Here is a 118918-nt window from a genome sequence, read left to right as displayed (position 1 = left end):
CATAACGTCGAATTATTTAGCATTTATTGGAACAAAAACAAATATCTACATTGTTAAAAGCTTTTTCGATAATTTTTCTAAAAATGTGTAGAAGTTTTAAATTAGTACGGATGATGATTGTGCATTTTTTGCGTTGTAAAATATTGAGCCCTTAACTAATTCTGGGCTTATAATAAGTAGGTAAAGGTCTAAACGACCTTTCTGAAACTGGAAAAGCGTTCTTACGAATTAGGCAAACGGATTCGAAATTGAATGAGAAAGGAAGAATCGGAATTCAGAAAAAACCACAAAAAGTTGCAGTGGAGTGATGATTGTTTAGGCTGGAGTATATATTATGTAGGAGAGGGAATTTAGCATCATTTGTTTATTTTATATCTAAACAGAAATGACCTTTTTGACCAATATTTCTATGATCTTAGATAACGTTTGAAGGATTACAATTGGGTCATGATTCGATGCTTGATCTTTATCTAGGTATAATCATAGCCGTCTTAGGGCAATTGGGAAAAGCGCCATCAATTCCAGATGAGTATTTATTTTTGATGTCATTAATTGTACTGCGGATCTCTGCTAAAACTACGAGCATAAAGAAGAAACTGTGTAAGTTAGCATTACCATCAGGGATATAAGAAAACGGATCATGAGAAGGAGTTGATAAATTTGATAAATTTTTGGCAACATTCACAAAGTAATTATTAAGGTTATCAGATGAAGTATATGCTCGATGAAGAAATCTTATTTCTTAGGTCGTTCACAATGAACCGAGTTTCTTCAGAAATATCAAGAGAATTGGCGATTCTCCTATTATAATAAATATCCTTGGTAGCTTTTAATGTCTTAGGATAAATTTTTCTGTATAGTTTCACGCAATTTTTGATGAAGCCATCATCTTTAGTGGACCAGGGTTTATTTTGCTTACTTTTAAAACGCCTGAGAAAAAAAGAGCTCGAAACCAGACTAGTTAGTGTTTTTACGAATTTTATAAAAAAAAAGTCCACATCACCAGAGAGCATGCTCCAGTCAGTTGTTTGACAACGGTGCATGAAGTTTTCAAAATAAATCAATTCAATTTGAGAAAATCACGAAACATTTCATAAAATTTACTAAGCGGTAAAAGAAAGTTCGATTAGTAATTTTACTTATAATTTCGTAGTTTTATTCAAATGTATATCATAAGGATTCTTAGTAAATTTACTATGCAGTGATGTAACTACCCATATATGATTTTACTATGGGCTCAGAAAAGGTCCAGACTTGGTACAAGTATGTACAACTCTGGCCCTAGCTTGGAAGCCGTTATTGGACCAGACTCTGGGATGATAACAATGTCTCTTGCTTGGTTTGCAATCCTGGACCAGGCCTGGTTACCTATATATACTCAAAACTGATCTGCATTCTTGGGTCAGACTGGTTGTTTGTAAAAATAGATTTTTGATATATTTTTAATAAAATTATACATGACAAATTTATATCAATGCACTTTACTACTTAATTTACATAAAAATATTAGTTGAATAACTACACATATAAATCGATGACACTATTTTTTAATATACTATTTTTATTGACTATTATGCATAAAAGAATTTTATGCATAAAAAGTTATTACTTTTAATGTTGAGATATATATTATGGATAAGATATTAGCACAAAACTTTATATATATTCAGAGTTCTGTCCAGCCTGGCTGATTATAAAATGACCGGGGCTAAGTTAGACTTCAACCAGGCTTGGGCTATTTTTGGTTCGCCAAGACCAGGTGGTCCAGCGTTGGCCCAAGCTAAGCCCCTTCGTCCAAGTCTCAACCACTCAATTAACTCACACTTAGTTCGAGAAACGTTCTTATTAATTTACTTTACAATCATTTTCTGACTATCTATTATATTTTAGATAGGATTATATCATTGTGATTTATTCTAATTTCATCTTCTTTCCACTTTAAATCAAAAACTTACTAAGTATTCTAGACTCAAGTATAAATGCAAACAGCGCCATTTATCCAATGTTTCCAAAATGTTAAATCATAGTAGTTTTTTGTAATTGAAAAATAAAACATAGTTAATCAAAATACTACGAATTTTTGAAAATATTCAAAGATTGTCATTGAAAAATGGACAAAGTTTAATACAATTACAATCCTTGTAAAATTTGTACTCAAAGATTTAAAATTACATCTCATATTAGTAAATTTTCTCAATTGTCCAAGAAACTTACTCAAATTGAGGAATACGAAAGATAAAGTATTAATAAGATAGTTTTGTATTGAATTATGAATTTTTTATAACGGTTAGATCTAATATTCATAGCTTCAGCTGGTTTTCAAAAAGCGTTGTCGTTTGTGTGGTTCCGCACCATTATACCAAATCCTTTCTTAAACTGCAACTGCACTACCTTTGAACGAAAGAACTCCTTGCAGAGCTTTTCGATTTCTAACCACTTCATGTCACTCCATATATTCGTTAACCAATTAATCAATGGGGCATTTAATTATGAATTGATACCTTAGTTAGATAAAATATTGATTATTCTAATGAATCTGTTCTAATATTATCACTCCCTATGATATATAAAAATGTTCACAGACGACTTAAGTTGATTCTAGAGCACTTCGAAACTGATCTTAATTTTCATCTCCGGCGATGAAACCCATTTTCTAGATGAATACGTGGAGGTAATGTTAATCATACGATTTGATGACTGGTTCTTGTAGAAATTCCGCGAATAAACCATTAGTCGGTCTCAACATTATTTAAGCACCAGAATCAAGAAAAATTGGACATTTAGAATGAATGTCGCCAAAGAAACCGCGACGGGAATTTGAATTATGTAATATCATGAAAAAACTTTCAATAGATTAAAAAGCATTGACAATATCTCAAAAATACATGGTAAAAAGTGATCTAATTAATATGACCTTTCTCCAAGACGTTTATGAATGTTTATGGTTTCAACTGGCGAGAGGTCTACTACTACACCAAGACTTGTGTTAACTTAATTGACTCTACAGAAGTTGGAAACTGATCTAAATTTTCATCCCTGGCGATGAAACCCATTTTCTAGATGAATAAATATATGAATAAACAAAATTATCGTATGTAAGACGACGCAAAAGACATGGAATCCAAGACTATCCAATCCATTCGTGTGGATCTGCTTGTTGTGGATCTTGAGCTGAGGACGTTCGACTTTCTTCGAGAAAGACATGTGGTTTCAACAAGGCAGCTCGTGCTACATTGGATATTCTGCACAAACGATTTAAGAGTTTTTGAGCACGTGGAGGTGATATTAATCATACGATTTAATGACTGATTCTTGTAGAAATTTCGAGGATAAACCATCAGTCGGATTCAGCATTATTTGAACACCAGAATCAAGAAAAATTGGACATTTCGAATGGGTGTCGCCAAGAGAAATAGAGGCGGGCAATTGAATGATGTTATATCGCGACGAAATTGACAAAATTATTATATTTAGGACGATGCAAAAGACATAGAATCCAACACTATCCAATCCATTCGTGTGGATCTGCTTGTTGTGGATCTTGAGCTGAGGACGTTCGACTTTCTTCGAGAAAGACATGTGGTTTCAACAAGACAGCTCATGCCACATTGGCTGTTCTGCTCAAACGATTTAAGAGCTTTTGAGCATTCCACGTGGAGGTGATGTTAATCATACGATTTAATGACTGATTCTAGTAGACATTCCGAGGTAAACCATTAGTCGGATTCAGCATTATTTGAGCACCAGAATCGAGAAAAATTGGACATTTCGAATGGGTGTCGCCAAGAGAAATAGATGCGGGCATTTGAATGATGTAATATCGCGACGAAATTGACAAAATTATTATATTTAGGACGATGCAAAAGACATGGAATCCAAGACTATCCAATCCATTCGTAAAAGTTATTGCTTGTTGTGGATTTTGCACTGAGGGTGTTCGTATTTCTTAAAGGATGACGCCCAAATATTACCATCATCGGTGATCGTTATATGTACGATTACCACCAAACGAATCAACAGCAATATCGACTCACGTGGAAGTGATGTTAATCGTGCGATTTAAGCACCAGAATCATGAAAAATTATTGGACATTTCGATTGGATGTTACCAAGGGAAACCTCGCAGAGCTTTCCCTTCAAACTTCTCAAAGAATTACAAAGTTTCGACGATATCTCAAAAATACTGGATGTGGAATAGTTTTTTGAAACGATATGAAATATATTTCTATTCGAATTACTAATAAGAGATTAAGGAAAATTTAATCAGGTGTGTCGTTATTATATTATCGAAAATAATTACAATTTCATATTGTTTGTCGAATTATTTGTGAGTTGGGTATTAATAAATGATAAGGGAGAGCTTTTTGATGTGATGAATATTAATGTTCGCGTGATTGATCTCAATAATTTATTATTATACATTAATAAATGAATAAATTCCAACAACAGAATTTAATAATGCTAGTTATAAATTAGGACAAAATTCAATAATTGATGTTATTGAAAACAATATTAAATAATACATATTATACAAAGAGGTTTTCGATACCAATATATCGGGGAAGTCTATAAAATTATATTATTCGTATCATAAACTATTGTTAGATTGAAAATGTTTGTTCAGAAACGTGTATATGAGTATTATTTAGATCAAAGAATCACCAATGGAGGCTCTTAACGATTAATTTGGTGGAAAAAACTTTTAAATCAATATATTAATGCCTCCTATTTTTTCTATAAAAATTCTATTACAAATTGAAGTAGTAAAGTAAAACATTACATATAGTGACTGACAAAATGATTGACGAAAATGGTTTGAATCATTCAAGCTCCTATCAGTCACCGTCAATTAACGCTAAACTAGTGATGCTGATGCTACTTTTGGAGGACCAAAATCTCAAGCACAGAAAAGGATTTGTTTGAAAAATTATGTATACTGATGCTAGAAAAGGAAAACCAGGAAAGATACAGATAGCCACAGAAGAAAATATGATGAAGCATGAAAACAGAAAGAACCAGAATGGCGAAAAAAGAGAAAGTGTTGTTTCATCAAGACCATGCACCAGCTCATACAACCGTTATTGCAATTACTAAAATTAATAAATTGCACATGCACCCTATTAACCAGATTTAGCCCTTTGTATTATTTTTTGTTCCCAGAATTGAAATAACGACTCGATCGTCTTATTCTTATTATAAAAAGGGTTTTGCTGGGAAAAGTGTATGGAGCTAAAAGGAGATTCCGTTAAAAAATAAGATTTTTATTGGGCCAGGTACTCCATAGTATTATAAGAAAGTATTGCGGTTCAATAGACATAAAGACACCTTTTGCATTTAATTAATTAAAAAAATGTTATCTAAAGATGTCATATGAAAAAATCCATTGACATCTATCTTCTTCCTCGAAACTTAATCATAATTAGCTCTCGAATAAAATAAATAAATAAATAAATTATTGTGATTATATCGATAAGAAAATTACCTAATAATTATTGGTTTTAAACAGGAAAAACATGAACAGAAACACGTATACCACTGACAACTAATTGGCTGTTAATTTTTAATGAAGATAATTGACCATCTCTTAAAAGTATTGAATTAGGAGGGGAACCAAATCTAAAACAATTCTATAACCTACGATTGTCGAAACTTGCCGAATTTATTTATATTTAAACCGGATATATTATTTCCAAAAATAGAATACAGTGCCAGAGCTAATATTCCCCACCAACAACGGTTAACGCATATTAATTAATTAAAGATTAGTCGTTTCCTTGGCTCGAATTGACTAAGAATATAGTTATTTAGTTCAATTAAATATATATTACCGATTATTTGAGGAGGCTACGTCGAAAAAAAGCACGTAGACACTAAATTTAATTACTCCTTCCAGCTAAATTACTTTGATAGGTTAATTTCCAAAGAATTGGCATTTTAATGATTTTTAGCTCGTTCCAAAACAAAAATTATATTGATGGAAATATTTTGATAACAAAAAATTAGATTAACCGATTCTTAATCTTAGTAGTACTTAGGGGCCATCCATAAATCACGTCACGCGTGAAGGGGACGGGAGGGGGTCGACGAAGTGTGACATTGTATGAAAAAGGGGTGGCAGTGATAATTAATTTCTTGAAATTACATTTCAGCAACAATTTCAATTGACCTTTGACTTTTGCGGATGAAACAACATCGCACTTAGTTCTGCTGTGTTACGAAACAAGTTTAAAATGAACGAAAAAAAAAAATTTAGTTAATCTTTACCGTCTTTACTATATTTTGCATCATATTAAACCACTAATCAACAGAAACAATTTTGTTTGTTTTGTCCTCAAAGAATAGCTGCTAGACGTGCATCTTCTTTGTGTGAATGATGACGATGATGATGTATGGATGGATGAAAAAGATGTTGACACAATTAATGACATTAACAACCCTAACGAGAATTTCTATGCCAGTTATAAATAATTTAAAGGAGTGGATACAAAGTCTACGGACTCAATATGTTTTGTTCTGTTAATTTCTTTAATTAATATGATCAAACGTTTTTTGTTTTGTTAATTGTTTGGATTGATGTTAATTTTATTAAAAAATAATTTAAAAGGAAATAAAACTGATTTTGGGAACCGCTGTTTTCATTCAATAATTTCTAAAAGGACAAGGACAAGGTGAGGGACAAAAAATTCGTAATTTATGTATGACTTCGAGATATTTAGACGAATTCATTTTCAATAGATAAATCTATAAATCATTTAGATCCATTAGTTCATCTAAAACAATTTAGGCAAAAAAAAATTCAAGTTTCACTTAAGGAAGCATCGCATGAATTTTTTTACACAGTCAAGTTTACTGATATTTGTCTAAGGGGATCAAACATACCTACATGGTTGTTCCAGAAATTTTAAGAAAAACACGATCTAATGATTTGGTTAGCAATTTCATTATTCAATATACTCCCTTCTTTTTTTTCTTCCATAATGGGTCTATCGCCTGTTCCTTCTTTTCTGATCTTGACTCTAGGTTGTCACTCCACCTCTTGCGTGGTCGACTTCTACTCTATCTTCAAATTTAGAGATTCGTCCCTTGCTATTTTTACCAATCGATCATGTATCTTCTGAACACATCTCGCGACTTTATTTGCTTTGGCCACTTGTCCTCTTATCCTCGTCTTTTACGTTTATCAACTGGTTATGTCGTTTCCAAGATACTTGAACTTCCTGCTCTGTTGTATCATTTGACCTTCTAGTTCTAATTTACATCTAATGGGCTTGAAGATCACCCATTCTTTAACCGTTGCTAAGCAAGTCTCCTTGTTCATAAATGCTGTTGACCGGTATGGGTTTTGTTTGTTTATCATACCAACGAACACAAAACTAAATCGATGATAACAATCCGAAAGGAGAAGACACATAAAATAAAAGTCGAAGAATCAAATATAGAGCAGATCAAAAGCTTTAAATACCTTAGCATGACACACACATGAAGGAAGATTGTAATCAGAGATAAATGAGAGAACTGGAGCAGCTGGAAGAATATTCAGTGCAGTTTTCAGATATAGAGAAAGAAAATATCAAAACAAATTAAAACGAAAATATATTTATATTGATATGAACAGAAACAAAAAACAAAATACAGAGTACAAAAATGAGGTTTCTAAGAAGAATAGAGAATAAATTCAGATACAACAAAATAATGAATAACACTATAAGAGAAAATTTTAATTTAAAACAAAATCGACGAAGAACGATAGAGATGGGTTGGCCATGGATGGAGAATATTAGAAAAATTATTAATTCTGAAGAAATATGAAGCACGAGGTTACAAAAAAAAAGAGAAGAAGACCAGAGAGGAGGTGGACATAAGAAATTAAGATGGTAAGAGAAAATCGAGGAATAAGAAATAAGGCAATAAAAACGAAGACGCAGGATAGGAAAGAAGAGAAACTGCTGTGGAAAAGGCTTTAGGATTAAGTTGTTCACCATGCAAGCATGAACTTTATTGTCTAAATATATGTTTTCGATAGTCTGGATTACATTGAAAGGTATGTTTCTATTCTACAATAGGTGAATAATATCTTCTAGTTTGATATTGTCAATCGCTTTTGTGCGGTCAATTAAGCATAGGAATGCTAGTTTGTTATATGTTCTCGATTACACTTTTTGAACTTCCAAAATCCTTTGGAGCCCGGGACGACCAAGTCTGGAGGGTAAGATGGATATTTCAATTCATTGATTTTCACGTTGAGTGCTGCTAGGAAATGTGTTATATTTATGGAAAATAATATTTTTTTGTGTGCACCAGATCTTTTTCTCCAATTTGCATATCCAGTTTATCCAAAAGATTACAATAATACTTTTTTCATTATTTTGGCAGGATAAAAGTGAACAAAATTCGTTTTGCATCCCAATAAACGGATCCTCACATCTAATTACTTGATTTGTAGATCTTACCTCGCTTTATTAACTTGTTTTCGTGATTCAGGATCGTGGTGGTTGTCTCAAATTTCATCTACAGTTATAAAAAGACATAAAAAGGCATGTTTTTGAACAGGTGTTTGCATAGATCTTTCTGTAACCCTGTCCAAATATTTCTTCAACATCTGCTAACAATTTTATACATGCACCACGTCAAGGTTTTCCAGAGTGCAAAAGTCAACTTTAAATAATCGACTAGACGTAAGAAACCATATTTCTATAGAAATATTGAAAAACTTTTGTCGAATTGCTGCTAAGTGCGTGTTAATTTCACACTAAACCTAAGTTGGAATGGATATTTTGTGTATGGATATACCGCGTCAATATGTTTGGTTTGAATTTTGACATAAGCGTTAAAATTTTTTGTTTATAATTATAAAACTAAAAGAAATAATTGGAATATTTTGATCGAATACTGAAACATCAACAAAAGCCTTGTTGGTATTTAACACAATAGAGAAAAATTAGATTCGGCGTGAATAGTGTGTTAGTATTGAGATCCCTTAGGGCATAGCCTATTCTGCGCTCGCAGTCTGGCGGAGGAGACACTCATGAGACCAGTTATTGGTTTTTACGAGATAAACATGGACGAAATTAAATCCCGAGGCGAACACACTCCGCAGAAAAACATTTCGATATTTAATTCTCAGTTAATTTCGACCAGATTTGGTCCTGACAACAATGAACTCGTTTTCACGCGCACAAAGAAAATTTGTTTAACCGGACCTCAATATATACGAAAAAAACTCAATTATACATCGGCCTCATAGTTCGTTTTGCACATACATTGCCTGGTGGTCGACGCATACATGGATTTTTCACTTCACCATTCCACTATAGTGTGGAGAGTTTATAAGATGATATCTTATATTTTACACACTCAATATAAAATTTACTTTCATCATATAATTTTATCAAAACTCCTTATTATTTCTTTATATATACAGGTGTTCCAAAATTATCTTTATAACTTCAAAAATTCATAACTTCGAACATAAATAAGACATTTATATTCTGTCTTTTGCATGTATTACTGCAACTAATAAAGTTTCTTGTTCAATAAGCTGAACAGTTATAAGTGAAGATGTGGACACCTCAACAGAAAGCTCAATGCGTGTCATGGTTCATAGAGACGAAATCAGATACACAGGTTCAACGGAACTTCAGGACAAAATTCCAAAGAGATTTACCATCCAGACCCTCCATCCACACCATGTTCTTGAGCACAGGATCAGTATTGCATAAAAGTGGAGCCGGACGACCCGGCACAAGTCCAGAAAATGTGGAGCGAATACGGCATTCCAGCACAATCCGAAAACTTCAATTTGTTAGGCTTCAAGGCAACTCCAAAAGCCTACAAACACAATCCAATCCACAATCAACCAATGAATACTGACGAGAATATTAATGAAATTATAGTTCAAACATATCAAAAAATACCCTTGACAGTAGAAGAATTACATGGAAAGCATTTCTGGAATTATGCACTGATAGGAAGTTTCAATTAATTGGAAATCTGACGTCGGAAGAATTTGATTTGATTTTAAAGGATAGGGCTATAAACATGAGAAAAACGACGATACAGAGTTTATTTAAATCGGTAGCCATGTGGAGCCTAACAAGTAAGCTATTACAAGAAAAATATTATAAAGGAATGGAAATTATTATTGACCCATTCGAAAGTGTTGAATTTCAACAAACGACGAAAACTGCAATCAGATCCCTGTAAAAAGAAACAAGCTTCTATAGCATTAAGTTCCGTAGAAATTACGAAAAATCAAAAATTTATGGAATGAAAATACCCCTGAAGAACTGCAACGGAATTTCTATCACATTGCCTTGGAGAGGTGAGGAAGCTGCTGACTTTTTCGTAACGAATCAAACAACGATGGTTCTGTAACAAATCGAGTTGATTATAACCTTTTATTCAGCAAAACTTGCCAAGGTGTTTCAAGAATTGTGTATTGAAAGCAGCAACGTTTCTCCTATCAGATTATTCAAAAAATACCCAAAGGGGGTCCTAAATATTAGAATCAACATTATTCCGAAAATGATCATTGGAAGAAATACGATTCAAAATTGGACAAAATCGTCTTCAGAAGCGATTGGCTTGAATACCGCTTACGACGTCGGTGTGTTTCCAGGAAAAAAGCTTTCGAAATCAGTTATAAAATCGTTTCGAACAATAATCAATGTCTTTGAATTATTACTACTGTAACTAAACACGAATTATAATAATAGTTCAATTTATGAATTTTATGCTTAGTGTTTACCACATATTTTAGAGGCGCCCTGTATCTACAAAATTGTAATAACTGCATTTTACGTTTCCCAAAATGTAGTATTGATAATAGTTCATAGTTATAACTACCCGTTTTCGAGATATTTAAACATACCTTGATTAATTCCCACTTTAAGTCAAATATATTTGAGATCTTTCGAAAGATATACCCTTTGGTATTAACTATTGTATTAAAGATAATTCGACACTCAAATTACTTTTTCTTTTTAAAGGAGATTAGATCGTTAAACAAACACGTTTTTCAAATTCCCAACTGCAACCAGTCTTTGGTATAAGTACATCCTTCTCATTGTAACTTTCACCAAGTGTCATCAGATAAATAAAACGAAAGGATCAACTCTAAACTAAGTCTATTGATTCCTTTAAATCTTTGTATTGTGATAATTTGAGTAAATACCACTGTGCGTTGTACCTTTATGTATATAATAATTATTAGTAATGAGTTAATCCATGAAAAATCATCATAAATATCTACTGATGCGACTTATTCTTCAAGGAGAGGTAAAAGTCAAAGAAGGAGAATTTTAACTACGATTATAACCAACGTCTGTATAATATAAACCAGAAACAGAAACATGTTCCATAGTCCCTTTGTGTTTCTGAATTCTGGTCTTCTTTCTTAACTTTTGATTCAATCTATCAATCTTCTTACATAGGGAAACTAGATTATATAGTTTCAGCCTAAGAACTGAATTATTGGACGTAGAAAATCAACTGCAAAGTATTCAATGTATCAATTGATATTTTATTGCCATTGTCCCATTGGAACTCTACATCTTATTGTTCTGTTTCCAAAATACATAGACTCCTCGTACAGGATGCTATTTTTTGGGGTTTTGATGCTCCACTTGCCCTAGTTCTAATATTTCAAGGTACTTAAGCCTTTTAGCAAAATGTGCAGGACATTAGTAGAGTAGGTGTTCTGCTGTTTTCATGGCTTACCTTCAAAATCTGCAATTGTCGCCATTTGCTACGCCTATCGTCTTAAGGTGGTATTTGACTGGGCAGAACACCGATCACCAGTTTTATGTCGTTTCTGGTCATCACGAGAAGTTCTTCAGAATTTTTAGCAGATATGGTTATGAATCTTTTGGATTATCTTAGGCCTGGAGTGTTTCTCCAGTGAAACTCCATCTGATTCTTAACCAACATTAGGGCTCTGGTCCAAGGTATGAAGTCGTTGCCTGCTTCTTGGTATACCCTAATGGCTTGTAAGCTACATTGGAGTTACTTTGTTTTTGTTAGCTAGTGCACTCAATAGCTTTTAGGACCTTCAAGGCCACTTGGCCACCTGAGATAGTGATTTGCTTCTATCTGAAAGATTAAAAAATGATGAGTGATGTTCCTAGAGGTCCAGAAATGGTCATCTCAGCTCCTTGTGCTAGCTTCAAACCGTCTATATACCAGAGAGATACATATCGAACTTGTGGAGGATTGTGGTTGACCCATGATTCGAGGCCGTTAATCACCACTCTGAATGGGGTATCTTTGTCCAGCATGCTATGTATTTGGTTCATTGGTTTGACAGGGCTTTCTAGCTGTCTTAGCTTAATACTTGCTCCATACTACTACTAATAAATCATCCGCGTAGCCTAGAACTGTAAATACAGCGATGATAAGTATAGTGAGGATTTTATCGACTACCAATAAAGCTTGTTTCATTTGGAGCACTGAATGTTTTGGAAATCATAAGGTACTCCATTTCCTTATTTTGTAACAAAAAAATCACGTCAAAGGGAACACTAATATAAGTTTGGTATTCCATAAATAGCTGAAACTGTTATAACGCACAGAATTGATACTTAACTCAGCAGCGATCTCATTAACTTTCAAAATAGTCCAAGTTTATTCAATTTTCTTCCTATTTTTTCACAAACATATCGTATAATTTCTTAGAAACGATACTCAACAACCGACTAATAACGTGGCTCTATTCTCCTCACCGTATACTCTAGTTGGAAACGATTCCCTATTCCAAAATTACCTCTACGAGAAACAAATTCATTAGTTGAAATATACTAACTCGGTATCTCCGAAATGGAAACAATCGACGATTCGCTTTAATTTACTTTGTAGGAAATTCAGTCAACCAACTAGTAAAGTTTCAATTAAGATTTCGTTTTATTCAATTTCTACTAAAATAATCTACTCCTTGAGTTCATAGTTGCTGAAAATATCTTATTTCTTCTCTCTATAACTTGGCCTTTGTTTATGTAACTGCGTAGTCAACGAAGATTCTGGAAATATTCTAGTGAATATTCGATATACACATCACACCACGAGAAATTAATAAAAATGTCAAAAATTTTAGTACCACATTATAATCCACGGTAATGTACCATCCTTAAGTTTTGAAATGAATAATATAAAAGCCCAAGTGTGCTACAAATTGGTGAAGATTTGTTTTTAAGAAGAAGCTGAAGATCAAGTTAATTGTTGATGACAAAGATAAGGAAAGAACTGCCACATTGATAATAGCTTGGTTTAAAGTATGAAATGATGTCAATATGCGTGTTATTTAACACATTTAGATAGATTTCTTGCTGATTTAGCGTTTAAATTTCTTCAATAATAAGGGCCAAAATAGTAACAAAAGCGACTAGCTTACAAAGACTATCAATTGGTGACGACATTTCCATGAAGAGTTTCAGCTATAAGAAAGACAATAGATCAGGAGGAAGCTTCAATCTAGTTTGACGTTTTCGCGAATTACAGTTCCACAACGTGGTTGAGATGAATAAGCAAATCAGCAAAGGAAACATCATTTCTAATAAATTTTTTTCTCGAAGCTAAAGTTTTTCGATGTATCATCCTTAGGTATATCCCAGGTTTAGTCCTTATTTAAGGAGTGTTTTTCTTTGGTCTCTCTTTAGCTCAATATCAAGCTGTAGAAGTAAGTGAAATCAAAACACCGTACAAGAAATGAACAGAAATGCCATTAAATGGTATAAGGACGGATCTAAAGCAGCCAACAGAACTGGAATAGAATGTACTGACAAGGAACCAGCCTGGGCAACACACCAAGCATTTTCTAAACAGAAATTTATGTGATAGTAAAATGTGTCCAGTTTAATCTACAGAGGAACTATCGCAAACAGGAGATCATCATATGGTCAGATATCCAAGCAGCCATAAAAGCTTCAAGATCCAATATCATGAAATCCAAACTCGTTTGGGTTTGCCTAAAAAAATAAAACGTGTAGGCAAAGAAAATAAAGTTAAGGAGTAGACACCTTAAGACGCTAGTCTTAACATATACTGCGGCGTGCAGATTTTGTTGCTCAGAAGACGAAACCCCTATTGACATTTTCTTGACGTGTGAAACTACATCTAGAAGAGTATGAAATCGAAGACAAAAGATCAACGGCAGCTACAACCATTCCACAATCTGGATTTTCTAAAAGGAGTAGGATAAACAGATAAACACTGGGTTCTCCAGTATCACATTAAGAATGGAGGTCACATTAGATCCTTTGGACTGTAGTGTATATGATACCCCACTATATACATACATCATTTTTAGTAGTAAAGATTCAGATGGAGAGAAATCTTCAGGCCTAGACACTTGTGTTCGGTAGCAAAATGAGGCTACAGGGGCATGGAACTTGGTTGGGAGATGTAGCTGTAGTAGTCCTTAGACTAGATATCTGCAAGGTCAGGCAAAAATTTACTATTTATATTGTTTTGTCTTAATATTGGAATTCTAAAGTGGAACTCATCATTATCTATCTTGTGGCGGGAGCCGTGCGATTCTAACGGATGGGCAGTATAAGTAAACTAGATGAATTATTTTTTTCCTTATAACTTGAGTTAACATCAAGTTAGCTATAAAAGTAATGCAAAACACGAAAAGATGACAGGTAGTAATCGGAATTTAGAAAAAATCAATTTATCTAGTGAAGGTTTCCTTAATATGCAGTGTGTAAGTTCTAGGTTGATTGAATTTGCTCGGGGTCACATAATATGCCGAAAAAATGAACATTTTCAAGGAATTTCAGAAAAAATAATCGTCATATCAAATGAAAACTTGACAACGTCATACTTTTTCTTAAGGGCGTCGCCAAGGGCGGGCAGGGGGTCAGTTGCTCTTCCGTTAGAGATTAAATGTTGCTAGCCCCAAACGACCAAAGTCCTAGGGCAGTTCGAGCAATTGACTTCCTTACTTATTAATAAATTCTGAAGAAAGTATCGAAATAATCAGAATAAAATTAAGATTTTGACATCCGTTTTTAAAATCGCCGTCATTTTCATTGCGACTATATCAGATTTGCAAAAACGCAAGGCCATTAAACAGTGTAAAAATATGTAGGGAGGTATGGTGTGTGTGCATATTGCATTTCTTTCTACGCCAGCCGTTCACCAGCATTCACGTTTTGTATAATTAGCGTCCAATCTGTAGCTTTGGACATGGTCAAAGCCTCGGAACACGTTAAAAGGATTTTACTTTCAATTAAAAACCGCCGTGACAATCCGGAAAAAGTGACAGACGAAATTATAAAGGAAGCTGCTGTTGTTGCAGATAAAGTCAGACTGGAGGAAGATATTATATCAATGCCGCATATTACGAGGAATCAACGTAATAGAAGCAATCGTCCAGCAGAAACCCCTTCAGAATACTGGAAAACAACTTCAGTAATACTAATCTTGGATTCAATTGTCACCTCTCTCGAAGTACGTTTTGCTGAAGAAAACGCGCCATCATTCCCATTATCTAAGTTACACCCGGCGCAGATGCAAAAGATGACAACTGAAAATCTGAAACAAACTTTTGAATCTAAAAGGTGGTCCAACCATAATGCACGATGTTAATTGTCTTTACAAAGAAAATCAACTTCAGCGACGAGGCACACTTTCACCTCAGTGGATTCGTTAACAAGCAAAATTGTCGCATTTAGGCAAATGAGAATCCACGAATGATTGTTGAAACATCGTCGATACATCCACCAAAAGTGACTGTTTGGTGCGGTTTATGGGCTGGCGCAGTACTTCTTCGAAAATGAGGTCGGCCAAGCAGTTACCGTGAATGGTGTTCTCTATCGCGAGATGGCAATGGACTTCTTGTGGCCAGAAATTGAGGATATGGACCTGGACGATATGTGGTTCCAACAGGATAGTGCCACTTGCCACCCAACCAACGAAACAATGGCTCTTTTGCGCGAGAAATTCAATGGTCGTGTTATCTCACATCGTGGCGTTGTTAATTGGCCGCAACTATCATGTGATTTGACACCGTTGGACTTCTTTCTTTGGGGATATTTGAAAAAAATAAAGTGTACGTCATTAAGTCAAAAACAATTCAAGAGCTAAAGGATGAGATAATTCTGCACGTTAACGACATTGAACCTCAATTATGTCTCAGATTCATTGAAAATATGGACCATCAGATAGAGGTATGCCACCGAAGCCGTGGCGAGCATTTGGCCGATATTTTGTTTCACACATAATTTTCTTAGATCCTTCTATCATTATAAAAAATATCAAGATAATTCTCTGAAAACATCGTTGGACCACCCTATATTGCCCAGTTGTAAGATTTACCGAACATAAAGAATGAAAACGAACTTTGACAGCAATTGTGGCACGATAGGATTAATCTAATAAATTTAACAGTTGTTGATGTCCTAAAAGAAACAAATTCCTTCTTTCCCGAAACGGAAAAAGCATTAAAAATTTTGACAGTCTCAGAAGACTGAAAACATGGCTAAGAAGCACCATGGCAGAAGATCGCATTAATGGCCTGGCCATGATAAGTGTGCACAGAGCTATAATAAATAAAAACCTAAATAATTTTAATGATAAAGTGGTTAAAAGTTTTGTAAAAAATCTCCGCATGTTATGTGTGGATCCATGGGGATCATGGGGGGTCATGACCCCTCCTAAACCCCGATTAATCAACTTGTAACTATGTAAAAGTACGAATTATTTTACACAGTTTACACAGAGTATCAAAACAATACCCGATAAAACAAAAATAAAATGCTCAGGAAAATCAACGAAATTAACTTATATTTTGTGGGTAAAAAGTTTAAAATGCCGTGTCTTTGAGGGAGGACTCGTCCTAATACTAATGACCCCACATTGTCAAGACCCTGGATCAGCCCTTGTGAACTGTCGAGGACTTGTGAAGTTTTATGCATTGATATTGATATTAGAAGCGTTCTTATTACAATCGTCATCGAGGCAAAAACTTCCAAAGTGTAACGCTTTTTATCCTCCATAATATTGCCCGTTTGCCCCCCTTTAGTCATAAGCTGACGATGCCCTTGCTTTTTCTATTTCTTTTTGTAAAATGTTTTGTTAACAATTATTGGTCGAAGAAATAACAAGTAATTAGAATGTTTAATGATGTTGGATCGACTTTACCGAGTTTCGAACATAATCAACCTATCAGAGTCAGATAGTTAGTGGCTTATACAGGTTAATTAATCTGAGTTTTTGGTTAGTTAAGGAACACATAAAAGCCGGGTATGCAAACGTCAAATCGCAACATGGTAATCGGTAACGAGAGAGTTATTAAAACGCAGATGGTGATGACAGCCTTGATTTCGGTGCCCGCTGCGTCAGTCCTTCTCAATAAATCGTATCACGTTCATTATCCTTCCACCAATTCCCTTTGAAGTATCATCTCGTTTGTTGATAATTTCTTGTCAGAATTCAGCTTAGTTTGATTACATTTACCGACTAATTATTATAATAAGGATAAAAAAAATACTATACCCCAATGTCTACGAGTACATACAATGAAATGAGTCAACTAAAAATATTGTTTGTACTTTTTTATTGAATTTGTGAACCAACCTCTTAGTTGTATCGAACGCCGTTTTATGTATAATTGAAATTTCCATAAACGACAATGTGAAATCAGAAAAATATCTCCTGATAATAAGTCCCGAAGGACTAAGGCGCGGGCTGGCACTTAAAGGGAGTTAAAAATTGAATAACGCTGATTGTTGAGAGCGACCGGAATCCATTACTCTGCTATTAGGTTGCAAACGTTCAAAGAAGCGCTAATGTTCCGTAATGGCGCGCATTGTCCTTCAATACTTCAATCATTCCATCTGTGAAATAAGCTCTTTACGTTCTTCTCTGTCGTCACTTCTCTTTTCTTTACTTGTACGACACGAGGATTTGTCAAATAAAATGGGAAACAAATTATGCCCGTTTTATACGAACAAAAAAAAAGAGATGAATATGTGGAATACTTTGGATGAGGTTTATGGTTTAAAATATTACTTTGTTGTTACTCGCAATCGAAATAACCTTTATCTTGGACGTATGATATCTCGTCTATATACAAAATCATTTTCATTCAAAGTAGTTGTCAATATATTTAATAATAGTTTCGTAATCTACGCTACTCCTGTCTCTCGTAAAGTGAATTTACCTTCATTCTCTGAAGACGATAACTTGATCATCGAAACGCGCGTCTGACAGTGTAATTGGGAGTGTTGGTGTAGTGCAGCCATGTCAAAAATACGGGCGGGCCGCTTCCGACCCCTGGGTCGTATCAATAAGGCCCGCGATCGTAACAAGAAGAAGAATCATGTTTTTTAGAGCTTTTAGACTTCGTTCGAATCAAGTACGGATGTTTTATATACTCGTACTCTCAAGTCTACGGATGATTATAAGTAATTTCAAGGGCAGCTCGTTCCAAGACAATCATTTTTGTCGAGAACGACAGAATCTTCCACGCACTTCGAGTCTAGACTAAAAAACAAAATTGAGGCTGTGGGAAATTAAGTCAAAAATCAAACTTTAGTCCATTTCCTTGTGCAAAATTTGATTATGGAATTCAACAATCGTTTTGAATACATTCACAAAATGAATTGAAAAATGAATGAAGAGTTTGACACCTCTGACACCTATAAATTCAATTTAGGTGTCAAATTTGGAAAGCTATTTTCTGATGTTTATTTATTTTCATTACGAAAAACCTATACTTTGCTATTTTAGTTTATCATCCTCTTGTTTTTGATGTCAACATTTAAGATAGTATATCTAAAAGAGTCAGGCTTAAATGATTATTTCGTAAAATATTCCGGCACCGTCAAAAACTAGATCTGATTGAAATCTTGAAACTTTTTCTACAGAAGCTTCAATACAATGATTATTGTATGTTGTGAAATGGGAAGATGAATAAATTGGCATCATATACTTTTTTTATCATTAGCGTACGAGACTAGGGAATAAAAATGGGATAGATCCCTACCAACACCAACTACACCCGTATAGGATTTTATGATGGACCCAGTATAGACTCAGACTTGAACCAAGTATGTACAACTCTGGTCCTAGCTTGGAAGCCGTCATTAGCCCAGATTTGGTGGTACTCTGCCATGACAACAATGTCTCTCACTTGGTTTGCAATCCTGGACCAGGCCTGGTCGCCTAGATAAACCCAAGACTGGTCTACAACCCTGGGCCAGGCAGGTTGCTTATAAAAATAGATTTTTAATATATTATTAATCAAATTATGGTTTTATAAAAAATTGGCCGAGGTAAGGCTACCCAGAGTTTAACCAGGCTTGGCTGACTTCAGAATTGCCGGAGATAAGTTACCCAGCTCATTATTAGTTTGCCAACTCCGGGTTTCCCAGCGTTGGCCCAAGCTTAGCCCCGTCGTTCAAGTCTGGGGGCTCCTACATGGGAGAACTGAAATGTTTGGGTGAATTTATTTTTATTTTTAACCCAATCATCTAAACATAAGAGGTATCCAGCGAATTATTATTCAGCAGGTTCCGATGTTTCCTCATAGTTAACGAAACCCGGCAAACGACTTTTCTGTCGATACAGATGTGAATTGCTGAAAAAATCCTCGCCACCGCAATCCATACCGGAAACTGAGATTCATGGTCCTTCCACAAGTGTAGTATCTATGAAACTTCTCCATCATTCCTTGGCTAAGTGATGATGATGATGCCACCTGATATAGAACCTAGGACTTACCGTATGTCGTACTCTAGCCTCTACGCTATAGAGACCTCTACTTGATATAGAGCATTGAGTTTAAGAAGCCTTTGTCATGATCGGGCTTTGAACTTTTCAATGCCTATTGTTTTCAATTTTTCACCCTAAAATTTTGAGAAATAAATTCTATATTTTCTGGTTTTCTTTTTAACAGATGGTTACCTCAAAAGTTTCTAATTTACGACTAGGAGTGAAAATTAAGACTATGGTATGAATCTAATTTGTTTTTTGATAGTGTTCCAGAAGTTTAAAACAAACAAATTTTGAAAAGATTATATAACAGTTATTGTAAATATAGGCTGCTCGTTATCAGATCATTTTGAAATATATCTTTCAACAGCATTCGAGATAAATAAATTAATTAATTAATCTTCGTGACTTTTGCGAGATTTGAGACAAGTATCATCTCGAGTATCGTCTCGAAAGCGAGACGCAAACGAGACTATCGTGGGCAACACGCCATAAGCTTTATACTGAAAGCCCTGCTAATTTTTAGAAGTTCCTCAAGACATTCATACTTTTGGTTTTCACAGAACGCCAAAAATTCGTCGAAAACGCATTTTTACGTTTTCAGAGTGCTCAGAGGCGTTGAAAATCCAATTATTTCGCTTATATCTAAACTTGAACCGATTCGTTGTGATAGAAATGTATACCTGAAAAAGTGCAGAACTTTTCACCACCACTAATTACTAGTTTGATGTATTCCAGCAACTGTGTCGATAAGATATTCTACCCATCCATCAATTTAAATCAATTCCTTTAACTTTTGTATATAGTATTTTTGAACATTTGCCTACCTCGATTTCGAATTTTCATTTCGAATACGCCGACAATTTCTACAACTCTAATTACTTTATTAGATCTTCCATATATTCATGGAAATTTTGTACTTTATATATTATAAACCAGCAGATGTGATCTAATATCTAAATGAATTTCAGTCTCTGCAATTACATTGAAGTGTATTGAACCAAACAAATGTTAGGAATGTAATAATTGCGATAAATGACATAATGAAGAACATCCATACTGTCATTTAATAATTCTGGAGAAATTAATAATAATTGTATTATATTGAATGATGGAGCACTTTGATGTCTCGCGCGTATTTCTATTCGTTCATTGTCGAAAGTTGCCGTTATTAGCAAGCGTTTCAAATCAGGGAATTAATAACGGTGCTCTTTCACCGTCATTCCAGACATTCCAGACGATTTGAATCATGAACTTATTTTTTATCGTTGCTTATTAAATAGTGCTAATGTATTTAATTGACTTGATTGATGAACAGCCAGGTTTAAGGGTCATAAACGGCATTAATGAATGCATTTCATTGATACAGTTACAACAGTATCGCTATCATCATCATCATCATCATTTTGGTGTACAATTCAGCTTAATTTTGGCCATTGTAATAACGGATGTGTGAGCTGGTGCATTGTCTTGATGAAACAATAGCAAAATGCGACCGGTTTTGCTTAATTTCTTCACTCAATCATTGCAATAATACACCAAAATACAAAAAAACGACGCCATGATCTTGCCTGCAGATGGAACGGTATTTGCCTTCTTTGTAGCCGTTTCTCTCTTTTATGTCCACATTTTTTTTTATTTTGGGTGTGAAGTGATGAACCCCCGTTTCATCCAACGCAACAATTTGACTTAATTTTTGTGAAACATTGCTAAACACTCAATTGAAACATCTTCACTACGCTGTTTTTGTTCCATTGAGAGCAAACGCGGCACCCCTCTTCCGCATAGCTTTCTCTTGTTCAAATATGGGATTTTGAAATGACTACTATGTCTGCAAGTTGGCTCTCTTTCAGTCGACGATCATCCAGTACCACTTTGTGGATTTTCTTCAGCATTTCTGGAGTCGTCACCTTATTTGGTTAACCACTGCGATGCTGGTATTCGTTGGTCGTACGGCCTCGTTTAAACTCTGCTACAAAATATTTTACTATTAAAAACGAAGGAACAGTCTCACCCAGAGTAGAATCTAGTTCAGTTTACAAATTCACTGAAAACGTTCACTATTCATGACTGCCAAACAAATACTAAACAACGTCGCATTTTTAAACTTGAAACATATGCTGTACATATTGTGTACTTCCCAATACATATTTTTAAGCAGCTAACGCCATCTCTAAATCAGGACAGGTACTTCTGAGAACATCCTCGTTGTTAATTCCTGCCAAGATATTTCTATTAGTATAATGTACGACTCCCGAGCTGAGATATTACTACTTCAAAGAGTCCGAAAGGTAAAATGCGACAATTGCTATGTGAAAAGGAAATTAGATAGACTGATTTTCCAAATTAATTAATAACTTGAGACAGTTACGTTGGTTAATTTGTCGTTGTTTCACGATAACCACGACAATCATTGGAAGATTCACCATAAACATAGACAAAAACGTGGTGCATTATAATACATTAGAAATTGGAGCGTTTGCTACGTACTGCAGTACGCATTAACATGGAAGAGCAAAATAAATCACTTTCTAACAAGAAAAAAACGCATGTGATAAATAGAATCAAACACATCTTCATTGGTTGTGTTTTATTCTAATATTATAGAATATTATAAAAAATTTAGATCCCTTCGGTAAATGGCGTTAGATTTTTAAGGTTTTTATGTAACTGACTAATTTTATTTTCAGTTTGTTGTACTATAGTACCCATATTTAATCATATCATACATATTTTTCATCTTACAACTAAATGAGAGCCACACTGAGCAAAAACGATGATCTTTCATTCGACGATCATCCAGTACTGCTTTGTGGATGTTAACATTTCTGGAGTTGTATCACCTCATTTCGTCCACCACTGCGATGCTGGTCATCTCAGTTCGTACTGCCTCTTGTAAACTCTACTATGCAACTGTTTATAACGAAAGAGCAGTCTCGCCCAGAGTGGAATTCACTGGAAACGTTCACTATTAATGGCTGCCAAACAAATACTAAACAACGTGGTATTTTTCAATCAACTACCACCACTTTTCCAAGTATTGATCTATTTTTCGAATATTGAGTTATCTGTCTTTATCCTATGTCTTTTTAATGCTGAATTTTTATATTGACAGGGAGGGCGTTTTTTAAATTTTGTGAGTCCTCGAAAATAACAAACTCTTATCTCTGGATTAACTATATTCAGGGCCACATGTATACAATACGATAACCCTAATATGAATATTTCCACCCTGCCAAATGAACGTTTAATATTCTCTTATTAAATGTAATAGTGAAACTCGGAACTGTAAACAGGCTAAATGAAATTTTTATCCAAATCCCCAATATAACATCGGGGAAAATCAATGGTGACAAAACTGTAAGCACACCGATTAGAAGGGCACTTCATACATTCGATGTGTTTAATCCTTTTTAATGAAATGTCGCTAGCAAGGCAAGCAATACTAAGATGAGGCTATATAACGGGTGCAGGTATTAATATTTAGATACAGAGGTAATCTTTATAAATAAAAGTGGGTGTTTTATTTTTTTAGCTTCTTTATTGCAAATTGCACGTATCTTTTACCAGCAATAAGTAAGATATGGATTTATTCGTGTCGCTTATCAACACTGGCATGTAGCTTACAGTCTTCCCAGTCCCATCCCAAAGTCTACAATTTTGAATCCCTCGGTAGGCTTGAAAGATGGTTTCTCACGCGAATTACGCTCAGTGATCGTTTTTTGTGTGCAAAAACGGTAGACATTCATTCCCAACTATGTGAGACATCTATATCCAACAACGTTCTGATTGACCATCATTTTCAGACGATGCTAAAAGATCGAAGGATGACGTTTCGGGACTTTATGGTGTCTTCAGCTTTTCAAAGACCGCTTAGGATATGACAAGGTTCCTACAAGGAGGGTCCTAAAAATTTTGACAGATGACAACGTGTGGAAGCGGTCCTCAATGGTTACCTTTTCTTTCACAACCGAAGAAGATGTTTTAAGCTAGTTCTTCAGTTATTAAATTGTTATAATTGAAAAATTTCCTTAGCTAGTAACTGAAGATCATTTTTTATTACATCGCATTTGTCTGTTATGTTCTACCAAAAATTCTTCTACGGAATCAATTGTAGAGGAATAAACAGACTCCTATAACGACCCCTAAAGAAAATAATCACATTTTTCAATCAATTGATAGATAAAAAATTGTGAAATTTTAATGTTAGGCCACTACTAACTTTATTTTTAAGTTAAAGGGCTGCAAAGAAATTAATTTTTTCCGATATTTTAGGCACTGCATTAAGGTAAATTACCCCCAATCGACAAATTTTGGATTCCCTTATACGCCTCTACTCTGTGTCAACTCTTATGCGAGACCCCATATATAATAAATCAGATCGTCTCTCAACGATTATAGACAACAAATTATTTGCTCAGTTCTATTTAACCTGTGTTTGGAAGGGATCGAAAACCGTTGAAAAGTCATCTGACGTACCATCGATGCTGAATCGTTTGTTGAGAAATCCTGTGTGATATCTTTAAATAAAATTGTGTTTTCTAAAGTACTTTGATTGTGGTTTGATTTAGACAAAAGGCAAATAAACATTTTACGCAAGGATTTCATTTATTTCAACTATTAAGTTTGTTTTGCAAACTAAATAAAATTATTTTGGCAATAGTATTTACATTGGTAGACGTTTTTTCAGTTCGCCATGCCTGGGAGAATATGTGCTGCTGCTGTGTGCAAAAACAATCAATCAACCCTCAAAAAGCAGAGGGTGAACTCAGTATTCCATTGTTTCCCAAAAGACATTATTTTTCTAAATAAATAATTTAACAACTAACTCATCCATGTCTCCATTTCATTTTCAAACTCTCGATTACAAATATTTAATTATACAACTAAAATAATGTATTTTTAAATTTTCAAAACCTAAATATTCTTTTGACTCAATTTACATAAAGAAAATTGCTCTAAAATCTGAAGAAATTCAATGTGATTTGACCTTGTATTTTCCATATATAAGTGGAAGCTGTTCCGACTAAGGAAGACAGAATGGCAACGATTTCTCTATCCTCCGAGGTGCCAGCTCGGTTCTGCGCATTCTCAAGCATGCGCAGTATACATAAAGTGTCTCGAACGAGAGAGAAAATGAATATTATCGGCACCGTAACGTGGGGACGTTTTTTCCTAAACAATAACTTCCAAAATTATTGTATTGTTAGTTGTCTGCGTATTATTTCGATTTTAATTGTATCCACGTTTTATTTTAATATCGTTATTAAATGTTCTCAAAAAAGAGACCCTCGAAAAGGATACATATGTCATCGAATGTATTATATTCGACCGTTTCAAGTTAAATAGATCATTTAAAAAGAGTAAAACAGTAAAGAAATTATAATAAGTCGAACGTCACATTGCCATCGGAGCCGCAAAGGGGAAAATTATCTCATTCGATTCGAAACTCTTATTCACCTCCCCCACATCGTATCGAACTGTTTCCTTCCTCGCACCATTCCGAACCATTTCCCCTTAGTCACTTCTTTACTCGATCTTTCAGACACTTAGAGCGCAATGAGCCGATTACCAGGGCTCCATTATATCTATTGAGAAACAGAGGACAACTTCGAATCACAGCGAATGCGACACAATCATTCGATTTGTTACAAAGAAACTCCGCATTGAGTTGGTAATTTATACTAAAGGTTAGCATTAACTGGAATTTTTCGTGTGACGTATCACATAGTTTTACTCGAAATGTAACAACGAGAACATACTTTGGTTACATTTACAATTTTTAATATACAAAATTAACAATCTTTATCATAATTTACTATAACACGGATCGAAAATATGATTTTGTGATAAAATGGTCGTCTAATTATTCAAATTATATATCAGAAAAGTCTCAAATAAAATAATGATAAATTCAGAAGAGCCAAAGCGGTTGTAAACTTACCCATTACCTATTGCGTTTTTTAATTATCTATAGAACTTTACAAAATTTATGTTTTTGTCTGTTGCCGCCGACTGTTTCTAATGTTATGCTAAGTTTGTGCGTTGCTTAAACAATCCAGATCAATTTTGCTATACATGCGTTTAAATGTCGAAACTAGCAGCACGCCTCGCCACGCTACTTGCCGAATAAGTGCGCATTTAATTCAATTCTCTGGGTACACACTCAGCATACCATACACCACGCCACGCCACCCACGTAGGACGATTCAAAATTCTCAGATGTGACCGACGCGTGTTAAGACGTGTTAACGCCCCTCTCTTGCCTTTACGGAAGTACATATGATATCGATTAGGATCTGCTTCCTTCCAGTTCTCGGATAAATCCATGAAAAGCATCATGTTTTTCACGTTTTATTATAAAAAATTTATATCAGAGATGGTGAAAAATATCCATTTTGTGTAATTTGGGATGCTCTTTTGACTAAAAAAGAAAGTCTTGGGCTCCCAATTGTTTTTATAGATCATGTGTGGAATATTTAAGATTATAGAAAAGTGGTAAAAGAAAATATGGTGACCATTCTTCTTTACTAGACAAGAACCCATCGTATTGAGCCTAAAAATTAGTGGTCTCAAAATATTAATTTCCTAATGCTATTGAAATTATTGCTGCACCCACATCGAGATTCCTAAATTTGGAGAATTCAGGGATGAATATATACCAATAGGTACGATGGTTGTCCATAAAATATTCCAACGAATTTTCACAATGAAAAGCATGTTGATTGGCATTGAATAATACATGTTTGAAAAGCTTAGACTTTCCTCTATTTTTCGACATAATTGCAGTTTAGATCAATGCATTTTGCTATGCGGTGTACCATCTTCTTTTTGCCCGAGTCGTAGAAGTCTACCGCCGCGTCTCGGAAATAGTTTAAAACCTGTTCTTTCACCTCTTCGTCGGTTGTGAAATGCTTTCCCCCCGAATGTTTCTTCAATTCAAGAAAGAGATGGTAAACACTGGGGGCCGCTTGACGTTTGTTGACATTCGTCAGCATTTTAAGGACCCACCTTCCACAAACCTTGGCATATCCTAAGCGGTCTTTCAAAATATTGTGAAAGCAGAAGACACCATAAGGTCCCGAACCGCCACCCTTCGATCTTTCACCATTGCTTCTTCCACTTTCGCAATTATTTCGTCCGAAAACGATGGCAGGCCAAAACCTTGTTCGTCATGGATCTCTGTACGTCCGTCTATGAATTATCTACATCATTAACGCATATGTTGCAAATTCATACATGTCACTACTAGCTGCATTAGTGAAGAGATGATTAGGGGATGTACCAAGGGTGGTATAGTCTTGATGTTTTTTTTCTCAGTTTTTCATGGCCTTGTTAGTAAATCCTTAAAATTTCAGAGTGATCCTCGTCCTTTATTAATTAATTTCAATTATTTGATAACAGCTGTGTGAGTGGGGAGATGATTAGGGGATGTTCCGGAGATGGTATGGTCTTAACATTTTTTTTCTACCTTTTTTATGATCTCGTCGATGATTCCTGAGAATTAAAAACTGACACTTAATCTCTTTCTATTTTCAGCCAAAATAAATTATAGAGGTTGCACTCCAAGCGTGACTTTAGGGTTTTTTTACTCCTAATCTTTTCGTTCTTGCTGTATACATCATCAGTGGTGCTTGTATCTACTTCTCAACCGATTTGGTACAGGAATAATTGAAGTTTTTTTTTTATTTTCGTTTCGAAAAAAACGTTTCAAACCTCAGGTACGCATGTTTATAGGATTAAATGAAAAACTTTTGTAAAAGACATTTATTCATTGCACTAACAATAACAAATCTTAACCTAAAATTCATAGCTGATTGTGCAAAAGAAGCTGAATTAGAGTTGACCTGATGAAATCTGTAGAAAACTTTTGCATGCTATAATCTGTAGTAGTTTTAACTTCATTTCCGCATCGTACATACTTGTGAATAGATGCTTTACTTATATCCACTGCATTCGTATTTAAAAACTCTCTTTCAATATTTTTATATACATAACGTACTGAATTATAATCGAAATCAGAAATTACATCAAAATTTTGCAAAGCTAGTGGTTTATTCATGCTAACATTATTAATGCAAAACTTTTGAATTGGCAGACTTAATCTATGGATATCATGGTTTAAATCTTTTAATAATTCGTTAATGGTAAATGACCTGGATGGAACGATATATTCATTATATTCTAAAGCTGCTATAAATCTAGACTTACCGTAAGTGCGAAATAAACAGTCATACTCAATAATAGAATGGATAAATCCAGTATCACCTTTAGGGTAGTTCCATGGTAAAAAAGCTACTTGTACATCTAATCTTTTTGATAAATTTGTAATCAACTTAACCAATCTATAAGGAATATCTTTATTATAGAATATGAATGATTCCACACCCAACAGCCTATGAAAACTAAAAAATTCTATGAATCTTTTTTTGTTAAAACTTGATGGAGATGCACATATAGTTGTATTAATATTTGTATGATGTAAGTTGACTCTGGTATCTGTTAATAGTATCTTCTTTACATCACTTTCTTTTTTAGATCTAGAGCTAAAAGATACTGCAAAAGGTACTTGATCCAATTTTGGTCCAGAACAGTAATAGAAAAATGGTGAAAAATGAGCAGCTTCATTGTTTAACATTTTTGAAAAAGAAAATTTCCCTGTAACTGGTTTCTTTAGGTCCTCAAACCAAAAATAACATTGTCTAGGCATTTTTTTCGTATCCAGTGGTAAACCAATAGCCTTAACTTCAATATTTCCCGTCAAAAACGCAGAATACACGTAACCATTATCCAATTCTTGCCAAGTGGGTTGTGGTCCCCAGTCATGTTGTTTTAATGTGAATTCGGTTGTTTGCAAATCTGAGAAGTTACATGGTCTTCCGAAGAAATTAAAAACTTCCAACACATAATGTAAGCGATTATATTCGTGACGATAAATTAAAAATAATAATAAACTTGTTATGGAAATGACAATGAGAATAAGTTGATGATACTTCTTCATATTTGCTCGTATATTGCATCTATTCTATTTCTACATAAATAGAGAAAACACTCTACCATTTTGAGTTAAAAACGGAAAAAGTTTTGATATCAACTACTGTCTCATATCAGAATACTTAACCTGACATTATTTGTTGCAACTTTCAAGTGTCATTTTCTTTAGACAAACTTGTTGGATCAAAACCACAGATCACTTTTACCTATTAATAGTAAGTGGTTTCTGTCACTAATCAACTAGATGATTTGTTTTTGAAAACAAAATAAATAATGTGAATTATTCATTATTTGTTGACTTTACATAGATTAATTCATTTTTATAATATAATTATACTTCTGAATATTATTTTTTACATTACAAAAATAGAATGCCTCGACCTGTCTTATATTTCTTGATGGTTCGTTACATAGACAAAGTTTGTTTAATCATTCAGTATATGGAGTGTACAGTCCATAATTCAGTACAAGTGGGAGACATTAATGTGAACTTTTTTTGTTTATTTTTAATTTTTAAGTTATAGGTTATTATTAAACTTATCAAGTACTAAACATTAATCACACATTTTGTATTTATGTGAAAGTGTACGAAATTTATTATTTTGTTTTTTTGTATATGAACCGAATATATTAAAATTATGAACTATGAGTTATGTTAGCGATTTAAGTCAGTCCAACGAATATTTAAGTTTTCGTAGTAATGTACCATTAAAAAGAATAGTTGTTGATTCTGATAACTCGAAGGTAAGTTGAAAGGAATATTTATTTAAAATTCATTAGTGCACTATAATTCAGAAATATTCATAATACATTTGACAGAGTTGTTCAATGTATATCTATTTTGTACGTAATTATTTTAATGAATAAAATTATACTTAAATTTGAGAAGATATTCGTTATCTACCATATAAGTCATTTTGTTAAACTTATACTTGAAAAGGTTAATCAATAATTTATAAATTCAATTAAACTATCAATTATTTCGTGAGTCACTATCTGTGCAATGTTTTAGTATTGATAATAATAATTATTTGTAATCACAAAATGTGCAAAATAATGATGAAAAACGTTATTTTTAATTAAAACTATAACGAAAATAACAAATATACATAGTAATATTTAAGATGTTATTATAGGGATGGAGAATATATGATTGTGGACCTAAAACAGTTAACTGTCCTTTAATATGTCTTCCACCGGTATCTGGTACTGCAGATATATTCTTCAAACAAGCTTTGGTTCTCTCAGCAAAAGGTATAAGAGTAATTTCTGCAGAATCTCCCGTATATTGGAGCGTACTTGAGTGGTGTGAAGGTTTTAGAAAATTGCTAGATCATTTACATCTTGACAGAGTTCATATATTCGGATGTTCTTTAGGTACTTTTTCTTATATTATAGAAAGTTGATTGTAATGTTGTAACCAAGAAAATAGTGAGAATATTCACTGTAGAGCATAAAATTAATGTCCCCCCATATTTTAGTTATTTTTAAAAATTGTCATTTTTTTGGTTGTATCTAACTGATCTCTTGATTAAACAAAATATTTTTGTTGTTTTGATAAGCATTTGACAAAAAGGGGCCCTCATTTCTGTCTATTGCAAATTGTTTGTGTAATAGGGGCATTGCCTGTGTATTGCAGTGAGCATGATTTCTGGTTCAGGGCGAGGCAGGACTACAACAGCTAGATATGACTGCATATTCGTTTATAGTGCTTTGAAAAGGCGAAAGGTCATGACAGTTTCCCTTCAAAAGCATCTGCAAAAAGTGAAGAATGTATACATAAGTGAGTATACAGTTAGAAGGCGATTTCATGCTGTTGGAACTAAACGTACTAGGCCACTACTTTCCCGTGACCATTAGATTGCCAGATTGAATTCGCATATTGTTTTCTGATGAATGTGGCGACGACAAGTGCGAGAGATATACTCAAGCGACTTCCATTTGTGGAGGATCAGTTATGGTAGGAAGAGGCACATATTTTGACTTTTAGAATGAGTCTCGCAATTTGTTTGGCCTGCTCGCAGTCCAGACTTAAATCTCATTGAACACATTTGAGATGAGATGGGGGAGACATACTGATTCAGGAGTGGGACAGTCTTCCACAGAATGTGATCCAATATCTTATCCAAAACATGTTTTGTTGTTTGCAAGCTGTTATCACTACCAGAGTAGGGAACAGGAAGCCTTAAAATTTTTTTTATTTCAACGAAAATCATAGCAAGGTAATATTGTTAATTTTCATTACTTTCCATAAACTTTCAACAACAGAAACCTCTTCTTTATCCACGAAAACATTCAGCAAACTATGTTACAACCGAAAAACATCCGAGAAACCTAAAAATAAATCAAATAACGGAGAGACCCTCTTTTATGCTCGGTAGTGTAGTACATCTAGGAACTGTAATTGATGTAGTTGGGAATTTCATTTTTGATAAATGCTATGGTAATAATAATTTAGTTATGTTATATTCAATATGGCTATTATAAGTATTATCAAGAATTTGACAGTATAGTTATTGTAGTTATTGTACTGAACATGTTGTTTAGAAGAATTAATGTTTCAAGTAACATAATTCTATATATAGTTTTATTCATATTTTTGATAATAGATAGAAAAGGAAGCCCACGAATTTAGAGATTTACTTGATAGAACTTAAGAATCAAATAGTTCCCCATGATGCTATAATAAATCCTCTTGGTACTATGTATTTTATAATTGCGTCATTGTAATTTGTTCTATACCAAAAAATATTGATTCAATTTCTTCATAGGGGGATATCTAGCTCAAAAATTTGCTGAATTTACAGTAAACAATCAACGAGTAGCATCATTGATATTATGTAATACATTCACTGATACTTCCATATTCAACAATCATGATTCGGCTGCAATATTTTGGATACTGCCTGCTTTAGTACTGAAGAAAATGATCATGGGTAATTTTGGATCTTCGAAGGTAGATCCAGATATGGTAGAAGCCATAGATTTTATGGTTGAAAGAGTAAGTGAATGGAAATTTGAATAAAAAACAAATACAACACTTGAAATTATACTTTCTTGTATTGTTTTCAATTATGGTGATTTAGCAGAAATATTTTCAGTTAGAAACGTTACCTCAGACTGAGTTAGCAAGCAGGTTAACACTCAACTGTCTTAGAGGTTACGTAGAAGTTAATCAACTTAAAGATTTATCAGTTACGATAATAGATGTATATGATGAATCTGCTCTATCGACTTCAGTTCGAGAAGAATTATACAAATGCTACCCAAGTGCCAAATTAGCTCACCTCAAATCAGGAGGTAATTTTCCATACCTCAGTCGATGTGCTGAAGTTAACCTCCATCTTCAGGTTAGTAAAGACAATTCCTATTTAGTGTTTTCTATTTGAATCAATGAAAATATGTGGCATTAGAAAATATCTTAAGGAACATGGGATGTAAATATAATCTAACAGTGTATCGTTAAACAGGAATTTTTTTTTCTATTTCCAGATTCATCTTAGACAATTTGATAATACAGCATATGCTGCGTCGGATAGGCCATTGATTAACAAAAATTCTCATTAGATATAATTTATATTTCCTATATTTGATATAAAATTTTTTATATGTATACTATAGCGATGCTATAGAGTGAGATTCTATATGTCGATAATTATTTAGATCTGGTAGTTGTAAGCTGTTCCAAAAAAAAAAAAAGAAAAAGAAGAGACCAAATATCTGTATCCTAAATACTCGATAATTTTTATGTTTGTATTAAATATTTATTTTTAACATGTTTTATTATTTAGGTTTTCCTCTTCATTGGTTTTTTTCAACAACATTCAAGTAAAAATTTTTCAAAACCCTATAATATAATGAAATCAAGTTAAATAATACTTTAAACTTGAAAGAATGTTGTATTTGTACCTCCAATTATGGATTTTCAATGACAAAGAAGAAATACTATGATCCTTATTTAACTTGAAGAAGAAAATGATTATAGTCTTCAGATAGATTCCAGCAAAGCACCTGACCACAATATGGAATTATGTTATGGACTTTGAGGACGAATAAAGTTGATTTGAGGATCTTCATAGGATAAAAACTTCTAAAATCGAGGATTTAACAATGAAATTTCTTACAATGTGCATGTAAATAACTTCAAAACGACATGCTATAGGGTAGAATAAATAAAAGCATAAAAAATTTGAACAGAAACTAGAATTATAAGGTTTAATTGCAGTAGATACTTTTGATGACTCTTTCTACATCTGTTCGACAACTAACAGTTGGTTATGAATTATTAATTTATGTGTAAATAATAAATTATACCTTCAACCAAGGATTTTCAATTACGAAGAAGAAATAATATGATACCTATTAAACAATAACTACTATAAAGTCTAATTATCAATTTTAAGAAAAAAAATTATGATAATCTTCAAATAGATTCCAGTAAACCACATAACCACGATTTGGAATTAGATTATGGACCACAAAGACAAGTTAAGTTCATTTGAGGACCTTTATAGGTTAATAAGTTCCCAGGTCAAGGATACAGCAAAGGGGTTTTCTTTAGTGTGAATGTAAACAACTTGAAAATTACATGATATTAAGTAGAATTTATAAAAACAATTGGAAATCGACATAAAAAATTAGAATTATAAGGTTTAATTGCAGTAATACTTGATCATTCACCCTCGTAGTTAATTCGAATGCATTCCACTTTTGGTTGCCCAATAGTAGGCGACCTAAGATGTTTTTTTTATACATAACCGTATTGTTTTGTTTTATACAAAGCAAGTTCAACTATACAAAGTATTTTTAGTTTTCTGAACAAACAACCACCACATCCCATTTTACAGACAGTTGTTTATGAATTATTAATTTATGTGTAATTATCATCTAAATTATCAAAAAAAATCTTAAAATCAAAAAAAACTTCCCAATATTTCAAATCTTGGTCGATTTTTATTATTTTCTCAGATCAGTTTTTAATAAAAATATTTATTTAAAATACATCGTGGTACAATAGTGGCCACAATAATTACCTACTAGAAAATTTGATTCAATTAACACAAATGAATAGATTAAAAAACTTTGCTGAAACAAAAGTTTTATAAAAACATTATTGTATCAATATTATATTTTGTTTTTATAAATTTATTCACATTTACACATAAATGATATAGTTTACAAACAAATATAAGTTGGAAATTTCAATACAGACTAACAGACTAATTGAAAAAAAAATTTGGAACTTATATATAAGTAAGGATATAATTCTGTTCAAATAACCAACAATTATGAAAAGAAATTTCAAAGAGAATGTGGAACCTGATCTGTATTCCCCAACTAAACTTATATAAACCAAAAAATGTGGGCGTACTAATCAAGAAAATGACTACTAATTTATTATATTCATGTATCGAAAAATTCCTGGATTCATAATAATCATTTCGCTCATATTTATTTTAGTAACACTTGATTGCAACCCGGATATGATTGTGAATCTTCTCTATAACACAAATTCATTTCTTTTAAAGATTTCCATAACTTTGTGTTGAAAGTACAAAAGAAAAGTTGCTGAATGTGAATTTTTAACGGTTTTTTAATATATCACTTTTAATTTATTGATAGATGATTGACAAAAAAACAATTATTGGGTTTTCTTGAGAGGTTTCATGAAGATTACCAATAGAAATACCTCTTGGCAATGGTTTATTATAAAACAATTACTAAAAACAGAAATATATCATGGAAAGTAACGATCTTTTGTGAATCTGATTATCAAAGCTGACTGCAGAAAGCAAAACACTACAAAAAACTGGTTCCTTTTAAACTAATGCATCTAAAAAATCTTTAAAATATTTTGTAGCCAACTTTTAATTATCGGTGACTTATTTCAAGAAAATCCTTTTACTTTTATAGCTTCACATTGTGGTAGTACCAAAAAATAAAAATCATTTGACTAAACTAGAATCATTTCATTTTTTTTAAAGGATCAAAATCTAACACACTTTTTTGCTTGACCAGACTTAGGTCTTCTTCATCACTGTACAATTCTGCAAGATCTTCAAAACGCTGTTCTTTGGTGACAGGTATTTCTTTTGTATTTGCAGGGATTTTTTTAGGAACTTGTTGTGATTTTGTAATTGTGGAATATATACTCATTGCCTGAAAAAAAATACCAAATTGTGCAATAATTAATGATTGAAATGAAATCAAACTTCTGACATTTCAAAAACAACAGTTACTATAATTTGGTTACCTTCTTCATAGGTAACAAACTAGCAGATTTACAGAAAAAAAAATCCTTTAAGTTATACCATCTCATTAAAAGAAAACAAAATAACAGGGCAGTGAATGATTTGTAGGAATCCGCCACTCAAAACTCACCCATTGATATATAATGTCCTGTACCTCCTAATCGGTTTGTAAAAGCATATTTTGACTGAATGACCCAAATATGCAGCGTAAAGACAACAGTTTCAGGTTAAGTTTTATTACAGAGGCATCTTACACGACTCCGAAAAAATTGCATACCCTACTCAAATTCCTCAAAGATGTGCAACTATTTGAGTGATAAACAAGCCCTGTTTTTTATATCTTACTATCTTGTATACTAAATTAAAAGCCACTATTGATATTTGATCTCTTTGTTTTAATCCCCTTTCAACTCTAAATTTATATGATGCAATTCCATCACATGTTACTCTACTATGTGAGTTATCTAATGTCATCTTGACTAAAATCACAATTTCATTTGACTAATTGGAATATTATTACAAAATAATTTTGTTATATCAAAACTAACTTGATAATTGATAATTTGTTATAAGCATAAAAAAAAGTAATGCAACATTGCTATCCATTTTAGAATCATTTGTCGAAGTCATTGGAAAAACCTATAAGAAAATTAGCCTCAATGTTCAAACTGAAAACACTGTAAAGTTTACTTCCAGTCTCTGAATAAGAGAATTGAGTGAGTGTAGTGATATTGTAAACAGTGTGTTCAATATGAATATCACTAACAGTTCCAGCAATTCCAAGTTAGTTGAATGTTCAGGAAAACCAAGGCCTCTAACCCTATAATATTTCCCAATTCCATAATTAATAATGCCATTTTCAGCAGAAATAACACAAAGTACAGTTAAGTTCTATTTTTAAAAAAATGACTACTGTACTGAAATTCATATATTTTTTTCAAAAATTAATACCTTACCTGTGAAACTAAATTGGAAACATCACCGGTATTTGCAGGCAAAATTAAAGTATTATTTGTCCTAGCTAATTTATTAAATGCGGTGATATATTGCTCTGCAATACTAAGAGAAGCAGCGTTAGGACCTAAATCTTTTTGAAGAGCTTCAGCTACTAATTTCAAACCTCCGGATCTAGCTTCTGCTACAGCTAATATTGCAGCAGCCTCACCAGCCGCCTTATTAATTTGTTCTTGTCTTTCGGCTTCTGATGCTAAAATACGAGCTTTTCTTTTTCCTTCAGCAACATTAATGTCTGCTTCTCTCACTCCTTCAGATTCCAAAATAGCTGCCCTTTTCTTTCTTTCAGCTTCTACCTGATAAAAGTGACAATGCTTTCAAAAAATTCATGCCCAATTATACCTATTAGAGATTATTCTCTCATAGTTATTTGTCTTACCTGCATCTGCATTGCTTCTTGAACTCTGGGAGGTAGTTTAATATCTCTAATTTCATATCTGAGACAGGTCATACCCCATGCTTCACTAGCTTTATTTATTGAATCGACAATTGAGACGTTTAAATTTTCCCTTTCACGAAATACTTTATCTAATGAAATCTTCCCCAACTCAGATCTCATAGTAGTTTGAGCTAATTGTGTTATAGCAAACTCTGGATCTTCTACACCATAACTAGCTAAATAAGGATCAATGATTCTTAGATATAATACACCATCAATATTTAGGGTAACATTATCTGATGTTATAGCACTTTGTTTGGGAATATCTACAGCTATTTCCTTCAAGCTTTGTACATATTTTACTTTGTCTATAATAGGAATCAATACGTTTAAACCTGGTTCAAGTATTCTGTGAAATTTTCCCATTCGTTCCACTATCCATGCCTTAAAGATACAGTTTTCATGAGTTTTGGGATGAAGTGAAAACATTAAATAACTATCTAATTAAATATGGAAGACGCGAATATACGCGAGATAGTACGAAAACTTACTTCTTGTTGGGGGACAAACATAACGACTGTATTAACTGGTGTGTAGGATTTCTGTCTTGTAGATATAGTTCGAGCAACGTTACTAACATTAGTGAGAATTTTTTGCTAAAATAGAAAATATAATAAAAAACAACCATTATTTGATATTCAACTTACTTGAACTACAACTCTATATAAACCTCTAGAAGTTGAAATCATTGTTTACACCTAAAAGCTAAGAATAATGTCAAATACAGCCACTTTTATTTTAAATTTTAAGCCGCTTGAAATTTAAAATATAACCTAAAAAAAGAACCCTCAGATTTATAAAATATATGTTCATTTACGAAGCTCCAGTGTAGTACTCCACTATCTGAAATCTCAAAAAAGCTTTGGCCTTCCTAGAGCGTAATTTTTGTTTTTTTCCCTTTTATATAAATTCTACTATTACCAGAAGCTCTGAATAGCTTATTTATACTTCCTTACAATAACTTATACGGAAGATGAACCTAACTATAAAATTTGTATATTTTACTTTGAAACGTTAGATATTCATGTTGGGTATCTAATTATTCGATATATTTTAGGTTTTATACAATTTCATAATTAATAAAGTCAAATATATTATTGTTAAAACTATTGAAATTATAACCATAAACCTGTGTTATACAACACGTGGAGTATGTGGGTCTATGGTGATCGAGTTTGTGGGTCTGAGAAAAATTACTGGATAACATATTTTAATGATAAATAAAGAAGTATGCGTTAGGAAAAGCCACTCTCTCCAATAATTCTCAAAATATTTTAAAAATTAATACAAATAATTAAGTATACGGCTATTCAGCAATACTCGTACTTTTGTTCTTTTTCTTAGTATTAATTAGTCCTGAGCTAGTTGATTCTGACATGAAACGGAAAAAGATATCAAGTATACTTCTATCAAAATTTTTGTCACAAATTTCTTTTTGTTTTAAAGTGTCTCGTGAGTATTTTCCAAAGAATTAGCGTTTTTAGTTGTAATTTTCTTTATTGTGAAATCTTCGGTGTGGTAGTCTTACAAAAAATAATCAATTTAATAATTGTGAAATTGAAATTTCCCGCGCTTCCAAATCATATCGATTCCGGTTCTGCCATTTCATTTTTGATCTCCGCGGCGCAACGGAGCACCATTCTCTTATAAGAGTGTGGTAATTCTGTCCGTTAACTGTGCTTCTTTAAAAATAGTATACACGTAAGTTATAAGGTTTTTATTAATAAAAATAGTATTTTTTACAATACAGTTAAGTAAGCTGCTAAAAAACTTGGAGGTAGAATAAGATTTTGTTTACTTAACTCACACATTTTAATTTCGTAATGAAGACCTTGTAAATGGTGGATTCCACCTTGAAACTTTCTTTGTAAAATATAGTTGATTTGTTTTTAAAGAATTTATTATGAATCAAACTAAATATGAGGTTTGTTAATTATTTTTTAATATCTATTAAAGTTGATACGTAGATGTGTGTCGATGACCTGCTTTCACGTTCTTTTGTGCCGTTATTCGCCACATACCTATCATGCTTTTAACAACTTCTCCCTTACACAAATCTGACTCATTCTTGGAAAATTACACGTAATGTGTGCTTTTATTAAGAGTTTATGAAATGTATTTATGTGCTTAATGATATTTAATTGAATTTAAGTTGTATATGTACCACGAGACTCAAATGCATGGAATGTTTTGTCTATAGGATTCTCATTTTAAGCATTTTTTGTTTTGAGTAAAGTTGAAATCTCAACAATAAAACTTTAATATTTCGGTATAAATAATTATTAATCATCCCTCTTAATGAAATTAAATATTTTTGCTCTATAAATTCTCTAAATGAAGTTACATTCAAAAATGCAGTTTTGCCTTTTTAATGGTACCAAATTGATCTTTTTATTGTACTGAATGAATTTAACAAAAGTTACTATTTAATGAATCCAATCCTAACATGAGATTGATCATTGTTTATCAAATAGCTTAAATACTTAAATCATTATCTAAACATGAAAAGCAATAAACTTGTGTATGTGTATTATCACAGTCAATTTCTCATAATAAAAAGAATTATTCTGACCTTAAACATAACGTTTTATATTGATTCTACCAACATTTGGGACAAACATTTATTCAAGTCCTTGAACAAAATTTTCCTCATAAAATAAGAGCCAAGGTAATTTTCTATTACATTTAATTTCTATATCGTATGATACATGTTTATTGGATTATCATCAAAAAATATATTATTTTTATAAGTGAGGGTCAAATCTTTGGATTTCATATTACTTATTTTCTTTTTCTACTTTTCTCCAAAAGTTTCTGCATGTTTCTTAGAGGAGGCATCCAAAATCATAGATATTCATACCACCACTTAATATAGAAATTACCAACATTACTGTCTTCCCAATGCAGATGAATCTAAATATTTTTAAAAGTATATCTTCTGTTAGTAGGTGTTATATTGATTGAAGTATTTTATGAGGTAGTGCTTGAGGAAAATTCACTTTTACTATAATTAGTTCAATGAGTAATAAGTTCAAAGTGAAATTTCCATTATTTAACTTTTTGATTGGTAATGGAAAAAATATTGGAAAGTGCATTCCACCACTGAATGGAATTTTTAATTTGAAAAACTATTTTAAAAGAATTTTGGAAAACAAAATTGAAATTCAAAAAATTATCCTACAACTTTATATAAAATATGTAGAGATGTGCAAGTTGAGGGAAATTCTCATCTGATATGCATATCTTTAAGTGGGTTTGTAAGTGTTTATAGGTATTTCCAATGACTTGGGGATGACTGAAATAGTGATAAAAATCAAAGCTATTGAAATGAGAAGTAATAAAGCTGAGAGAAGTTTAGTTGTTGGCCTATTGAAGCATTTTATTGTCACATTTATCCTAAAACAGGATTCTAGTAGAATAATTTATTATATGCACATAAAAGAATTAACAATACAAAGAGTACTTTAAAACAACTATAAGAAAATGATATTTTTGAGATTCAGAGATTGAAATACAATATTTTGTTGGTACTAAGGAGGGATATTTGTGTTGCTTCTGAAAAAATTGAAAGTTTATAATGAATGACAATTGTTCCTCACATAAAAAGAAACAATTTTTTGACTTCAAAATACATTAACTAAAGTGGATTACTTAGAAACTGATTTCTTTCAATTGACAATGTTGAACAATTATGTATGGCATATTTGATCTTATGCAAATTAGCTTTAATCACATTTTTATTTGGTGACCATTGAAAGTAGAAACCTATTCAATTTATTTTGGCAATTCTTGTTAACAATGCATTCTATAGTCCAGGAGACATGCTTATTTTTTTGTTTTGCATGCAAATCATTATAGATTGTGTACAAATCAAAATGAAAATGCAATTGCAGCCAACTCTTATATATGCCAAAGAAACCTGGATTATGAAAAGGAGATTGAACTTGGTATATAAAGATTCTACATACCTGGTATGGTGGAGAGATTATAAATTGTTTATGACAGACACACAAATTCTGAATAATATGATTTTTTAAGTGAACCAAATATTTAGATACATTGACAATTAAATCATGTAGACCCATCAGCTGGGTCATCTAGAATGAACGAAAATAAAGTATTGAATGAAAACATCCAAAAAGAAAAAGAAGGATCATGGGAAGAAGTGAAGAAAGAAATATAGATGATGTCACAATGAAATTGAAATGTTTCTCATTTCTCATCCAGGACTAAAATGACAACTGCCAGTGCGAGTGTTTCAGTAGAAACATTTTGAAAACTATTTCCTGCTTCGGTGTCTGGAGAAACTAAGTGTATTAACTAAATTGGTGCCTCCAACACCAAAACAATTGGCGATGAACCAAGAGTAGGTTTATGATAAGATCTTTGGAATTTTTTGGTTCTAGAAAGACAAGCTATAATTAAGGTATAAGGAAAGAATTATAATATTGATATGTATTTGTAGCTTTATTATTTTGTTCGAGTATCTTCATTTTACCAATACTCTCTGTTTACTCTTCTTTGTTCAATATTTAATTATAAATATTCGTGAAACTGATTCTTTGTACTTTCAACGCAAGTTTTTCCCTTTCCATATTTCCAGTATCCTGTCACAGTCGCTAAAAAAAATGTTATATTTCCAAGGTCTATCTGACAATTGATACTATTTAAAATTTATAACACTGGGATTAAAATGTTAGACCTTTTTGTGTCTTTTTATTATTGACTTTTCTATCAATGATTTTTTAACAATTACTCTCATCCAGAATGGGGAAGTCACCACATTTTGCTAACTCATTTCATTGTTTGAGTTTTTAATTAAAATTATTTAACGAAAACCAAACTTTAATTGAATAATAAAAATATGTATCAAAATAATAGGCAATCTCATACAAATTTGGTCAAGTGTATGTGTTATATGATATAAAATTAGAATTTAACGAAAAACCAAACTTGTTTTTATTTTTTTTTTCTGATTTCTTTATGATTAGATTATACTTTTGGTTTATTTTATATTGAAATTTTATCTATAATAGGATTCATTATAATTTTAAATGCAAAATATGTTCTTTGTGCCCATACTATAACCTTACATTCATAAAAATTTACTTAAGCTGTATTTTATGTTTTGCCATTAAGTAGAGGTACACATTTAATACCTGCCACAAGAAGGTTAAATAGCATTTTCAAAAGTCTCATAAGCCAGTCCTATTTTGTCCTTCTGTGGAAAAGGGTTTCAATTTAGTCTGTACTTAAGGTATGTTTCCATTGTTTTATAAGTATTTAGGAATTGTGAAAATTGATCATTACAAATAATCTTTTGATAATTTTGATTTGTAAATACTTAAGCAATTTAAGATTCAGTATTAAACATCTCACTTTTATTTATTTAGAATGAAATATTTTCTAGGTATATTTATTGTTTGGTTTAGTAGTTTAGTAGTAGGAAAGTTTTATTACACCTTTTCATATCCTTGAATATATTATTTACCTGGTGTATGTAAATTCAATAGATCCCAAAACCCAAAAATATTACTAAATAGAGATCAATTTACCTGATTCACTTACCTTTGAAGTTTATAATAGTCCATCATTTGGATAATATTATTTTGTCTCTTATCTGAGCTTCAGGTATATTTGCATTGGTTAACATTTGAAAATTTAGTAATACAGGATGTTTCCAAATTTATGCGACAAAATTCAGTAGGTGATAGCCCATTTCCAAGATATCACTCTTAAAAGATGGTGACTAAAATTGAGTTTTCATTTTTTTCTCTAAAATTTCAGTAAAGCTAGAAACTTGAACTTCTGTAATTTTCGTGCACTCGCACAGGACTAAACCACGGGTAATTTTTCAATATTCCGGAAGTGAAATAAGCAACTCTTACTTTATTTATTTATTTAGTTTTATGAAATTAAATGAAAACTTAAAAACCTTAATTCATAATTATAAATTGAGTGGATAATAATGAAGATGTAAAATACGTTATATGATAAGTTTTGATATGAATTAAGATGAGGGTTGCTGATTTCACGCCCGTATAAATGTAACAGGAATGATGCAAAAAATATTAGAAAGAAAAAATAAATAAACTCAATTGAGGTGTTGGCTGAGGAAATTTTGTTATAAGACCCATATTAATTTTATGCGAGCAATCACCTAAATTTTTTCGCATGAATTTAGAAACACCTTGTATGTACAATTTTTTAAAGTTTGCAATTGATATTTTATTTTAATCTAATAAAGGTTTGGAGGTTTCAAAAAGAAATTCATTGTAAATTTTATTTTTTTTTCTTGATAACAAACCACAAAAATATGTTTTCAAAAGTAGGGTTATGTGTACCAAACATGAAATAATGATTCTAACGATTGAACACATTCATATCAAGATAAAATAAGAAACTATATTATGTAGTATTTCCTCTATAAACGCATGGGATTTTCCTCTAATTTGTAAGAGTATTTGATAATTTTCTTAATTCACAAATTTGATATTAATCCAAAATATCTGAATTCTAATGAGTAAACATCATCTTGTGTTGTAGAAACGTGTCTATTTTTTTATGTTATGAAATAATTTTTTTTATATTACTAATTGGTGAAAGCTGATATTGGCTGTTTTGTCAGGATGTTGCAAAATTGCGGTTTTTAATAATCTATAATAATATACTGATAAATTTAATTCTTTCCAGAATTTTTTGTATGAGTCAGAAGGTAGAAAAACCAGTTCTATCCGGTCAACGCATCAAGACCAGAAAAAGAGGTAAGATAACAATTTCTATATTATTTTATTTGCTTAATTTATTTTATAATAGGTTTTTCACAACCTTATTTGTTTTTTATTTGTGTGCTTCTGATTGGTTTCAAAGTATAAACGAATCCTTAATTCCAACTTTGATTTGCTTCTCTACAAATAATTTTTTGAACCTGAATTTTCGATTATTTTTCAAAAAAAAAAATTCTAACAGAGTTGTATGATAATAGTCAATTCAATTTCGTTATTTTCGATCGCTGTTATAGCAGTTACAGCCAAAATAATAGTGTGTGACGTTGCGACTGACAACGTTGTTCAACAGTTGTTGTACCACAGTCAAGTGAAGACACCAAAGTTCGAGCAGCCGAGCTTACATTAGCCTACCACACGGTAAAACATCACCAAAGTTCCAGATCTAGTGATTGTACTAATAACCTTAATAGCGTCATGTTTGATGATTCATCTATTGCAAAAAAGTTTAGTTCGGTAAGAACTAAAGTAACAGCTTTAGTAAATGGAGTTATCGCTCCCCAGAGTTTAAAGGAAAGTCTTGATAGTATCAAATAGCTTTTTACGGAATTTCCACTGATGCCAGCAACCACAAAGCTGTACATAAAGGCCGTAAGCAGTACGAAATACCCTTTCCTTCAAGATAGAGATAGAGCCACTCCATCTATTGGCAGATTGTTAAGAAAACCCAACATTTTGTGTTTTCTTTATTTTTATTAAATAATCATGAATAAAAGGCGATTCTTGTTATTTTTCCTGGATATATAGGACCGAGGGGGGTTATATTTTCTGAAAATGATTTGGTCGCCCTAATTTAGACAAAAAATTGAAGGTCTACAACTTTGGTTTGAGATTTTTTTGATACAGCTTTCGTGGAAAGACCAAAAAACTTTCACCTTTCAACCCTAATAACTTTTGTAGCACACATAGGATCGAGGGTTTTTTTCAAAACTTCATTTCAATGATAAACCCCAGCTCTCCACCAATATTTGACTCTCTAGGAATTTTTGTTATTTTAAATGTCTATAAATGTCAACTAGCTCTCAAAAAGTTACTTTACAATCTCAAGCAATGTTCTCAAATAGTCTTCCTCTAAATTATACGATTCTGTAGTTAACAAAAAAATCGAATGCCATCAAAATATCTGTAATTTTATATAATGCTTTTTGTCAGTGTAGTTTACGATACTCTCTCAAAGGCAAGCGTTACTCATACTTTCTTAACGCCTGTAACAAAGAGAGTTATATTAAAAATAGATGCTCTTTTGTTTTCAAACATTCTATTTTGCTTGAAATACAGAACATCTGACATTGTTTTTAAACAAAAGCTTTCATTATTAAATTTTATTTATCGCGTTTTTAACATTTTTTCAAATTTTCTAGAAAACTGCAAAAGAATTCAGCTCTGTAATTTAATAAAAAAATTTCTTATAACAAAATTCCGGTTTATATTTGAATCAACCTCGTATAGTATTTGAAAATTAATTTACCTAATAATTTTTTATCGTAAATAAATACGTTAAGTTATATTACACTTCCAAAGAGTGTAATGAACTATATACAGATATTTGATTAAATTCATGATTTATTTTGAATTACTAAATAAATAGGTAAAACTTTTAATCTACTTTAAATACACTATTATTAAAATGCTTCGAATAAAAGTAAACAAAGCCACCATATATATGTTCTCAATTAAAAATTTAACAAAACTATTTTAAATTAAATGAATATAATATATACAAATTTAATAAAAGTTTATCCTCATAGAAATGTCTTTTTTTATCTAATAATTGGCATAAATCCAATTTCTACCTTAGTGTTGAAATTCCAAACACATTCATTGGGAGAAATTATGATGTATATGTCGATTATATTATTTAATAGTTGAGGTAATAATTGTCCCGTTGGTACAAAATTAAATTGTATCTTATGTTTTCGCTAAAATTTCCAGGGTAATCATTAAAGAAACACCCTCAAATATCTTGATATTCTTCGCTCTTACATTGGTCTGTTCCTCAGATTTTTTTCAGATCCACAATATTTGTTTGTACCTATTATTTCAAATTTATTATTTTCCAAAAAAAGTGTAATGGCTAAACTTACAAGTAGTTCTCATGTATATTGTATCTAACAGGAAATAGTTAACCTCGAGTTTCTACATTTTTACATGTAAATATGTTGAAATAAAATCCTATTAATAGTTTGAAATCCCATTAAAATCAACATAACTGCAGTTAAGTCCTCAATGAACATGTGTCCTCCCCAAAACAAAGAATTTGGATGAAATGAATCCTTTGGTTTTATATCTTCAAAGTTTAGGGAGTGCACTATATATTTTTTATTATAATAACATTTAGATCATCATCAATATGACAAATAAAATTTGCGCAGCGATGTAATGCTCTAAAAATTGTGCTTCTTTTTAGATGAAAAAGAGAGGTATGATCCAACTGGGTTTAGGGATGCAATAATCTCTGGACTCGATAAATGTTCTAACGACTTCGAAGCTATATCACGTTATTTGGACAGTGCTGGTAACAAATTAGATTATCGTCGCTATGGCGAATGTCTTTTCGATATACTCATCGCAGGTGGAATTTTGGGTAAGTTTAATTTTTCACTTTCTAAAAAAAAATAATTTCTCAAGCCTCAAATTAGTTTTGTAATGACAAAATCAATCACAATCTTCTCTTATTGACTATTTACAATATTTATTAAAATAAATACTTGTAAATATGGAGCTGAAATTAGCGACCATGAAATCTGTCGAATTTGAAATGAATCCAGTGCAGAAACTATTGAGGGTCATGATCAAAATTTGATACTATTTCTTTTCAATCTTTGTAATGCTTTAAACTTTATTCAATTAAAAATATAAAAAGCATGCTAGAAGCTCCTCGTCAGACACTTATTTATAAAAAAAAATCTTTCAGAATCAAACTGTACAGGGGTTATTTTAGAACTTGTATTCTGAGAAATTAATCTTTTTCCTTGATAATTAAATGTCCGAGGGAAGATTCAATAAGCTTCAAGCATGCCTAATATTTTTTTTATTCTATGAGGTGTTCCTGAATGTCCTAAGCAGGTAATAAGAATTTTGAAACATCCTCTGCACAGGCTGATTCTGAGGGATCTTTTTTTATATAAATAAATGTCTGAGGATTATTTGGGGAAAACGTCAATAAGCTTCAAATATGCTTTCTATTTTTTTTATTTCAAAAAGTGTCTCTAAGTGTTGAAGCTATCAGAGATTGAGTGAAAATCTGTAATTAAGTCTTATCAATAGATATTGTCTAATCAGTATCATTGTAATTCGAAAATCTGACTTAATACAAAGGTAATTGAAATTTTAACCCATTTCAGTAACAAATTTTGATCATTAACTTCTTTCAGCCATCGTTTTTCCGCATTGAAATGAATCATGTAATGTAGTTTTTTCATTGTGTAAATTATAAAAAAGATTATTTAATATATGTTTCAAATTCAGTTCCAGGGGGCACACTCTCACAGGAAGGTGATGGCCCATATAGAACGGAAGCGTGTATTTTCAATACACCAGATGAAATAAACATGGATATAATGAAAAACTGGGAACAGGTGTTTATCAAGCTTATGCGTCGCTATAAATATTTGGAAAAAATTTTCCAGGTTAGTGTTTACATGAGAATAGTCTGTCTAAAGTAGTAATTAAATATAATTATTCAGATTTTTCTTATTTTCTTGACAGCTAATTAATTTTACTATGAAGTTTATAAAAATTTATGTATACGATTTTTCTGAGTCTTGCTATGATTAATTTGAATAATTACATTTTTATATTGTTAAATATTGAAGAATTGATAATAGAAATTAACAGATAAATAGAGAAAACTATTCGTTTCCAGTAACTCTGACATCAGGAATCCTTCAACTTTTTTTTACTTGTATGTAGAATTAAATAGATGCCACAAGTCAATTAAATCAGTGTTAAAAGCTTCAAAAAGACATATAGTGATTTAATCAATTTTATTGTTTTTATTGAACCAAGTAAAAAGAAAAACATTCTAATAAATATATTTTCATTCCCCAGTACAACTAAATCATTGAAGAATTTCTGAAATATGTTAAGTTGCCATGAATTCTAAAAATGTATCATAACCAGTTTCGTTTTTAAATTTTCAGGATGAAATAAAGAAAATACTTATGTTTGTCAAGTATTTCCTACCGTCCGATCGCAAGAAATTATCCGTGATGGTGTATATTTGGATAGCGAATGGCAGCATACCCTTTACAGCAGTACTTGTACTGAATAATTCTCATTTGGTAAAAGACCACCTCGCGTTAGATTTTCTTATAGACGTTTTTAAAGCATGGCGTCAAGAGAAAGGGGTCAATTCACTACATTCTGCTATTAAAAAATCCAATATTGAATCTCATTTGACGAGTTTCATACCAGATACCAAACAATCGCAATTGTATTTTCGTAACGCCTTTCAGGTGAGTTTAATTTTTTTCTGCATTAATTTTTAGGGAAACAAATCAACATAATCACTTTCTGTAACATTTAGAGTGAAATATGAACATTGTTATGGAATTATGAGAATTATTTTTGGTTTGTTTTTAATTTATTGGTTCCTATACTTTTTGATATTAAAATGATTATTTTACTCGGTAATATTAACCAGCAATAGATTGAAGACTCCCCATTACATACCACCCATGTATTTTATGGGTTTTTCTTGGAAACTCTTAATTACTACTAAAACTAGTTTAAAGTTGGAATAAAATATTTACATCACATGGTTCTAGAGACTTCTCTAGTTGTTTTTTAACCATACAATGTTAACTTATGTCCTTAATTAATCAAGAGAAACTGTCACTTTCGTCATAATTTTTTGTAATGTGTGATTACTCCGTACTTCAATAATTAAAAAAATTTCGACAGAATGAACAATATATAGCTTGATAAGTCTTTTACAGAGGTTTGGTCAACTTAAACAATTACTTTTCATTAAATATGTTTTTTATTGTATGAAATGTTATGTTAATTTATTTTTATTTATACAGGATAATGGTCTAGAGGAAATACTCAAACTGTACAACGATCAGCACCAGCAATTAGCCAAGAAAGAGCTACAGGTGCTTTTGGCGGATAGCCTCGGTGAGAACAAACCTCTTCGTGATATAATTAATGAAATCAAAGAGATTGCTTTGAGAGATAATATTCAAGAACACGAAATTGCATGTATTATATGGACTACTGTCATGGACATTCCAGAATGGTCTAAAAAAGAAGTAAGTCGTGGTTCAGAATTAATAAACACCCCACAAAAATTATCGCATCACATATTATTTTTTTAATATTTTAAATGTGTTACCTGTTTTTCAAATTTTATTATTATTACGAATCAAAACACCAATAGATACGCCTTTTGCATTTATTTTTTATCAGTTTAATCTACAGAGAACAAAAAGTTTTATTTACCAAAACATAGGAAATATCAAAAAAATTGTACAAAACATGTATACATAAAAAATGAACGGTGCTTAAACTAAAACCAGCCAATGAATTTCTAATAGCGTGTGTTGCCGCCCCTCGCTAGGTACACGCCTATCTGATGAATACAGACAAAATCTTGATTCATACGTGAATAAAATATTGGACCAATCTTGAATATTCCAATTTGCGTGTTCTCGTGCAAATTTTAATCTTGCTACTCGATGTTCTCTACTACTGAAGTTACCCATCTGCGGCCTTGTCCGGGTCTTCTGGTTAGCTGCCCTGTTTATTGGTAGTGAATAACAACTCTGGATATGGTGCTTTGTTGAACTCCAATTACCCCGGCGACGTATCTTTGACTGCGGCCATCTTGTATGAGCGCGATAAATCTAGCGGCTTCTTCATTCATCATATGACTTGTTAAACGTTGAGGCACATCAATTATTAAAATAAATTTTAATTATCACTATACAATAACATAATTTGGTTAGAAAGTTCTCGATCTCAATGCATTCTCCAAGACAGAAATGATTTACTCGGCATTTTTGCTTCCAAAAAATTTGTAAGAAATTGTGATATTTTTTTACCCATGATAAGAAACCAGAAATATCTATTAAGTTGATATATATACAGTTTGTCCCAAAAATCTAAAACTAAGTATTAAAAATATCCTAAAATACCAGTGATGCGATAATTTTTGTGGTCTGTATATTTGTACAATATATGGTCACAATTTATCATTTCAATAAATCTAAAATGTGAATAACTATTGAAATGCATTGATTTTATGTGCAATCTTTCATCTAGCCATTAAGGAAGTATCATTGTGGTGTTTATCTATCATTAGTTTGACAAAGAAAAAAAGAAAATGTGAATACCAAAAAGAAAGTGGATGTGTAAGTGAATTTGCTATGTCCTGGTTTTTCAAAAAATGTAGAAGGTTTAAAGTACCACAAAGTAGGTTTATATATACATCTATACCTGTTGCAGATTTGACACATTGTTTGCTTTTGATAGTTCTTTCTCTTAAACCATATGAAGTGCATTCATTTTGTCAAAGCAGAGTTTGTCGGTCAACAGTTGATTCCTATTGGAGTTATCTGGTTTTTAGAAGAAAAAGAAGAATATTAGTATATTTCGATTCACAAAAACTGGCTTCAACGAATCAACTTCAAATTCGAATAAATTACTATAATTATCATATCCGGTAAATCAGTATTAAATTATCATTGAATTAGTTGCTGTTCCTTTATCTATACATCTTTGTAATATCTCTTCTATTCTGTAGTATTCAATTTCCAGCAATTATGGGAAATGAAATATTTATTATCAATTAACCCTAATTAAGCTGGAAAATATTAAAGCGCAACCGTACTGGCATTAGATAATTTTGATATTACTGATGTTATCGAGTGTTGTTACAATTCATTGTTTTTGATAATTTGCACATATTACTCTGATAAATTTTGTAGTAAAATTATATATTTTTTTTTACAGGAACTAGTAACGGAACAAGCCGTTAGACATTTAAAGTACTACACAAATTTGTTTGCTGCATTCACGGAATCCGCGCGTTCTGAAATTAATCTGGTATTAAAAGTTCAAGATTATTGTTATTCGAATATGATCTTCATGAAGGCCTTTCAAAAAATTATAATGTTGTTTTACAAAACCGACGTGATCTCAGAACAGACCATCTTAAAATGGTACAAACAAGATTACAATGTTAAAGGCAAGATGATGTTCTTAGAGCAGATGAAAGAATTTATAAATTGGTTACAGAACGCGGAAGAAGAGAGCGATTCTGAAGGTGAAAGCGAATAAGTGAGTATATTTATATTGAAAAAAAAAATATTTCATTATAAGAGACTTAATCTCGTATGTATCGCAAAATAAAGATGTTCAACTGCTGCTTTCTTTAGGTTTCATTCTTCGTCAAATATTAAGTAAAATATCATTTTTTTTTGTCTAAGCGGGTTCAAACAGTTGTTTTTTTTTTTGTTCAATTGTGATAAAATGCAACAATCAAACAAATTCTATGCTGTCTACTATCTCTCAATTTCAGCTTGCGGTTTTCTATTACAATTTTCAGGAATTTTTTCATATTATGGTCATCTCTTTCATTACCATTACTTATTTATTCAGTTCCAAAATACATGGCGAGATGGTTTCATAAAAGATTCATAATAAAATCATGAATTTGTTTTATGAGGGGTGAACCAATATTTAAGTGAAACACTGAAACGCGTTTTTACAATATGTATATTGACAGATATCTGCTGATTTTTAAATTGTGTCAATTTTCTTTATACTAATTGTTGGAATTTGTTTCAGGAAAATGGATTTTGTTGGTTTTGAATAAATATCAGTGCCACCTATCATCGTAAAAATATTTAAAGTAGCATTTTTTCCAATGTATTCAATTTATAATGTATAAAATTTTTTCTGGTGCCTTACTATGTTGGTGTGTGGCAGGCAATAGTTTGACTGGGGACACGTAACTTTGACCTCACTAAAATTTATTCGATAAATGTAAAAGTATTATAAGTGCAGGGGAAAAAATGATATTTATCTGAAAATGTCGCCAATAAAATCGTAACTCAATGTTATATATATATATTATATTAATGATTTACGAAAAACAATTTTTTTAATATACATGAAATTTTAATAAAACAAGTTTTATTTTAACACATTCAATATTTCATTAACCTTTTTTTTTATTCATGGACCAATAGTCTAGAGCACTAGAACTCCACGACAATCAATATCTTGAAAGTACAAAGGTACAAAGGTTGGGGGCCATGGGAACACTAGAGATTCTACGTTTACCATCTCTCCATATATTATTGATAAGCGTGGCGGAGGAATCACTAGGAATACACTGAAATCTCCCTAAAAAATGATCACATTTGGGATAACTTCAAAACTAAGTTTTAGAAGAAAAAGCGATCACAACACCTTACTAGAAAGGAACAGAATGGTATGGGGATGACTCCAAAACAGTATACAGAAATTTGTCAAGTTCTGTGTTCTTTAAAAAAAAGCCTGCAAACAAGAGATTATCATGTTCGATAGTATTATAGCTAGGTAAAAAAAAGAAAGTCATCCTAGTAGTAGAGGGAAATAGCATAATTTCTATGTAGTAAGTGGATAAACCTTTCACACAATAAAATATTGTTTACATAAAACAAACTGATATCTAGAAAATAAGTTTTAAGTCAGTGTAAAGTAAAATTACAATAAGAATTAAAAAACCAATTTTTTTCCAAAAAACGGTTTGTTCTACAAAAACAAACTGATAAAAAAGTTCCTTGTTTTTAGGATAGGAAAGATTGAAATTCAACATGCAAAAGTCAGACTCAAAAATCGTGTTGACCGAATGTAACTAATCTAAACCATCAACTTTCATTACAACTTTGAAAATTCAAAAGTAGGTGAAATAGTTAAAAACTTAATTTTCTTGAAACAATTTTTGTCATCAACTCAATTACTTCATTATTTCTTTATTTTATCGAGTATAACACTGAAATCTGGGAGTTGGGAAAAAATACTAATAATTAATAACAATAATTTATTTCAATTAAGTTAGTGGATGTGTAACACATCAATAAAAAAAATAAGGACATTTAATATCGTACCACCTTCGTTAAATTTGTCATAAAAGCTATCGAACATCTCTTTTCAAGTAAATTAAACAAAATTTATATCTTTGCAACAACTACATTAGTGGTAATTGTAACCTGTTATAATCGACATGCATTTCAAACATATACTTGACCCATTGTAACATTTTAATTTGACCGTTAGAGATATTGTGTATTAACAAAAATTTTTTTATTTGGAATTTAATTACAAAATCATTGGAAATTGAAATTATATATTCTATGCAGATAAAACGAATTTACAATGCAGCCAACACCAGTTTTTGGTGGGCAGTTATCACTAATAGAGTCGTTGTAAATATTTATTTACATAAAAATAAACAGTATCAAATTTTTTTTCTTCTTAAATATACATACAAGTGGAAACTGGATTTATATCACAACGAATATTCTTTCAAAAAGTTTATCACATACACTTTTTGGAAATTCTATGTTTTAGGGTACAACTCTCTGGTCTTGATCTTGGGACATGTGGTAGGGGATAAAATGTTGATAATAAATATACGAAAATGGTGGGGTGCTGGATACTAACGAGCAACCTCAGTAAAGAATGCAGTCAATCGATCGGAGTAACCACTAGACCGAGGGGAACAGTGAGCTGAAGATATAAAAGAATAGTATCGTACATTATGAAAATTTGAACTTAGGAGGCAAGAGCGCTTCATATAAATATTCATAGACATGCTCAGAATGACCCTAAAATGATATACTTCATACGAGAGTTGTACCCTAAAATATAATATTACCCACTTTTTTGCTATTAGCAAGGATAATAATAATTTAAAACTATAAAATCGAGTAAACTCTTGATTATCCGTTTTACGGATTATCTGCGTTTTGTTTTTCTTGTGGTAAATTTAAGAACAAAGTAGTTGTGTATTTGATGTATTTGTTTTGTGAAATATTGATGGAAGAACTAGGTATTAGATACAAGAAAATGTAATGGTTGCTGGGAAGGCACCCGACTGTGAATTATTAAAAACTTCTTCTATATAAACAAATCCTGAAACCGGTATGGACCTAAGGGATTCAACTATGGGGATGTGCCAGCGAAAGCAACACCCAAATAATCCAGAGATTTCAAAATAAAGTGTTAAGGAGCATCGTTGATGCGTCCTTTCGAAATAACGATCTTCATCGGGACCAGGTATCCACTAAATTTGCGCTCTTAAAACATGTGAACATCGAGGCCCACCAGCTTCTCGACAACACCCACCTAAAGAGAAGACTGAAGGGCGAAGCCTTTTGAGTTGGTTATCTAAGTGCTTAGTGTAAAATCAGAGCAAAGTGCAGAATTTTCAGGTTTCTTTAAAAAAAATATTGATATAACTTGAATTTTTCTTTACTTTTTGTTTTGATTTTTTGAGCTTATGAAAATTTAGCGGATTATCCGTGGTTGTCTTACTTCCGAATATCACGAATAATCAGGAGTTTGCTGTAGTTAAAATTGCTTTAAAAAATAAAAACAATATTTTTCAAAAATACAGTGTCCTCAAAATATTTAAATAGTATCAATAAAAATATTTTGTTCAACTTGGAACAAGTTGAAAATTGATTATATTATTTGTAAAGTACTAAAATCACCCTCTTGGATTGAATTTTTGACTCGAATTGTTAAATATATTTAAAAACATTACTGTGATGTACTTAAAATGTTTCAAAATAAAACTTTTATTCGAGAACATCGACTAAAGTTTACTTCAACTCAGAGGACGAGCTTCTCATCTATTTTTTTCCGTCTCTGTCTGTATCTATACTATAGCGTGCCGTTAGAGAAGGATAGCCTAAACCTCTGAATCTCTATCTGGCGGACTTGTAGCCTCTATCTGTAATATCTCTATGGTTTCGATATAGGACTTTAATTAATTACCATTAAATCATTATTTTTTAGAGATTTCTCATTTGATTGAAATTAAGTAATTAGGGGAAATTAAAAAAAAATGTTTAAATATTGATTGTAAGACTCCATCTACAAATAAACAGAATGCGCTGAGCGTTTTAATGAAATTTAATAATGCAGTAAATCAAAAAGAAAAATTTCAACATATAATGAATAATTAACAATATCAGGCATGAATAACGAATAACAGAAAATGATGATTTGTTATAATCGTTCAAAATTTATATACTTCGAAGACATTCTGTATAAAATAACTTAGTTATTTATTAATAATATAATTGCTGATCGATATCTGTTAACATAGCAATTTTATAAACAAAAAAGTGCCACCAAATACACCCCTAAGTATAATACACCTAATCTTCATCTAATTGTATGCACCGAGTTTGCTTAAATAAAAATATTTATATACTTATCAAGGATTTAGGACCATTTGAATTTTTTTTATGAAACTTGGATAATATAAGATTGCATATGATAAAATAACTTAGGATTGTGGCGGCCGGAACACTGTGCCATGGAAAGATAATTTTATAGATTCATGTAGGCAATAAAGCACCGAACCTCTCAATTTTGAACAAATCGGATTGAAATGGAATTTTTAGCATTCGCTTTATAAAATTATTGGTATCGAGACCATATTATATAAGAATGTTAAGAAAACTTATTTAATAATATCTGCAATTGATAAAAATCAGGTTACTGATGATCACCATCCTCGAAGCTCCTACTGAAATTCATTCTCATTTAAAAAGATGCGATCACCCTCGAATACCTGAGCGTCGATGTCATATTTAGAAGCGTTCCTGTAACTGGAAACCATTGAAATGGGTACGTGGGTGATGTCAATGTGCACCCAATCCCACAGATCAGTTTTTGATGCCAAAATTGAGAAAGAAGAAGCCACTTGATGCGATTTTTCGTTTATTCCCATGAATTTGTTAAGAAACTTCCGAGTACGATGTCCATGTTTTAGTATATCAGGCCCTGCCGAGTTTTCTCAGTTGCTAGAATCGGGAAAAGACGACATAAGAACGCTTCTAATACGATTTTCAGTTCGTTTGGACGAATTTGCAGGAAAACTTCCAAGGAGGTCATCCATGTTTCAATGTACCGGGTCTCACGATGTTGTTGCCGTTGCCAGAATCGAAAAGGAGAAAAGTTTCGTGGGTATCGTTCAGCATATTTTCAAAAAAAACCTGGTGGATAGTTTAGTTCAATTTTAGATGACGTCCATCTGTAATTCTAAGTTCCAAGTTGGCGATGGACACATTTTGATCATATTCGGGATCAGAGAAAGCTTCTGAGAATCTGATTCCACTGTAAGTTATATTAACTAATAATTTTGCTTAGGAAATATGATGAGATTCATTTTTTCCCAAACATTATCCATTATGAATAATTTTAAAATACCAAAAATATTGTTTCAATCCCAATTGTTTATACATCTCCTATATTTAGAATCAATTTGTGCTCTATTTCCTCAACTTCTAGTAATTTGCAGCTATTTTTTTTAACTTTAGATTCCTAAATAACTTAGTCAAACAAAATAACAATTAAAAAATATAACTTTAAAAACAATGTTGATATAAATGTACTTCAGCTTCTTACATCATGAAGTTCCATATTTTCCATTTTCGAAAACACCTTTTCTGAAAAAAGGTGAAAAATTGATCAAGGCAGCTTTGGTAATAGGTCCACCGTATGCCAATGGACAAGATGGATGATTTTTACAAGTCTCCACTAATCTTCTCAAATATAATTCCAACTGCCTTTTTCTAGATTGAGCTACGGTTTCAGTATTAGAAAAAATTGTTTTTGATGGAAACGGTATTGCTGAAACCTAAATAAAAATTATATAAATTAAAAATTTTTATAAAAATTCAAATATTTTATCGTTCTTTATCTTACCTTATCTTTATACCTTGCTTTCATCGCTAGATGTAAGTCCCTAAATCGACTGTATCTTCTTAAAATTGTCCACCTTTCATCTACAGTATTTATTCTAACTTCATATTCATAATGTGTTCTACTACCTGCTCCTCTTAAGCAAAAGCTTGTTATAGAGACAATTGCATCGTTGTCAGTATCTAAAAGTGCGTGTCTTTTAACTTTTTTTCTCTCTCTTAGATATACAGGGTAATTCTATATTTAATTTTTGTTTTAAATAACTTAGCAAATTGGTATTGTACTGAAAGTAGCTAATATTTTTTCTCAATTTTTTGATGACTGGTTATACAATGAAATTTTTTTTTAAAATCTAAGTTTCAGAAAAATACAATTTCAAAATACTCTTCAAAAGTTAATTAAGATGTATTGAAATTATTTTATAGAAAATATTAGTCTGAAAATTGTGAATAAAATTTAAAAAAACACTTACCAACATTAATGGAAGGCATGGATCTGTATAAATTTTGATTCAATGGTGATAAACAGTTATGTCCCTGAAAACCATTTTAGAATTACTTTTAATTAGTTTTACGTAATACTAATTGGCACAAATAAGTATAACCAGAAGACGTGCACATTTTGTAAAGGAAAAAAAAATTATTATAAACCAAAAGTAGAGGGGCTTCAGTTTGAAAAACGTTAAAGTCTAAAAATTTTTAAATTAACTCTAGATTCATAAACGTATGTCAGATAACGCGTGTTTCAGAAATAACGTCAGACTCAGTTATGCGTTGGTATAGGATTGTCTTCTTCCACATATTTCTCAAATCATCAGGTATGTTATGCAGACCTGTCCAAGCCTAACGAAATAAGTACATGGTTGACACAAAGGATATCACTTTGTCAGGGTTTCCATTGGCACATTTCTTCATTACTGAACACACCAAAAGTATCTGTGGTAGTAACATAAATGTTACCATGGACAATTAGTTTACTTCGTTACCTCTAGCGGAGATTGTTGTGTTGTGTCCACTTTTTCTATCAGACTATGTATAAAGATCTCATCTTGTATTTTATTCTTGCTAACTAGATATAGATTAATTACCTGTATTGTTGGAGAATAAAGAGCAGAAGTAGACCCTGTATGTGTAGGTCTTATCGGACTAGGACTATCAATATCTTGCAAAGGATGTTCCGAAGTTGGTGATAAAGTCGATGTACAACCATATTTTAGTGACATGTACTGTCGTTGAAGATCTTGCAATACCTAAATAGATACAATAATAAAATATATAACAATTTTATGCTTATTGCGATATCTTGTATTCGTTTCCGATATGTATTGAAAATTTTTAATTTGTTTAAATAAAATATGCTTATGGAAATTGTTTTTATATAACAGCAGAAATTATACCAGATGTAAAGATTTAAGATTAGAAAAATGGGTAAAAAGTGTTACAAATACCTTTTTCTTATTTTATTTTTTTTAACTATTAATGAGCATTTTACCAACAAAAACAAAGAAGATAAATTAACATATACACACAGTCAAAGCAACATCTATTACAATCAATAGAGCTAACTTGCATATTGGGGACTATTTTCAAAGCTTTGATCGATAACAATTGCAGTGTATATATACAGAGTTCAATAAAAAATGACATACTTACTGCAATTTGATTATCTAAGTGTACTTTCAAGCAATTCCCGTCCAAATTTTTCACGATAAGAAGCTTTTGTTGGGCTATTCTTTGAGAAAGTCTTCTTAAGTACATTTCAGTTTCTCTCCTTTTATTTTTCTTATTCGTTGGTGAACGGTTTTCTGTTGAACTAGTAGATTGTGAATCGCTAACCACCACCTTTTCACAAACAGACAGACAACACATGAAGCAAACATATTATTGAACAATACAACTATGAAGTCATTCCATTTAGTAATTAATAATAAAAAAATTACAACAATTATTAATGGTTTCAACTTTTATTACTGTACGAAAGACAATAATGGGAAACTAGAAAAGGTAGTGTGAGATATATCAAACTATGAGCATTGTTATGAGATAAATTGTTTATATTTTTTACTGGTAAATATCAATCCCGAGGAAATTGAGTAAAAATATCAACTATAAGGAAATAATAGAAGTTGAAAGTCTCTAAGAACAGGGATCAAAAGTGTACTTTTAATCACTTCAGTGAATAGTAGTACACACCTAGAGAATAAAGTGGTACTTTAAGCCCAAAAAAAGAGTTTATGACATGGGATGACTATAATTTGCAGAGGTGTTTGAAAAAACACTTTAGTCGTGACGTTTATACACTATTTTGTAGAGACTAAAAATATATACCCCGGAAGTGTTGTAATTTGTCCAGGAAGGATTAAATAACCTTAATCCTGAGATGTATACACTATTTTATGTATTATAGAAAAAAAATCGTTAAAGATACTCGAATAGACTGGTAATTGATTGATTTATAACCAATACTGACTCTATTCCTTAGTAGGTGCTGAATGTGTTTAGGTGTTTCATACCATAAAGTGACTAAAACACTATTTATTCGATATTTTTGTAGGTTAAATTGTTGATTCAAGTTTAATAAACAGTAATTTTTTTTTTGAATGTATACCTTATCTTCAGTGCTGGAAAAATCACTGTCATCTTGGGGACGAGAAGATGATCTTAATTCTACTCCACTATCACTCATCAAAGGATCTAGTTTAGTATCTACAAAACGAGGAGAGCAAGTATTTGGAGCTGTATGGTAAGTATCACTGCTTAATGTATCTGGAACATTATCAGGACTACTGGTGTAATTTACTTCACAGGAATCAGGACTTTCGACAGAATTTACTCTTTTTAAATTGAGAGTGAATCTGAAAATCCCAAACAATTCATATTTATACCTGCAAAGGTATTGATTAATACAAGGTGTCTCAAAAGAAAGTTTTCATGTGTTTAGACTAAATCTGAGAATGCATCGAACCAGATTAATTTAAAGGGTTACAGCAGTCAAATGTTGAAAATATTTCGCCCTACTTTAGGGATGTTCTGCAAACACGGAACAAGGGCGTCGCAATGGTGCTTCAAATAAGCTAACTCCATTTACCAAAAGAAAACTTTCTAGTTTAAAACTTCAATCTTTCTTTGAATTGGGTGATCAAATCTGAAGTAAAATATATTGGGGCTTCTTTGAAATAAATATGTAAATACTGCAGTAATTAATCATGGTAGACATCACATCGACAAACTTTCTTTTGAGAAGTACTAAATACATGTTTACCCTTGTTTCTTTTCCTCGATTCTTTTTAATTCTTCTTCCGTCCGCTTACACAATTTCAATTTTAAATTTTCTAAATCTTCATTTTGATTTTCGCTTTTAACTAAGGATTTTTGTTGATCTACTAAATCTACTATTTTTTTATCCAACAATTCTACATTCCTCTGATGTTCACATAAAGTTTCAACTCTCTTATTAAGTTCAGCTTGTAGCTCGGCTAGCTCTTTACGCTGAAAAAAATGTATTTTCTCGATTTTAGGTCTAATTTATTTTTCATACAAACGACTTTTGGTTACTTAAAATTTAACTTACATGCTTATCAACTATATCTTTTATGACTGAAGAGCCTGATATACCATTAAATATTTCAATAAGCTGATCGTTTTCTTCTGGTAAAAGAGGTGTTTGTTTAGATTTTGCAACTAATTCCTAAAAAAAATTAGATTTAACAAAAAAATTTCCAATGGTAACAAAAACAACACGAGAAGGTTTAGATTTTATTTTTTAGCGCCTTGTAAAATTAATAATAGTAATCACAATGAATTTGCAATCAATTAAAATCTGAAAAAAGAGTCAAAAAAATAAAATACCTGAAAAATATTCTTAGTTTTGGAACTTGGAAACAATATTTCGTTAACGTTAGATGAAACAATTTCACAAACGTTTGTCAGCTTTAGTAAAATGTCATGTTTTACATCCTGCAGGTTTGCACATTCATTTTCTATCTAAATAAAAAATAATAAATGAAAATAATAAAATAAAATAAATAAAATACCAGTAATAATAAACTTAAATTACTGTATATCACTTAAAATCTAAAAATAGACTCTTACTAATAATGATGCACCTAATACAGGCAAAGATGTACCATTAAATGGTTATCATTATTATTATTTAACATTAAAAAAATAATGTATAAGGAAACTGGTCGATCAAGTATTGAAATTAACAACAATTTCAATACCTTTAATTTTGTTTTATTAGCAATCAAAACTTTAAAATAGTTAATTGGCTTGTGAGCTCTTATTAGCATGATGAGGTCATCTCCAGTGAGATAAACCTTCAGGTAAATTGGTCAGTTTCTTTTGAGTAGGAGATTAATGTGCAGTTCTAGTTTATCGCAGTGTTTCATACTTTGATCTGTGATTACTTCTTACCAGACTTTTCTATTCATGAAGAATTTGGTTTTAAACATACCAGAATTATAATCAGAATTTTGGATTGGCTTCTTTGGATAATACTCGGAGTTGATTTGCTATAATATTTCCATAGCTGGATATAATACATCAAAATTGATTTTCCAAGACCAGTTTTTATTTTCTTCCTAGTCAAGTCAATTTGTTTTTGCTTCTTAATGATATGTTTCTGTATGTTATTTTATTGTCTTCGGAAGACAATGATTATTGTGCTAATAAGACGGTATCAGTCAACTGTGAATAATACATAGAGTACTTACCTCAGAGAGTATCGCCTTTCTGTCTCTTTCCAATTTCTGTCTTTCGAATAATAACTCTTTTTCCTTTTGTTCCAACTCCAATTCTTTCTCCTTTTGTTGAGCTGCCAGATTCCGCCAATCATCTTGCAATTGACGGCTCTAAAAGAAATATGAATATTACCTAATATAATAAGTGAACAGGATTTGCATTTACCTGTTCCTCAAATTCTTTTTTAACAGTTAGCTTTTCAGCTTCCAATTTGGCTTGAGCCTGTTCCAAATTCTTCTTCCTTTTTTCAAAAATTTCCTGCTTCTTCTCGAAAGCCACTTGTTCTTTTTCAAACTGTTCTTTTTCTTTTTCGAAATTTAGTCTTTTATTTTCTATTTCAGCTTTAACTTCTTCATCCGCATTCCTAAAAATATAATCGTCCCTTGGAAAGAAATTGGTTTTGATGTATTCTTAGTAAAATATTAGCTGATACTGGTTTTAAAAGCCATGGGTATAAAAAAATAAGGATGTTTTCTACATATGAATAACAAGACAAGACTCTAGTCCATTAATTTGTTTTTATTTTCATGTGTAATGTCAATTATCCTAAATTGCGTAAGTTTATTCAAAATACTTACATTAACTGTAGGTTTTCCATTGATATAGCTAAATCAGGTGTTGACCAACTTAAAAGACTAAGTCTAGATAAATTATAAGTTTTTTCGCCCTTTCTTAATTCTGCAGCCTCTGCAGGATCGTTAAATCTAAAATGAAAATACTGAATTACTTTTTTCTAAAAGTAATAAAAAATCTAAATTGTGGGAATCCATAACATACGATTTTAGAAAAATTAAATAATTTGACAATATTCTTAGTTACTAGAACAATTTGTATTTTCTGATAAAACATATAAGTAAAATAGGGGGAAGTACCTGGACCTGCAATAGATATTAATAATAATTATTTGAATGAAAATTAATAAAAAACTAAATTATTAGGTGAAAAATTAGAAAAAGTGTTCATCCCAAAATGTACAACCAAAGGAGATAGAAATCTAGAAACACTATAAGTAGCCCAAAACGAAATAATTGTAATAAAAAAAGAATGTGAGAGATAACTAAACTTCGGCTATCAAGATGTACAATTATAATAACTTCATCACAGAGTCATCACTGCTTTAAATAATACAATACAAAATTACAAAACCTCAGTTAAGATAATAATTCAATCCTAAGTTACCTAAAAACATGTGCTTTGCCTAGAAATATAATGCAGCCTTGGGAAAGCCTTGCTGGTGATTCCAATAGCGTATTATTCAACATAACTTGCGCTCCTACTTGAGGAGTTAGAGTTGCGATTCCATTTTCAAAAGTTATGGTACAATGTTGAGGTTCCATTCCAGCTCCTTTTAATTCTATATCTTGTTTAACGTCTGATTCTTCAGTTCCTATTGTAGTTTTACCTTCCTGCAAATTAACACACCAAATAATTTAGCTTTTAGGTGTACATGATATTTTAATAAAATATATTTTAGTTTTTTATTATGATTTGTCTTAATTTTAGGTCCCATTTCAGTTTAAAATAACAGGTAAAAATCTGACAATTCGAGCTACTCAAAATATTTTGATAAAGACCAAAGTATATCAAATCATCAAATTTTTACCTGTTATTTTAAACTGAAAAGAGACCTAAAATTAAGACAAATCATCACGAAACATAAAAAAAGTCTATAAAGTAAAAAGTTGAAGAAAATTATATTTTAATATATTCAAACATTTGACTAATAAATATTTTGTAAATTAAACAAGTTCTTTATCGCATTAAGAACATTTTTAATATTTAAATTCATTAAAATATCCTTTTTTTATTATACATTGATCTGTCTTACTTTGAGGTGATACAATGTAACACCAGTCGTTAAAGGATCATCGTCAATTGCAACTAAATGTGGTCTATCAGAATCTAAAACTACTCCCGGACCAGCTTTTCTTAAACCTAATGCCCTTTGTTCTCGAAGAATGGCTTGTGCTTCTCTCCATTTTCCAGTCCATTCTTCGGTTAATTCCTAAAATAATCCACAGTTAATTTGAGAGACAATAGAACAGAAAAACTAAAATGAATAAAACAAAACTGATAAGAAAAAAATTTTAAAATAAAAAGTTGATGAGTAAACAAATAAAAATCCAATTTAAATATTTTATTACAATAAGTACCAAAAGTGGAGCAGAGAAAAGTAGACTACTTATTACTAAAATCATGTATGGGGTATCATATACACTGTGACCCAGATTTATCTAAAGGTCCAACAATCACATAAGACAACTTAGAGGTCTCAGTAGCAACAAGGACAGAATACATCTTATATATATATATATATATATATATATATATATATATATATATAAATAAACTAAAAGAAATTTTATCTAAATCTTGTTTATGCATTAACTCACCTTTTCTCGAGCTTCCTTTTCATGAAGCTGCGCCAACATATCACTTCGTTGTTCACAGAACATCAAAGCCCTCAGTTTACTAATTTCATCTCTCAATTCTCTTATAAGTTTAACATTGGGATCCTCGTTAACAGTAGGTTTGTTAATTATGTTCTTTGCCCTATTAGCATATCTGAGCGTACTTAATGTCTCACCATAATTACAATCTTCAAATTTAGAAGTTAAAAAGATCTTTATATATTATTTGCTGTTATATATAACTTACCTGCTGGACTGATAGCAGCTATCATAATAGTCTTAGAATTTCCTCCAAGACTATCTTTCAATAGCCACGTGAGGACGGAATCTCTGTAAGGTATGAATGTAGCTTTTTTGTGGCCATTTTGTTCAGCTGACAACTCAGCTAAAGCAGAAATAACAGAACCTAAAGTAACAAGTGATTTATTTATATGAGCACCTTCTTTTAGTCGTTGTCCTGTAGCTCCAGTTGCATCTGCTCTCTCACTACCTGCTAAATCAACAAGATGAATCTGAAAGGGAATATATAATAGACAGTAATTATTTCTAATAGTATCGCTAGTAATTGAAAAGTCCCCACTTTATTTAACTCAGATTAAGATAGATTTTTAACTACAGAACTTACTTTTGATACTGTTTCACTTGGAACTCCATCACAGTATCCTGCTTGGACAAAAGTAATGGTGAAAATAGCATGACTTCTACTACTAACGTCATTCATGTTTGTAGCTGCAGTGGTTCTGTGAGAATTTCCCCTATTTCCAAATATAATTGAATAAATAGAGGAACAATGTACATGATAAGGGGTGTTTTATCAAATCAATAAAATAATGCAGGATATTGTCAAAAACATTTTTTGAAAAACGTGCTGAATAAGAAATATTTTCTGATAAGCATTTATAATTTTGAAATACTTGGAAACTCTTATATTAAACTTAAAATGTTTTCCATAATCTGGACATTTTAACATCTTTCTTAGGATACTTAGAATAAAAAAACCTGCAAATTAATTACAGCAATCAATATATTTTACAGTTACCTTTCCATACATTCCTGAATGTGTCCAAAATTAGTAACGAGGCACGTGGTTAGTCCTTGAACATAAGGACCCTTTTTAGGATGTTCTCTAACTTTTAGTGAGTTGTTATCTCTGTCTCGAAGTAAATCAGCAACTCTTTCTTGATAAATTTCAAGATAACTGACTTGCACTCTATGAGTTGTTCCTCGTTTAGAATTTTCTGACATCTTTTCAAAAAGAGCTTTACAAATTCTGGGAATAAGTCCTTGATTATCCTAAATAAAAATAATAAGAGCTTGTTACTGAAATAGAAAATAATAGAAGTAAAAAAGGTATATATTGAAGCAAACTCACTGGTGATCCCATCATGGTAAAAGTTTTTCCACTGCCTGTTTGTCCATAAGCAAAAACACATGCATTATAGCCCTCAAATGCACAATCTATAACTTCTTTTCCCAAATCATTGTAAACCAATTCCTGAGAAGCATAATTACCTGACGAACTGTCATGAGACCAATATGAGTAGTCAAATGTAAATTCTTTATACCTAATGCTTTCATCTCTTGTATTAGCCTGTAAAAAATATATTTTGTATTACATCTATTGCTTACTACACATTAATTTTTTTTAAAATATATCTGCAGCTGAAATAAAATAAGTAAAAGTCGATTATAAATATACCTAGTGTAAGACAAATTAAATTGACTTACTTTGCTATTTAAAATTCCAGTAGTTTTTCCCTGCATTTGTATAATTAGTTGAGCATCCATATCAAGCTCCCTACAATAGATTAGTAGCAATTGAGTGCAAGTATCAAATATAAATATTTAACACTAACTAAAGCTTCTAGGGTTTAACAGATCATTACAGATAATGATAAATTTAATGGTTTGGTCTATAAATATATAACTCACATATTTAAATATTTTGAACAGGATAGAAGATTTAACATGTGCATATGTGATAAATTGATAAGAAATTGATTTTTAAACTGTTTTATTTCATTCTATTTAAAATTGTTTAACTATTGTAGCGTGTAACAGACATACTTTTCAGAAGTTCATTAGTCTTTTTGTGCATTCATCCATAGAAAATTTACCTTTGATTGAAAGGACGTACTCGAACTGCTACTTTTACAGATGCCATATTGTTGAAATTATTTGACCCTAATTAATTAAATTATATAAAGATAAGCACTAGAAGTAAATCATCTTTGTTTTGATAAAATTCGTTTATTTTGATTTTTGCCTTCACATATCTCACTCTGATTGTCAAATCATAAATGAAAATATACACATGATACTGTGTTCGTTTAGAATTCGGTGCAATGTGTACTTAATGACGTAGCTCAATTTAACAGAGTTCGTTAAATAATTTTTATTTAATAAAAAGTAAAAAATTATTATTGTAATTTTAAAATATAAAAGTTATAGTTTTAAAAATAATGATATAATATTAAGATGTATTATTGCAAATAATGATTGTAGAATAATAAACTCTATTAGTTGTAGATATATGATCATTTTTTAGTCTGTATCCGTACTTTATATAAAAAAGAAGACGAATCTTAAAAATAAGGTTAGAGTTTTAAAATTGAATTTCATTTGTTTTAAAATGTGTGGTATTATTTTGATAATAACTAGAAATTATAAGTCAGAAATAAATTTATTGGAACTGGTATGAAAATTAGTTACTTAATTTCATTCAATTAGTACTCTAAAGAAATTTTCAGCTTTTATTGAATATGTTATACATCAGTTTCAGATCTTTCGAGAAGTAATTTCCAGAAGAGGTCCAAATTCTTTGGGAATAGAATTATTTACCACGAAAGATAATATTCAATTATTATTTGCAGCTACTGTCTTGTGGTTACAGGGAGAACAAATTACGAAACAACCTGTCATAAACAAAACTTCAATTCTTATATACAATGGGGACATATTTCAAGGAATTCCTGAGGAATGTAAATACCAGATAGGAGATACTAAATATATTTTTGATTTATTAAATGGAGTTGAACCTAGTGAAGTACATGAAAAACTTTACGAATTACAAGGTCCATATGCTTTAATTTTTTATGATAAATTGAAAAATAACATTTATTTTGGGAGAGATAAATTTGGCAGGAGAAGTATGCTCATTGGAAAAGGTCGGAATTCAATAATTTTAACTAGTGTTGCTAAGAGAAATAGTGATTTTAATTTTATGGAACTTCCATCTGTTGGAACGTTTATTTGGAATCTAATATCAAATGATATAGTTTTATATCCCTTTAGTAACAATAACTATTCTCATAAAAAAATAATAGAATTGGAAGAGTTTCTTGAACAAAAGATACACATTGTTTCCACTCCAACTATATCAAGTTTACAGTTCAGATACCCTAATGCTGAACAGTTTAGTATATTAGAATCAATAATAGGTAAAAGTGGGGAAGAAGTCTTCCAAATTTTACTGAGTAACAATGAATGGCTCAGCAAAGTAACACATCTCCATTCTCTTTTGAAAGATTCAGTTGCAAGAAGAATTTTAGGTCAACCCAAATTTTGTGCAATGTGCATCAATGATAAAATTCATTGTAGCCATTCTTCACTTGGTGTTTTATTTTCTGGAGGAGTAGATTGCTCCATATTAACACTTTTATGTAATGAATTTGTAAATAAAGATAAACCTATTGATTTATTTAATGTCGCTTTTGATGCAATTAATGGATTCAAAACACCTGACAGGTTAACAGGTTTAGAAACGTTGCAGGAATTGAAACAACTATGTCCAAATAGACAATGGAGATTTAAAGAATTAAATATAAGCAAAAAGAAGTTAGATGAAAAAAGGGATGAATGCATAGCGGATTTAATTCATCCCTTGAAAACAGTTTTGGATGATAGTTTAGGTTGTGCTCTTTGGTTTGCAAGTAGAGGAGATGATGATTCCCACTGCAGGGTAAATATAAATGATAACATAATGATGTAAAAAGTAGTTTTTTCCCAAATATTTTATCCTGGTGTTACTACAGTTGCTGCTTGTCTTGTTCTATACATCTTTTTGGTCATTTTCTTGTTGTTCTTAACTTTCCTTATATTATTATATTCTTTTCTGAATTCCTATGTCAATCCTGTTTATTACTGTTTTTACCTATTCTACTTTTATTTCTTCACCTTTTCTGCATATTAACTTTTAATTAAAACATTTAATTTTGTCTTAATATATTTTTTCTTTTTATACTGTATCTGTGATTTAAACATATTAACCACAACTATTGCAACATTTTTACAGACTATATTAATAGTAGGTTTATTTGAAATTCTTCTATTCTCCCCTTTTTTTTCTTACATTCCATTTTTATTTTTCTTCTATTGGTTCAGGTGCTCTTTGTTGGTATGGGTGCTGATGAACTTTTTGGAGGTTATACCAAACATCGCGCTGCTTTTAAAAGAGAATCCTGGCTGGGATTACATAATACATTAGTCGAGGATTGGGATAATTTACCATATAGAAATTTAGCTAGAGATGACAGAGTTGTATCAGATCATGGTAAACAGCTTCGAACGCCTTATTTAGATGAAAATTTAGTTAATTTTGTTCATAATCTACAATGTTGGGAAAGGTGAGTCATTATTATTTTGATATAAATTGTGCCGATTGGTTCATTATTTGTTTGGAATTAATTTACATTCAGTTGAAATATGTGCTGATGGTAAATATTTAAAAAATATGCTGAAAACAAATATTTGTTTTAAAAAAATATTTCTTTTCAAGAAATCAAGTATGTGACAATGATTAAATATTTCATATTAGATCATATCCATCTGAAAAAGTTCCTCAAGGGCTTGGGGATAAAATTCTTCTTAGAAGTTTGGCGTACCATCTAGGATTGCGAAAAGCAGCTTTTCTAAAAAAACGTGCCTTACAATTCGGATCTAGGATAGCTAATAATAAAGAAGTAGCCCATGAAATATCTTCCAGATTAGGATAAAAGGAATCACGTTATATAAAAGAAATTTGTATACCTATTAATGGTATATATACAGTCAGGAAATATTGTATTGCTCTTGAAGGAGATTACATTCATAAATAAATCGATTTTTGGCAAAAATGTGTTTTTCTTACTTATTCACACGACTTATTAAATGATGTGTTACATAGTGGTGAATTGTACATGCTTTTTATTTTCGTGGTAAAAACATATTCCTATATTTCAAAGGTCAAGTTCGTATCCTTGCTATCCTGGTACCGAATTTGAATCGCGTGTGTCCTTGTTATGAAAATCAAGTCTGCAGATATATATTCCCAGTCTCATCCTTCTTCACTAGTGGTATTTCAACATTTATTATTCATTTTAGAGTTTTACTGCGAACGATAAACAAAAACTGAAAAACAATGAATCCTCTGTGTAGTACTAATAACCAGTGCGTGTAAATAACAATTTAACTGATTAAATCGATGTTAATTACACTAGAAATCTTTCAAGTAATTGGTTTTGTAATAGCTCCATAAATCTACGTACCCCATGTAGCTATACCATTCTTATTACGCATTGTTTGTTGTTATAGAAGTCGGCGAAGTTTGTATTGAGTGGTATTAGAGACAAAATGTGATTAATTTTTACAATTGTTTATTTATTGTTGACATATCGAAATGGATTTGACTATAAATGCTAGAATGGCGGAATATTATGAAAAGTTTATAGAATTACAAGAAAAGTTAAGGAAAAGGTAAGTTTTTCTTTTTACAAATACTACGGTAATGTTTGTATTGTTCCCGTTCTGTTCTGAAACTAATTTCAATGAAATATTCTTATTGAATTGGATTTTGATTTATAATTTTTATTATGGTACTTTGCAAAACGTGTTATTCACAAAGTTACGTTACCCTTTTTACAATAATCTCGTTGACTGGGAAGTGTGATAGCCTGAGAATAAAAGGAACCAAAAAATATTTTGATATCGTCAATTATGATGCAATAGTAGTGTTTTATATTCATTTCCTTTGCGTAGTGATTTGTTGTCTTCTACAAAATATTATCGGTAAATATCTGCTCAAATATGTCGACGGGACTTAAATCTTCCAACGTAGTCTTTACTTGCTGATAACGAATATGGAATTTTTTAAATAAATATATTTATTTTCCAACGTAATCTCCTTTTAGCTCCTTACACTTTTTCCAGTGATGTTCAATAAGTTAGACTTTGACCACTGAGTCATTGTTTCAAGTGTGGGAACAAAAAATAATCCGAGGTGGCTAAATCTGATGCTTGTGGTAGCAATTCAAACTTTAATTCGTTAATTTTGGCCATTGCAATAACGGATGTGTGAGCTGGTACATTGTCTTGATTAAACAACACTTTCTTCTTAGCCAAATGTGGCAGTTTTTGCTTAATTTCTTCGCTCCAACGTTGCAATAAGTTCGCATAATACTCGCCGTTGATGTTTTTTCCTTTTTCAATATAGTTAATGAAAATTATCCCACGCGTATCACCAAAAACCGACTCCACGATCTTGCCTGTAGATGGAACGGTCTTTGGCTTCTTTGGAGACGGTTCTTTCTTTTCAGTCCATTGTTTTGATTGTTTTTTTGTTTCGAATGTGAAGATTTTCGACTTTATTTCTTTGAAACATTACCAAACACTGCTGTTTTTGTTCCATTTTGATCAAATGCTGCACCCATATTGCGCACAGCTTTCTTCTGACCAAATTTTTAGTTAATATGCGATGTACCGCACTTTTTGAAATGCCTACTATGTCTGCTAGCTCGCGTATTTTCGGTTGACGATCATCCAGTACCGCTTTGTGGATTGTCTTCAACATTTCTGGAGTTGTCACTACATTTGGTCTACCATTGCGATGCTGGTCTTCTGGAGTAGAATCTAGTTTAGCTTTCATATGTGTTGGACTAAGAATTTTCAAATAAAAGTAACGTTGACCAATTTTTTCGATGTTGACAAATTCACTGAAAACATTATCTATAAATGGCTGCCAAACGAATACCAAACAAAGTGTTGTTTTCAAATTTGAAACATATAGTACAGTGGTATTTTTCGAGCAACCACCTCCATCTCTAGATCAGGCCAGCTAGTTCCGGAACCATCCTTGTATTTGTTAGACAGATAGGTGTAATTTATAATTACAAAAAGAACGGAACTTCGTGATCACATTTCATTTTGGTTAAGTTTTCCCTTTTTCCTCTTCCTATTTTTTTAAATGATAACTGCAAGCAGAAGATAGAAACTAAGTTTATCTCTGACATTGATGTTATCACACTTTTCTTAAAAACAGAAGATCATTATCACAAATTAAATCCAATAATACCTTCACGAAAAGTTTTCTTCCCTACAAGGATGCCAAACTAAAATTTCTTTGTATACAAGGCTCAAAATTAGCTGATTTCTTGACATAGTGTTGGCATGGCCTATTACTAAATTTGGATTTTTTATTGCTTAAATGAATTACGTTTTGAGAAAAACTTTTTTGTTTTCCAGTGAAGAAGAAAGGCTTAAATTAGAATTGAAATTCAATGAAATGGTTCATAAATCTAGAGAGGAGTAAGTTTTTTTTATCACACTAAAGGAAGTAATAACACAGGTCTACAATAATTTTGATGAGTGGAAATGTTTTTCAAATATTTTGAAAAACCAATTTTAAAATTTACTATGTTTTGACTAAAATATAGACAAAAATTTGGGGACCACTTTCTAATACTTTAGAAAACCTCTACAATTAAAAACACTATGACACAAATAATTATCCAAATTGGTTCCAGCAATTTTCAAAAATAAATGATACTCAAAACATTTTGTAGACCTGCGCGTAATTAACACATGCGAGTCATATTGTTGTTTCTTACAGGGAGCAACTTTACTACAGAAGACTTAGGGCACAATATAAAAAATTTTTAGAAGAAGACCGAAAGCGTCAGGAAAGAAATGAAAAAATTGTTAGAACATTAGAGAGGATAGAAACTCGTATCGATATGTTAACTTCCAAAACAGAACGGTTTAAAAATTTGAGAAGACATTATAACAACTATTTACAAAGATTTTCAAGCCAATCAGTTCCGAAGGTGGATTCTCCGCGTTATAATTTGACAACGGAAAAACTTTACGGTGAAGATGTAAGTGATGAAGATAAAGAGAGATTGAATGACGAAAAGATTGATATACTTGATAAATATTTAGAAGGTATATCGTCAGAAAAGCGCAAAGAATTTCTGGAAAAGAAAAAAATGGAAAAATCGGAATTAGATAAATTGGATGTACTAAAGCATAGACTTAATGATACTTTTGATTCAAATAAAGCTCAACATATAGCTGAAGACATAATAAACTCTATATACAGCAGACATTACAATAAAGATCCGAAACAAGAAGAGACATTATCAAATTTATCGAACATTAAATCGAATATAATGATTTACGATGATGTTCCAGTAGACGAAAAAGAAGACAATGTTAATAAAATAAAATATGTTGAAGATAAAGGAAAATTTGTTGAAGATACTGATGAATTACATTATTTTCCATCTGCTACTTCGAATATTGATCAAAAAGAAAAACTAGAAGAAAATCCATTAAAAGAAAACCTTGTCAATATAGTTAATAAAGAAAAAAAATTATCAATAACTAGTGAAACTGATGATTTTGTCGAGATTAAAAAAGTAAATAATAATATTAATGAAATTAATGATGTCGCAACAAATTTTGACTCTAATAAAACTGAAAGTGTCACAAACATAACCAAATCGTCAATTCAAGATATTGTTGGTGAAGAACCTAAAGATTCTAACAACAAGAAAAAGCAGCTCAAAGTTCAATTTGACGATGAAACTCGGTTAGTTGAAAATGCAGGAGAAAAAGACAAGAAAATGATGATTAGGGAAGAAAATCAAGACACCAATCCGAATGTTCAATATCAATATGATGAGAATGTACAATCCATCCAAAGTCGAGCTCCCCATTATGATACCAATCTTCATAATGAGGAAACTGGACAACGGATCCATTACAATCAAAGCAGGCAGCACATTGAAAACGATGAAAGTGTTGAATGCGACGAGAATAAAGAAGAAAATCACGTTGAAAAATCAGGTCAACAGATGCAGTATGACGAAAATGGGCAGTACGATGAAAATGGACAACAGTTTCCATGTGATCAAGTTAGACAAACGAATCGGTACGACGAAAATGGGAAGATGATGCAGTATGATGCAAATGGACAGAAAGTTCAGTACGACGAAAATGAGCAGATTGTTCAGTATGATGTAAATGGGCAGATGGTTTCGTACGACGAAAATGGGCAGATGATTCAGTATGATGCAAATGGACAGAAGGTTCAGTACGACGAGAATGAGCAGATTGTTCAGTATGATGCAAATGGGCAGAAGGTTGAGTACGACGAAAATGGGCAGATGATTCAGTATGATGCAAATGGACAGAAGGTTCAGTACGACGAAAACGGGCAGATTGTTCAGTATGATGCAAATGGACAGAAGGTTCAGTACGACGAAAATGGGCAGATGATTCAGTATGATGCAAATGGACAGAAAGTTCAGTACGACGAAAATGGGCAGATGATTCAGTATGATGCAAATGGACAGAAGGTTCAGTACGACGAAAACGGGCAGATTGTTCAGTATGATGTAAATGGGCAGATTATTCAATATGATGCAAACGGGCAGATTGGTCAGTATGACGAAAATGGGCAGATTGTTCAGTACGACGAGAATGGACAGATGGTTCAGTACGACGAAAACGGTCAACCAATCTATTTTGACCAATCTGGACAACAAATACAGTATGATGAAAATGGTCAACTAGTTCAGTATGACGAAAACGGACAACCGATGTATGATTATACACAGTACGGTCAACCAGTTCAACAATTTAATGAAAATGGTCAACCAATTCAACAATACGACGAAAACGGTCAACCAGTGCAACAATATGACGAAAATGGTCAACCAGTTCAACAATACAACGAAAACGGTCAACCAGTCCAACAATACGACGAAAACGGTCAACCAGTGCAACAATATGACGAAAATGGTCAACCAGTTCAACAATACAACGAAAACGGTCAACCAGTCCAACAATATGACGAAAATTGTCAACTAGTCCAACAACATGACGAAAACGGTCAACCAATTCAACAATATGACGAAAACGGTCAACCAATTCAACAATATGACGAAAACGGTCAACTAGTCAAACAATATGACAAAAATGGTGAACCAATTCAACAATTCGATGAAAATGGACAGCCAGTTCAACAATTCGATGGAAACGATCAACCAAATCAAGAATTCGAGGGAAACTGTCGACCTTGCGACCAAAATGGAGAACCACTCCAACAATTCGATAGTAACAATCAACAATTCAACGGAAACAGTAAAAATTTGGAAGAAAATGGTCAACAATTCAAGGGAAAGAGTGAAAATTTTGAAGAAAACGGTCAACTGCTCCAACAATTTGACAAATATGGTCAACCAATTGAACATTTCGATGAAAATAGTCAGATGATTAGAAATTATAACGAAACTCATGATGCTAATGAAGTGTTTGTTGCTGACAAGAGCTTCGGTGACGTTGTGGTGCCAGAAGGTTCTTCCGGTGCAGTTCTAGAAAAGAAATCTGAGAATAGGAGTAAAGTATTGGAAATGTTGGAGACTGATACGGAAAGTTCACAACAAAATATTAGTAAAATGTCTGATAATGATTTTAGTTTTAGTCAATAGTTGTGCACATAGAGAAATTTCAATCGTTTTCATGCAAAATCTACTACATTTCTTCATAAATAAATATGAATAAACACTTTTTGGAGGTTATGTTATAATTTTAGTGTACTGAGTCTAGGAATGTAAGGTTGCGTGGGCAGCAGTTTTTATTTGAGATTTCGAAAATCACAATTTTCTTAAATGTATTTTATTATATCCAATAATTCAAATTACAACCATAGAGTTATCCTTTACCTTCAAAGCTCATTGACCTGGAGGAAGTTGTATTTAACTGTTTACAAGGTTAAAATGTTGCACATTTTTGGCAATAAGTAAAGATAGTGCCATTTCAACAAGGCTACCACTAAACCAAATTACTACAGATATATAATTGATTTGATCTCTGCCGGCGTGACCTGGGACATTTGTATTTTTCTTATAATTTCGTTTCTCCTATTGAAACATGCGTAGTATTAAAAAATCTGGAGCGAAATTTAGCGTGTATGATATTCGGAAGGTCTCCAGTTAGAATCGTTCCGATGACGAAACACCTCGAAAGTTGCTAAAATTTTAAAACCACATAAACTGTTGCAGTAATTTTAACACCTATGTGTAGCTGTCGTATGTAACAAAAGGTAATTTGCAACGTCACGAAACAATAATCCTCCAAGACACGAAAAACTCTGTTAAAAATAGATGCTTCAATCAATCAGATGATCTAACTGAAATTTGGTTCATTGCAAAACTAAAAGTAACTAGAATTCTAGAGTTGCAATTTTCAGGCCATAAAAATGTCGTCAAACCATTCATTTGACGATAACAATCAACCCAGTTTAAAAAAAAGAGATTATTAGGCACGTTGACGTCATTCGTAAACGATACAAAATTACTTCCACAGTTATAAAACATACATTAGGTTTGCTTCAACCTGCTAATCTAGACCGTCCTTGAAACGGTTATTTCATAAATATTATACTCATATATGAACAGTTTCTATAAGTGGAAGCTGTTCCGACTAAGGAAGACAGAATGACAACGATTTCTCTACCCTCCGAGGTTCCAGCTCGGTTCTGCGCATTCCCAACCATGCGCAGTATAGATAAAATGTCTCGATCGAGAGAGAAAATGAAAATTGTTGGCACCGTAACGTAGGGACGTTTTTATCCCATACCATTTGTCCATATTATATAAATGTTCACAAACGATACCTAAGTCAACACAGAATTGTTGATATAACTAACTATGGATGGTAGAGGTAAGGAGGACCATCTCATATGGGGGCTTAGCTTAAAAACTGTCCCCTATTTTAGATAAAGTGAGGTATACAGTCTTAAAAATTTTTAAATGACTAGAATCTTTAATTAAATAATGGTATACAAACTCTAAACGATTCACGTAGTCAAAAATAATTTTCTAAACTTAACCTAGAAAAGTTACTGTGAGAAAACGCTGAATGTTAATTAATTATTGTGAATTTGTAAGAATTTTTGCAAGTAATTATGAAGTATCAATTATCGTTTTACACTCATGCTTTAGTAGCGCCTCCTTAACGTAAAGGATTTGATGGACACTTGTAGCACAGAGATGGTTACCTCTACCGTCCATAACTGTAACTGCCTGTAATCTCTATTACGCAGAATCGTTACCAGACCAAGGACGGTTTTTTGATGATTTTGAACCAACCTATTAACTCATTCTCTCTAGAACAATTTTCTGGCAATAAAACTAGCATCAAACCGTTCATTTGACGATAACAATCATCCCAGTTTGAAAATATATCCAGATTATTCGATACGCCGACGTAATACGTGAATGATACAGGGTGACTTCCATAGTTATAAATGATATATTAACTCTTACGAAATATTTTAATGTAAAATTTGTGATACATATCTATAAGGCCGTTTGGCGTGTTTGAAGACAACGTGTACGTTAATACGCAATAAACGTTGATCACAAGTGTGTACAGATAAAGTAGAGGTAAGTATCTCATTGGAAAAAAGTTGAAAGAGTATTCAGCTGTATTCAACGATAAATAACAGTTCAAAAACCATCCAGAATGGCGTAGGTAACAATTTTAACGACTTCCATTGTACAAAATAATATAGTAAATATAACCTAAAAGAATTGAGTGGCTCCCATATTTGTAATACTTCTATATGGACAGTTCCTATTAAGTGGAAGGTGCTCCGACTAAGTGAAACAAATAGTGTATCGTTCTTTCTCTCCTCAGAGCGCTTCAGTTAGTTCTACGCATATTTTTGCGCGCATGAAGCATGCGCAGTATAGATAAAGTGTCTCGAACGAGGGAGAAAATGAGTAATGTCCCACTGTAACGTTGTATCCCATAACAACTGTCCATATAAGAGTATTACATATATGGTGGCTCCACAATAATTTAGGTTAGTTTTGGTTTAATAACAAACCAAATGTCAATTAGATCAGCTGATCAATTTGTGTTAATAATCTCTTGATAATTTCTGATTTTTGATTTTGTAGAAAAAATGGTTAGTTTTGATTAATACACAATGTCAAATAACATGCAGTTTTTATCATATACAATTATTACATTACGAAAAAAATTGCATGTACATTGCCTGGCTTCATATCAAGCGGCCTTAATCACTTCTTTTTCGATTTTTTTTCAAACACTTCAAAATAAGTAGTTAAATTTATAATGACCAATTATTTTTTGTTGATTTAATAAATGCAGTGTCACAATAACACCATTTCTCTTAAATCACATGTAAAAAAACAGATTTAATAATATAATTATCTGTAAGTTTCCATTTGGCAGCTAAATTAATGAAAAATGTGATGACTGTGATTCAGTTTTAATAGATTAATGTCACAAATACGATAATATATCTACCAGAAATGTTACTAGATTATCATTTCAATGTTAATACTAAAGTATTCATTCATTATTATTCATTTATTATTACATTATATTAAATGTAAAGATACCCAGACTGATATATATATATATATATATATATATATATATATATATATATATATATATATATATATATATATATATATATATATATATAATTTAAATTTGTATGACCCTCGTATCACCTACAATTAACAAGGGAGAAAACCAGTTGCTTATTCATTGAAAATAAAGTTGAACAAATTTCTTTTGATCGATTAAAGAGTTTATAAAACAGCCATAAAAATTCTTGACTTTCGCCGAGCTATTTATAACTTTGGAAAATAGTGAAGATAGAATAGTGCGCGCGATTTAGAAAATTTATCAACATGGAAAATATCAGGCGTCAGAAATCGATAAAAGACGCGCGACTCTTCATACTAAACACAACACAGTCGAACACGCACTGAGTTAAGAATCAATTTTTTTTAAAGTTAACTACTCCGTTCCAACGCTGTTGAAAGATAATTGTTCCCATATATGAAATAAACATCGAGTTGACTTTATAGTAGTTCACATACCACGTTTTATATTAGTTGAATAGTAGTGATCGTGTGTGAAGTTATTTGAATCTAATTATTATACATACGTGTTTTTGTTTTCATTCTTCAAAAGATTGTTTGATTAAAACACAAAATGGCAGACATATGTGTAAATGGAATTAAAAAACCCGAAAGTGTCATAAATTTTTATCAGGATTTTCCAGACGGTGAAGACGAAACTACTGAAAATGATATTTTGGAACAAAGGGAAGGTAAGTCAGTAAACAAGAGTTTTATAGGTTATGTTGCAGTCTTGCGAGTTTCAGCCACATGTTACGAATTATTGCAATATGTTATATATTTATAGAAAAATCTATTTTATATTTCTTGATAAACGCAAATTATTAATACGTAGTAGCATATTTATATAAAGGTGTTTTCATAAGCATTAGTTTGTTGAATAATATTAATCTACATTGTTATAATATTTTCTATCGTAATATGTAAACTCAGAAGTTTTTTGATACACTTTACTTACTAAAGTCTAAAGATTAGATATAAGAATAAAATCAAAGCCGTTTTCCCAATTCCTTATTTCAGATAATAGTCGTTTTATTATATTTTCCTAAATATGCTTTGTAATCTCAATGGAATGACCTATTTTGTAATTTTCAACGGCGTGATAGTAAAATCATCGAAAGTAATAAGTTAAATAGTTTCCTGTTATTCGACAAAACCCGTTTTTCATTTTTAAATGTAAACATATAACTGGGACCTTGTACGATACTGTGACTTTTACGGGGGATGGTAAAATAATTTGACAGTTTGTAGTTTCAGCATTTATATTAAGATAAATAAATAAAACACCCTTTGCTTATATTGTGGAATAAATTTATTTTGTACAGAAAAACCAATTTCAGAAGTTTCATATAAAATAATAACGGGATATATAGATTGGTTAAAGCCTTGAACAAATGCCCAGAGTTTACATATTTTTAAAAACTGCATCTCAATCTCATGGTACATTACATTTCAATGTTCCTTATAGAGATTCCTTACAGTTGGATTATTTTGATAAATAACTCTAGTGTCAGTCATCTGCAGCTTTGAATTTGCGGGTTTGAATTTTGGCATTAGAATTCTTTGAACTTGAATTTTAGTTTTTGATTAAAAAAATATTATAGTGGCGCCATCTGTGTGAGTATATACAAAACTACCTTGTTTGCCTAGTTCATATGTTTACTATCATCAATCATTTGATACAAAAATGAATATACCCAGGTAGTAATAAAAGATTTTCACGAAATAGATTTTTGGAAGTTTTTCTTTGTATTTTTGGTATATATATTTTATGTAGTTGTCTAACGTGATTAATTTCATTTCCTGGAACATGAGTTTACATTTCCTCGTATTGCTTTGAAACATTCGCCTACGCTTTTCTTTTAAAAATTTCAATTGTTTCAGTTCAACAGCTCATTAATATCGCTTTATTTGTTTATCTAAATAACCTTGTATTCATGAACGAAATCTAATAATATCTTCTACTTCCATAGTTGTTTTTAAGACGCATTAGAAAACTTGAGAAGTACTCTTTTTCAATTAGTATCAATACTCAACATTAAATTTCATAATTGAAATACACTATTTCGTATCCATGAAAGAAAACAGGAATTATTCTTTTTAAATTAAACTAATTATAGTACCCTAAATTCTTGTACAGGATTCAAAAATGTTCGTAGGCTTATCTTTTGCTAGTTGAACTAACTATTCAGGACATTCAATGTCTGAATAATATTTTTAGAAAAATATATCTCATTAGAATTGTTGGCACCGAGACTCTTGGTTATCAAGGCGATAAATCGGAATAAACCGATTTATTTTTAAAACCATATCAGAGTCAATAGACGTTTTTTTATAACTGTTTACTCAAGATTGGAAATAATTAGACATCATAAATAATTTCAAGAGTTTTATTTTATTTTCACCAAATGTAAACAAACGATTGAAATTTGAATAAAAAATTTATCTAGTTATTTTGATACACAAGTGTAATTCATTTGAATAGTTTTAGATACTAGTCAATTCAAATATTATCAAACAGAAAATACCAACCGAATAAAATGAAAATTGTTAATAATTACCATAATTACAATGAAAAGTATTTTTGTAGTTAACTATATGTGGTGCTTCGAAGTAGATGACAAGATGGCAGTCTATTTTTGATTGAAGGATTGTAAAAAGTATGAATGTATATTGAAATTTTATTTGTATCTTTAATGCTTGTTTTATAGTTTTCACAAGCTTTTGTCTACAAATTGTAACAATTTTTTGACAATGAAGCATTTCTCTCTCTCTTTCTCTCAAAGAATTTCGTTTGGATATACCGGGGCGAGTTGCAATGAAGCTTTTATAATACTCTTCCTACGTCGCCCATTGTATGTTATTTGTAGCATTTACAACTCATGAATATACCTTATTGAGACTACCCTTGAATTATTGTGTGCTTATTACTAAAGAAATCATTTGGAGTAAACTACGCAAGTATAACCTTATTTCTCCGGCTGGAGACTCTCTCTCAGGAATGGTATTCGGCCTCAGTTGAAGTATATAAATAACTGGTACTCAGCTGAGGTGAATAATTAATTGGACGCCACCAGATTTTCAACGACGTTAACAATTAATAAAAAAGGCGGAAACACCTTATGAATTAAATTAAAAATAAAAATTGAACATTCTAAAAGTGTCCCCGGTCACGATTGTCCAAATTAATATTTATTCCTAAGAACAGTAAAAGAAGTTTCAGCAACTAATAAATTTATTAAAAACAAAATAAATTCGTATTAACTATTCAAAAGAGCACAACTAACAAAAGCAGTTTTTAATTAAAAAACTGGGACTTATCTATGGAAATCCGGGATGGTTGCAGCAGTTGAAATTGTAGTCTGGTGATTGGACATCTTTTTGCAAAGTTTTAAATTAGGGAAAACCAAGAAACTATTGGTTGAAACTCAACCTCAAAGTACCGTGGACTATGAAAAAATATGATTGGCGATAGGAAACGTTCAGGGGACCTCGAAAAACCACAAACACTGAAAATAAACGTGATCGACGACTCACGGAGCCAGAGATAGTAGCGCAGATAATGAATCTAGGGATATGCCTTTGAGTACTTCTACAGTAGAAAGGAGATTGAAAGAAGCTGATCTTTTTGTAAACGTGGCAGTCAATCAAACCCTTTAAGACGTTAAAATAAAATTAAAAGATTGTAACGAGCTGAAGGACATAAAAATTAGACGCATGAAGAGTGGGAGAGACTTTCATGGAGTGATGAGTCAAAGTTTGCGGTTTTTGTAGAATGGTGACTGGAAACCTGGTAAAGATTCTTCGCCAAAACGATACGATAGGGTTGTTTATAAAATAATAAAAACAAAAGAATTTACTTAGCCACGGATTATACCAATGCAAAGATATATTAAAGGCACTAAAATGAAAGTTAATTACTACATAGTGAGTGAATTTTGCAAAAATTGGATTTATATCATATGAAACAAATGTTTGACATACTTTTAACGATATATTGTATAAGTATTTATAAACTAATTTATTTTTTACTATGTCTACCGCTAAAAATTTCCATTCTTTTTGTTCTATATACGTTAAACAACCTTGAAAGTACGTCTGGTCGTAAATATATTTAATCAGTTAATCACATGACGAATAAACTACAAATGTAAACAATACGAATATGAACAAGTGCCGTGGAAAAATTCTACGTGTAGATACCATTGTTTCTCAATATATAATAAATTTTCCAAGATATATTACGATTTTTCGTGACTAGAAAAGCGTGTATATTTTTAACAGTAGTTGAAGATGTGCCAGTCAGTTTTCGTTTAGTTGTTGTGGTATGTTTGAATCGAAAAGTGGGTGCCATTAGTTTTATTCGGTATTCAATTGCGTGATCGATAATAATTACAATTGAAGTTGCAGAATGTGTTCTAGGGGAGTGTACGTATCCACGAACCCCGACGAAATAAATGTCGTCAACGCTCCCAGTTTCCTTAGAGTTAATTCGTTTGTGGATGACGACAGAAGCACTGGAGGTAATTGGATTATCATGTCCCACTGCAATAAAAATAAAAGTAGTCTAACACGATTATGTATGCACTAACGTAATTTAGAGAACAACATGAAAATTATGTTTTTATTGAGGGAAATCTGTCGAGAATATTATTATCTCTAATTACTTATATAAGAATCATAATTATAATACAAAGATCTATTTTTGTTTCTTTTTTTATAAGAAGAAACGTGAATGAGATAAGTGTGTGTGATGCACGCGTGAAATTGCCTAAAGGCCGTTTGACATGATGCAATAACAACCTGCAAGAAATTGCATGCAAGTCTGTGTAGACAGTAAAAGTAAACAAATACCTAACCTCAAATTTTATCTAATATTTTGTACCTAGTTTCACAATGAGAATACAACTCAAGTGTTACGAAAGCCAGCCAAAAGTAACTAGATTTCTCCCTAGAATTGCAACTTGCACTGCACTGCAAATGGTCAGTGAATCGCCTTCAATAATTATATCTGCTGCTGTCTTAATTTTGGAGCCTGATGAACAGGTTTGTTGTTAAGCAAAAAGTAACTAGATTTTTCACTAGATTTGCAGCTTGTACGCAAAAAAAATGACACCAAACCGATAATGTTGCAAGTGCGAGATCTTGCAAGAAACATAACTAGCGTATGCTTTTTATAATCAAAATGTATTGCGTCTTGCATTGCATTGCACGTTGTCTTGCATCATGTCAAGCGGCCTTAACAATGCCGTTAGGCCGAGTTAGTCAACATATTGAGTGCAATAAACACTTTTTTGGCCGAGTTATATACAATATTTTTTCTAAACTCAAATGTAAAAGCAAAGAGTGTTTTATTTAGAGCGCTAACGGCAGGTTTCATAATGAAATTAAAATGACTTAAAATTTTAAAGTCTCCTTCAATTTTAGGAGTGCGTTTCATGATCTTACATTAATATTAAAGTGGTTTTAGCGATCTTTAAACACACGCCCGTGGGAAAGTACGTTCCTCTAAGCATCTACACCAGGATAAATTCACGGATGGATGCGAAGAAGAACATGCTACCACCCCATGTCAATTCTTTCGCGTCCAAATTTTGGACATAGATTCTATGGGATATTCCAGAGGTTTTTTCTTTGTGGATTGACATGGAAAACTGGATATTTCTGGAAATTTCCGATTTCTTGATTTCTATATCTTAAAGGCGACTTTACGCAAGCTTAGAAGCTCATATCCATCGAAAAATTATTGAATATAACCTATAATATAATCTCAATCCTATATATTATAACCAAACATTTTCTTCGTTGTAATTGTCCATAGAAAATGAATTGTTAGATGCAAGTTTTTCGTCTGATGATGAAACTGAAATTATTAGTTAGTTAGTTCTAAGCTTTTAAATCTGGCGTGGTAAGCTTTTATTAAATAATAAAATAAGCAGTTTAACGCGCTTTCATTATCCGACGACTATACTCGAACGAACGCCAAAATATTCTGACATCTATCTGTTTACAGACCGCTCTTAAATACTGAAAAATCCTGTTGAGTGAAAGTATGGTCGTTGAAGTCACATCGATACAAAATAAAGTACGTAATTTGATATCTTGATGGAACTCAAATGTCCAAGAGACACCCGGAATCAATCATCTATGATATGCGTCCCCATTAAGATCGTGTACCATAAATCTTAATGAAAACAATAAACCTTGAATTCAAGTAGCTAAATTTATGATTCTTGACATTATAATAAGACAAAAATTTGGAATTTTGAGAGGATACATTAATGGAGGGTACAATAAGGTCCCAATGGTTCGCACCGGGGGTGGGTTAAATTACACATAAGAGGTTTTTAAATTTAAATAGTTTTAAATGGAAAATTACTATGTCAAAAGAAGTAGAATGTTTGAATTCTTCAATGTATTTGTGGTTTATTGTAAGCGGTATTCATTCGTTATAAACCCTAGCAACCCAACACGTGATGTATGACGAATTAAATCCAATTAAAGAAACGGAAGTACATAATAATGCTTTCCTCTCAATATTTTTAGTTCGTGTGTTAGATAATGTGACGATAAGAGGTGCGGAAAATACGATTAATTACAGGGTGTTTGAGTGGCTCGGTCCACATTATTTTGATTCAATTTCATTACAAGAACGTAGTTTAAATTGTGGAAACTGAATATGATAAACCGTTATTATAGTCCATTCTTTTATTGTTAGGTTAGGTTAGGTGCGAAGCTATTTCATCTGAATGAAAGTAATAAAAATAATAATAATCTGAAGGTTATTTGAAAAGCTTCAGCGACGCTATAACTTTTTCAACCCTTCCAAATGATAATTGCAGATTTTTTTTACTCAAAATGGACATTTACGTATGTGACAACGCCCCTGTATTTTAAAAATATCTCTTGCAAGTGAAACTTTGAGGTTAGGAAACGGGAAAAAGTCGTTTGGGGCTAAATTTGGTGAATACGGTGGATGGTCAACCAACTCGGTATACAATTTGTGAATGTTAGCCTTGACAATAACTGAAGAGTGGAGGTGCGTTGTCCTGATGGAAAAGCACTTTCTTTTTCTTCAAACGCGATCGCTTTTTGGTGATTTTTTCATCTACCTTATCAAGCAATAAAGAATGTAGTTGAGGATCTCCAATCGACCCATTTTACATAAACTTCGTATATGACAAATGCTTTCTTTTGATATACCAATAGCCTCTTCTATATTTCTGATGTTAATGGTCTTCCAGTACAATTTGGTGAACTTCTTCGATGATATCGCAGTTTTTGGCCGTCCCGGAAACTCGTCATTAATCATGCTGATGAGCTCACGTTTGAATTCAGCTGTCCAAACACAAATTTCAATATCATCTCGATACTCATTTTTTTTCAGCAGAAAAATTTTCTCACCGACATATTTATACACTCCAGAGCAAAAAAATCGACTCAAGGTGCACACTCATAGTGAAATATGTAGCGTCCATTCTTTTTCTGATTTTCGCCATTAGTTTTAGCTCAATAATGTTCATTTTTTTTATTAAAGAAAAATAATAAAACAATCAAAAAAGGTTATAATTAACAGTAAAGAAAATGTTCGATAGGATTCAAGTACTGGGCTACGCGCAGGCCAATCCAAAGTTTCAATTTAGATATCAAGTAAATACTTCCGTACGGAACCTGCAGTATGTGGACGGAAATTTTCCTAAATCCCCTAAAATTTTTTCTGTGTATCAGTTCGCCGTTAATCCCCATGTTTCAACAATAGTTTCGTCCAGGAACCTCCTCCCTCAACCACATTCTTTTTCATGCAAATACGCACGAATCTTTCACCAGGTCTTCTATAAACTCGACGAAGAAGACGAAGAAATTCTTAAAGCATATGCAAATAATTTCCCAATTTATTTTAATAAGTGTGGACGTATTCCATCATTCCATCATACTCATAAAACTTAGCGCATAAAATTAAAATAAAATGGCGATTTGACATTCATGATATTCCAATTTTGGTGGACGATATTTTTTGTATCGTCTGTGTTGATATTTTCAAATGCATAGTCATTTATCAATAACTGATTGAATTAGCAACAGTTTTAATGAGCCGCGAAATTAATATATTTAAATTAAATTCGATTTTATAATTCAAAACAATTCTGATTAACACTACACGATTTACCGTCTATATAATTAGTATGGATAACGTCTTTGATACGATTAATAAGAAAGCAATTAAGGAAATTGTATAAAACTAGTTTTGACAGTAAAGACAACGACATTCTTAAATAATCATACGAAGTGTCAAGACATTGGAGATGTCTATACAGAAAGTGGAAAAGAAATGTTTTAGTTTGTGTTTTAATACACCGGATCCTATTAGACTTTCCGAAAGCTCGAGCGGTTACGATAGTCCTGCTGTCAGTTCAACCAGTTCACAAGGTAATTTAATTATTTTAAGTAAATAGAATTTTAAAATTTGTTAACTTAACAGACAGATTTAGTAATAATTCCAATAGTTGAATCCCCAATAGAAATTTTATCCATATTCATCATAAAGTATCACAATAACTATTGTTAAATAGAAATTGTTCAATAGTAAACAACGACATACCGATATCTACATAGCTGCGTTACAAAGTAAACATACGGTTTTTGTTCTTCTCCCCTACGCACGCCGCGCGCGTATACTTTTCCTTTTTTGCGAAAAAATTTCAGTCATTTTAAAGGTTGGAGAAAATGAATATCGGCAAGCGCAGATTTCGACGTCGCATGTAAAACTCGTGTTTGAGTTGAAAGATGTTGATACTGATCTGCTGCAGTTCCAATATAGGACAGTTCTTCATAAATTAGAAGAAATAACTACGCATATGCCTGAAAATGAATACAAACTCTTGCGAATCTCTAACATCACAGTATGAATATCGAAAGAAAAAAATGGGGACCAATAAGTGTTGTAACTGCTCATTATGAGATTATTATTTCGGTCAATGGACCACTGTCAACCAAATGTGACAGTGTTGCTTTACAGTCCATGTGTTAGACAAAACTGCGGATAAAACAAATAATTTCAGAAAATTAAAAATTTAAGGTTATGCATAAAGTGAAACTGTCAACTGTCAACATTGAAGTGGCTAGAGTCACATTTAAGAGGTTAAAGTTGTTTACTCCAGAGCGTCCCGAAAGTGTAGTACGAAACTGTCACTGTCAAATGAATACAGAACGAACAACTTTCAGATGGCATCGTCTAAAAAATGTTTTGTTAAATAAGGCAAAAGTACTGATTGGCATTTCTTGCGACGTGGCCACAACATTAAAAATCGGATCATATCAGAATCAGTGGATAAACTGATAAAATTAAATTCCTTCCATGGATCAAAATCTATATGAAACTATATTATTATTATTATTATTACTAATTTTTTTGTATTATTCCAGATACGTAAAACAAATATTAGATTATTATCTTTATTTTTAATAATAAAACTTTTTTTACTGCGATATTGCAGATACTTTTTATTATTTTCGGTTTGAGCGTGGCCTAAGGGATAGAAAGGTAATAAAACTATGAAATAACTCATAATTCACTCCATTGAGAAATAAAACAAAAAAAAAACACATTTTCTACACCTATAATATAATTAAATAAATTTGTGAAAATTGCCAGTCGACGTGTTAATGGATGTTTGCGCTAATATTTTCTATCATTTCTCCACTCATTGCGGCATGTATTAACGACTATATATCCTGTAGGCCTGTTCATTGTTGGATATTTTGCAGCCAAAACATGTTCCTTCTTCCGATCCCTCACCTACCTTCGATCGATGAACTCGTTTTTAAAAAGGATATCGGTCAAATAGAGTCCAAGCTGTCCAAGTTTCTGGTCAACTCTGGATCGCCTGTATGTCGAAATGGTCTCTTCTGTATCGAGACCGGCAAACTGATCAATGGACCCAGAACCCATTCTTGGTGTAGCCGAAAGTGTCTCTCAACGGTCTACTTGTAAAGCGGGCACGAGGAAGTGGATCGAGGGACAGGGCATGAGACAAGCCAGGTGCGAATAGATGGACCTTCTCCCTCTCACGGATATCGAAGACGACATCTCTACATCATCTCGGACGATCCGTAGTGCCGTTGGTACATAGAGGAGGATGAAACTGCTGACCACGTCATCTGTGAGGGCTCAGCAACCATACGAGCGCGGTTCAAACACTTAACCAAGCCTCAGACCTTTCCTAATGACATCAAGGTTCAAACCAAAGCGCCTGATTGGCTTCTCAAACGGACCTTTTCATAAAGACCGATTTTTGAAAATCGGTTGAGTTATTTACACCGAGATTAAAAAATAATTAATAAAATTGACGATGTTCCTAAAATTTTGACATAAATGTTTGTTTTACGAATATTGAAATTATTCTCGATTGTAAGTGCGCACTGTACGAGTATCTAGGAGGTCAATGTTACAGATTTAATTTGTGCCAAGATTCTTAAAATAATTTGTTTTCTCATTTCGTGAGTCTATATCGGGACTACATTTATTTTTAAGTTAATTCTCACAAAAATAGAATTATCAAGGTTCCTCCTTTAGAGTCGTTTTCAAAATTTACCATCTCTTAAATTATTACTAAAAATTAATTATTTTGTGTTATTAACACATAATGACATGTCAAATGTACTTTGAAAATAGTGAAGTTGTATGTATGTAACTTCGTAAAAATTTTTTGGATAAATATCTAGAAAACAATATCTTTCAGACACCTCAAAAATTTAGTAACGACCTAAGACTGAAACGAAAAGTTACGATCAATTTAACTTATCATGTCGGGTGGATGTATGTTCGCTATCCACTATGGAAGAAACTTTGATCTCGAAGGAGGATTCCTGTGAGCCTGGATTTGTATGAGTCGCTAGTAAGTCGTTACCGAATGTTCCGGTGGTTGTTTCCGCAGGTATAAAGGATGCAGAGCACTGGTATTTTGTAGATGAGGCCAGAATACCAAACCTCATCAAATGCCTTGGTCACGTACAAAAATACAGAGATGTGATGCTGCTTTTGTTTAAGTGCCTGATTAATGACAAAAATTTTACTCGAACAGGATTCCTTGTTCTAAAATGTTTCTCTGTCGATATTTTTACGGATGTGCCTATTTTTTAATAATAATTGATTATTAATATGATTAAAATTTACCGATATGAATATCATTAGTAAAGATTTTGGTTTTTGATATCGTCTTATCCACTTCAAATATTTGTATTGCGAAAATACGAATACAAATATGAATTTGTTTACAATAATTTGTTTTCCAATTTGCACTATCACTATATAGTAATAAGTGATTAATTCAATTTTGACATTTATATAGAAGATAAAAACAAGCTTCTAAATAATAAGTTCAGGGTCATCAATGAAATTGAACCGGTCGGCGTCGTTGGTTTTGATGCATAGAAACAGTCATAAATTAATTTTTTTTTGTTTTGTAATTTTGCAAAAATCTGATGAAATGATTTACATAATTTTCCTTGTTGAAAAATGTAACTATATTATATACTATATTCAATATTTTTTAATGATCTTGATGTTGAAAACTAATTTTAAAAAATATTGAAAGTAAATGGTACATAACGATTAACCCACACATACATTAACGTTTAAACTTGAAATAGAATAGAATAGAAAAGAACGAACTCTGTAGTTGTAGCTCAAAAGAAAGAAGGTGTTTCAGCGAGCGTTCTTAAACCAAAACGAACTCTGTAGCTATATTAGAACCTGAGATATAGATCTTTGAATGTAGAAAAATTGCCAAAAACCTACAAAAATCCATAACTCCATATTGAACGTCCGCGCCTAGCTCCTCTCCAACTCAACCGATTTAAGTGAGTAAAAACTCAAAAGAAAGAAGGTGTTTCAGCGAGCGTTCTTAAATCAAAACGAACTCTGTAGCTATATTAGAACCTGAGATATAGATCTTTGAATGTAGAAAAATTGCCAAAAACCTACAAAAATCCATAACTCCATATTGAACGTCCGCGCCTAGCTCCTCTCCAACTCAACCGATTTAAGTGAGTAAAAACTCAAAAGAAAGAAGGTGTTTCAGCGAGCGTTCTTAAATCAAAACGAACTCTGTAGCTATATTAGAACCTGAGATATAGATCTTTGAATGTTGAAAAATTGCCAAAAACCTACAAAAATCCATAACTCCACATTGAACGTCCGCGCCTAGCTCCTCTCCAACTCAACCGATTTAAGTGAGTAAAAACTCAAAAGAAAGAAGGTGTTTCAGCGAGCGTTCTTAAATCAAAACGAACTCTGTAGCTATATTAGAACCTGAGATATAGATCTTTGAATGTTGAAAAATTGCCAAAAACCTACAAAAATCCATAACTCCACATTGAACGTCCGCGCCTAGCTCCTCTCCAACTCAACCGATTTAAGTGAGTAAAAACTCAAAAGAAAGAAGGTGTTTCAGCGAGCGTTCTTAAATCAAAACGAACTCTGTAGCTACATTAGAACCTGAGATATTGAGGATAGAACGTGTGTATGTGAAAAACTCCCATAAGTAATGTACAGGGGGAAATCGCATTTGAGTATAACTTGAAAATGATGAAAATTAGATGAAATCCGATGGTTGATGGCTGATCTGTGCATCAATACCTTTCATTGAAAAAAAAATTAAGCAAATCGGTTGGGTAGAACGCCTGAACGGACTCGGAATGAAAATATGTTTTCATTATTTGTCTCTAAGCAACTAGGTGTGATGATTATACCAACTGAAATAATGATGGTTTATTATCTGGTGGAGTCCATGAGTTCTTGGCCCCATCAGTGAGTAGAGCTCGTAAGAGACAAGCTTCAGGCTCGCCGCAAATTGAACCCAACACACGCGAGGGCCAGACCCACGATTTGTACCCAAATCCCCATTAGTATACAAGATGACGTCGGTCTTCTAGATCTGGACTCTGAATCTGAGGGTGACAAAAGATTTATTACGTTGCAACTACCAAAAAATAAAAAGAAGTAAAACAAATGAGTATTTGCGAAAAACAGTGAGTTACGGAGAGTTCAAGTTATCTGGTGAAATTCCAGAAAATATGTTCAAGGAGGCGTTTCGGTTAAACAGAAGACAGTTTAGTGAGGATCATAAATTAAATGAAATGGTAGACACCGCACGTCTTGTCTTTTATTTATAGCCTATCGGAGGTTGAGAAAAAAACGGCCCTCGTATTAATTAGCTCCAAAGAAATTTTAATTTTTTGATTTCTCAATATAAAATTGACATTTTGAACCCAATATCTCTCTTTGAGGTTTACATCCAATTTATTTATCTAAATTTGAGTGGTCACTACATGATTATTTAATAAAAAATAATGTTCACACATATTCATTTATACAAATTATTTTGTTTTCCTATTTTTATTGGTAGAAATTTTAATTATTACCAATAGAGTACGTGTAATCATTATGCAACCATGTGTTGCATATAAACAAATATTTTCATTTTAATACGTATATCAACTAAGCACACCAGCACCTAATAAACAGATCCCAAGGTTTATAAACAAGCTATTTATATAATTTGCATAAGTTGCTAATATTATTAAATCTCATATTTTAATGACGCATAGACAGGGGGAACATATTTGGTAATCGATATTCTGCTAGATATAATCTGATTCTGAATAGTAGGCACTAAATTCCCATAAATTTAAATGCCTTAAAACAACTAACGTGTTGCCAGATTGGTATATATTTAATTATTTTCTGTCTAATTATACATAATAAAATAACGAACAGTCGTTTTATTTAATGAAAATATTTCTATTCGTTTAGTAACGTGGATTATATTAAGAATATACAAGGGCTACAATACTTTAACTCAAGTAATTACATATGACAACGTTGCTTTTATAATTATTGTTTTGGTGAATCGAAAAAAACAGTAAAATACAATTAGTGTAAGGTGTAAGCTGGAATTTTTGGAACCGTTGGTGATATTCATACTGAACACACTGTTTACACTACCACTACACTAGCAGTCACTCCACTACACCAGGAGTCACTCCGGCAGTGTAATTGTGAGTGTTGGTGTAGTGGAGTGACAGCTAGTGTAGTGGTAGTGTAAATAGTGTGTTCCGGCAAAAAAAAATGTTTTTTTTGGAAATAACAAACATTTTGGGGACTTCTCGTCGCCGATGACTGGTTTGGTGTTTTGTCTGTGATTTTTTTTTTCAACTCGTGGAAACGATTGACAATAAACGATATCAAAAAAGAGGCAACAATTTGAATATACGGTTTTACTTGAATTTTATATGTGTCCTACGTAAATTTATCTATTCTATAACAGTGATAAGTACTAATACACTAAATTATAGTATGTAGTCCCTTTGGATTATGATAATTGTTCGTCTAATGAAAACCATAGGAAACAAATCCAAAAGAAAATACGCATATCGGAGTAGTTTTTTTTCCGTTAGGTTGAAATCGAGTTTCCAGATTGTTTTTGAGTGAGTTTCTTCGATGGAAATCCGCCGTAATGTTTCAAATGTTATAAAGGGATAAAACTCCGATATACAAGTAAACTCGTTATTATATACGTATCGTCTCCGTTATAAGATGATTTCTATTTCTTCAATTGAATGAGTTTGCCTTAAAGTTTATATATTTTTATATAATAATTATTATTAAATTATTTTGTTTTATAGGAAACGAAAGCCCTTCGTTTGCTGGAAATCCGTCTTTTGCTATAAATGAACCAGAATTACCCAATGAACTATCAGCTCCGTACGAAGTACCTCAATTTCCTATCGAACAAATAGAAAAGAAATTGGCCATACAGAGACAATTAAATTGCAAGTTAGTAATCGCTTTGTGTTTTTTTATGTGTTTAGTTGTGAATTTGAGAAAATTAAATCGATTCCAACAGTACCTCAGTCGAAGCAATCATTTTTTATGTACTTGGACGAAAAAGTGTGGTGTTAGTAGTTCGTTTAGTTACCCCGTTTGCTGTTCCCCTAATTGACCATCAAAAAACTGAAGACACAAAGCAGAACATCCGAACAGTAATTGGGAAACCTTGATGTGTAATCTCTGTGCTTTGTTAATATACTATTTGGTCCAAATCAGAATTAATCATTCTAGTTATAATTTTTTTATAATTCATCTTATGAGGATGGTTCAAATATGAATTGAAATTTTTTTAGTATTCTAAAAGTGGCTGCACTGGATGTTAGACTGGTCTGTTACCAAGGAAGAGACAAAATCGCGTAACCTCGCTTTTTGGTTTACTTATTTGTTTTTTGGTCAAAGATAATATAAAAATAAGTGTTACCGATGAGAACGTCAGCGCTTTTGACAAACTTATTTTGGGAGACCGACGCAGTACTGTACACGAAGAATGTTCAGTTCGATTACCAAAAAATTTCAGCCAGATTGCTGCTAAAACTTCTGAATTTTGAGCAGTAATTCACACGCTGGGAAGTTTGCACGTGTCTCCTGCAGCAGTATGGTTAGGTTAGGTTAGGTTAGGAGGTTAGTGGAGGAAAAAAGATGAAAGACGAAGACGTGCCAGTTAAAGTGAAAGTTAGAATGTCAGTGGAGAAGATGTTGTGTACCCTATTTTGCTGCAAGACCTCAACATTGAACGAATTGGGTTGGGAAAGATTGAAACATTCTCCCGATTCGTCGCCATGCGATTATTATTTATTTGGTCTATTGAAAGAGGTAAAATCGTTCGTGTGCGAATAGTTACGTGACAAGCCGAGATATTTTTACGAAAAAAGCACCTAAAATCTTCCAGAGAGGTGACAAAAGTTGTAGAGTGTGACGGCGACTACCTAGAAAAACTAAAAAATCCAGTTCTGTAACTTAATAATAAAATTTTTTACAGCAAAATTCCGGTTCATATTTGAACCACCATCGAGTTATGGCAATTCGGAATAAAGCTGTCATTTCCTTGTATGAAAATGGTCATTTCAATAACTAGCGTAATGGATCTTTTTTCATTTCTTTTCAATTTTGATGGCATGTAAATAAGACTAGAAGAACTCTATCCAGTTTTTTTCAAACGTGTGGCCATATAGGTACAAGTTTGTCAATATTAACAATAAACGTTTATACCTTTATCTGCATCGTTTCAATCGTTCAATCAGAAAATTAAATGTAATATTGATTGCTTATCAATGTCTATTTAAGTGGAAGAATGTTACAAAATGCAAATTTTTGATCAATGAGATCGTATAACTTTAATATTATAGGGTATTAGAAGACAAACGCAGTCAATATGAACCTTCAGTTCAAGGTACTGCAGAAGTTGAGGAGCTTGACGAGCACGATTTGTACGTCCCCCATTTCCAACGGGTTTCAATATCCGGAGAGGATACTAGTGGAGTAAGAATATATATTTTCAATTTGGGATCGTTAGTTATAGTTAATATATTTGCTAGGTTCCCCTTGAAGACTTGGAAAGAGCTGCAAAACTCATTATCCAAGCTTTGAAAATTAGAAAACGCTATATGGAGATGTCTTGTCAAAATTTCTCTGCTACGGTAGGTAGATTCTTGGATCCGAATAAAGAGCAACGACAACATGATGAGAAACAGTCGATTGAAGGTTAGTTGAACTAAACTGAATGTAAAACAAATTCCACTACACGTCATCGATCAAAATTTTTTTGTCGTAATTTTTCTCATACCGTATCTACCAAAACTTTGAACTCTTTTTCTATTACCGTCATTTTGAATTTGAGCCAAAAAATTATTTTAAATTGCGAGGAATGTTTTCCTCCATAGCTAATAAACATCCTATTAATTTTGGAGTCATTTTTAATCGGTAATTGTTATAACTGACGTCTATAATATTATACAAAATTTTTGAAAATATTTGCAACCGTCAAATATTGTCTAGTGTGATTTTAAAAATTCAACACTAGGAACTAATTCTGAATCCAGATAGAATCCTTCTGTACAATATTCAACGTGTTAAAGGCCGATTCATAAACTTCTTTCCGTTTGTCGTTGACGTTTGCTGTTACAAAATTAAGAAGATTGCCGTTTGCCGTTGGTGACTTTCAACATAAACGAATTTTATCTTACAAAAGAAAAGAGCCAATCGCATCCGTTTGTGTTTAGCTCATGATTTTGTCTAATGCTCTCCATAAAAAAACTCTTCGTTATTTTATATAATATCGTCCATAAATACCGGATTACAAACAAAAACACAAAACTATTACGTAAACTAAGAGTAGTGAACACGTCAAGAAGAAAAACGAAATTTTTAGGTTAACAGCAGTAACGTCAAGTTTATGAATAGGTTCAACAGACGGCAAACGTCAACGTCAAACGGAACGTCAAGTTTATGAATCGTCCCTTGCAGTTTTGTAGATCCTTGCTGGTAATTATCCAGGTTCCAGTTTTAATATCAATGACATTAAAGTGGATTCCGGTCCAAAGCAATAAATTAGGTGTATTCGATGGTATTTGGATGAAATTATACGTTCTACTTTGATTTTTGTGACAATTATTCCTAGCCCATTTTGATGGACACTATACTGTATTAAATGAAGAAGTTTGGTTTCAAAAACTCATTTTCAGTTTCTCCCTTTTCTATTCCTCTAATTGACCATCAAGACTGGAGACATTAGGACATCCAAACAATCCTGAAGAAGCCTAGAAATGCCGTTTCGAGGTTTTATTTTAGTCTTATTCTATTCTTTTGTTATGTTATCATTTTATCAATTATGTTGGGCTTTGGCAAACATATTAATGAGATAGTAAGCATGGAAAGACGATCAGGAGTGGTTGTAGAGTCTCAAGCCGTGGGCGACTATAACAAAGGCAAATCTTCTATAAATCTATATGACAAGTGACAACACTTCTTTGAGAAAGAAGTTGCTGTGGTATAGAAAAATTTGCTAGTGAGCTGTTATTTGGTACAAAAATGGTAAATGCCCATATTCTTTTTAAAAGAATATAGCAATTTCTGATTTTTAAATCAGCGCAGCAAAAGAGTTATTGCAAAGAAACTACCTATGTTGCTCATCAAGACGCCAAAACCATATAAACCCATTAACTAGTGAAGGAACAAGGTGAGAGGAGATTGCGTGAAGTACAGTAAAAAAAACTTATTCAAAGTAAAAAAGATGAGTTTTCACAATGTTTGTTTTGAAAAACCACATTATTGTATTCTTTTTTTTTTTCGAAAAAGCATAAATATTTGTTATTATATTGTAAAATGTTTTTTGTCATGTTTTATATGCCCTCAAAAACAAAATTAACAAGAATATGTACAGGTAATGAAAAAGTACCACAAAACAAAAATTTTTATCAAATATTAATCGAATTATGTCGAAAATCAAAAAAAATATGAAAACTAGAACAAAATTAAACAGGCCAAGTGTAAGATAATATTCGAAGGACTCAGAACTGTTCAACCAATTTCTAAAACAATTTCAAATACAGTATTTTCGGCTGCGAAGAAGGTTTGAAATAAAATATGTTGTAGGCCTGCTCTAGGCTGTGGAGAAAGTTCAGTTGCGGGCCTGTGGATCGCACCAGGGCTCAACGTGTTAAATAAATAGTTTTCTCTAATGTCCTTCAAACTTAATTTGATCAATTTTAACCTTTTCACATCATGTTAATATAAGGTAGGATATGAATTGCTAGTAAACTAACTATAAGCACTCTTCAGAATTGGTTCTCAGAAAACTGGGTTGCTTTCAAGCTTACCAGGGAACAGCATCAGGTCTTTGGGCATTTTAATTGAGGTAGGGCTTCGTACAAAAAATATTTGAAATAATAGAAACTTTTCCTTTATTATTAGTGCTACTATGTGAAATAACTTGGGATGACTTGTGAAGGAATTTGTTTTACATAAGCTTGTACATAAAATTATATAAATATAAAATGAAATGTGATAAAAATTTGAATAAATATAATGTTTTTTTTGTTTTGATTATAATTTTTAGTAGTGTGTGATCATCTATATATTTTTTTTATGATTATTAAGCTATATCTGTAGGCAAACACTGTTTCTCGGTTTTCGATGTTAATGAACGTTAATGTAATGAAAACATATCAAAATTTTCACCTATTACCTTTCTCTTAAATGATCAAATCTACATTTGTCTGTATCGATCCTTCTTAGTTGTCATAAGTAACCTCAAACGAAGCAAGATGATCAAATAACAACAGATTGTGGCACTACTTAAGAAGAAGAATTACTTAAGGGGCGTTTACACGATTCAATTAGATCAGTTGATTTAAAATGGCGACAGTAGTTGTAAATAGAGCTATTCTTGAACTAAGTTGACTTCTAGCTGAAAAATTATCAAAAATTGTACCTAAAAAAGAACAAAACAAGAGCTCTATCAAGGTAGCAGTGACAAATTAGCAAAAATCAATAAAAAAAAATGGAATTTTGTAGCTTTTTTGTTGCTATAAATATCGAGTCAACTAGTGAACCAAAAGTTGTTGCTAATTTTTTTCTGCAAGTAAGTACTACCGAAAATTTGAAAAAAAGACCCGACGAATTTTTTATACTAGCAGTAATTTTCTTAACACAAGCTAGCTTGAACTCGACTTGTTACACGGGAAATGAAGAGAAGATTTAGTTACTACATTGAATAATGTTCAAATGAGCCTAAAGAATAAGTAACAAAATCGATTTTTAAATGTTAAATTTTATTTCAGTTTATCTCCATAAACCAAAGTTAATTCCCACCCCTTAATGCAAACTATAAATTGATGAAATTAATTTATAACAGTTTTAGTTTATCCCCATAAACCAAAGTTAACTCACACCCCTTCACATTCCCATAATATTATTAAGATTTTTTGGTGTTTGCTTTAGATAATTTTTAGATTTGTTTATTAATTTAATCGAATCCCCATTTTTTATTTATTCCCATAGGTATAAAAGATAAATTGAGCTCAGTTATATCTTTCATTAGTACGTTATAAAGAAATTTTTTTAAGTAAATATGAAAATTAGCGGAATTGATAACATTTTATTAATAGTTTAATAATTTGGCAAATGACATCACTATTTCTACATGATTCACGCCTTTATTTTATCATAATATAAAATGATAACTTGATATAAAGAAGTTCAATAAATTTGCGAAGAAAGTATTAATGAATACAATAGATACACTATACTGGGTGGATCAATAAAACATTTGTATATCTTTGTGATGATACTTCCTGTTAAATCGATGCAAGAAGCTTGAGTTTTATATTTAAAAACAGTTAAAGTCAAAGATAAAGTCATTCAAAATTGTTCATTATATTGTGTTTAAAATCGCTCTTTCCATTTTTGTTTGGATTATAATTTATTTCTGCATTTTGAAAAATATATAAAAATCATTGTAAATACATCGAGATAGATAATCATGTATAAATTAATTTTAGTTTAATTATGGACTTACAATAACTATTCACATTAAACTACTATTACTACAAATAGAATGTATGTGTCAGCATCAGAAAGTTATGCGAAACTTTGAAAATATTTACAAAATAGTGACTTAATAGTTGATCAAAAGGTGCCCTTACAAAACTACATGCATGTCAATATTAATGACTTTTCAGTCTTTCAATAAACATAAATAATTCAAAATTATAAGGCAGGGATATCAAAAAAATATGATTTTTCTTTAATTTCTTATTTCTTAGACATTTTGATATGTTGATGCTTCTAAATGTTCTAGATTTTAGGTCTGTTATGATTTAAATTAGTTTGTTTTATAATTTTTTGAAGACAGACGAAAATTTGCCTATTTATATTAATCAATAGATCACCTACATCATGAACATTAAAATAAGAATAAAATGAAAATAGAAATTTATTTTAACAATAAAGATTAATGTTTCCTTTGTTTTTACATAGGACAGACATCTCAGTACTTAGAAAATAGACTAAAAGCTCATCAATACGATAAAAAAACTACATTGACGAACCACGAAATATCAAAAAAAAAACAAATTCGAAACGCCAAAGTTTCAAACAGGTAATAAACTGATTTTTATAAAAAATAAAATCAAAATCAAGGCAAACAATCAAGAATTAAATATTATTTAGGAAAATTAAGCTTTTTAATTTGTTCTCTAAAGTTTCTGCTGTATATCGGTTGATTGATCCACCCAGTACATTTAGAATTTAAAATTTTTGCAATCTTGTGACTTTCCCAAAATACTATGAGCTTAATAATCATTTATACCTGGTACACGTATCTATGACAGATCGAGAATATGCCGAATTGCTGTTGAGAACTGCCAGAGCCTCATTTGATGACTCTTTTTTGAAGATCTTGACCGTTGAGAATGTCGAGAAGATTTTAAAAAGTGGTCCAGGTAACTTGTTCTCATTTGTGTATAAAATCACGGACTTACAAATACCTAACTAGACAGGTCCTTTGTGAATAACCGATTTTAGTGTGATTACTTTCATGTAAACATGTCTTTTGTCAATAGTGTACAAAATTTTCGTTTAGGTAAATAAAATTTGAAACAAGTTTAAAAAAAAAATTCAACTTTCATTGGTACATTGTAGTTTAGGTTTTTAAAACTGGCTTTTCTGTACAGCTGCAATATTATTTTTATATTTCATTGACAAACTTCCATTTACAATAACGATTCTTGCTTTTTTTTCAATGGCGTGTATTTGTGGTAACAAATGTAAGCTTTTTCATTGCGTGGAATCATATGAAACAATGTGTGAATATTTATTTTCTTCTAGACCACGGTATTCATCCACCCATACATACACCATGGGAAGCACCCAAAATAGGCGACACAGCACATACTTTCAAAAACGATCGTGGGGTTTATAAAGTTTATATGAACGAAGAGGACATGAACAACGACAAACCTTGTAACTACGAGTATCCTGATGTCATTACTTTCACCGACGACTTTTACACCATGTGTAATATGATTGCCGATGGACCATTGTAAGTATTTATCAAAGTCCCATGATTCTAGATTGTTCTTTTCGAAACTTGGTTGAAAACTGTTGGTAGTAGGTGAGCTAAAAGGATAGGGGTGTGTATGTCATCTTGGATGTCAATGTCATCAGTCAACTGTCGTTTGTTTTGTGTGCTGTGTCATATGTCGTTTCTGCTAACTGTTTTGTGGTATCTATGATCATGTCTGCTATCTGTTGTATGTGCTATGTTGTCTATGATCACACCTATCGTCTTATCTCTGTTTCGACTGTCACGTGAAATCTGTAGTTTGTGCTGTGATGTTTCACCTACAATCTATCAACTGTCGAGTATGCTGTGTTGTCTATGATCGCCAACGGTTGTGTATGGTGTGTTGTATATATATGCCATAGTATTGACGTCGTAATTAAGTTGGAAATTGAATAAGGGCGGTTTAAACATAATGTGAAAGTGTGAAAATCAAATATTATCACTGTTTCATTTATATATTTTTTAGAAAATCATTCTGCTATCGCCGTCTAACATATTTGTCATCGAAATTCCAATTGCACGTCCTGCTCAACGAACTGAGGGAATTGGCTTCGCAGAAAGCAGTACCACATCGAGATTTCTATAATATACGTAAAGTAGATACACACATACACGCCGCATCATGTATGAATCAAAAACATCTTTTGCGATTCATTAAAAAAACTTTGAAGACTAACGCCGACGAAGTAGTGTCCATAACTAAAGAAGGACCAATGACACTTCGTCAAGTGTTTCAGGTAATGATTCAGGTGATTATAAAGTTAGTGAAAAATAGAACTGGAGCACTGCAAACTTTTAATAATCATGTATATATAGGTTGAAGGTTGAATTTTAGCTTTTATTGTTTGGCTATTTTGATTCTTAAAACTAAATTTTTTCATTTTAGGTCTGTACAAATGCAAATTCATAAAATATGTTTTAGTATGTTGTTTGAACTCGTTAGAGCTATATAGACTCAAGTTTGTAATTCTCAAAATGTTGCGGAAACATTTTTACACTATTTTTGGTGTCTATCTCTTAATTGATGTATTTTCTTTAAAAGTTATTTTTTACAGATTAGGCCCAACCGGTCTATTCTTACCGAATTAGGGCCGTATGGAAATAGGCTAGTTTTAGTAGACTGTAAATTTTGTTTGCTCTCTCTGTTTCTAGTTTTTCTAAAACCCATTTAAAAAAATTGTGATTCTATTAATATTATTTCAGTCAATGAACCTTACAACATACGATTTAACGGTTGACATGTTAGACGTTCACGCCGATCGTAACACTTTCCACAGATTCGACAAATTCAATGCTAAATATAATCCGATAGGAGAAAGTAGACTCCGAGAAGTGTTCTTAAAAACAGATAATTACGCGAAAGGTAAATACTTCGCCAATATTATTAAAGAAGTTGCTAGCGACTTGGAGGAATCCAAATATCAGAACGCCGAGCTCAGATTAAGCATATACGGTAAGACCAAAGACGAATGGGACAAATTAGCTAAATGGGCGATAAACGAAAATGTTTATTCTGATAATGTTCGCTGGTTGATTCAAGTGCCCCGACTTTTGTAAGTATGAAATTTATGTGTTTAGATAATTTTGAATCACCATATATTAGAAACTGATCTCTTTCTCTACCCTAACGTGTTTCTATTCGCCAGTTGGTAACTAGGAAAAGTGTAATTGAGGAAAACGCCATTCATTAAGAGCCCTTCAAAATATTTGAATGTTTGTGGCAGACATTTCAACATGGAGACCTGGGCCGGTATTTTTAACTCACCTTTCTTACAAGCGAGTGATTACCAAAGCGAGTGATTTGATTGGCAGCATTATGGAATTTATAGATTCTCGTGTAACCCCTTCGGTCACAAATTTGTAACACGAGCGACTAGTTACGGCAACACCGGTATATTAGCGTATTTTGTCAAAATAGTTCTGTGTTTGTGCTGTCAATTCTTTAAAGACTGAAGGTAATCTGTGAAGTTCTAGTGGTTCATAATTAACTTGGAATTTATGGAATCATTGGTGATATTAATACTGAATACACTGTTTACTCTACCACTACACCAACACTCACAGTTACACTATCTTACGCGCGTTTCGATAATTAAGTTATCATCTTCAGAGGCTTCTAATAACTAACTAGTAACACAACAAATTCATATTTTCTTTTTCCTTCCAGCGACATTTTCAAATCCAACAAAGTATTGAGCTGTTTCCAAGAAGTGATTGACAATATATTCCTTCCATTGTTCGAAGTGACTGCAAAACCAAGCTCCCATCCTGAGCTGCACAATTTTCTTCAGTACGTTATTGGATTCGATTCAGTAGATGACGAAAGTAAACCGGAAAAGAATCCATTGTTTGATAAGGACACCGCCACTCCAGATAATTGGAACGACGAAGAAAATCCTAATTATGCTTATTACTTATATTACATGTACGCTAATTTAACCATATTGAATCATTTTAGAAAAGAAAAAGGACTGCATCCTTTTGTTTTAAGACCTCATTGTGGAGAGGCTGGACCGGTACAACATTTGGTTTGCGGGTACATGCTTTCCGAGAATATTTCTCACGGTTTATTACTCAGAAAAGTACCAGTTTTGCAGTATCTTTATTATTTAGCTCAGATAGGTATTGCTATGAGTCCTTTATCAAACAACAGTCTGTTCTTAAATTACCATCGCAATCCTCTACCAGAATATTTAGCTAGAGGTCTAGTGGTATCTCTATCAACAGATGATCCCCTTCAATTCCACTTTACTAAAGAACCTCTGATGGAAGAATATAGTATAGCAGCACAAGTTTGGAAACTATCCAGTTGCGATATGTGCGAGTTAGCTAGAAACAGCGTTTTAATGTCTGGTTTTTCACATAAGACCAAACAGTACTGGTTGGGTCCTAATTATACTAAAGAAGGCGTTGCTGGAAACGATATAGCGAGAACGAACGTACCGGATATAAGGGTAGCTTTTCGCTATGAAACTCTCATAGATGAATTGTCCAACATTTTCAAACCGCATCAGTCGAAATGTGTTTAAACATTTAGATACATCGCGTTATCTCCATTACCAAAATTTCTTCTACCAGAATCCCGACAATAATAAGTATTGAAACTAATTACTGACGCGAAACTATGTAAGTACCAATGTTATTCAATGTAACATTGGAATTAATTAGTAACATTAGTAAAACCCTCTGTTATGTTCCATTGAATATTGGAAGTGATTCAAGGGGATCAGTAATTAGTTTCAAATGAGTAGCTCCGTGTGTAGAAGACATACAGTTATGGATAAATGAGCTTATAATGTAATTGTTTACAAAAGTTCCTGAATTCTCATTATAAGTTACTTTGAACTATCTGAAATATGTTTATCAAAATTTTTTTTCGCGGTTATAGTACAGGCAAATTAGGCGATTTTGAGCCAAAACCTCAAATTAAATTGGGCGGTTTTGATTTTCTAGATTCTTGGAGGTTTTAGGACACTGAATAAGTCTAGCAACTTGTAACAAAATTACGGGTACGGATTTTCGAAATTTTGCGACTTTAATCTCAAAAAATAAACGCTAATAACTCGAAAACTATGAGGAATTCGGAAAAAACTGCTGTAACAAAAAATGTAGAGTTTTTGTATAAAATTGAAACTGAGATTCTAAGCTTCAAAATGAGTACCTACATTTTTGTGAAAAAGAAACTAATAAGAAGTCTGTGAATATTGAAGAAGTTCATGAAAAAAGTTTTACGCGGTTACCTTGTCGGTATTTTGGTATGGATAATTTCTAGCATTATAACACCGCACTAAGTTGAGATTCTTACGGTAGTATGAAAAAACTTTCACGCGTTTACCTTTTCAGTTTTTCCGGCATATTTCTCGTCGTGGAAAACAGGCTGCCATTTTCATTTGTGGTCGGAACGAACAGCCAAAAATACCCCGTTTTGTGATTAACTTTTATCTAGCGGTTTACGTACTCAAACGCCGTGTACCAAATCGATGCTGTTTTATGTCTATTATAACAAACTAAAATTTTAAATTTCGTTATCAACTATTTTACTCACTGGACATTTCATGGTATAATTGAACAATATTCAAAAACACTCACAGTAAGCAAACTGGTGAAAAATGTTTAAAATAGAGTCACGTTTTTAGTGACTTAGGGTTTAATAAAGCTATAATCATTATTCTTTAAGCTTTAGCCAGTCTGACTTTGTAAATATCAGTTATAACAAAACACTTTGGAGGACTATTTTTATGTAAAATTCAAAAATCTACAAATTTGAGCAGATGTTTTTTTATCTTAATTTTTCCGTTTTTCCTAAATTCAGATTTTTATCAACTTTTTGTCACCCCTTCCCGAGGGATGATTCTAAAAAAATCTTGATAAATCTATTTCGAATAATAGTGCAAAATAAATTATATTGAAAATATTCAGGAACTTACCCAGAATTCGCATTAGAGGACTCATTTTCTTGGACTAAAAATAAGGATCTACTTTAATCCTCCCATCAACTTGGAGAAGAATGTTGCGAAACATAGACTTTCTGGGGATGCCTCTGGTTAAGTGCTTCATTATTTGTACTGATTCGCAGCATATGGTTGTTCTCAATATATTTTTAATTCAGAGGAAAAATTTTCCACTTTGTAATTACAACTTCCTTTCATTCATCCATTGATGTATCAGACACAGGCAACATTCACAGATACAGAAAATTTGTGGCATTTATTCATATAAAAGTTTGGGGCCCAGTGGCCTTGGTTCTCTACAGTTCCATCTATTTTGTTACTTTTCGCAGCTTCACTCCCAGTAGATCAGAGGCATAAGTGTTGATATACAATACGAGCTTTGGAAAAATGTTGAATATTTATTTGACAATGTTCAAATTATAATTTATTTGAAGTTGTTAATTGTTTTAGTTCTTTTGTTTGGTTACAACAAAAACATTTGTCATAAAAAATCCATGCAAATTGCATTTTTATTTGTAATTACGAGAAATTTTTAAGGAACATTCTAAAATTTTCCAAAAACAATATTTCTATAATTGTGATGCGTTGTTTTTTAAAATTTGTTTTATTTAAAGTGGTTCAGAAATTATTTTAATCACTTTCAGTTCTTATGAAAATTATGACATTGAAAAAATATATAATTTATGATTGTACTCCAATGCAGAGTGCATTATTTTTTATTGTACATAAAGTGTAAAGACAACAAGGCTAAATGGATAGTAACCTACCAACGAACCTCCAAGATTAAGGTACTACCTGAGGAATTTAGTCTTGTGCCTGTGCCTTGACTTTTTTTTTAAAATCCCAGTTAATATGTATTAATATATTTATTCCGGTGGTCCAGAATTATGTACAATAATTTCTAAAATTGATAGTTCGTCCAAAAATGAGTAAACTTTTTTAAACTGAATAAATCAGTGAATTGGGGATCTTATTTGTTCCTGCAAAGTGTTATGATTAAAAAGCTAATATTTCGGAAGTCAATATAAGACGTTATATATGTCTTTGATAAACTTCATCATTTCAAATTTGCCTCAGTCCACACAGTCACACACAAATTTATGTACTATCACCTTAACGTCTGGTATACACTTACCTTACAAAAGCCATGTTTGATATATTGCTTTGCTTGCTGTTGTTTTGGTTACTACGCCCGCCAAATTTCAAGTTCTTTGTCCATATAATCTTTATGGATACTTTGAGAATACAATATCACTAAAAGACTTGACCTTTGATGACATTTTTCGGCTGTTCCTTGAATAAAAAGTTGCTTTCTTCATATCTGAGGTAGGTCTCGTTGCCTACCATCCAAATTAAGGTGATGTCCAGCTCCATTTCTTTTAGGTTATGTTTACAATCCTTGACGTAACTTAAATTTAATATTCTGGGTCTTTTATACCAAGTAAATCACTGTTTTCATTTTTGTTTATCATTGATGCCTATTTTGCTTTTAATTTTGTTTTTTTTTTTAATAATCACCGAGGAAAGATGAAGAGAGGTAATTGCTTTTTTTAAGAACTTTTCGATTAACATGCTTCTTGATTTTCCTTTATTTTTAAACTCCATACACAAGAAGTTGGTAAAATTGATATATGCTATCGCCTACTCCATTCCATAAGAATTAGAGTAAATATAAAGAGCAAGATTCAGTGTCTTAATTTTCAATTAATTCACAAAATTTGTTTCCTCCGATTTTTCAATGCCAAAATGTAATAATTTGAACTTAGCTATATTTTTGATTCAGTGTGATCGAAAATGTAATTTAATAACCTCACTTACATTTAATTCATATGGTATGAGATAGATGATGGTGTAATAAAATATGAAATTAGTTTGGAAGAAACAATAAGGTTTTTAATCACTTTTTTTAAGGGTTATATTTCCCTTATTATTTGGGAAAGAAATTACCGTGAAGAAGTACTTGTAGAAATTGATGTATAGAAATTTGGACAACTTTATATAATTGGGAACGTTTTATAACATTATAATATTCTTATACTTCCTTTGTAGGTATTAGTATTTACTTATATTCAATAGTTGAAATAGGATTGTGATGAAATAAAGCCTTACTTACATTAGTAATCTCATGAATATAACAACGCACGAGTCGCGCTCCGCGGCGTATGGTAGAATGAACAGTTTGCGGGATAGTTCGGATTTGATCGCGGAAACCGTTGCGGATGTCGTTACGAAAGTTTCCACTATAAAAATGGTAACTATCTAGTCCTAGTATAAATTTATTTTGAAAAAAAAATTGTAAGTATTATGGATTAGGTAACAGTATATCTATGAAAATAATTATATTTAAATTAGAGTTTTGGAAACATGTCCTAACAATGTTAAGGATCCAAGAGAATTCACTACTTACAATAATTTTACCGTGGTTGTCCCTTAATATTTTGGGTCCATATGGTCTATTCTCTATTTAAAATTGATTGACAATGTATTTACCAAATGTTATTCAAATAATTAACTTTCACCTCCAAATTATAGTAAACTAAAAATGAAATGTTTAATATCTTGAAAGAATAGAATTTTTGTCTTTAAAACGAAAAAAATTAGGTTATACTATGAGGTTATTCATCTCATCTGTTTTCATTCATATGTCCGTTAAATACTTCGTACTTTTCATTTTCCATAACGACAGGAGATTTAAATTTTCGTAATATCCATTTCATTTAAATATTTTTCAAGTGTAAAACTCATTTTTTTTACGACATTTAAATAAATCCAAATTATAATATTAGTTTTAAACTTGGGAAACTGTTCGTAGTCGTGATTGGTATTTCAAGTCATATCGAGATGTTATGCCAGTACATTGTCATACATACCATAATATTTTGAGGAAACAGAGCATAAGAAACTCAATGTTAAATTTGGGTTAGCTACTTGTGCTCGACCCTTCTGTATTCCTGCTTTTTATTACTGTTGCAATGAAAAACAATTATAAGTTCAACAATAATGAAAAGCAGGTACACAGAAAGTCCGAAAAGGATCGAGCGTCGGGGGGCGCTCGGGGTTCACAAGCGCAGGTAGCTGACCCAAATATAACATGACGGAACGGTGTTTCCTCAAAACCTTACGGTATATTCTTATACAAACTAACGTCTACTCGATCGCGATTCGCTGCTCGTGCTTTTGTTGATTAAATGTTGATAGTTGATCGGATTATATTGATATTTTTGTAAAATTTTTGTATCCTTTTTTTATTTCATAATCATTAATTACTCTAGATATTATAAGAGAATTGTTGTAATATGTCATTGATATTTAGTTCTTTTTTTTATTATAGTTCTATATAAATGTTTAATCATCCCCAGTTAACTATATAATGAATTAATGTCTGAATTATTCATTTTTACGATTGTTGTGATAATTGTTTAAAAAAATAAAATTTATGCAGTAATTGGGAGTTGTTTTATTTTTTTTTGTGTAAAATCCTGTGTTTGTTTTACTTTTCCCAAAATTGAATTATACGAAAGTAAAAGTTAGTGTAACAACAGTAATGAAATAATTGGCGCCTTTGTCATATGTCAAGTTCACTGTCAACGGGAACTGATGGCCTCGATTGCCAGCCAACACTGGCACTTATGGTGAATTTAGACCAGTGGAAACTTTTCACCAAAAATTATATGTGTAAAAAATAACATTTTATTAAATGTCGTAGTAGTGGTAGTAGCATGAGGGTATAATCTCTGTCCGACCTTAAACACAAGTAAAAACTGGGGCGATGAAGGGCATCTCCCGATCAATCCCAGTAACACAACACTAGTCCCATTTACAAGAAAAGCAATTTTAAGCACACCTATCACATAGAGAAGGTAATTACAAAAGCCATTGCCACCATATGGATTTATCGCAGGCTTTTTGGCAATACATGGGGGCTAAAGCATAAGCTGGTATTCTGGGTTACCAAACAATCATCACAACCATGATCACATATGCACCGCTTATTTGGTGGTTGAGAACTGAATGATTTAATCTGTCTAGGTATTACAGGGACAATTTCAACCTATCCTACCGTAGCCTTATAAGTTCTACTAAACCTCCTCCTCTTCACCTTGTAGTGAAGACAGAAGCCTAACCTAACCAAAAAAAAAGCCTCATTTGAGAGCCTCATTTTAGAAGCAAAACAAAATATCTTTTTAGTATAGGAACAGATTGACTTTAAAGCAAAAAAGACTATCCTAACAATCCAACACTAAATATTTTAGATTTTATCCAAATATCACTATTATAAAACAAAATCCTTTCTGTCTTTCTTTCTTTAGCATCTAATCGTCATCTTCATCGACTTTAGACTCTTATCTTCATATTTTCCTAGCATGTAGGTTTTCTGTGATCTGGTGATCCGATTCGAACGAAGAAATTATTACACTTTGAAAAATGTTTGTTTCGCCGAGCCTTTCTTTTTTTATTTCATTTTAATTCGGTACATACTACTCTACCTTCCTTAATCCACCATAATTCCTGCCCTGCAGAGGAAAATTTTTCCTATATCAGGTCCAAAGATAGAATAATCCTTAATCCATATGAATAATGGCCTCATAATATTCACAAACAACCCAACGAACCTCTACATATTACGCATGAGTCACAGTTGTAGTACGTTCCATATAATTATTCTAATTAATGTTTTGATGATTTCTTTTGGGACTCACTTTAAAAATGTTCCAATTAACGATAACTATGAAGAGAAAAGTGGGCATCTGAACATTAAGTCCAAAACTGATCGTTAAAGTTGATAAAAACGTTATAGAAAACATAATTTTCCATAAGTTTCATAATTTACCGCAAATTTTATGATTGGTGCCAAAATATCTCACAAACCATCACTAAGTGACTAAATTTTTACTTGTTTATATCAATGACAATCTAAAACGACGATAAACGAAAAATACAACAAACTGTATAAATATTTATTCACAAAAATAACACAAAGTAACGTAAATTTAATGAGTAGAACAACGCTAAAAAATTGGCGGCGTGTACTTAACAAGTGAGCATTTTATGATATAATGAAACAATACAAAATATTATTAATATTACATGAAACATTCTATTACATTACATTCTATTGAAAGAAAGTTTGATTAGGACTAGTAATTTTTTTTTCTTTTCTCACAGTTAACGTTTCAATTTTACAGACTGCCTAAGTATGAAGTCTATGAAGTTGCATCCATAAAACTTATTGATTTTTAAAAAAAATACAATCAAAAATAATAAGTTTTATCTAAAGGTAGAAGAGTTATAGTCTGTTTGAAAAGTGAAAGAGAGAAAAACTCCCATGAATTACCTATAAAAAAAGCCTAACCTAACCTAACCTAACCAACGATAAATACACATATTTCATATTTACACTTCGTAATCTTTAAAAAGTTCCAAAAATTCCAAAGTTGCAAAAATAAAATAGTTGAATATTTTTTAGCTCGTCACTGGAATACAATAACCGGTGATTTATGTTAAACATTCAGCCTTTATGGTTATTTCATGAATCACTTATCGATCTAGTAAAAAAATAGAGACCTTTCACATCGAAAATTAATACTACATTCATCTAAATATACTTGAGCTACTTTATAAATGACTATCACAAGTTACTTCGCTTACGCTTTCTTGATCTTCCACAGGCTTCGGCTTCGATTTAGAATCTTTCGAAGGGTGCATCAAAAGTAAACTAAATAGATTCCTAAAAGGTGCTTCTACAGCTAAATATAATACAAAAGCAGACGAAAACGCTAGGACCATATCTGACAAGGCGTAGCTTATCTGAAATAATATAAAACCATATAATCTATGTTTATTTAATGTGTAAATTGAATTAGTACTTACCACGTCGAAATAACTTATGAAATCAGCTCCGCCTTTCCTAGCAACTGCTCTCATTTGAAATTGCATATGAGTGAGGTAAGCACCGTATACTAATTTACTGAGAGGTATCCATGGTTTCCACGATAGGAAATTGTAAATCAATTTAGCGTGTCCGTAGCTAGCCACGTATAATACACCTATTGATCCTAGAGACCATGCTACTCTGTGTAAAGATGCATATAATGCCGATTCAACTGCATCGTATTCGTATTCTGCGTCGTAGAAAACTATACCGGTTAATAATGAAGTCATCATAATGGATATAGATGTGAGTAATATTATATGGGAATAAACCTGCTCAAAATAAAATATATTATCAGGAATCAAGCAAAAACGGCCGCATTTGGTTGAAAAGAAAGTGTTGATTCGTCAAGACAATGCACCGGCTCACATATCCGTTATTGCAATGGCCAAAATCAGTTTTAGACCCCACGGATTATTTTCTGTCCCCAGACTTGCTCGGTCAAAGATTTTCCAAAAATGAAGAGTTGATGTCGGCAGTTAATGGCTATTTTGAGGAGCTTGACGATTCTTATTATAAAACTAACTCTGATCCCGTTCATTATTGTTTGGAAATTGATTGAGTTAATTGGTTCATACTCATGGTAGACCGAAGGATAAAAGCGATTAGCTGACGGGTTGTTCCATTTGTCTATGGTTTTGCAACAACCATTTATTTCCCTTAAATGGCTTATTTCTCATGAGCAGCGTCATTTTCATACTTTTCTGAATTTTAGCTTATTGGTATTGAACTTTAGTGCAAAATCTGTGTGATCTGTATTTCGTTTTGGGTTAGGATCCACAATCAGCTGATAGTTGATCTACCTAAACCCGGGTTATAGTTTCCGAAAAGTCCTTGCACCATATTTGGAACCGTTGATAAAGATAAGATAATGTTATGTATTTGGAATTGATGAGCTGTGGAAAATGGAATTTGAAGTATGAATTACGTTGATTTTTTAAGTTCATGGGTATGAAAAGTCTCATGGGGAATATATACTTTACTTTATTGATCCGATTTTATGAAGGTTAAATTATATTCTGATTTGAGGGTATGGAAATATTTTCTTTTCATTCTAGGGGAGTAACGAGGGGGCTCTTGCGAGACATAGCAGATAATTCGGCGTGTAGATTTTGCACAGAGGACGAATCCTCTATCCACATTATCTGGTGCGAAACACCAAGGAACTCCAGAGTACTACACCTGGGAGCATACTAAATTCTAGACTTTTTAAAAGGATTGGGATTAACAGATCAGCTGGGTTCTCCAGTATCGCAGCAAGAAAGGGGGACATAATCGTTTGGATCTCAGTGTATATGATGCCCCAATATCCGCATACATAGTTTTGGTAGGTTATGATATGATTTATGAGTTAGCTTTTTCAAGATGCGGGGAAATTATGTACATAAATGATTGCAGTTTATCATTATTGTATAATGAGCGATGATATATGTCTTAACACGAATCGTTGTTTCAAATGATAACATCTAATAAACTCACTCTTTTGAGGCATTTTTCCGATCCTCTCATTCTGTAGTATAAATAACCAGCTACCATTCCGATGAAATACGGCGAAGCCCTTGTGTGCGATTTGGAATATGTTATGATAAAGTCGTCTTGTTTCTTTGGTTGTCTCAAGAAGTTCGGGTAGAAATATATCACAGCTGATGTTTGGTATTGCCATACAATGATAAATGGAACAATTATAGCCACCAAAGTGACCAGAGCTAAGAATGATAGACCGACTTTTTTGTTTTTGTATATTATAATGCATAATACCACTGCTATCATGAAATAGTGAAAGTCGCAAGGGAGATACCACGAATGTACCATACACTGAAAATTGAAACGATTTATCAATATCAGAGAATTTCATAAGGAGATATTACTTATTAGATAAGATATTACCATTTTGTCTACGTTGATATAATTGCTGATGTATAAAATATTTGTCCACCAATTTTGTCGACAATCTTCTACTTCCGGATGGATTATGGTTTTCCACATTGGACCACTTCCGGAATATTTAAACATAGATGCATAATAAAATATAACTATGGCATATAAAGGTGTTAGTCTAGAAGTAGAATTCAAATATTATTATGTATAATTTTTACCATTTGCATTTTTATCGAAGAAGATAAAAAACTGTTAACTGGCTCGGATTAGGTACGGTCCTAACGTCCTTGTCTGTGTCAGCTCATTTCGAGCCATGAAATATAGTGTTTTATAAAAATCGATAGTGTCTATTGAAATGTCTACCAAACAGTGCAAATGTTCACCCGTTGAAGCAATAATGATAATCACTCAACAATAAGTCGTAAGAAAAACACATTTTTTGCAAAGAATCGATTTTAATAATCAATTTAATCTCCTTCAAAAGCAATACACTCATTCTAACTGTTCTGTAACTTCTCGAGATCCGTGCTTGTAGAAGGATTTGTCTTTTGCTTCAAAATAGGCTCCAGTTTCAGCAATTTCCTCTTCATTTGAGCTGAAATTCTTACCAGCCAGCATTTTTTTGACATCAGCGAATAGTCAGTAGTCACTGAGAGCCATATCTGGACTAAACGGTGGATGAGAAAGCAATTCGAAATGTAATTCATTCAATTTAATCATCATTGCCATCGACTTGGTGAAACAGTGGTTTTTTATTCGGCATATGAGGTCGTTTTGCCTTGATTTTTGCATTCAAACGATCCAACAACTCTATGTAGTAATCGCTATTGATTGTTTCTCCCTTTTGGAGATAGTCAATGAACAATATTAAATGCGCATCTCAAAATATTGAAGTCATAACCTTCCCAGCTGACTGTTGTGCCTTCGGATACTTCGGACGTGGTTCACCGGCTGCAGTCCACTCAAATGATGATCGGGTAAGTAAAGTGAAGGATCAATGTTTCAGCTATTGTCACATATCGATGAAAAAATCTAATTTATTACATGTAAACATGGCCAAACACTGCCCTGAATAATCAACACGTTGTTATTTTGGATCGACCGCAGCAACCACTTTGAAAAAAGATTTCTCATGGCTCATTATTCACATATAAATGTAAACACACTGCTTTCTGATATCTTTTTTGATGTTTTCTGGAGTAACCACTTCAATTGGACGACCAGAACATTCACCCTCATCCGTGTCCGTATGACCACGTTCAAATTCAGCGAACTCTTTAACAAATGATTTTTTTGTGATGTGAATTCATTGTTTTGAAAATAACAAAAGTAGCTTCACTTAAATGGCTGTCATTTTTTTTTCATGTCACTTCATAAACGTCATATGTATTTGACAATGGCAGCGCCATCTGTATGTCAGTCACACGACTTATTGAGTGATGATATAGTTAAAAGTGATTACTTATAATTAGTAGAGCTAGGCTACGAAAATACTTTTCATTGAAAGCTTCTTGAAAGAACAGTTTGGAAAATTGTAAAGAATTCGACAGCTCCTAAAAAACACGAATGGCTTACCAAATCCGAAATATGTGGCCGTAAAAGAATCATTGAAACTTGATTTAATACCGATTGAAATTGACAGCGAGTCCCCTGAATCTACTTATGAGGATTGGTGTCAGACGAACATGTGTAAGTGAATGTTTTTGAAGGACAACAAGACTGGTTTGAATGAAATATCTTTAAATAAAATAAGAAGAAAATTATAACAATTTATAGAAATAAATACCGACCGAATGATATATATTTTGAAACCATTAGTTAAAAGAAAGTGATTACATAAGAAATAATTTCGAAATTTCGTTTATATTCGAATAAACATTTATGGAATCACAAAAACTATCTTTACCAGATAATAATTTAGCGGACTCGAAGAAACCACTGTCTGATTTCGGGTTTTTAACTTGAGGGTGTGGCAGTACATTCCTAAAGTTTTGTTCAACATATTTTTTAAGAGCAAATAATATACGTGACGTCCTTCAATACATTGAGTAAACCATTTGTAATGAGACCTTTAAACAAAAACGCAAAAATTCTGCAGAAAAAAATTACTAGGATAAATCAGGCCGGCCACTGCGAATCGCTTCTCATGACAGCCATTGATTCTCCTGTGGTGTGTGCCGTTGCACTTTCTTGTTAGAACCAAGTCCAACTCAAATAGCTGTGGTTACCTAATCCCTGTAACATTTTGCATACCAGACCGAATACACATTCCTCAAAGAATAATTGCAGATGACACACCACACTGCGACTATATTTGAATGCAAAGGCTTTTCATGCAATTCTCAAGAATTGGTGTCAGTCCAGTAGGGCATTTCCATTGTTCTCAGGAACATTATCCAGAAGAAGCTTTGTGAATTGTAGTCACATTAAGGCAGCTGTTGCACAATCTCCATTATATGTAAATGTAGGTATTTATAAAGAAATCTGTTCAAATATTGAAGCTCTCACTGCTTCAATATTCTCAGGTAGTCGAATAAGCCGAAGGACTCCAGTTCCGACCCAAAATAGAAGCTGAATTAGAGCTATTTTGATCGCTAGTTTGCGATCACAGAATATTCACATCCGTACAAAAAATTATTTGAAGATATTTTTTTTATAAATTTATTTCACAAAATGAAATATATACAGAATGGAAAACATCAAATCCAAATTGACATCTATTTTTAGTAGCTCTTATTCTCTTAATTTCGATTATATATTTTGGTCTGTGTCTCCAATTTTGATGATTACAAAGCTTTGAAAGCCACCTTGTAAGCTCAATAATGAGTGATCATATTTTCATTTCATGCCAAGAATAATAAAAGCATGAAAACTTCAATTTATGACTTTGCATCTAAATCAACTTTTACAAAAAGAATACATTTTTAAATATTTTTGATAGTCTCTAAAAGTTTTATGCGAAAAAAGTCAAGTTGAATACACTCAACGCAAAATCGGAAAATGTGTCGAAGGAACTCGAAATAAGTTACAAATAAAACATATGCCATAAAATTATTATCAGCACACATAATAGGAGATTAATAACGAAAACCTTTAAAATTTTATCAAAATATGTTACAAAGACTTTTAGGAAGAACTTAATTGATGTAAATGAAGAACCCGATACCTTAGTAGTCATGCTTTATTTATGTCGTCTGATACGTCTATAATCCGGTTGAAATCCAGCAGTTTTATTCTTTCATTTTTTATCAATTACCTTGAGAAAAATAAATTTGATTAAGTTAATTTGTACTTACCTTATATACCGCATAAATACTATGACCCCTGGGTTGATAAATCGTTTGTCATACTGTACAAGCAAGCAATAAGTTACTAATAAGCCACTTAAAATGAAAAATGAATCAACGAAGACATCACCATGGAAAAATATGCTTCCCACTGGAGATCTGTATTGCTGAAATTAGTAATTATAGAAAATATATTTTTCAAAATTACAATTACAATGTATGCCTCAATATCCAATATTATGAATGTGAATGTAAGTTTTTTTCGCTTTCACGTGAAAACTACTTAACCGATCATCATGAAACTTTGTACAGATATTTTTGGAAGTATTAGATACTTTTTATTAATAAAAAATTATTTTTCCCGAGATATAAAATACTTTTTTGTCAAAAATCGCAAAATCTAGCTTCTTAAACGCCATCCAATCGGCTATAGTGTTAGTTGTTTGGAATTTTCTTTATTTTTTGTTATTTTTTCTTTCATTACATGAGTAGTATAGAACTATTTGAATTTTTGAGGTTAGGTATCATTTTTGTAGTTAAATGCTACTCATTATATTAGATCTTACTCTTTGGTTTTAATTCTTACTCTGTTCTTCTTTAAAAATGCCTCGGAAGCAAAACTCCCGTGCAGCAAAAGCTGCCCGAAATAAATGATCTTCGGTTCACACAGAGATGAGAAGACAACAGCAAGCAGAGCGACAAAGTGTTTTTAGGGCAGATGAAGCTCCTCTTTAGATACGAGTTCGTGGAAAAAGTCAAACTACGTTGTAGGCGAGAAGAATTCATAATGCAGAAATGCAGGATCGATATTTAGTGGTAATTAGGCTTCAATATAATCCTTTGATTGTTATTATCTTAATGAATGAGAAAATGTTACTATTGCGATGCTTTCAAATGAAACTGTTGGAATGTGCTGTTCCAGTGGAAAGGTTTTACTTCCATTACTTGTTGAAGAGCTTTTAAAACTTAATTGTTAGGTCATACAGATGAGTTGAAGCAAAATAAGAAAGGACAACTCTTGCTTTCAATCATATAGATTCATTTCCATTGTAATGATCTCTTTTCCTTATTTAATGGCTTCAATGCGAACGAAGCCGTGGGTAAAAGCTATATAATCACCCTTATACTATACTTCAATTTGCATGAACATGGTTTTCAAAATAATGAAATCTGAACTTACCAATTCGACGAAATCAAAATCCAGTACAGCAGAAGCTAAATGTGTTCCAAATCTATGATCCATTATAATCATTAAAATACAAATAACACGCATACCATAAAGAATTGTTAGAGCAGGATTGCTGTCATCAGACTGTGGAAGCTTTTTTATATTCTTTTTAAGCGAAAAAGTTAATAAAAGTGATGCCATTGGTGATCCTAAAAATTATCTTAATTACTTGACATAATCTACAATCTTTTTCTGTTTACTTTTAAGAAATTATCTAATAAATACACATTATACCAAAATAAGTAATTAAAGACTAAGTAATATACTAACTTTCAACTAATTTCTCGTTGGAGTAGTTCCTGAAACAGTCGTACGTTGTTGACATGATCACAAGAGCTACTATTATTGCACACACTAATCTAAAACAAAAAAATAGTACTAAAAAACTTCTAGTTACCTCACAAATTAGTTTAGTACTCACCCGAAAGAAATTTCAACTTGGTCGAAGTCCTTATTGTCATCCTGTTTCTGACAAGACGATTCATCGATGTATGACGAATAAGTAACGTTCATGTGTTTCAAAGGAAAATCAATTGTGTTAAGATATCGATTCAAATATCTCTGTAGACCGTTTGCTGTACATGAAGCAGGCATACACCAACCCATCAGGACGATGTTTTTCGGTTGTTGGGAAGGATCTTTTTTATCCTGTGAAAAAGTATTATCATGAGTAGTAAATTTATACTTAAAAAATATCAATTTTTAAATCGATACCATCCAGGATCTGTGATAGGGTTAGTTATTATCACCAACACTGTTTAACGTCTTCATGGACAGATCCTTAGTAGGAAGGATGATGAAATGTAAAGGTATAAAAGTTACAGTTTGAGAAAAAATAATTGCGTGATATGATGCTGCTTTTATACATAATAATCTTGCAAGCCAATAGAATGTGGAGTACCCCAAGGCTCAATACTAAACCCTATTTTGTTTCTTCCGTTTATAAATGACTATCTAGACATCAGTGGTAAGATATGTCAATTTGCAGACGACATTAATATCTCTTGGAGCAACCCTGATCTCAGGGCACTTCATAGGATCAAATGTAGGGACCTAATCACCCTTAAATCATGATGCGATTGTAATCTTTTATGTCCCAAGGTGCCCTTACCTTCTGGTATAGGTGTAGTGCGACTCAATTTGAGCGAATCTTCAAACTACAAAAGAGAGCTGTTGGATATTTACTCGGACTAAACAGCAGGGCTCACCGCAAGGACTTCTTTAAAAGATTAAAAATTCTGACTCTTCTGGTCTTATTCATCTTTGAATTCGTTTCCCTAATTCGTAAGAACGCTTCTCCAATTTCAGAAAGATCGTTGCATTTAGGAACCTACCTACTTCACGTTCAGAATAACTTAAGTGCTCAATATTTTACAATGCAAAAAAATACACAATCACTTGCCAATTGAAATCAAATAGATATAATATTTTCCCGCATTCCGCAATAATTTGAGGGCATATTTATTGGAAAGTGTCTTCTATTCTGTAAACGACTTGTTTGTTTTTTAGTTTCTACAAGCTTTTGTCTACAAATAGTAACAATTTTTTGACAATAAAGCATTTCTCTCTCTGTCTTTCTCTCTGTAAAGTAGAGGAAACTACAAAATTATCATGGATTAAGAATAAACCAAGAGGAAATAAAGTATGTGGAGCGGAAGTAAAATGTGATTGTTAGAAAGGAATACATAGAGATCAAAGCGGGAAAGGACAAAAATGAGTGAATTCGAATACCTGGGAGCGACGCTGCCAAATAAAAATAAACAGCGGACTGAAATAAATGAGGGAATAGTCAGAGGAATTAAAACCGAGAGATCCTTAAGTAAGTTAGTGAAACATGAGTTTTAATAAAGGTCGAAGAAACAAATCTGGTTACAAGGGAAAAGCAAGTGTCGAGGGAAATTTTTGGGGGAATATAAACAAGTGAAGGACTATGGAGAAGAAAAATTAACCAAGAACTGAAGTTTTTGTATAAATATGCATCAATAACAAGATACATAAAAGCCCAAAAATAAGATGGATATTGAATGGATGGTGGGAAATAGATTTTCAAAAAGGGTCATTGAAGAAGGGAAAGGAGGTGTAAGAAGGAGGAGGAGACTATAGAGGAAATGGCTGAATGGAGTTTTGAAGGATATTATACAGAATCGCAGTGTGTAAATTCAGATAGATGAGATATAATAAAAATAAGACATGGACATTGAATGCCTGTAGTTTTGTCAATGTATTAACTAAAATGATTATCCTTAATGATATTAAGTGCACTTTTAGGGTAAGTACGTCTATTTACATCAACAAATTTCTCATGTTTTCGAGGATGATAAGATTAGTATACTATTTTTAAAAGTATTCACTTTCCGTTTCCAACATACAGTAACTAAAAAATTGAAATATCGAAGAAGTTATGGCATATTATTCGTTTTTGGAGCGTAAATATATATATGTACATCACAAACGTGTTATGAATAATAGTTATATAAGATCCAAAAAGTTGGTTAACTGGACATGTTCACTAACCAACCGTTGGTAATTAAAATTATAATGTGAATGATCGCGCTGAACTGCATTGTACAATATTATGTAATTTGTGAATAATAGTATACCTTATATAAAACCCAGTGTGCTATAACAAATCGTTAAAAGCTTTACCCACTTTCCTACTTGTAGGTCAGTTATGCAACTATCAGTGATTTCAATGTCGAATTTTACGCGATCGATTACTGATGATATTTATTAAGATGTAGAGAAATTGGTGTGAAATACGAGGTTTGGTTATTAAATAACGAGACTGCGCGCCTAGAGGGCGCCCTAAACGGGTGAGGTAAAAAACGAATAGTGCGTTGGGTATCTAGATATCTTGTCTATGCACGTCCCAAAACACGTTTCCGTCACTATTATAGTATTTGAGCAGTAGCGGTTGGAACCGAACGTATTTTTTTCTCACCATGTATGACGGAAAACAAGAGCAACGTATCAATTTCAAATTTCTCGTTAAACTGAAAAAAACTCCGACTCAGTGCTACAATTTGTTGCAAGAGGCCTATGGGGACAATTCTCTATCTCGAGAGAGCACTGAAGATGACCAGCGCCCAGGTCGCCTTGTGACTATTTCAACTCCAGAAACAGTGACCAAAATCAACCAAAATGTGCATGCATATCGTCGAATGAGCATCCGGATTATTG

General features: G+C 31.9%; 9 protein-coding genes across 21 annotated transcripts; 5 read left to right on the top strand and 4 right to left on the bottom strand.

The window, feature by feature from the left end:
* Positions 1-27465: 27465 nt before the first annotated feature.
* On the bottom strand, positions 27466-28886 carry LOC130444334 (uncharacterized). Its single transcript, XM_056779421.1, has one exon. It carries the CDS (start codon positions 28712-28714, stop codon positions 27521-27523), a length of 1194 nt encoding a protein of 397 aa, XP_056635399.1. The 5' UTR covers positions 28715-28886; the 3' UTR covers positions 27466-27520.
* A 202-nt stretch (positions 28887-29088) lies between these two features.
* Positions 29089-32481, top strand: LOC130444508 (maspardin-like). Its single transcript, XM_056779654.1, has 5 exons — positions 29089-29451; positions 29844-30084; positions 31479-31708; positions 31809-32057; positions 32200-32481. Exons 1-5 carry the CDS (start codon positions 29353-29355, stop codon positions 32272-32274), a joined length of 894 nt encoding a protein of 297 aa, XP_056635632.1. The 5' UTR covers positions 29089-29352; the 3' UTR covers positions 32275-32481.
* On the bottom strand, positions 32266-37565 carry LOC130444507 (stomatin-like protein 2, mitochondrial). The gene is made up of 5 exons (XM_056779653.1): positions 37059-37565; positions 36903-37007; positions 36352-36795; positions 35915-36268; positions 32266-34866 (listed from the first exon to the last, which is right to left on the bottom strand). Exons 1-5 carry the CDS (start codon positions 37098-37100, stop codon positions 34672-34674), a joined length of 1140 nt encoding a protein of 379 aa, XP_056635631.1. The 5' UTR covers positions 37101-37565; the 3' UTR covers positions 32266-34671.
* Positions 37566-37784: 219 nt separating this feature from the next.
* Positions 37785-51351, top strand: LOC130444506 (protein krasavietz). The gene is made up of 8 exons (XM_056779652.1): positions 37785-38112; positions 43105-43175; positions 45604-45780; positions 46665-46825; positions 47339-47653; positions 48224-48451; positions 50154-50480; positions 50991-51351. Exons 2-7 carry the CDS (start codon positions 43115-43117, stop codon positions 50478-50480), a joined length of 1269 nt encoding a protein of 422 aa, XP_056635630.1. The 5' UTR covers positions 37785-38112; positions 43105-43114; the 3' UTR covers positions 50991-51351.
* An 865-nt stretch (positions 51352-52216) lies between these two features.
* Positions 52217-65637, bottom strand: LOC130444141 (kinesin-like protein Klp98A). Of its 2 annotated transcripts, none has more exons than XM_056779179.1 (21): positions 65400-65637; positions 65011-65080; positions 64655-64873; positions 64322-64575; positions 63908-64037; positions 63530-63794; positions 63265-63470; positions 62700-62876; positions 62051-62277; positions 61450-61575; positions 61037-61235; positions 60844-60981; positions 59978-60112; positions 59700-59816; positions 59391-59617; positions 58737-58983; positions 57782-57970; positions 57217-57378; positions 56602-56665; positions 56133-56311; positions 52217-56064 (listed from the first exon to the last, which is right to left on the bottom strand). In XM_056779179.1, the coding sequence occupies exons 1-21, from the start codon at positions 65444-65446 to the stop codon at positions 55834-55836; spliced, it is 3609 nt and encodes a 1202-aa protein (XP_056635157.1). In that variant the 5' UTR covers positions 65447-65637; the 3' UTR covers positions 52217-55833. The 2 variants fall into 2 exon arrangements, with proteins under 2 accessions (XP_056635157.1, XP_056635158.1); XM_056779180.1 differs by having other exon boundaries at positions 52217-56009.
* Positions 65638-65845: 208 nt separating this feature from the next.
* On the top strand, positions 65846-68396 carry LOC130444429 (asparagine synthetase domain-containing protein CG17486). Of its 2 annotated transcripts, none has more exons than XM_056779552.1 (4): positions 65846-65977; positions 66059-67243; positions 67666-67907; positions 68099-68396. In XM_056779552.1, exons 1-4 carry the CDS (start codon positions 65915-65917, stop codon positions 68274-68276), a joined length of 1668 nt encoding a protein of 555 aa, XP_056635530.1. In that variant the 5' UTR covers positions 65846-65914; the 3' UTR covers positions 68277-68396. The 2 variants fall into 2 exon arrangements, with proteins under 2 accessions (XP_056635530.1, XP_056635531.1); XM_056779553.1 differs by having other exon boundaries at positions 65869-65977; positions 68060-68396.
* A 457-nt stretch (positions 68397-68853) lies between these two features.
* Positions 68854-74164, top strand: LOC130444428 (mesocentin-like). Its single transcript, XM_056779551.1, has 3 exons — positions 68854-69015; positions 70780-70842; positions 71147-74164. Exons 1-3 carry the CDS (start codon positions 68939-68941, stop codon positions 74028-74030), a joined length of 3024 nt encoding a protein of 1007 aa, XP_056635529.1. The 5' UTR covers positions 68854-68938; the 3' UTR covers positions 74031-74164.
* Positions 74165-77274: 3110 nt separating this feature from the next.
* On the top strand, positions 77275-106856 carry LOC130443774 (AMP deaminase 2). Of its 10 annotated transcripts, none has more exons than XM_056778583.1 (9): positions 77275-77701; positions 91695-91845; positions 93246-93378; positions 93435-93600; positions 98229-98339; positions 98725-98938; positions 99429-99711; positions 100166-100515; positions 101130-106856. In XM_056778583.1, exons 1-9 carry the CDS (start codon positions 77584-77586, stop codon positions 101989-101991), a joined length of 2388 nt encoding a protein of 795 aa, XP_056634561.1. In that variant the 5' UTR covers positions 77275-77583; the 3' UTR covers positions 101992-106856. The 10 variants fall into 10 exon arrangements, with proteins under 10 accessions (XP_056634561.1, XP_056634566.1, XP_056634569.1 ...); XM_056778586.1 differs by lacking the exon at positions 77275-77701 and adding an exon at positions 81176-81532 and having other exon boundaries at positions 99429-99699; XM_056778585.1 differs by lacking the exon at positions 77275-77701 and adding an exon at positions 81176-81532.
* Positions 106857-108357: 1501 nt separating this feature from the next.
* Positions 108358-112887, bottom strand: LOC130444144 (nose resistant to fluoxetine protein 6-like). Of its 2 annotated transcripts, XM_056779185.1 has the most exons (5): positions 112799-112887; positions 111233-111401; positions 110825-111160; positions 109285-109617; positions 108358-109221 (listed from the first exon to the last, which is right to left on the bottom strand). In XM_056779185.1, exons 2-5 carry the CDS (start codon positions 111356-111358, stop codon positions 109030-109032), a joined length of 987 nt encoding a protein of 328 aa, XP_056635163.1. In that variant the 5' UTR covers positions 111359-111401; positions 112799-112887; the 3' UTR covers positions 108358-109029. The 2 variants fall into 2 exon arrangements, with proteins under 2 accessions (XP_056635163.1, XP_056635161.1); XM_056779183.1 differs by having other exon boundaries at positions 108358-109617.
* Between the last annotated feature and the right edge of the window lie 6031 nt (positions 112888-118918).

Source organism: Diorhabda sublineata, chromosome 5, assembly GCF_026230105.1.
Source record: "Diorhabda sublineata isolate icDioSubl1.1 chromosome 5, icDioSubl1.1, whole genome shotgun sequence".
NCBI lineage: Eukaryota > Metazoa > Arthropoda > Insecta > Coleoptera > Chrysomelidae > Diorhabda > Diorhabda sublineata.
This window is presented reverse-complemented; position numbering and strand designations above follow the sequence as displayed.

Excerpts from the sequence above, each read along its gene's own strand:
- LOC130444144 (XM_056779183.1), bottom strand. The coding sequence starts at position 111,358 with ATGTTTAAATATTCCGGAAGTGGTCCAATGTGGAAAACCATAATCCAT. Across the intron at positions 111,161-111,232 it reads ATATCAACGTAGACAAAATG|TGTATGGTACATTCGTGGTA; the intron begins GTAATATCTTAT and ends TTCAATTTTCAG. Across the intron at positions 109,618-110,824 it reads CGGAAAAATGCCTCAAAAGA|GTTTATTCCCATATAATATT; the intron begins GTGAGTTTATTA and ends TATTTTGAGCAG.
- LOC130444508 (XM_056779654.1), top strand. The coding sequence starts at position 29,353 with ATGAGTTATGTTAGCGATTTAAGTCAGTCCAACGAATATTTAAGTTTT. Across the intron at positions 29,452-29,843 it reads TTGATTCTGATAACTCGAAG|GGATGGAGAATATATGATTG; the intron begins GTAAGTTGAAAG and ends ATGTTATTATAG. Across the intron at positions 32,058-32,199 it reads AAGTTAACCTCCATCTTCAG|ATTCATCTTAGACAATTTGA; the intron begins GTTAGTAAAGAC and ends TTCTATTTCCAG.
- LOC130444507 (XM_056779653.1), bottom strand. The coding sequence starts at position 37,100 with ATGATTTCAACTTCTAGAGGTTTATATAGAGTTGTAGTTCAA. Across the intron at positions 36,269-36,351 it reads AAGAAGCAATGCAGATGCAG|GTAGAAGCTGAAAGAAAGAA; the intron begins GTAAGACAAATA and ends CACTTTTATCAG. Across the intron at positions 34,867-35,914 it reads TTTCCAATTTAGTTTCACAG|GCAATGAGTATATATTCCAC; the intron begins GTAAGGTATTAA and ends ATTTTTTTTCAG.
- LOC130444429 (XM_056779552.1), top strand. The coding sequence starts at position 65,915 with ATGTGTGGTATTATTTTGATAATAACTAGAAATTATAAGTCAGAAATA. Across the intron at positions 67,244-67,665 it reads ATGATGATTCCCACTGCAGG|GTGCTCTTTGTTGGTATGGG; the intron begins GTAAATATAAAT and ends CTATTGGTTCAG. Across the intron at positions 67,908-68,098 it reads AATCTACAATGTTGGGAAAG|ATCATATCCATCTGAAAAAG; the intron begins GTGAGTCATTAT and ends ATTTCATATTAG.
- LOC130444506 (XM_056779652.1), top strand. The coding sequence starts at position 43,115 with ATGAGTCAGAAGGTAGAAAAACCAGTTCTATCCGGTCAACGCATCAAG. Across the intron at positions 45,781-46,664 it reads CATCGCAGGTGGAATTTTGG|TTCCAGGGGGCACACTCTCA; the intron begins GTAAGTTTAATT and ends TTTCAAATTCAG. Across the intron at positions 47,654-48,223 it reads ATTTTCGTAACGCCTTTCAG|GATAATGGTCTAGAGGAAAT; the intron begins GTGAGTTTAATT and ends TTATTTATACAG.
- LOC130443774 (XM_056778582.1), top strand. The coding sequence starts at position 85,313 with ATGTCTATACAGAAAGTGGAAAAGAAATGTTTTAGTTTGTGTTTTAAT. Across the intron at positions 93,379-93,434 it reads CCGGAGAGGATACTAGTGGA|GTTCCCCTTGAAGACTTGGA; the intron begins GTAAGAATATAT and ends TATATTTGCTAG. Across the intron at positions 98,939-99,428 it reads ATGATTGCCGATGGACCATT|AAAATCATTCTGCTATCGCC; the intron begins GTAAGTATTTAT and ends TATATTTTTTAG.
- LOC130444141 (XM_056779179.1), bottom strand. The coding sequence starts at position 65,446 with ATGGCATCTGTAAAAGTAGCAGTTCGAGTACGTCCTTTCAATCAAAG. Across the intron at positions 63,471-63,529 it reads AGCTGCTATCAGTCCAGCAG|ATTGTAATTATGGTGAGACA; the intron begins GTAAGTTATATA and ends CTAAATTTGAAG. Across the intron at positions 59,817-59,977 it reads AAACTAAGAATATTTTTCAG|GAATTAGTTGCAAAATCTAA; the intron begins GTATTTTATTTT and ends AATTTTTTTTAG.
- LOC130444334 (XM_056779421.1), bottom strand. The coding sequence starts at position 28,714 with ATGAAGAAGTATCATCAACTTATTCTCATTGTCATTTCCATAACAAGT.
- LOC130444428 (XM_056779551.1), top strand. The coding sequence starts at position 68,939 with ATGGATTTGACTATAAATGCTAGAATGGCGGAATATTATGAAAAGTTT. Across the intron at positions 69,016-70,779 it reads CAAGAAAAGTTAAGGAAAAG|TGAAGAAGAAAGGCTTAAAT; the intron begins GTAAGTTTTTCT and ends TTTGTTTTCCAG. Across the intron at positions 70,843-71,146 it reads GTTCATAAATCTAGAGAGGA|GGAGCAACTTTACTACAGAA; the intron begins GTAAGTTTTTTT and ends TGTTTCTTACAG.